At 35.6% G+C, this 141396-nt stretch overlaps 13 protein-coding genes and 8 non-coding genes across 27 annotated transcripts in view; 5 read left to right on the top strand and 16 right to left on the bottom strand.

Moving 5' to 3' along the window:
* Positions 1-5136: 5136 nt before the first annotated feature.
* LOC136821530 (DNA polymerase iota-like) lies at positions 5137-6995 on the bottom strand. Its single transcript, XM_067077755.1, has one exon. The coding sequence runs from the start codon at positions 6976-6978 to the stop codon at positions 5239-5241; it is 1740 nt and encodes a 579-aa protein (XP_066933856.1). The 5' UTR covers positions 6979-6995; the 3' UTR covers positions 5137-5238.
* A 282-nt stretch (positions 6996-7277) lies between these two features.
* LOC136821577 (zinc finger CCCH domain-containing protein 18-like) lies at positions 7278-26101 on the bottom strand. Its single transcript, XM_067077803.1, has 20 exons — positions 26016-26101; positions 24923-25741; positions 24355-24552; positions 24097-24165; positions 23694-23781; positions 23359-23400; positions 23021-23077; positions 22578-22619; positions 21933-22021; positions 20975-21061; positions 20479-20754; positions 20088-20131; positions 19541-19932; positions 19113-19186; positions 12005-12093; positions 11528-11686; positions 10356-10539; positions 8801-8832; positions 8302-8491; positions 7278-7836 (listed from the first exon to the last, which is right to left on the bottom strand). The coding sequence occupies exons 1-20, from the start codon at positions 26016-26018 to the stop codon at positions 7702-7704; spliced, it is 3069 nt and encodes a 1022-aa protein (XP_066933904.1). The 5' UTR covers positions 26019-26101; the 3' UTR covers positions 7278-7701.
* Positions 14434-16569, top strand: LOC136821538 (uncharacterized). Its single transcript, XM_067077761.1, has 4 exons — positions 14434-14872; positions 15104-15197; positions 15438-15599; positions 16254-16569. The coding sequence occupies exons 1-3, from the start codon at positions 14786-14788 to the stop codon at positions 15578-15580; spliced, it is 324 nt and encodes a 107-aa protein (XP_066933862.1). The 5' UTR covers positions 14434-14785; the 3' UTR covers positions 15581-15599; positions 16254-16569.
* LOC136821550 (uncharacterized) lies at positions 17128-18636 on the top strand. Its single transcript, XM_067077774.1, has 2 exons — positions 17128-17908; positions 18044-18636. The coding sequence occupies exons 1-2, from the start codon at positions 17154-17156 to the stop codon at positions 18555-18557; spliced, it is 1269 nt and encodes a 422-aa protein (XP_066933875.1). The 5' UTR covers positions 17128-17153; the 3' UTR covers positions 18558-18636.
* Positions 26102-39003: 12902 nt separating the features above from the next.
* Positions 39004-59267, bottom strand: LOC136821551 (Golgi apparatus protein 1-like). Of its 6 annotated transcripts, none has more exons than XM_067077776.1 (24): positions 59094-59267; positions 52311-52441; positions 52061-52096; positions 51753-51839; positions 51073-51303; positions 50412-50714; positions 50100-50241; positions 49555-49781; positions 49123-49238; positions 48694-48795; positions 48268-48424; positions 46853-46882; positions 46312-46449; positions 45807-45893; positions 45554-45616; positions 45028-45138; positions 44490-44578; positions 44055-44154; positions 43593-43685; positions 42860-43297; positions 41848-42042; positions 41439-41559; positions 40924-41030; positions 39004-40300 (listed from the first exon to the last, which is right to left on the bottom strand). In XM_067077776.1, exons 1-24 carry the CDS (start codon positions 59209-59211, stop codon positions 40139-40141), a joined length of 3384 nt encoding a protein of 1127 aa, XP_066933877.1. In that variant the 5' UTR covers positions 59212-59267; the 3' UTR covers positions 39004-40138. The 6 variants fall into 6 exon arrangements, with proteins under 6 accessions (XP_066933877.1, XP_066933881.1, XP_066933880.1 ...); XM_067077775.1 differs by having other exon boundaries at positions 40046-40300; positions 49555-49777; positions 50096-50241; positions 59094-59266; XM_067077780.1 differs by lacking the exons at positions 46312-46449; positions 46853-46882 and adding an exon at positions 46131-46268 and having other exon boundaries at positions 59094-59217.
* A 1240-nt stretch (positions 59268-60507) lies between these two features.
* On the bottom strand, positions 60508-72348 carry LOC136821531 (probable ubiquitin-conjugating enzyme E2 C). Its single transcript, XM_067077756.1, has 7 exons — positions 72135-72348; positions 65889-65916; positions 65666-65752; positions 64170-64310; positions 62328-62391; positions 61778-61837; positions 60508-61310 (listed from the first exon to the last, which is right to left on the bottom strand). The coding sequence occupies exons 1-7, from the start codon at positions 72230-72232 to the stop codon at positions 61246-61248; spliced, it is 543 nt and encodes a 180-aa protein (XP_066933857.1). The 5' UTR covers positions 72233-72348; the 3' UTR covers positions 60508-61245.
* Positions 72349-90877: 18529 nt separating this feature from the next.
* On the bottom strand, positions 90878-100762 carry LOC136821582 (ubiquitin-like FUBI-ribosomal protein eS30 fusion protein). Its single transcript, XM_067077807.1, has 3 exons — positions 100464-100762; positions 92482-92537; positions 90878-91041 (listed from the first exon to the last, which is right to left on the bottom strand). Exons 1-3 carry the CDS (start codon positions 100681-100683, stop codon positions 90916-90918), a joined length of 402 nt encoding a protein of 133 aa, XP_066933908.1. The 5' UTR covers positions 100684-100762; the 3' UTR covers positions 90878-90915.
* LOC136821591 (small nucleolar RNA snR60/Z15/Z230/Z193/J17) lies at positions 95356-95441 on the bottom strand. The gene has a single exon (XR_010848767.1). It is a non-coding gene; the product is annotated as a small nucleolar RNA snR60/Z15/Z230/Z193/J17 (small nucleolar RNA).
* Positions 95517-95604, bottom strand: LOC136821595 (small nucleolar RNA snR60/Z15/Z230/Z193/J17). The gene has a single exon (XR_010848770.1). It is a non-coding gene; the product is annotated as a small nucleolar RNA snR60/Z15/Z230/Z193/J17 (small nucleolar RNA).
* LOC136821597 (small nucleolar RNA snR60/Z15/Z230/Z193/J17) lies at positions 95681-95769 on the bottom strand. The gene has a single exon (XR_010848772.1). It is a non-coding gene; the product is annotated as a small nucleolar RNA snR60/Z15/Z230/Z193/J17 (small nucleolar RNA).
* Positions 95846-95933, bottom strand: LOC136821593 (small nucleolar RNA snR60/Z15/Z230/Z193/J17). Its single transcript, XR_010848769.1, has one exon. It is a non-coding gene; the product is annotated as a small nucleolar RNA snR60/Z15/Z230/Z193/J17 (small nucleolar RNA).
* LOC136821599 (small nucleolar RNA snR60/Z15/Z230/Z193/J17) lies at positions 96161-96248 on the bottom strand. The gene has a single exon (XR_010848774.1). It is a non-coding gene; the product is annotated as a small nucleolar RNA snR60/Z15/Z230/Z193/J17 (small nucleolar RNA).
* Positions 96320-96407, bottom strand: LOC136821592 (small nucleolar RNA snR60/Z15/Z230/Z193/J17). The gene has a single exon (XR_010848768.1). It is a non-coding gene; the product is annotated as a small nucleolar RNA snR60/Z15/Z230/Z193/J17 (small nucleolar RNA).
* Positions 96485-96569, bottom strand: LOC136821598 (small nucleolar RNA snR60/Z15/Z230/Z193/J17). Its single transcript, XR_010848773.1, has one exon. It is a non-coding gene; the product is annotated as a small nucleolar RNA snR60/Z15/Z230/Z193/J17 (small nucleolar RNA).
* LOC136821596 (small nucleolar RNA snR60/Z15/Z230/Z193/J17) lies at positions 96803-96890 on the bottom strand. The gene has a single exon (XR_010848771.1). It is a non-coding gene; the product is annotated as a small nucleolar RNA snR60/Z15/Z230/Z193/J17 (small nucleolar RNA).
* Positions 100763-101107: 345 nt separating the features above from the next.
* LOC136821581 (transmembrane protein 208-like) lies at positions 101108-105409 on the top strand. Its single transcript, XM_067077806.1, has 5 exons — positions 101108-101152; positions 103512-103601; positions 103894-103944; positions 104234-104422; positions 104783-105409. The coding sequence occupies exons 1-5, from the start codon at positions 101147-101149 to the stop codon at positions 104921-104923; spliced, it is 477 nt and encodes a 158-aa protein (XP_066933907.1). The 5' UTR covers positions 101108-101146; the 3' UTR covers positions 104924-105409.
* A 9039-nt stretch (positions 105410-114448) lies between these two features.
* LOC136821565 (uncharacterized) lies at positions 114449-117879 on the bottom strand. The gene has a single exon (XM_067077791.1). The coding sequence runs from the start codon at positions 117002-117004 to the stop codon at positions 114449-114451; it is 2556 nt and encodes an 851-aa protein (XP_066933892.1). The 5' UTR covers positions 117005-117879.
* Positions 117880-118806: 927 nt separating this feature from the next.
* LOC136821564 (uncharacterized) lies at positions 118807-120685 on the bottom strand. The gene is made up of 2 exons (XM_067077789.1): positions 120196-120685; positions 118807-119261 (listed from the first exon to the last, which is right to left on the bottom strand). Exons 1-2 carry the CDS (start codon positions 120683-120685, stop codon positions 118807-118809), a joined length of 945 nt encoding a protein of 314 aa, XP_066933890.1.
* A 2581-nt stretch (positions 120686-123266) lies between these two features.
* LOC136821528 (uncharacterized) lies at positions 123267-133996 on the top strand. Its single transcript, XM_067077752.1, has 11 exons — positions 123267-123516; positions 130040-130107; positions 130395-130562; positions 130839-131022; positions 131218-131271; positions 131587-131685; positions 131868-131948; positions 132144-132227; positions 132948-133016; positions 133137-133205; positions 133671-133996. Exons 1-11 carry the CDS (start codon positions 123492-123494, stop codon positions 133982-133984), a joined length of 1215 nt encoding a protein of 404 aa, XP_066933853.1. The 5' UTR covers positions 123267-123491; the 3' UTR covers positions 133985-133996.
* A 75-nt stretch (positions 133997-134071) lies between these two features.
* Positions 134072-136289, top strand: LOC136821529 (uncharacterized). Of its 2 annotated transcripts, none has more exons than XM_067077753.1 (4): positions 134072-135155; positions 135308-135615; positions 135862-135920; positions 136084-136289. In XM_067077753.1, the coding sequence occupies exons 1-4, from the start codon at positions 135117-135119 to the stop codon at positions 136251-136253; spliced, it is 576 nt and encodes a 191-aa protein (XP_066933854.1). In that variant the 5' UTR covers positions 134072-135116; the 3' UTR covers positions 136254-136289. The 2 variants fall into 2 exon arrangements, with proteins under 2 accessions (XP_066933854.1, XP_066933855.1); XM_067077754.1 differs by having other exon boundaries at positions 134159-135155; positions 135308-135492.
* Positions 136290-140040: 3751 nt separating this feature from the next.
* The window catches only part of LOC136821533 (uncharacterized), a 4323-nt gene continuing 2967 nt past the window's right edge, over positions 140041-141396 (bottom strand). Inside the window, exons 10-11 of the mRNA XM_067077757.1 lie at positions 141085-141185; positions 140041-140821 (exon numbers count right to left, since the gene is read on the bottom strand). Coding sequence (XP_066933858.1) covers positions 140537-140821; positions 141085-141185 — 386 coding nt within the window. The 3' untranslated portion in view covers positions 140041-140536. The remainder of the gene's footprint in view (positions 140822-141084; positions 141186-141396) is intronic.

Genomic DNA, 141396 nt, shown 5'->3' with positions numbered 1-141396 from the left:
TTTTTCGACGTGATTTGCATATATTAGGACAGAAAGAAACGCCAATTTGTCAAAGATTTGTTTAAAACCACCTTATTTTTTGTTGAGTATCGCCTAAATTTATCGAAAAAATATGCTTTTCAACATTAATCTTAAAATCTCTTTTATTGTATCCCCGGGGCGCTCAACGCCGAAAGAAAAATAAGCGGGCGGAACCGCCCTTGTAGTTTAATCCCGGGATTGAAAAAACCTGGAGAAAACCTTTTCCGTACATATAATGTAGCTAAAGAATTTTAAAACACGGCATTAAAGTGAAACAAGATGGCGGAGAAGTGGTGATTGGAGGTTTTTGTAATTAAACAGCATGATAAAGGTTTGTTATATTTTAGCATAACAAAGACAAACTCAGGAGGTAAGGTAAATTGCGTTTTGACTGCTTTTAACTGATTTTCTAATAAAGAATATCTTCAAACTTGACTTCACTGATATTCAATCATTGTTCTACTGTTTGGGTCGAAAAATGAATCAATCTGAATGTCTAAGACAGGAGACAGATTGTATAATTTAACTGTCAGCAAATTCACTGATTTATATCTCAATTTTTTGAAAAAAGTGAATGCCATTCGACGAGAGCTTTCAGGACATCTTTTGAAAATCAATGCCTAACTCATCGAAAAGGACGAAAATGTGCATAGAATTACCTGCGTTTGAAAACTTAATCCACAAATTAACGCACGACAGAAAAAAACCGAAAGGAAAAAAATGACGAAAAACGTCCGCCGCGCATTTAGCGAAAGCTACTTGCTAGTTTGGTAAGCTATAAACGTTGCCGGATAATTACGGAACACTAATTAACCGGAAGACCGATTACAAAACAAACAAAAATCGAGATTCCTGTCCCATATCCTTGCGTGAAGCTATGTAGGCCACCCTACGCTTCGCAAGCTCGCTACGGGCGGCAAATATAAAAAATTAACGAGCATTTTTTGATGTAAAGGTATTCAACGCCTATGCTCTGAGATACACAGCCCAAAGTCTCAAAAGCGCTTTTGCGTCAAACGAACGGGAAAAAAAGAGAAACTACAACGAACGAATTATCAAAGTTGATCATGGATCATTCATGGGTGTAGAGGCTGAGCACTTCTTTGGAGCGCTAGCTAATTAGCCTCCGTCTCAGAACGCGGTCAGAAAATTTTGCGGATAATTTCACAGCGAAAATGCATCCAGTGAAATGTAAGTAATGTATCATGATTCAAGTCGACTGACATAATTATACACATAATACATGTTACAAGTTCTGCCTACGGATTCTCAAGCTCAGCTATTATAAAACTATTACATGTTAGTAGCAGACCCGACTGACCAATGTTATGTAGCAGGTTGAAACATGAGTTTCTACTGGAAAGATACAGTTTGTTTTCAAGTTAAATCTTCAAAATAAAGCAAACTGTGGGGGTTTCTTTACTTCCAAACAACCTACCAATAGTTTTGGAACACTCCATAATAAAGGAAGATGGCTCTTCTTGTGGATTGGCTTTCTGATACCCCATATAAACACGATGTGACATGAAAGTGAAGAGACATGATTTGTTGGTTTTTGTTTGATTTGTTGACTCATATATCTCATGGCAAATGGGATAGCAAATGACTTTTCATGTATTGCTTGGCTCTACATATGATACCTCTAACTTTGAACACTTCCAGAATGTTGAAAAAAGCATTTTACGAGATAAGTTTCAATTATATATAATTTTCATGGAAATTTTTAATCGCCAGATTTGGCTTGGCGTCAGTTTTGTTTGGTTGATGTTTGGTATTGTGATCATTAAAAGCAATGAAACGCCACACAGTCACTCTACGCATGATGCCTCCAGCCATGATTCCCATGATTGGTATCAGAATGTTGGAAAAAAACATTTTACGAGAAATTGTTGATAGAAATTATATTGACTTATTTTTACAATTTTGGCGGTGTGGGTTTAGTTGGTTGATAATGTTTACACTGTGGGATGGTTTTCAAAAAACTGTTATATTGATTATTGTTTGTTGGAATTGATTACCAAAAAAATTAAGAGAACCTTTTTTTGATAAATACTTTATTTTTTTCATGAATCGAAAAAACCGTGTGGATAGTATGTCTTGTAGTAACCAATGCAGTGTCTGTTTTCAAATTTTGAAAGCTCTAAACCTACTGAATCTGTGAATTGAAGCTCTGACTAGCTCTATGTTTAAAACTTTGAGCCATGTTTTTTTCTTTGTTGCTATTAAAGATAGATTTTTTAAATTGTCGTAATGTAAATTTATGGTAAAGTTTTAGTTTTTGAGTTTAGTTCATCAGTAGTACATACAGTAGTATTTTTTCAGTAATCCTTTCTTGTAAATATAGTAACATTTAACCAGATTCACTGCCCTCATTATATTCAAATTGGTATTTTTTTAGGACTGATAAGTACATATTTTTAAACACCAAAACAAAGCAAACAACATGCCAGTTCTTTCTGGACAAATATATATGTATACTTTATTGTGTGCTTTGAGTTCTATTTTAATCAACCCTCTCAACTGCTGATCTTTCAACTATCATTTAGGAGTATAGAATGGGCTTCCATAGTACCATTTTCTCTAAGTATTTTGTGCAAATTTTCAACAAAGAAGTAGACTTCTTGACTGTCCTTGTCCCTTATGTTAAAGTTGTTCTGATGGAGGACATTGCTATTTTTGGTAGCCTTCACATATCAATAAGGAGCTTTGGTGTAAATGTTTTTTTCTGATGAAATCATACTAATCTGAAACTATTAGGCCTTTATGAACTTTCTAAAACAATAATCTTGCTCCAATCTTGAGAAACACTGGAAAAATAGGTTAGCATTCCCTGCCATAATTTGACAGATTTCCTCTGCTTTCTGCTTGAAAACGCTGTCGTATAGCCGAAAACGAAAGTGAAACTGTGAAAACGTCCGCAAATTCGGGCCCAGTCCTCTTCCGAGACGGAGGCTAATCTACTAGCTGATAAGACAGATTCTCACGCGTCTCAAACCAAAAATTGGATCAGAACAAAAATTTCGTTTGCTTTAACGAGATCAGTTGTAACATGTATTTCGAGGCACACGAACACTTAAACCAAACCTTAGGTTTGATGAGATTGACTTATTGAATAACAATATTTTGAAATGTTAGCTTTTCATAGATTTTAGTACTTAATTTTTTCACCGTATTTACCATTGCTTTTGTTTATGCTTTTGAGTTTGGCATGACCCGCTAGGTTGTGCTAGTTTGACAGTTTTCGATTCAGTTTTCAGTTTTGTTTGTGTCGTGATTTCAATTATTTTTTTATTTAACTTTGAATTTCCTAGCTCTACGTATTTTAAGCAATTTATATATTGTAACGTTTTAATTTAATATTTGATTACTAATTAAAAATCATTTTCGTCAAAAAAAAAAAAAAAAAAATAATAATATAAAAAATACATGTCAAATCTATCCCAAATTTGAACCAAAGATGCATGTAACTGCAATGTAACTTTTTGAAAAAAAAATTTTGGAAAAATTTGATGACGTCAGCAAAAAATTGCATTTTTCGATTTCTTGCATTTTTTGCTGACGTCATCAAAATCTTCAAAAAATTTTTCATTGAAAAGGTCGGCACCATTTAAGATGTGTCTTTGGTCCGAATTTGACAAAGATTTGACATGTACTTATAGAGTAAGAGCTAATTTACGATTTATGACGTCATAATTTGATTACGTCACAATTCACTACCCTGAGTATCAGAGGTCAAGTTTTCAAATAGAAAATATTAACGAATTTATTCGCGCTGTGATACTCACGGTAACAATTCACACTTTCTTTAATAATTAATTTTTAGGTTAATATTTAACTACGTAACACCGGATCCTGAAACTTTAAGGAATAGGTCATCTAAAAATCCATAAGTGAATCCCTGAGAATGGGTGCTATTGGTCGCGGATTCGGGATTTGTGATTTTTAAAAATCTAGACACGCCCTAACTCACCCGAGTGTTCTAGCCTTGTCCGCAGTAATGACATTATTGTTCACTCTCCTTCCTTCATTAAACGATTTTTCGTAACATTTTAATCATTTTTCTCATCTTAACATAGTCATTTCAATTCCCGAATGAAAATTAAGTTTTCCTTAGAGAGGCGAACGCATCAAAATAATTGCTAATTACGTGTCGTTATGACGTTTCAAGTTGCAAGAAAGATACGAAAAACATGCAATGTATGAAAAATTGAATGTTGACACCAGAAATTTTCAAAATTTAACCTCAATAAAACCACCGATCCACCACGAGCCTCCAAAATATTTTCATACCACGGTGAAGCCAAGACACTCAAGTCTCATATATGTCGATCTTAGCTCTTCTCAGAAAGATGTTAGAGAGATATTGCCAACTTAAAAATTCTGTGTCATATTAGGCCTATTGTTTGATTTTTCTTGTCTGATGATGTCTTTGTCACAACAGATTTAATACATGTATCCGTTAAGTATTTTAGCATTTATTTCCAAATTTTTGGCGAGTAAAAGTACAAAAAGATAAAGATAGAGGACTTTTTAGAAAAGAGATTATTAATCATTTTTCAAAATCAGAGAACTTCGAGCCGCCATGACAGTTGTCCTTTGCGGACAAAGCTAGATCCTCGATTGTTTTTTTTAAGCAAAAGAAAGACAATGCTTCGCTCTCCACCGTTTTATACGTTGTTTTTCCAGTGTCTATAATAAATTCATGGTTGGAGCAGAATATATTGGGTCGTACAGGTATAGTTGAAGCTTCGCTAGTACTCTCAAAGAAATTTTTTGTCAGAAGTGCACAGTGTCTATTTTGACCCATCTGGGCCATGACCCAAGGACAGTTCAAATTCTTATAAGATTTGTGAACTGGAAGTACGTCATGAGCCTTAGGGGCCACCGTACCTTGGGAATAACAGATTAAATCTAGCATCCGGGCGGGGGTGTACTCGTATGGTTTGACATGTACTGCTATTGCCCTTAAGAAGGGTATTTTTTCATTCTTCCCTGGGTTGACGGAATCATGACACATGAACATTAAAACTACATTTACAGGACTTGGCGGTGTTTGAGTCTCAATAAATACTTTTTATTTAATAAAACTGTAATAAACCACTTGGAAAAAAATGATTAAAAACCAACTTGATGTTGGCAAAATTATTTTTCAATGAACACAACAAGGAAAGAAAGATGGAAATGTAAACAAAATCTGATAAAAATTCTAAAAACTAGTTAATTTTTACCAAAATAATTGTATAAATTATTTTTCTTTTTCGGTTTTTCTTTTTTTGGTGATAGCACTTTCTTATTAGACAATGGTCGAACTTGATTCGAAGCTAAGAGTTCTTGTTGAATATCAGATGGAAGCTCCTTAAAAACGTCTTTATCCCAACCGAATGGAATTTCAGGTTGCAGGTTACGGGACGAATTTGATGTGTTCTCTCTATCGTTTTTCGTTTTGTTCGACTTACGAAAAAAGTTTGTTTTGCTCTCAACAGCATTATTCGACGTACACTTTCCGTCCGAAACGCGTGCTTGTTTGGAAGCAGGTTGGTTTAGTGTGGATTCAGGTGTTGAACGCTTTTTCGAAGGGTTTGAAACTCCATTGGAAAAAGGTAACCCAGTAGAAGTGCTTGTAGGCTGTTTGAAAAATGATACAATGTTTTTATTAGTAATCTCATTAAAACCAGTTACTGATATACCCAATAAAGTCATATGAAATTTAGAATCCAATTGTATCATTTTACCAAGTAGATCGACAGCCATTGAAAGAACTTTAGATCGCGCTTTAATTTCGAGTGTCTTATCGTTGGATAATGAGCGGAAAAGTTCAGGTGAGATTTTCGTCTGTCGTGATTCTCTCATGAACTTGTTGACAACTTTCGCTTTGTTATGGTCACGTGCTGTTATACGAAGAACGCTCGGTAGTCGGCCATCTTCGTGCAAAAGTAACGACAAACGATCAAGTAACCATTCCATATGTTTGACACTTTGGTCTCGATTAGTAATCCCTTTAAAACGATCTTCAACACCAATACTTTTGGATGGTAGAGACATTTTAACCTCAGTGTCATCAACACCGTGACAAAAATCCCATATTTTGTTAGCAGTTGTGGAATCAAAAATCTCACAAAGTAGTTGCTTTGAAGTTTGTTGAACAGCACTTATTTTACTGAGTTCATGTTCTTTCAATTTTGAAACCATTGCAGACCCAATACCAGGCAGTTTCTTAACGTCGTCAAATTCCATTAAAAATTTGTTGATATCGCACGGAAAAATAGTCGTTTGATCGTTCGGTTTGTGCCGACTACCGACCATTTTCGCTAACAATTTGTTATGACCGATACCAGCTGATGACGTAATCGATAGTTCTTCGTATAATTTTGAACGAACTTTTTGAGCTATGTTTGAAGCTATTTTAAGTCTTTCGTCACAACCACAAATGCAGACTTTCTCATCAGGACTAAATAAGTAATGTCCCTGCAACATAGCTTGGATTCCAACTTCTTTTTCAACTAGCTTAGTCACATCCATATAGTTCTCATCCATACCCAATTTCTCAACTGGAACTTTGAATGATTTCAAAACATCAAAAATCTTTTGCGAATATTGTCGATAATCGTGTAAATCTTCACCGTTTATCAAAATCAAATCCGGACAGGCTCTCATTGCTTCCGGAATCCAGCAACTTTTCGGAACGCCCGCATTACGGGCGGCATAGTTTGTAGTCACTACCAGATTTTTCTGCTTAACGCCTATCGGTTTATCACGCAGTCCTGGATTTTTGATCATCTCAACTTGAGCATAAAAACAATCAATATCAATATGAATGATGCAACGTTCGTGACATTTTGTACGATTTGGTGTGATGTTGACATCGAGACATGTATTTGGGACATCAAGCAAAGATTCGTTCCATTCCTCTTCTTCAAAGTTGTCTTGGAAACAATCGATGTCGTCATCAAATTCCATTTTTATTTATTTTTTTGTTAGCTAAAATGAAATAAATAGATCCTTAAATTTTCTAAAAAAATGGACAATTTTTAAAACACCTTGATCATATAAAAAAAAATCACCAAGCTTTAGTATTCTATTACAAATCCCCTAAAATTATTTTATAAGCAATCTCCAACCAACAGAGGTATCCCTCCCCCGAAGTATCCCCTTCCGCCACTTACACAAAATATTGAGGTGTACTCATAATATTTCATAAAAGAGCTTTACTTTTTCCAAAATATATCCCTGGTGGGGCAAAAAGTATAGAAAAAACCTTCAAAAAACGGAAAAGATTGTTTTTATAAAAACTTGACCTTGACTGTATTATAATACAAAAACTAATATAATATAATTTTAAAAACAAAAACTCTATAGTCACTTTATAATCGGTCCAGTTAAGAGAGGTAATTCAAGTACCAGAGAAAGAAATCCTCCAAAATTGGAATAAAATTTTGAGAAATTTTTTCTGATTCGCCCCAGACTCGTGATAAGGGAAACGACGTTTCTTTCTCGTGTTTTCGTAAGAAATGATTTTCACGAATTAACAAGAGGGAAAGTTAAGCAAAAAAATACCGTATAAAATAAAGTTATTGTTAAAAAACAAGTACTACGAGTTTTAAAAATTAAATATTCATTTCATCCACCTTAATATGATAATAAAACCAAAACTACAAAGTAATATCGCATCATAAATTAAACTTAGTCAATTTTTGCTCGTTTTCTAGCAATAGCATCCTCTACAGCTTTGAGTTCTTTTAATAAATCATCTTTACGTGCAGGTCTCTTCACGCCAGCTGCTGCTACTACTGTTGCCATGGGTTTCGATGCCGTTGGCTGGAAAAACGGAAAACAGATAACCAAATTTAGACTTGGAGGTCAGGATCTATTTTGGTAAAAGCTAAAAGCAATTGTTCGATACCAAAGTTGGGAGAGGTAAACAAGGTTAAAGAATTTTCAGAGGTGAAAAATACGACTTTTCATAGAGAGATTTTATGAGAACACGATTTCAGTCAAAACCTAGGGACAATCCAAGACTCGGATTTCAGAAATGGACCCGAAAAGCTTTAGACTGAAATTCTTAAAGATAAAACTTAAAAATCTTTAACACACTAGAAATCAAATATAAGAGAGCGAAGAACTTTCATGGGATTTGAAAGGACAACTTTCCATCGAAAACGTGAACATATCGAATAATAGAATGTCTTTTTTAGAAGTGTGTTCAACTGTATTTAATGACAGCCATGATGTCTGAAGACCACGAGTAGAACATATTAGAAGGGATGTTTATAAACAAGTTACCTTAGCGACTGCACTTTTAGGTGCTGATTTCTTTTCGTTGTCGGTATCAGAGTCGCTATCAGAATCCGAATCGGAATCGCTGCTATCTGAGTCGGATGAGCTGTCGGAATCACTTGAGCTGTCACTGTCACTGTCGGATTTACGCTTCGGTGAGTCGAATTTGTCGTCATTTTTCTGTACCACGGGCTTACTAAAAAGAGTATCGGAGAATTAATTTCAAACTAAACAATAGGGTTCTTTGTGGAGTAATTAAAGGGTTTGAATCCAAAATATCGAGTGGACAGAACTGGGTTCAACTTCAGTATTTTTTCAAACTATTCAGAGGGTTAATTGTCTTAGATTTCAGCTAAGCATGACCTTTTTTTAAAGTCTCTAAGCTATCTCAAAGTTTTTTTGAAATACACGCAGATATTCGTTCTCAGATTCTGTCCTTTTACTGCTCAAACGGAATCGAGGAAAACAGAACAAACACACAACGACTTTACAAAAATGTACTTACCCACTAGGTTCTACGTCTCGACCATGATTTATCTACAGAAAAGATAAAAAGTAAAGGTAGATGTTAGTCGAGTAAGAAACATAAAACCTTGTACAGGCCTGAAGTATGCAAAACAGCTTTGTTCTTTTAGAGGCTGTACCTATTGACGCAATAGTTTTATGCTAAAAATAATTATAAATTTCCTGATTCTAGAGAAATCTTTCTTGAAACGACTTTTTCGGGAGGTGGTGGATGACGATTAGGTTAATAGAAAGGGGCGCGTTTGTTTTTGAAAAAAATTGAGTATTTAGGAAATTTTTAGTCGCAATTTTGCGAATCTTGTTATGTAAGGAGGCTTTCAAGTACCGCCATACCAAAAAAGAATTTTCTAGCATTAAGAGATTCCATCTTCATTTTCACCGTATATATTATGTTTAACCCTATTAGCCCCAGGGGGGGGGTAGAATCTACCACGCTGGAGTTCTTTTGTTTATATCTCCAAGAAAAATTTTTTAAACGACATGAAACTTTCTGACTTTTAATAAAATCTTATTAAGAGTACTTGTGCAAAATTTTAGGGTCATAGGTTGTCCAGATCAGGATTTATGACTTTATTGTGAAACATGACATAAAACCCAGCTAAAATCACTTAAAACTAAAAGTTTTAAAGTGCTGATAACTTCTAAACTATTTATTCAATCATTTTCAAATTTTGACACGTGATAGGCATTAATAAGAAAATTTTTGAAAATGATGACGTCATCATTTATGACGTCATCAAATTTTGAAAATTTCACTCATCTTCAGCATAGATTTTAAGAAAAACTCTTCATGGAAATTGCAAAACCGGCAATTATGTTAAAGCAGAGTCTTTTACCTTTCAGAATCTTCAAACAGAATTGAAATATCTTTATTGGTTCAACTGTAATAGACATTTTTGTAAACCATATATTGGGGCTTTTTTCCGAAAGGTCGAAATTTTGTGATGACGTCATCAGTTTTTGCATGACGTCATCAATTTTTTTTTTCTTTCTAGAAAATTGTATCATGATGGAGAACATCTGTACCAAATTTCATGGCCATATCTCTTCTAGATCGAAAATAATTGAGGGTGGTAGATTCTACCCCCCCCCCTGGGGATACAAAAGTCAAAAAAGCTTGGGGCTAATAGGGTTAAATTGAAGCATTGGTTGAAAAATGTTAAACAGAACAAGCATTAGTACACACTTATTAAAACGAATGGACTTGATATAACCTTGACCCCCCCCGTCTTGACCAGATTACTTTTAAATTCTCTTCCTTCTACTGGTTTTAGACCTGGTTATTGCTGGTTAAGCCTCTACTAAGGAAGTAAATAAGCGACTGATGTGTGAAGTTAGTGCATTCGGATACGCTGAATTGTGTATTCAAAATTCGTTCGAGAAAAAGTGACAACCTCATTCGTGGGTAGATAATAGCTATCGAAAAGTGAGCCTTCGAATCTCCATTGACTTCGGTCACAATATAGTCCTAAGGAAACGTTTTTTTTCATAAAATCTTAGGTGCAGGAGAAAACAACAGCTTACAACAAACTCACATTATTTCGTTTATTCATCATATTATTATTGCCGCTGTTTACAGGCGACGAATGACTCATCCTGGGATCGTTTTGTCGAGGGTGGTGCATACGGTCGTCAGGGCGCGACGGTTTTACCGGTCCGCCTCCACCAACGCCTCCGCCACCACGATGGTTACTTACGTCACGGTTGTAACGGTCTCTGCTGTGAGAAGTGAAACAAGGGATACTCTTATGGACCTACCTGGTTTATGCATTTAACACATATATAATTGATATCTACGTGAGCGTGACCATTAAACAATCATTCAGAACACAAATAGTGACGATCCAGGACGATCTATTAAAATTAGTCGTTTGTTTCTTATAAAAAAACGTTTAGAAACCAAAATTTCATGCTCTTGAAATATTCTTTCATATTCAAGATTTTGTGGGCAAAGAAAACATCTATCTCATAAAAAAATTGAGTAATTTGGCTAAGAACATTGATGTATCCTTATTAATAGTGATTCTTATAGATAACATGCGTTTTTTGAGCCAACAAAATTTTTTTGAAAAAATCTGCTTGAGCCATCTTTTACCTATGATGGTACCCTACTTTCATGCAAAACAAATTTTTTTTTTGAAAATCGGGCTCCGTCACATTCGAGGGTTTATAGTTACACATCTTTGTGCAAAAAATCAGAAAAAACTAATGAGTCAATCACGAGGAAAGCTAATAACGAACGGACGAACAGACGAACAGACGAACGGACAAAGGTTAATTTATAGGACCTCCACCCCACCGGGGTAGGTCCAAAAAAGAAAGAGAAAATTTCAGAAAAAACGAAGGGAGAATGAAGGTAAGAGTTTTTGAATAATTCTTTGGAGAAAGTTCTCTCGTTCAGTGCGTTTTATAGAAGTAATGAGACAGGCAAGAGCTATAGCCTATTTGAAACATGATTGAAAAAAGTTTTTATGGTCAATATTTCTTAAAATATTTGTGAAAATAGTGTGATTAGGTATAATTTCTATTTTGTCAATGTATACAAATATTTCACTTGAAGAGTCCTTTCAGACCTGCTTAGTCGCACAACACTTGTAGGCACACGCTGAAGCTCAGATTTTGGAGAGTTATATTGTTATAGATGACTTAAGCACAAGAGCAGCAAGGCTCAACCAAAAGTAACAGATGTCTCATAAAAGCAGTATACCTTTCCAGGGCGTTTTTATTGAACTGACTACCACTGCCACCGGGACCGCCGCTTCCACCTGGACCGCCACTTACACCGGGACCACCGCCGCCCATACCCTGCTGTTGTTGCTGGTGTTGTTTTTGTAGCAAGTTCTGTTGTCTCTTCCATTCATTATAGCTAATAGAGAAAAGGAAGACGAACTGAAGAATTTACTGGATTAATTTTCGCACGAATCTGATATATAGAGTTGGCAATCTCTAATACTAGTCGATAAACTCCACTATTCGATAGTATTGAAAGTCACCGTCAACGAGAAACTCTTATCAACGACTATGAAAATTCAATTCCCCTTGAAAATCGAATCGTCAATTATATCTCTCTTTGGAGTTCTAGAGGGATTAGCGAGGGGTTAAAATACAATTGATGAGAACTTTTACAGGGTATAACGAGACTGAATAAGATATTAGATATTATAAGATATTATAAAAACCATACCTGAGCGGTTCGTTCTGATTGGTCGGTTTGACGATTTCACTGTGTGGTGGACGGTTTCTATTGTCTCCTCGCCTCCTCAAATCTTCCGTCTAATAATTAAACCAAGACATTACATGAACATTTTTCTTGAAATGAAACCAGATAAGCCTTTTTATTTACAATTTTAAGAGAAAGGTGAAGTATTTCTTGCAACTTTCTAAAAAATCTGGTCGATTCTTGTGCTTTAGACTGGAGTCGTTTATAATGCGTGTAATACAGCAGTATAATCGTTATATGATAATACGATTATTATTACGAGATTTAGTTTGTTTAGATTGACTAAAACTGTTCCCTCCATTACTTCTTGCTTTATTTCTACAATGTATAAATTACTCGTCTAGCTTGCTGGATTACTAAGGGAGCTAATTTTCGCTGTCGAAAAAATCGCGAAAAAATCACTTTTCCCGGTAATTATTTTCGCGCTCTTTCTTACTATTTTGAATTTAAAAGAACATTTTAGGCTGAAAATTGCTAAAAAAATGAGAACATCCAGGGTCAGCCAAATGTTCCCTCCGTTACTTCTTGCTTTATTTCTACTATGTTTGAATTAGTCGTCTAGTTTGCTAGACTATTTTCCTTGGGTAAATGTTGCTTTAAAATATGAAACATGACTATTTAATTTGAAAAATTGTAGAGCATTAACAAGAAAATTTTGATTAAAACATTATTTTGAAATTTTGCTAACGCCATGACCGACTTCATGGTCTGTTATGATATTAGAGTTTCTTTTGAGAGATCTTGATACGGTTATTGGTGAATATAGTATAAAAAATATTGTATGAGCTTTCAAAATATCCTAAAAGACGGTGTGTGAGATCAATTCAATTCAATCAATTAATTCATTATAAGAGAAGAAGAAAATGCAGTGCCGTAGGAAGTATTTTCTTATCGGGAGGCTGAAGTTTAGTGACACCGCGAGGGCCAACCATGGTTTGGCCCGAGGGGGGAAATTTTGAAAATTTAAGCTCTAGATTGCTTGAAAATGCACTCTAAACAAAATGCTTTCAAGAAAAAACAAGAAAAACTTTGCATTTTGCAAAATAACCATTTTTGAAAAGATTATTGGGGGGGGGGGCATAGCCCCCCCCCTTGCCCCCCCAGTTGCTACGGCACTGAAATGTATGTGATAAATATGTTGATCTCAAATATTATCATACAAAATGGCCATCCCAGAAGAAGGGTAGTCTGTAAACAAACCTGATATCTACGGCTAATTTCTCAACAACCGTAAGGGACCTACTTTCGGTTTTTTCAAAACTGTATATACTTCAACCCCTTAAATATACCTATTTTTGGGCTATTGTTTTCTATTTATGACTTCATCAAAATGGCAGATTTTTAACGGTTTTTATTAAATTTTTCTAGTTTAATGCATTATGGACCATCTGACGGGGCAGATTTATCAACACCGTATTAATACGCATCGTTAAAGTCCAAAAAATAGGTATGTTTAAGGGGTAGAAGTGAATGCAGTTTTGAAAAACCGGAAAAAGGTCCCTTACGGTCGTTGAGTTCAAAATTCATTGCCATAGGGGGTCTGTTGTCATTGTCTTTTCTGGTATTTTTTTCAAACCGACCGCTGCGATGGAGTGCGGGTGAGAAAGGGGAGACGACGAGAGAAAAGTTCTTTTTTTAATCATACTTCATCGCAGAAGTCTCCGTACGGTATTTCTTTTATCAAAAAGACAATGCGCGAGTGTAATACGAAGCAATAAACGTGAGATACACCTGGTACAGAGTAGAAGGGCTACGATGAGATCCTAAGAGATGCACATTTCTATTGTTTGTTAACGTAAAAAGGACCTAAGATCAACTTTTTTTTTTAATTTGAAGTTAGGATCACTTTTAATCTGTTCTTAGGTTTTGGTCAAAATCGAACCTCGTGTTCTTATAAAATAAACATATCTAGTGAAACTATATTTTTTGTTTACAGACAATCAAACACATTGTATTCACAACAATGTAAGAATCTTCCTGCAAAAATTATCTTCCTTCCAGAAAAATTAATAAGTTTGCGCAATAATATTAAAGAGTTTGTACTGAGCATGCATTAGATTGGCTGGCCAAACATCGAATACTTATTTACATAGATATTTGTTGGCTTTCACCATGATGACATACTCAAACGTACCAAATACAAGAAGGAAAAATCCCCAAGACAACGGTACGCTAATTCATGTTATTCATGACGTAATGTTTTGTACGGAACACCCCGGTTTTTGCCAGTAGTGGCAAATTTAAACAACTTTTTTCTAATTCTCGTTTAAAATTTGCCACTACTGGCAAAAACCGGAGTGCTTCCGTACAAAACATTACGTCATGAATATCATGAATGCGTTTGGAAATCAGAACTTTATACTCCATAAAAATCCGCGAGATTCTCATCATTTGATTGAAGAACGTCGACATGATTACATCAACTATGATTTTATTGATTGCTGCATTGCAGCTGAATAATGCTTTTGGTGACACAACTGGTCAACCAAATGGTGAACCAACTGGACCACCAGTACCTCAATCAACAAGGCAAAGAACTACATTAACAGTCATCTCAACCAGAAGAACCACTGCCGGACCAGGGACAACAGCACCACTACCACCAACATGCAAATTGGACTACAACATGAACTACTTTGGATGTAACATTGGCTTCTCAATCAGACCAAGCTGGGAAGAGTGTGCCGAAGCTTGCCAGAAACATAAACGTTGTTTTTTCTGGGTATACGAGCCATCAATCAAAAGATGTTACTACAAGAACAGGAATGCAATGTCAGACTAACCAAAGCTAAAATCATCTCTGGAAACAAGGCTTGCGGCGAACGATGCACGGTAATGACTGCTAGTGATCGATTCAAGCTAGGTTCTGAATTTGTTAGGTTCTTACAGCACATGGTTTGTTAGCTGTGTAATTGAAAAAATGTTTTTCAGACTTTCAAAGTTAGGCACCAAGATTATATACATTTTAAAAAGCTTTACAGAAAAAGTGATGCAAATGTGATGCAATGAGCTTCAGGTCTCTAACGTTCCGACTTATTGAAGGTTAATTTTTCGTCTTTCTAGGTTGATTACAGTACCGATTATTCCGGCTGTAATATTCGAACAACAAGTGAGGGCAGCTGGCAAGAATGTGCAAAGAAATGCAGCAAATTTAAAGGTAAATTATGGTCACTAAATAGTCAAGATATCAATACAAACAAGGGATTCCCAATTTCAACTAAAGGCTTAAATTATTAGCAATTTGCCCTGTAAGGAAAATGACTTTTTTCTCGATATCTAGGGTTGCAACTAATGGACACGAGAATATCGCTTATTGATGAAGCAATCTTCCCAAAAAAAAACCGATTTATGATTTAAGGTTGCAGTGGAAAATCTAACTTATTTCTCGACATCTAAGGTTGCAACTACTGGACGTGGGAACATCGCTTGTCAGTACGATTGCCATTGCGATGTCAATTGAAGGGCAGACAATGTAACATCAAGGTTGGTGATCCTTCTGTCATCTCTGGTAATCGCACATGCGCTGTAGCTGATGACTAACGATGCACACCTTACTACGGTAAGAAATGTTGAGATAGTCCCGTTATTTTTTGAACGATAGAAGCAAATGCATGCTTTGAAATCTTTGAAAGTACGGGTTTGGAATATATTTGTAGGAAAAATATCAAGTTAATAAAACGGGTCACAACTGCTGTTGTTTCTTGTTTTGCCCGAAATCAAGACTTTATGTTCAAAAATTTATTTTTCAGATTCAATAAAAGTATCAAGATTATACATATAGATTATGTTTATAATTCCACGGCTGTTATAAAGACCCATACAGTATGCCATAAAGCATAGTTTCTAACTCCCAACATTCAGGGGGGGGGGTCTTGGGTTTTGATGAACCAAAAGCAAGGGGGGTTACCAGTTAAGGGGGGTCTTCTTACCTAAGGGGGGCCTTCTTACCTTATTGGGGGTCTTCTTACCTAAGGGGGATCTTCCTTGAATCCATACTGATTTTCTAAGGGGGGGGTGAAATTTTAAATGAATTTCCTAAGGGGGGGGTAGCACTTAAGGGGGGGGGTCCTCTTTCCTAAGGGGGGGGGGTCTTGACCCCTCTAGAAACTATGTAAAGGAAAAATGAGATTCTCTTTTTGTTTTTTTGTTTTTGTTTTGTTTACTTGATATTCTTTTCGTTGCAGTTTTTCGATACATTTTCCAATATTTTTAGGCAAAGATTGGGCATGTGGAAACATAATCACCGGAAAATGCAATATATACAAATGGCAAACATGTGCCGATCTATGCAACAAGACACCAGCCTGTCAGTACTGGACTTGGCAACACGCGCGCTCAACCAGATCGCCAAACAACTGTTTCCTAAGAGGCGCTGGTAATTGTAAATTGAGAAGTAGAGCTGATACCCTGGCTGGTGAACGATTCTGTCGTGGTTGACTAGGAACATGAAGATACTAAATTTGTTTTGCTCATTTCTGTATGATTTACTTCGTAACTTACAGTGTAGTCTCTTAAACTTGAACCTCTATAACTCGAATGTCTCATTAACTCGAACAAGTTTCATGGTCTTTTTTCCATTCCCCGTGCATGTTCGAATCATGGAGACTGCACTATAGTTCCTTTAGTATTAATTTTAAGAAAATATGACAATATATCCGAGATGTGAGTTCGGAATAATTTAAAAATTTGCATTAATTTTTAATTTCTTTTGATTTTGTTGTGTAGAATGAAAAGAATTCGGTCAAAACTTTGTAAAATTCGCCCAATTTTGCCTTCTACTGCAGAAAAATGCAATAAGTAAGGATCAACTTTTTTGCCTAAATTTGCTCAAGTTTTGTTATACATTCAATAAAAAGAGATTTTAACGTCTAATGTCACTAGAAGGACTCTCATCTTGCTTTTAAAGCCTCATTTGAGAATAGTCACCATAGCAGTGTAGTCGAAACGAGGATGAAAAAATACACAAGCTGACGTCAAATAATTTTTTAAAAATAAAAATTGACGTCAAAATGAGAAATAAAAAGATATAAAAGGAAGTGCGAAATTCAATACGTCAATTTATCGATTTATTTGGTTTATATCAGTCGGTTGGATATTTGTGGTGGTTGAAAAGATGTTTTCGCTGATCAAGAAGAAATCGGAAGAAAAGAAGGTTAGCGTTGAGTCCAAGGATGTCGAGGGTTCACCGGTTGAGCAATCGTCCCTTGCCGAGGCTGTTGATTACAAGAGTTTGTACGAAGCAGCATCTTTGGAGATTGCAAAGTTAAAGAAGATCAGCAAAGAAAAAGAATTGTTTGTTGATCATATGAAGGAGGTCACCAACGTCTTGAAGGAGGTTGTAAGAAAGAATGATGAGGAGTTGTTGACAGTTAAGAAAGAGCACGATGCTGAGCTAGATGCGGTTAAGCAGGCGTGTGTTGAGAAAGTTGTAGCTGCTAATGAAGAGGTAGAAGCCATTAAGAAGGAGAGTGAGGATGATATGACAGTTTTTAAGCGGGAGCATGAAAATAACCTTGCTGCCGTCACTAGAGCCTGTGACGAGAGGTTAGCTGCCGTTAGCAAGGCCTGTGACAAGAGATTAGCGGCTGTCACTAAGGAATGTAATGATAAATTAGAAGCAGTTACTAAAGATTTTAAAGGTGACCTTGCTTACTTTAAGCAGGAATTGGTTGTGGTAAAAAAAGAGCGTGAGGAAAATGCCATGCTGGTCAAGGATTTACGCCACGTGAATACGTACTTGACTTCAGACTTAAAGCGCTCCCGTGAGCAGCTTCAACAAACTGAACAGGAATTGGCTGACACAAAGAAAGAGTGTCTCAAATTAGAGGTAGATGTGCGAGAATTAAAAGACTTGACCAAAACGCAAATGTAAGTTTGCCTACACTGAGAAAAATAATATTTCACTTTTTTTCTTCTATAATCTAAGCAACATTTGAAAGTTTAGTACAAATGATGGAGGGGGCGGTAAGTTCTAATGCTCAATTTCTTTGGTTATCATTATAGGTTAACAATTCAAGACATTGAAACTCGCAATAAAGAATTAGAACAAGAAAACAAAACACTGATCCAAGATTTGAAAGAAGTGAACTGTGAGGTAGCAGATATCAAAACTGAACTGATTGCTTCAAAGGAAGCCGTCAAAGGTTTGGATGGCAAGCTACGTTACGCCGAAGCTAAGAGCACCGAACAAGTTGCAGAGATCGAGCAGCTGAAGCAAGAACTACAAACCGTGCATGAACTTAAAGACGTCCTCGAAGAAAAGTACAAAATCGAGGTCCGAGAAAACGTGTCACGACAACACGAAATAGATGATTATAAGAGTCGGGAGTTAAGAGTGGCCTGTCGTTTGGTTCCATTGGAATCTTTAATTAAGAAACGAATGCAATCTCGAGAGGTGTGTTGTTTCAAGAATCCGTTTCGACGACTTGCGACGCGTACGGATAGCCTTGCATATTTGGACGATACGTCTTATAATATTGCACAGGAACTCCTTGCTGAGTTTCTACACGTTGCTTAAACACAGCGTAAAATTTTTATTATTTCTTGATAATCTTAGTTAGCTATTTTTCCAGAGAATTTGTTTAAAATTTTTTTATTATAACCCTTGTAAATATATTTCAATTCTTTTTAAAATGACTTTGTTTCAAATCATTGTTTCAAACGGTATGACATCACAGAATATATCTGACATATGGACTCCAGGTCTGATGAATATGAGGAAAACTATCATCTGATAAGTTTCTATAATAATAATAATTTGACTAGGCCATAGCTGAGAGACATATTGAAAAACGGAAGTTGTTTAGAGCAGTCGCGTATTTTGCGTGAGGCTATCTTTTATTGTTTTTGTCTCTTAGTTTATTTATGTTTTTAGATAACAATAAACCAAATAACCAATATTCAAATAACCAAACTACTATTGGTATTAATTTTCGTGCAACTTCGCGGAAAGACCCGTAAATGCGCGAAATTAGTTGAGGTGGGCAAAAAATCATACCTCGTAATTGAAAAAGAATTAACGAAAACTCGCTTGTGCGTGATTTAAGCAAAAAAAAAACAAAAGCATATATACCTTTTTTCGTTTTTCGTCACCAGATGAAGAACTATCAGAATCGGAACCTGAAGATTTACTCGAATCTGACGAATCTGAAATTTGAAAAAAAATTAAATTTATTATCAAAAGGTAGTTAAAAAACGTACAATGTTCAAATCCTTATCAGCTACCTACTTGGCTTTTCTTACACCAAAGCTCTATTTTTCCCATTTTTAGCCTGGGCCCTAATTCAATTACCTTAAAGATACCTTACTATTACACTAGGGACGAAAAAAATAACGCCAATAAAGATTCAATAAGGTATGCTGCAAAAAATAACTCGAATCTTCGAATCTGCGGAATAAATTTTAAACTGCGTTCGAAGCTTGGTGTCATCACCACTCGGACGAAAATAATTTTTAGTATTTGAAGAACCGTGTGCAAATAGACAGAAAAGAAATGAATACCTGAATCAGAGTCAGAATCCGAATCAGAGGAAGATGAATCCGAAACGGCTTCGATACCCGTCGTTTTTCCCATATCGGGTTTCTGGCCTGCCATCGTTCCGCTTTGAGTTCGCATCCATGGATCATGCCATTCAGTGGCGCCCATACTCTTGGGTGGAGGTGGCGGTGGGGGCGGGGGAACGTCGTCGTCTTGACCTTGAGGGAACGGCTGACGTCGTGGATCTTGGACTTCGTCCCTCGGCGGTTGTCGGTTTTCGTCTCTTGGGTCACGCGGATCTCCTCGCTTGTCCTTATCGTCTCGGCGTTTTTCTCGTTCTCTTTGACGTATACGTTCTTCACGCCGGGCAGGGTGGTCGGGCGGTAGTTCCGCTAAACGGGCGCGACCACTACTCCTGAAGAGAGAAACAGTTAAAATTCAAGAGATGATAAGGTCATATTATGTCATACACATTTAAAAAAAGGTGGGTAACAAATGCAGTGAGCCATTGGTTAAAGGTAAAAAAAAATATTCAAAACTTTTATCCTTTCGAGTCATACAAAAATTTACCTGTCAACATTATCCATCTGGTTGTTTCCATGAAAGCGATCGTTCTAGAGTAGAAGAAGATATGGTATTTGTTGGGAGAAAAGAATGAAAAGTTTGAATTATCCTGTAGAAGACACTTGCTTATTGTACAGTAAACATAAAAGGTTTTTTTGACGGTACTGGCTAAATTTAAACTGTTTTTGTGATGAAAGTTTAGTTCATGGAATTTTGATACTTCATGTCATATTTGTTTGGTAAAATTTTGAAACAGATAAATAACAGGGAAATAATGAAACGGTTTTTAAAAATGACAATTGATATTTAAGGAGCGCCAACACCTATATCAAATCAGTGGAAATAACTAACTAACAGAAGTGGAGTCTATACTGACAACAAATTTAATTCAGCTTACCCTGTAGCCCATATTGTTATTATTATGTCCTCCTCGGTCGCTATACATCTTACTACGACCACCGCGGCGATCAAGATATTCATCGTTGGGCGGCCGCTCTCCTCCTCTGTTGTCGTGCTCCATGTATGGTTTGTTTTGGTTCTCCATCGGAGGGTTGTTTTCAAAGTTTTCGGGGTTTTCACGCTCGTTGGGGAAGTATTCTGGTATTCTCATGTTCAAACGTTTCTCTTCAAAGTCGACGTCCTCTTCGCGTCGCCTGGCAGCTGCTTCTTTGATCTATAAAAAAATGGAAGAGATTTGAAATATGATAATAGGAAAAGTCTCAGCTTTTTTGATGGATTGAATAATACGTTTGATTTTAGAGGAATATGGTTCCAGGTGAAGGTCGAAATAAACATTTATCGAGGACACTACACTAAAAAATAGCATACAGAAAAGCAAAAACAAAATCAGAAAGAAATTGAGATATCATGAAATCGTATAGTATGAATCAAACCTCTTTGGCCCTTCGAAGACCTTTCTCCCAGGCAGATTCTTTCTTTGGAGATCCGTCCATTGTCATTCCTGGATGATTCATTGCCGGCTAAAGAAAAAGAAAATTTGTAAAAATTTTGCATGTATTGAACGGAGGCTCGACAGAAAATGCCTTTAAACGCTTTCCAAATATGTTGACCAACATGCCGCCTGAGACGTTTTTAAGGTGTGTAAACATTTTGCAGTAAAAAATCACTCCAACTCGTTTATATCAATCATGGCCAGCTTTATCAGGACATCTGAGGATTAAGTAAAAACTAATTCTTCTTCTTTTGAGAAAGATTTGTGTCATTTCAATAGTACTCAAGTAATTGAATCGTGCAATCCAAGCAATTGAAAAATGTGAATTAGTCTTACACACCTTTCAACCAAAGATATCATATTCCTTTACACACTAGATAAGATAGGCTGACTTTCTCACAGATTTTCCGTGAAAGTATGTCCAGTTTTATGGTTGACTAGTTCGCCGTGTTGTTTTCTGCTTTAAACTAGATTTTCGAACGTTCGAATTTCAAAACATTCGAAATCCCGCTGTTGACAACCAGATTGAAAACAAGATGGAGGACTAAGTCAGCTCTAAAACTAAACACACTTCCTTTTATTATATCCCATCCAGTCAAATAGTTAGAGATCAGTGCTTTTAACCCTTTGCGGCGCGGTCAGGGACTGGTAACAAAAAATACAAGCTCTTGTGAAAAGGCAAGATACCCTTGTAATGAAGTGATTTATCGTAACGTCAATTTAGTTTTGGCAGAAATTTGTTTGGTTTGTTTGAGAGGAAGTCGAAAAATGTCGTGCGCAGAGACCAAATTTTCTTTCTAAATTCGTTACCAGTCCCATAAAAAGCCGACCATCGCTAGGTCTATTCCGGCACCATCATGACTTTCAACTCTTCTAAAGCAAGTCAACAAGAGTCTTACATTAACGTCTGACATTCGTGAAGTATTTTCAGTAATTTTGCTAACAGCTTTTGGGTATTGTCCTGGTGGTTGAAGCATGGTATAGTTTCCTGAGGATGAAGAAAATAGAGCACATCAATAATAAATTTTTTTCATCATAAACAAGTGATACTTAGAAAGAGATAGACCAGATTTATTGACAGCTTAAATAACCAGAGTTGGCATTTTGTTGAAAGTTGAAAGACCGCCATTCTCTGAACAGAATTCCAAAATAAGCCTAATTTAGGTGGTCACTATGCTAAAATGTCAAAAAAATTCCTTTTTCAAAAATTAGGTGGGGGTATGTCAAAAATCGTCAAAAAACCTTTTAGTACTCAAATGTGTCTTGGATTTTAGTACCGCTCCTCGAGTTTTAAAATGAACTTCCCTGTAAGACCCAAATCACTGCAATGAATTTGCTAAAATTTGCTAAATTTTACTGATTTACAGTCTAAAAGTCCCCGGTCTGCACCTCATTTTTGTTCTCTCAGATTTCGAATCGAAGACGATTATTTTTCATTGCCTTTTGGTAATTTTGTTGAAAAGATTCTTTTAAAAGGAGAGAGGATATAACACATAAAAAGGAGTATGGCAATAACATGGGATAAATGAAGAAGAAGTACAAACCTGCATTAGCGTTCCATGTTGGTGTACTGTCTGTTGGAATACCTGTGAATCAAATGATCATAACCATTTAAATCTTCAGCCTTTGGTTGTTTTTTCCCCCACTGATATGTGTTTTTTTAACCACCGATATGGTGTTAAGTGCACAATCTTATTTTTTCACAACATTTCAGAATGTCTTTACACATTTTTTATAGGCATAAGGTAAATTTTTGTAAGCTTCGAATATGGGATGTAATGTAATGGTGAAATTCTGTAAACTGAGGCTTACCAAATGCTTAGGCAATGTTGAAGTTTTTCCAATATTTGAACCTGGGTATGCTTATAAGCGTTATGCTTATAAAAATGTGTATCATTCGTTTTTTAATCAGAATTATCTTTAAAAAGCATCTTTAACAGAAGAGCACCTCAAAACATTACAACAACAAAAACTTTAACATGTTTACCTTTATCATTGATCCCAGGGTGCAGAAATCGACATGTGGCACCCCATCTGCACATTCCTAGAAATGGAGAGGGATAAATTAGCAACATGAACAGTAGAAATTTTAAAAGGTAGGTGTTAAGTCAACAACTTTTACTGTTGAGCTAAAGTTTTTACTAATTTATATGAAGTGAAACTGTTGTGAGAAATAACCAACATTTGACCAGTTGACCAGAACCAGTATTATCAGTGAATCATATTTGAGAAATAAAGAATAAAAAGTTTTCAAATTTTCTTGAGTACTTTGTGATTCTATTTATTTCACTATCAGCAAATAATAATAATCAAAGCCATTCTTACCATTATTGAAGTATTTACATAACGTTCTTGGGATGAAACGAGCTGAAATTGAAAACAGTGGTTTTATGAATCAAAATTGCAATTAAATGATTGAATGAATCAGTCTCAATAATCAGATAGTAATAGCAGCACAGATTTAGTAAAATACATATCATTCAGTCGTAAAGAAGTATCTAGAATATTTCATTATTCCTATTCTTAAGCAAAGAGAACCTGATATCAAACTTTAAACTAAACACATAAATAAATATTTTCCTCTTCAAACCATTGTACAGAATCCATCATCGGACAAAAAAAAAGAAGAAAGATTTAAATATATACAATTGAAAACAGACTTTGGTTAGAGGTGTCTTTGTTGACAGGTTCTGGTGGTATTTCTTCATCATCAGATATCTGTCCATCCTCAAGCTCCGCTAGTCGTTTCTGAAAATGAAGCAATCATTAAAAAAAAGCCACAATCTTGCAAGACATTATCCAAAGCCAAATTTTGGCAGTCAAAAGAAATTGTGTATGTTGATGAAGACAGAAGCACACTATTTTTAGTCTTTTCATTCTTTTCGGAATTTGGATATTCCGGGGTACAATCCCCACAATTGTTTTTTATGGTATTTTAAGTATATACTTTCAAGTTTGGGGTTTCTTGTAAAAATATTTGAATCAATTAAGGCCCAAACAATCTGTACAAAGTAGAAGAGAGATAATAAATAAATCAAAATATATTTCTCTTTCGATTTATACCTGTTCAGCTTTGGAAGCTTTCTTCCATCGGTCTGATTTAGAATCAACACAAATATAAACTTGCCCAGTCTAAAAATGAAATCATTGTGACAAAGATTATGAAGGGAAAAAACACTGTAAAAATACTGCCTTCCTTCAAAAATTACAAAAATACTGAGCACATACAAAAATCTTTGAGTTAGTTAATAAACCATAGTACTCCGTTTTCACCCATTAAAAAAATAAAAACTACAAAATAAGGAACATTTCAAAAAGAACCTCATCTTCATCTCGTATTTCTCCTTCTTCGCGTTCTCCATCATCCCCATCAGAAACAATTTCACCATCTTCTGATGTTGGTTTTTTCGTACCCAGCTCAAACTCTGGTAGATCGGGGAGGTCCTCAATTTCTTCAGCTTGGCCATCTTCTTCGTAATCCAATTCACCATCTTCGATGTCCTCTAACATGCTTTTCAGCTGAAACGACAATTATTTTGGATGTATAAAGGACTTTCGGCAGAAAATGGTCTTTAAACTAACAATAACTAATGAGTCAAGATTCTATAAACCTTACTGGATATTGTTGGAAAGGCAGTCTTTTTTAAGACTTTTCTTAAGATGGAGATTCATCTGAGACAAAAGAGCTTTGAGCACTGCTTTGAGCACAAAGATAAAGCTCATACATTAGATTACCTAATTTATTTAAACTAATGTGTTGTATTATTATTGAAAATTGGCTGGGCTTCTAGCAAAATAGCACGGAAGAGAAGCTAAGTTGAAAACCCTTATTAATTTGAGGAAGGACAATTGAAGCCCAGAAAAAAATAAAAATAAAAATTGATGTTACTGGTTGAATAGTAATGACGGGAGCAGGTGGCGAATATCTTGCGCCAGGTACTTCTTTAGTATCTTCTTCATAATCTTCTTCATTTTCAGATGAAAGTTCTCCATCATCTGGTGAAACAGGCTCTACAAGATTCCCCATGGAGGAGGGAGGAGGATTATTGTCCTTTGGTGAAGTACTATCTGCTTTTTTATCAAAATTTTTATCAGCGTCATTATCATCTTTGTTTTCGATACTATTTTCTTCCTTTTGCAAGTCAGTTGAAATCAATTCTTGATTTTCGCCATCTTTAGAGTCCTTTGGTTTGTTGTCTGCAGGCTCAGGTTTTGTATTCTCAGCAGTATTTTCATCTGTGTCTGATGATTTATCATCTTCTGAATTTTGAGAGTTATTTTGTTCAACACTTTCTACTTTTTCAATGTTATCTATGTGGGGCTCTTTATTCTCCACTTTATCATTTTCAGATGAATCACTTTTTTCAGTTTCCTCAACTGTTTTGTTTTCAGCCTCCTCGCTTAATGTTTTGTTTTCGCCCTCTTGTTTTTCATCACAAGTTTCAACATCAGTTTTAGATTCTGTATTTTCTGATTCCTCGTTTTCGTTTTTTTCATTACTTACCAAATCATTTTCAATTTTTTGCTCACTTTCTCCATTCACCGTGTCTCCATTATTCACATTATTTTTCAAAACAAAAGTTTTGTCACTTATAAATTCAGGACTTGCTTCCTCATGACAAGGTCCTTCAGTAAAAGTATCTCCAGTATTTGCTTCATCATTTGCCACAGTCTCCCCACTATCCATTGTCACAAAATATATTGATTTCTGAAATATAGAATAAATTGAAATAACTAATTTTTTTTTTTTTGAAACACAAAACCCAGAAAAGAACTAGTATTGTAATAGTGTCGAGTAATTTGGTGGGATAAATACTACACAAGACATGAAAATTATTAAAATTAACTGTAAAATTAAAACCTTGCACTTTACAAAAAATAAAGACCAATGTTTAGTCCCTGGCAATTTATAGCAACTAGAGTTGAAATTAAAATGAAACAAATAAAAAAATAAGAAGAGGCAACAGGTCTTTCAGACTTACCATCCAATACAAAGATAACTTGGGAAAGTTTAAAACTTTCCATTTTTCTTCTTCTTCTTAAAAGTACTTTTGTTTTGACTTAAAGCGTTTATGAGAAAAACCATTCAAAATTAGAAAAATCAACAAAGCAAGCTCTTTCTCAAGGTTTACATTATAATGGAGCACAATTATCAAGTTCTTGTTGATTTGATGCTGTCATTTGTTATGAACTTTTCTCATAAACACAAACTAATAATCTAGGCCATTAATATTTTAACTGAATTTTTAAACACCTTTGCTTCTTCGTCACGCTTGTGTATTCCTTATTAAAATTAAATCTTAGCTTCCAGGCTTTACCCAATTCTATTTTCAAGTGGTTACAATACTCAAATTCTCTTTGTAGTAGTTGGACAGTGATATTTTACTTTTGATTATTTGAGTTTGAGTTTTTTTTTCGAAATAAACCTCTTGAAACAGGGTTTGAGTGAAGCCTAAAAACATACTAATAAATTATTTATTTCAAGATCATCGGATGTATATACTTCAACTTTAATAAACTTTGCCAAGCAGAATTCCACTTTCAATTCAATTTGAATCTGAGTATCGAATTGTAGTATATTCAGGTATATTCTATCTTTTAGCCATCAGATTTTAAATTGAAAGAGTTAGGAATTTTCTTTGACAAAGTAATTAATAAAATATGTAAGTCATCCAAAGTCATCATCAGCTTGGCAGAGAGAACCTGAAAAAAAGTGATAAATATGTGTCAGTGAACTACAGATTTAGGAAAGAATTGAGCATTAGAGTTGTCCAAAGTTTTTCTAAAAGTCACTCCACACTTATGAAAGTAGCCCCAATTGCGACTGAAGGGTTTTTGTTGTATCTTAGTCAAATACAGAAATCAACCAACCCCAACCCTTCTTTCATGCCAGGTACTCAGGTCATATTTTAGAAAGGCAAGGCAGCGTCCGTTGGTGGCAAAATAGGGCACTTTTTCCAGTGTTTTTCCACTTAAAAAGGCTGTTTTTACCAATATTTTAGTAATTTCAAGAGGGGCAGCGTTCGATTGGCATGAAAAATGGCCTGGTACTTTCTTCTTTTGAGAAAAAAGGGAAACCCACCACTTAAGTCGGTAATAAAAAAAGAATGACCTAGCAGTCAATTTCACCTCACCAAAATATGGGAGTGCTCAGTTTATATTATATCCAAATCTAGAAAGTTTTCCAGGGAAACCAAATGTGATACACTTTGATAACTTATATATAGAGGCTGAAAATTCACTCAAAGACCACTCCTAACTCCGGTGACCCCCTTTATCTTGTAAAAAGGACTTCAAAACAAAGTTTTGGCAGATTTTTTTACACAGAAGACACTTGATTCTTGATTTTGTGAAAGTATCCTATTGATAATGCAAATTTTTATGAAGATCTTTACCTAAAAAACCTTTCTTCAAAGGGCCATACAGTTAGTCACACTAGCGTCAAAATTTGTATCAAAGATTAATGCAGCAGAACCGCTTCATGGTTTACTTCACTCACAAGGAAAAGAATGTACCGCAAAACTTCTAACGAGAATTATGAAAAAATAAACCGGCACTTTTCAATGAAATTAACATTTTCAAAAACCTTGAGAAATTACCTAAATTTTGAGCTATACCTTGAAAAGTAATTTAAAGAACAACTTCCCAAGAAAAAGACCTACGGGGGAGAAGACCTAGATCCCACACCGCCGGATAGGCTATTTCCAAGAAATTTTGTCGGACCACAAACAATGGCCCATTTACACATGCGGAATCATTTTTGCTTTAGCGTACCTTATTATTGGCCAAAACTAAGTCGGCCTTAATTTTAGTCGGCCTTAATTATTAGTCTGCCCTAATTTTAGTCACTAAGGGCTGACTAATAATTAAGACCGACTAAAGATTTGGGCCATATCTAAATTTACAAGGAGATGGAAAAGCCCCAAAATATCTCTTTTAGTTTCTTATTTTCAAGATATTACGAACAGGTCATTTTTTGGCTGAAATATAAGCTCTGTTCAATGATTACATATTAATAAATTCTTTGTTAAAGTAATAACGGTATGAAAAGTGGGTTGAGGAAAGTTTAATTATACAATTTTAATTTGGCCCAAATATTTAGTTGGCCCTAATTTTAGTCACCAAGCCAAAATTTAGTCACTTAGGGCCGACTAAGTTTTGACCGATTAGGTATAATCACAGGGCCTGAAATAATGGTCGGACATCGGATATTGTCCGACGAATCAATATGAAATGTCCAACCAAAATAGATTCTGATCTGATATTATGTCCGACCCATATTTTCAGTCCCTTTAAAAATTCAGCAAATTAAAAGATCATTTAAGTAAATTTGAAATTAGCAATCATCTTTATTCACACAGAGAAACTCTCTGCAGTTGAAATTATCCTCTATTCATTGTGTTTGAAAGCAAACAATTCGTCCTTTTTCAAGCACTACTAGGTCGGAAAACATCAATTGTGGACACGGTTGATGTTTTTTATCAACAGTTGATCATTGTTATGGACAATTTTTACTTTTTCTTGACAGTCGATGCCTGGAAATAGCAGCCAATACTTTTCATAAACTGTCAAGATTATTTAATTGACCGTCGATATCTGATATTGACTGTCGATAGCTTTTAACTCAACTGTCGATGGCTATTTTTTATATCAGTTATCGACAGTCAATCTCAGGATGTTGACAGACATAATCTCGACAGTTCATTAATAGTATTGGCTGTCTATTTCCAGGCATCAACAGTCAAGAAAAAGAAAAAACTGTCCATAACAATGATTGACTGTGGATAAAAAACATCAACAATGTCCACAATTGATGTTTTCAGACCTAGTAGAGAAGGTTGCTTCAAGCATGAACATATAAACGCCTGGACGTCTATCTTCTTTGGTGTCTTTGAAGCGAGCTTCGTTGTTGCCTGTATTTCAAACTTGGAATAAAAAATCTGTCATAATTTTATTTATTTGAATTATTTATCTAAAAGGATTGATAGAGCTTGAACATTACTCATAATTTACAAAAAAATTATCCTCCTATTTTTTCATAAATTTGCAATATATCTGAATATATTTTAAAAGTATTTTTCAATGCTAAAATGCAGAATTTCAACTGCGTGTATACTTTTGTAAATCCTGTGAATCCTGTGAATACCTGTGAATCTCTTATATTGCTGGAATAAATTTTTCTATGGCTTAAAAAAATGGCATGTTAAAGTTCAAAGCCTGTGTTATAAGAAAACCCTTATATAAATCCCATACTTTCTAAAATTATTCCATACTTTTGAGTCGAAATTTCAAAATATTAGCCGGAGTTTTAACAAGTTGACGGAGTATTTTCCCTCTCTTACCTTCCTCATAATGTAAATTAAAGAGTTGTAAAGAGTTGGACCATTGAGGTTTTTGTCGAAGTTTTGTCATCGTGAGCAAAGTATTCCCCTGAGGTATATCATCAAAATCCATTATTTCATTTTATGATTTTAACGAGGCAGCAACAAACAATCTTCAATAATACAAAGGAGATGGATGTCTCAGTCGTTTTTATGTTCATGCTTCAAGTCAAAATCATAGTGCAAAAAATGCCCTCCATGCCTTTTTAAATTTCTAGCTGGTCTATTTTTTTGTCAACGCCACAGATTCATCCCAGGAAAGTGTTTCCGACGGCTACTTAAATATTGTACAAGTTACAGACTAGACTATATTGAGAGAAAGTCACAAAAGAGTGCTTGTTTCAAGCTCCAAATTGACTCGAACTGATAATAACCTGATTCCTAGCCAATCTAATACACAACCAAACCCATACCCAACCCTACTAGGTTGCCTGCAGGTCCTGACACTATTACCACATGCCAGATCCAAAAATATATTTGTGTCTTTCGCTTTTATGAAGAAGCCATCACCAACAAATTGAAACGCTGTCTCAAGAATTGAATGACAAAATTTGGTTGGTTGATTGACTACTGCACGTTTAGCAATCGGTCATTTTGTTTCATTTCAAGTCTTAATTGATTGTCTTGGGATCTTGAACTTGATTCAGATAACTCGATGGTAGCGACTCCAGAAGTCACGCAACTTTTGTTGAACCAAATGTTGCATTTTCCAACAAAATTCAAAGTTATATAACTATTTTTGTGTATACGTGATTGTCGTTCGGTTTTTTGCACTAGTTATTCCAAAATCTCTGCTTTCCAGCGGTGTATAACACTGTACACTCAGCCCGAAGATCATTCGGCGAATTATTCATCTACCCGGGGCACTTTTTTATTTTTGCCGTTTGTGGGAAAAAAACATTTTTGAAGTGACAGTCTTCAAACCGGCAGGTACAAAATGCATAAAACATAGTGCATAATAGTATTGTGTAATTTACAGAATGATTTTATTTTTCTAAAACTCTCCTTTGTAGAGGCTAAAACCGCGAAAACCTCTTTAGAAGAGGGATTTCCCCAGACATAATATTTACTTTTCGAATTTTGAACGAAAGAGAAAACATTCGAATCATAACAAGAAAGGGTTTTCCGTCAGCATAAATAATAAGAGGATGCAACAGATCAGAAAGGTTTCCCCCTTCTTCTTTCTCAAAAAAAACATAAACATTCGAATGTAAAAAGATTCGAAGTCTATTTTCTTTGATCTAGCTTTTGCAAGAAGCTCTTTAATTTATATTGGCGGGATATTGGCTTATCTAAACAAAAAGCCTTCACATGGGAAAACCCAGAAAGATCTTGCTTTAAAATTTACGTTTTCGAGTTAGAAAAGTAATATGCAGAGGAGATATGTGACTCCCCAAGCGATTTGAAGTACATAAAAGTCCGATCGGTAAAAAGACCGATCTTCTTTGGCCTCTACTTGACCGGTCTTTTTACCTTTTGGGCCGCTTGGATATTGAAGAAGGCCGATGCGAGGCCGCTTATCAAAAGCGGCCACAGTGCAGCGGCCCTTATCGGACATAGCGGCCACTATCGGCCATTAGCGGCCCTTAGCGGCCATTAGCGGCCCTTAGCGGCCATTAGCGGCCATTAGCGGCCATGAGCGACCCTTAGCTTTGTTTTTTAATTTACTTACATTTTCAAGTACATTTGGAACAAAGAAAGATTTTTTCAGAAATCAAAAAGGGCAAAACAAAAAAAAAGATAAAAGGGAGGGCGCTCGAAATAAAGAAGGACCTAAGAAGCCATCAAATGTTGTAAAATAAAATGAAATGATTGCTTCCCCAGTAGAGAAGGGGGGAAGCTTCCAAAAGGGCATCTTGTAGGCTTTGCTTTCTTATAAGCTCCTGATTTGTCACAAGCTCCTGATCTGTGACGTTTCGAATGCTTGATGCAACTTTTAGAATGCGAGAGAGAAAAAGTGAAAATCACGTGAAAAGAAAGAGACACACTCAGAAGGAGTGTATTTCATCACTATTTTTGGTAAAAGTTCACGTGATAACAGGAAGGAGAGCACGCAGAGGGAGCTCAATGTAAACAAACATTTAGTAAAAGTCTGCACTCTGCTTCGTTCGTTGTTATGATTTGAAAAGAAATGTAAGAGGGCAAAGTATTTCACTATTCAAAAATACTAGATAAACAAATTCAGAATATGTAAGTAGTTAAAAGAACAATTTTCAAGACAACCCTGTCTCACCACGAACGATCCTTTTGTTAATATCCCCGTCTCAGTCAGTGGAATTCTCTATTATTATTCTAGACAGTGTAAAATTCTTTATAGCCGAAATTCGGTAAAACTTTAACCGAATTCCACAAGCTTAAGCCAAATTCAATAATTACTTTTACCGAATTAGTTAAACTTTTTACCGAAGCGATTCGGTTAAACAGCCGAATTTAACCGAAACCATTTTACAGAAACTCGGTTATATTTTTGAGAAGATCCCTAAGATATAAGCGAAAAAGGATTAATTAATCGAATACAACAAGGATTAAATAATCGAATATGGGAGATTAAAAATAATTGAATATAGGAGAATAAATAGTCGAGTCATTAATCAAACTTCATAAACGAAAATCGATTATATCTTTGAGAAGATCCCTAAAGAAAGCCGCTAAATAGGACGCTGGCCGCTAAATAGGACGCTGGCCGCTAAATAGGCCGCTGGCCGCTTGGCCGGTCTCTCGATCAAGAAAAAGCCTCTAATAGAGGCCTTGAGGCCGTTCTTGGAAAAATTCCATTGGCCGCTTCATGGCCGATCTTCTAAAATGTTAGGCCGCTTGAAATTTCACTTCGCCCGCTATGAGACCGGTCTTTTACCCGCTTTAGCCGATCGGACTTTTGTGTACTTCAAATCGCTTGGGGAGTCACATATTTTCGTGTTTTTTCTACACTTTACCACGTTCTGTAAAATACAACTATGAAAATCAAAATGGCGACAAGCATTTTCAATGGATCATGGATTTTCTTCATCATCCAAAACTCAAATTTACAGCTTTCTACCCTTTATTTTCCGGTAGAAAATGGTATATTTGTTTTGTTGAAAATATTATCTTTCAAATTCTCCTTATTATAGCCTCTGAAATTGACATTTTTCAAATATTATGCATTATGCATTATGCAATATGCATTATGTTTTATGCATTTTGGACCTGCCGGTCTTCAAACCTCTCTGGAAATAGAGGAACAAATGGTTGGTGGCTAAAAATTTGTATGTTTATCAGAAAAAGGGTAAGGAATCTGAAAATCACACTCGCTAATTCTAGTTTTTAGATTTTCTTACACTTTTTTGCAGTTTTTGGCTATGTTCGCGTGGGAATGTCCCTAAAAAAATATTTTTTCTGCTGAATTTGATATTTGTTGATTGAATGTTTTGGCTTTCATAAAATCCCAGCCTTTTTTTCTAATATTTAGTTTCTCCATTTCCAGGGGGTGTGAAAATGTATACTTTTCTCTTTTTTTGTGTCTAGGTTTTTCTTGTGGCCTTCACTCTAAATGCTGGATGGCAATGTAATGTCTTCTTTTTTTGAAAATAAATGGAAATTTTTTTATCAAGAGTTAACTGCAATCAACACATGATCCTTTATGAACCCTTTTAGGTCCATGTACCTTACCTTAGAATCCTGCTCATTATGTGCTAGGGTGGGATGGGCAAAATAAAACTCATGGACATAATTTCAATCAAATATCACCAGTATATATTTATGTATTTTCGGGTGTTCTTTGAAATGAATTTTCAAGTTATGTAAAAAAATGGACTGATGTTTTTTTGTTTTTTTGAAAGCTTGATTTCCTTTGTGTGACTAAACTGCCAGGCCCCATTGATTGTTTGGTTTGTGTCCTAGAAGCTTTAAAAAATGGGTGGGTGGGTGATTTGGTTGGTTGGTCGGTCAGTAACTGAAATTGGAACCTTTTTTTAATTTTTCCACCAAAAACCTCATTTTTGAAATCTTCTGTTCTTTCTTTGAGCAATTGCACAATCCTGGAATCCAACCACAAACGTAAAGAAATAGCCTGAAGTTAGAATCCACAAAGGCACGAGCCGCAATAGACCTTTTCGCCTTTCCATCAGCCATATTGAATTGTATGCAAAAATTATGGTGGCCAAATTGCCGTGGTGAAATTCCCTTATAAAGTATGCAAAACATATGCAAAAAGAAAGTATTAATATAAAACTTACATGCATAATTGGCATTATATTAAAGTGTAATGTTGTAGAAGAAAGATTAAATTTGCTTCTCTTGAAAACTAAAAATAATTATATTCGCTCATCTCTTAGAACAAGCACTTCAAAAATCCATAACATTAGACATAAACTCAAACTGAAAAATCACCAGCGAAGGTAAAAAGTAATCCTTATTCGGCTGACGGTAAATTGTGTCCCTGCATGCGATTTGGAGCACATTGAAAATAGGCTGATCCTTAAAAAGCCGAACTTTTGGCCGATATGGACCGGTCTGGACCGGTCTGGACCGTTCCTGGCCAAATTTGGCCGATGTTGACCGATCTGGGCCAATCTAGGCCGATCTTAGCTGAACCATGTTTCCTAATCTTTTCTCTAAACAAAAGCCGATCTAGACCGGTCAAAATCGGCCAAATTCGGCCAAGTCCGGTCTGAAAACAAACAAGCAAATCTTTTTCGTATGACGGTAATTTTTGTTTACAATTTCGAGTGCCTAAAAACTTTCGAATCTTTTTGTTAAGTGTTCGAATGAACTCCACAGAACGTTCAAATGTTTTGAAAAGTCTCTGCCTCTAAAACCAAAACAAAAGCAAAAGGAAAAGTACCACAACAGAAGGAAGAAGGTGGAAGTATTGTTAGCTTTATATTTTCACTAGAGTGAAAACCGTTCGAGAATAATTTTTCATGAGCTAAAAATTAAGATTATAAATTATCAAAATAACTGTATTATCGAAATATCAGCAAAGGAAAAGGCGAGTAACAGTTTCTTTTTGAGAGATTAAGCTGTCGTTAGTTAAAAGGTCGAAACAACCAATTTTGGTGTTACTTTATTAGCTGTGTATGAAATACGAAGAAAAATATTGACATGCAATTTATAACAGGGGAGATATATGTAAATGAAACAGTGATGTCTAAATAAACTAACAAAGGGACACAGCGCAATTCTATTCTAAGGAGGATTTCTAATAATCTTTTCTAAATGGATTCATAAGAGCGAGTTAGTCAAGGTTATAAAATATAGGAGAGTATGTGATTTATGATGAAAACACTGTTTGAAAACAATTTTGCTCATAATCAGTATTTTGGCTTCCGTAAAACGTTCTGGATCGGTTCGTATCGGCCTGGACAGGACCAAATCGACCTAGGCCGGTCTTACATTGGCCGAACATCACTGTTTTTGTTTTATCAGGTTTGTAACTTAACAAAACCGGACCTGGCCGTTATTGGCCGATCCAGACCGGACTTGGCCGATCCGAACCGGACTTGGCCGATCCGAACCGGACTTGGCCGATCCGAACCGGACCTGGCCGAACTAGGCCGATTTGGGCCGTAGAATTACTTGGCCGATCCTGGCCGATCTTGAATGTGCTCTAAATCGCTTGCAGCGACACAATTATTCTCCTGGGAATAGAGCCGCCAAATGATCAAATGAAAACATTGATAATGTGTGACGTCATAATTACTACTTTGATGTTTTGAAAATTTGATGTGTGTATAGTCATCTGGGGTAAAAACGGGACGAAATCGACGAACCTTTCCATATCTCAGGAACTTCAAAAGCTACAATCATGATTTTTGGCCAGCAACTCCCTTGTCATGCGTCCCGTAATTACCCCGGATTTTGGGGTAAAAACACGACACCCCTGGGGTAAAAACACGACACCCCTGGGGTAAAAACGGGACATGAACTAAACTTAGACATGCATGAAACGGCGTCCTGTGATTACCCCAGCGCGCCAAATATAGACTGGGGTAAATACGGGACGCGACCCGTTATTACCCCAACATAGAAAAATTTTCACTGGGTAAATACGGGACACCTTTTTTTCAAAAACGGCGCCCTGTACAAACTTGCGACTTTGGGCAGGTCAATAGGGTTGTTTACTAGTCTCGATGACCCAAACATGTAGCGCCTGCATTTAGTACGGCATTTATTCTAAGTCAAGAAAAAAGCGTTCTAGAAATAGGGAGGTTGGGCCTTACCCGTGCAGCAGTAACAAAACATAGATTTTCGAAAAAAAATATTCAAGCTTACATATCTCAAGGAAGGAAACCTCTTTTAACATAAGTATTTTTTCCAAAGTGTAGAGAATTTATTCAGCTTTCTTTTGCAGAAAAAATCAGCACATCATGTCTTCATGTTCCTTCAAAATTTGAAAATGAGTACTCGCAGGTGAGTTTTTTCAAACTTCTTGTTCGCGGCACGGCAAAATTTTTTATCCGGGGGTTCTAAAATCCAAAGCGCTAGCCACCCGAAACAGCTATCGACCTGGAATTTTTTGCATCGTTCCCCGCAATAGTTTAGCTTTTGAGACGTACTACGTTCGTTGGTTGGAGCAACGTATATTTTTCAGGAAGTCAAATTATGTATATACTTAAAATGCGTTTTTTTCATTGAAAAAATCCAATTTTTTTATCGAATGTGAATTTTTTAGAAAGAACAATGTTTTTTCTTTCCAAATGTGAAAAAAGTAAGAATCAAGCTGTTTCCGGTGGCAAGCGCTAAGGGAAAGATTATGGTGTAATTACCCCCGTTTCAGCTACATCTACGGAAAATAAAACTCGCACCAAACCTCTTGCGCTGAATTTTTCATAAAACACTTTCGCTTTTGGTGCCGTAATGAAGGTACAAAATGGCTGGCGATGCGTGCACGGAAATGCTTGAAAAATTGAACTTCAAAATGTAATATCTTTGGAACTTTAAAGAATTGGAAGGTAAATGACCCCTCATTTTTCTTCTGATGGTTATGGCTTTCCATTAAACTTGGTTTGGTATTCTGCAAGTAAGTTTGAAATTTCCTCTGACCACCCTACTAGAAATGAAAAATCGACGTTTTCAACCACCAAGAAACATCGTGGTGTATTCTGATGTAGAGGAATGAAGCTGATCAAAGTATGGATTTTTTTTACAGCCTTATAAATGATCTTTTAAGGGGCATAAATTTGAGTTCATCCTTTTAACTCTTTGTTCTTTATTTTGGGTGTCCCGTTTTTACCCCGTCATTTTAAGTGTCCCGTTATTACCCCAGATGACTATACTCCGTCTTCGTGGAATTTCTTAATGGCATGAAAACAGAATATGCTATGTCTTTAAGAACAAATTTCTAAAAGGCATTTGTTGTTCTGTAAATGTTTCTTTTTGGATTAAGAAATTCGATCTTTTATTGTTCTAATGATTATAATATTTAATTATAAGATGCTCTGTTGTCTTTTTAATCTTTGAGTAAACTTACATATGTTTTGCATACTTTCCAACTAAATCCAACCACGGCTTTTTCGTTCCTCTATTTTTGCATACAATTCAAGATGGCAGATGGAAAGGCGAAAAGGTCTATAGCAAGATCAGGCCAGGTTCTAAGCACACAAAATGTTCTACTAATACACGACCCTGTCGACACACTGCACTGGACAGTCCAGGACCCTGCCGACGCACCGGACTTAACGAACACCGGACACGCGAAAGTCCGGTGTAAAATGAGAATTTTATTTACCACCGGACAATTTCTACACCGGACTTAAGGAAGTCGGATGTACGGTGTCGGAGAAGGATAATTTTTCCCACCGGACAATCAAAACACCGGACATGGCCAGTCCGGTGGGTCCGGTGTTTCTTAATTTTTTGTTTCATAAATATCCGGCGTCCAAAATTCCCTGTAGGCAACACCGGACTGACACCGGACTTATTGCGTCCGGTGTAGCGAAAGGATACTTTTTGCCACCGGACAAATTAAATACACCGGACAGTCCGGTGCGTCGGCAAGGTCCTGACAGTCCGGCGGTGTGTTTGTCCAGTGCCAAAAAGAATCCCTCAGCCACAGCGGAAACCTTTTGTCCGGTGTTAGTTCCGGTGTTAATTTCTCAAACTTCTGGCTGGACAACGGACAAAGTTTGTATTAAAAATAATGCACACCCGACGCACCAGACTCAAGAGATTGTCTGGTGTTAAAAAGTATCCTCATCTAACACCAGACTTTGCCTGTCCCGTGTTTGTAAAGTCTGGTGCGTCGGCAAGGTCGTAATGTTTGATTCTTCTAATAAATTCGCAAATAAGCGGGGCAAAACCAAACGTAATGACTCCGTTTATTCTTCCAAGCACAAGTAAGTAGACTTTCAATAAAAATAATAAAAACGTTAATAAAATCTCACGTCCAGACAGAAGAGCAAGAAAGAAGGATCATAAAATGGCCAACAACTTTTCATCAATTCCAATTAATTCTGAAAAGCACGGTACATTATAATGGTACAGCTTTTGGATCTTTTGGTATCACACAGGTAAATCGCCGCCATCTTGTCTTCCTTTCTTGTTGCCACTGACCTTTATATAACCCAAAAAACTCCGATCAAAGATTTTGCTTGGCTGGGATTGAGAAGCTTTGTCCAGGGTATATAAAGGTCAGTGCTTGTTGCAAATAAATTCGGCAACCGGTAAATATCACTAGTCACAAAACTCGCATTTGTCCGCCCTCACCGCCCCCCGACGACGCTAACACGTGTGCTCTTACGGAAACAAACCCGGAAAACGTTTTGGTACCAAAATCAAATCTAGGATCCTTTCTTCATTTTATTCTCAACATAATGTGCAGCTCTCAAATTAGGCTGTTGGCATCCACTACTATGGCGGAAGGGCGGGGTGCATGCGGTGTCTAACGGATTCTGCTTGCTACTGGCGTATTTTTTGTAGACTTCTGCGATTCAGACTACTCTACACTTCGCGTAAAAAAAGAAATTGACTTGCAAAACTCTTAATCTAGCGTTACCGGGTGATCAACGAAATAATTAAATGGGTTTAAATTACGCGAGCTGGTCCGTAATAATGTGGATTTCTAAGAGTTTTTGTAAAGAGTATAGGAAACCTTTCCATCACAGTTAGTAAAAACGACATATTTTTTAAACTTTTAAACAGTTGGGAAAGAGCCTGGTTAGGCACCTCATATTATCCCACTGTACACACGCACCGCATATATTACGTTTGTAATACAAACCCAAGTATTTTTTTTAACCCTTATCTTTTTATAATAGCCAATAATCTTTTAGTTTAGATTATTTATTTTTATATCCAAGCTTTATTCACGACCTCTTGAATCCACTTTTTATTATAATACACTTATTTATTATACCTCTCAAATACTCTTAGATGAAACTTTTTACATGCTTAGCATACTTTCAAAACCAAAACAAAATACGCAATGGGCAAAGGTAATCTAACGCCCTCCAAACAACATCACACCTATAGGGAACCTTAACTTTCAGACTTGGTTGGTTTAAAAGTTATGATAAAGTTGTAAGATTTAGAAGTCAAAAATCCACTTTTGAAAAGGTCCAAAAAGACATATGTGTGACCAAACAGAATTTTTCAATAAAAACAGAGAACATTTACTATCCATCTTTTGTTATTCTATTACAAAATAACAAGAAACAAAAAAATAACATTCAGTTACATTTTCCAGATACTATTAATACTAAATTCTAATACTACGAATAAAATCCCCCATATTACATTGGCTACTACTACCCAATGAACAAATTGAATGTATTTAAAAAATGCCAAGCCCTGGAACGTTTTTACGGTTAAAGGCTTTCATGAATCAAAAAATTATTCTTAAATAAATTAACATTAGGCGAGACAGAAATTTGTTGTACGGGTCTGATCGGCCCTAAAATTCAAGAAATCGAAGTAAAAATGAAATTCATTTCAGTCGATCTTTTATTGTGTCCTTGCATCAGACCACAAAACCTTTTGGATATGCTGCATTCTTAATCTTTTTACATTTCATAAATAGACAAAAAAAAACGGGATATAGAGCTAACACCAAATTTGCTATAAGTTAAAAAAATGTAAATAAAAAATAGATCAGAATTTAAAGTATAAGCTCAAATAAAAATTTATATCTATTTGTTACAAAAAAGGAAATTGAAAATAGAATTGAGTCTAAAAAAGCTTTGGATATTTGAACAGAAGACTTCTGAGAAGCAAACAAAACACAAATCTGCATCCAAATAATTATGTCGGGATTTTAAGATGAATACCGAAGGAAATTAAGAATCTTTTAAATATAAATACTTGTAGATACAAGTGAATTAAATCAGGGTCTTATTGAATTTTAAAGGAAACGAGCAAAAAAATCCGAAAAGAAAAAAACATTTAAATTAGAAAAAAAAATGTCTATAATAGTATAGTATGAAAATTTTTTAAATAAATTAAAAAAGTAATAAAGTCATGAAGCATGAATAACATTTTATCCAAGGAATAGGCTAACGATTTTCGATTCGTGGGATGCTATCCAAGAAAGACTTAAATAGCATCACTTCTTTGTTAAATCGACAACAACCAAATTACTCCATCTATCGGTGCAGAATCAAGTGCATTGAAGTGAATGTCGTTTTTCTCCCCGTATTTACCATAACAACTTATAGTACTCCATCAAAAACATTATAAGAATTATTTTTAAAAAGCAATATCATCAAAAATGAAATACTGCCATATCAAATGTGTGATGAATGGTTTTTCTAACGGTTTTTCTGTTCAGCTAACGCCCGTTTGGTTACCCGCCCGAACAAGGTACCGCCCAAGAAAAGTACCGCTAAGAAGATCATGATGGTCATGTAGATGTAGTTGCGATGTGGTGATTCAGCGATGGCGACCATCACTGACGATACGCTGTCGAAATTCTAAAAGAAAAAATCATATAATTTAAAACTTTTGCAACTTCAATCTTGCAACGTTGTTGTATAGGCTAAAACACCTCGAAGGAATAGAGTCAAGAAATGGCATCCAAATTTTGTGTCTACTGAAAAATCAATGCAACAACTTCGGACATTTTACGCAGAGTCTACCTTGTAAACTCTGACCACTTTTCCACGTTTCAAGTCAAAAGGACAAATCTATAGTCCAAAGCCTGAAGACCTATAGACTTCAAAAAACGCCGCTAAGTAACCATAGATTTATAAAGTCCGAAGGGCTAGATGGCGTGCTTTAAGCTCTTCCAAGCAAAAAAAAAGTGAATGTCGCAAAAAATATTGCTGCTTTTGTTTTCGAAAACCCACAAAGCTTCTCATTGGTCAAGCGCTGAAATTCTATTGTAATGTCGCGTGACTTAGGTAAGATTTCCAACCTAACCTGGGCACACTTTTCAGCCAAAGCATGCCATATAGCCCTTCGGGCTCTATATCTATGTAAGTAATCTTGACATAATACTGGGGCAGTAAATCGAAATAAACGCAATTTGCCGACCCCTTTCAAGGAAAGGTACGTAAAAAAAAGAAGCATCTGAATTTTTTTCAACTCTACTTACCACATTAGCATCTTTGTAGAGTTGGATTCGTTTCGCGATGAAGTTGTCACAATCTGGATCCAAGTGGAGGTTTTTCGCTTTGTGTACGTCTATCAAACAGTATACCACTACAGAAAAACAAAAAATACAACATTTTAAAATAATTACATGCACAAGAAAGGATGAATTTTACTAATCTTTTCTTAGTAAAATAATACTAGATTCTTTATTCCAATTAGCGAGATATTGCTAAATATGCAGTCGGTCAATTTAAGATTCCACTTTCTAGCGAAAAAAGACCAGCGCTCCGGCTAGTTGAAAAATGGAGAGTTGACCATTTTTCTTATTCCGAACCTTTAGAAAAAACCTTTCCAATGGTATGAAGGACATACCGAAGAAAGCGAAAATATCCAGTTAAAGTCAGTTAAGTCCGGGAAAAGGAATCTTACCCCAAAACGACGGTACAAAAGTAGTAGACATAAATAATGACGCGTTCAATACTGAATGGTGAAAAACTATCGAAAAGGAAAACTCACCGTTTCCACTCTTCTTTGGCAGGTCTTTACAATATCTGTTAATATCACGTGCGCACGTCTCTTCTAAGAACGGATCAACGTGTACGTCTTCAATACCTTCCGCAATCAGCTTACGTACTTCCTGTAACGTAAGAAAAGAGTGAACATGTGAAAGATTTTAAAAAGGTAATAACCAGCTGTCGAATATGTATTTCGTTAAACAACAATATATAGTTGAACTAACTTAAAACTAGCGGTCTGAGGGGCCATTATGGTTAGTAAATAATATCCTCCAGACCATAAAAAACAAGAGGTTCTGTTATAAGTAATTTGCAAGATCGAATTCCCCGAGTTTCCCTGGTTTCCTTGAGATTTTTCTGAAAACCTATCTTTTTAGAATATGAATGACAAAATAACAGTATAATCTTACCTCGACACATTGTGTTCCTTTGATTTTAGGAATGTTCATTTTCATGCAATCGATGACCTCTTCAGGTGGTGTCTTTCCACATAGCCTGAATACCTCGTCTCTACAGTGCTCCAAGAATTGTGGGTTCAACTCTAATTCCAAGGCGGCCTCGTGTTCACGACGTCTGACGTATTGTTCACAACTTGGTTGAAGTCTCTGGATAGTAGACGATCCAATGTTAGTGTAGAGATGTCGTCATAGGCTAGGTATTTTTGTATTTCGTTCCAAATCGAAATAGATAGGTATAAAATTGGTAATTACTCAATTTTATACCAATCTATTTCGATTTGGAACGAAATACAAAAATACCTAGCCTATGACGACATCTCTACACTAACATTGGATCGTCTCAAAGATTTAACAAGATTATATTTCCTCTCTTCATATACTTAATTTTTACGATTTTCGAGTTTCGTTCTGAATTTTTCATTTCTTTATTGCTATTTTATAAAAAATTTATTTTCAATGTATCCTAGTAAGATCTTAGAAACTATTTTTTCTTGTAACAGTAGCGTGCGGCCACCTCCTTAGTTTAGCTTTATGTCTATGAGTGTGGTCGCTCGTCTCGCTTATTAAGACAAATAAATTCATTACTTACTTACTTACTTAGTAGAATAGAGGAAAATATATAACGTTGTTTCAATGTACATTTAACGTAAAAAAGACATTATGGACGTCAGATAGACGTTGTTCTGAGGTCCTGACTGGGGTTGAATTATGCGAGAAAATAGATTTTCGATTAAAAGCGTCCCGTTAAAATCGATAATTTAATGACACCTGGATAATCGTGAGAAGAGTGGGTTGAAACCGTCACAAACAGGTTAAGTACAATTTAGCGCGGAACTCGTATCTTAAAGAAAAAAACGTGGCGACAAAATCTTCAGTTTAAGAACCGAAGCCTAACGGTATTGTCAAAACACAGGATTTGAAATTACGTTATTTAACAGTAACAAAGCATAAAAGTCACACTTACATTCTTTTTACCGATCAACACATCGACCAAACATCCAAAGACAAGGCCTTCGTCAGTGTGTCCTTGGTCATACGATTTTTGAGCTTCTTTCATTTCTCTACTGCAATGTCTCTTAACATCAGAATCGCAGAAGCTCGAAAGTTCAGGATCGAGAGCGAACGATTCCGCTTGTTCCTTTTGGCGTTCGAAAACGATCGCTTTACATTCTTTAGACATGTCAGTGTCATGCGTGAAAGAACGTAAACATTCCATAATGGCGGTCGTATCACCCGTGGAAACGAGAGGTTGACAGTACTTCTTGATCATCGGTTTACAGATTTGCATGAGACGGTAATCCATGCCGTTGTCTTTTGATTCCATTTCTTCTTGTTTGAAAAGTGCTTTCTTGCAAGCGGCTGATTTCAATTTGGGGAAGTTACGTCTCAAACATTCTTCGATCTGCGAAGAAAGCAAAAGACGGCTTCGTTTATAATATCTTTACATCACATTACACTACATCATTGTTATCGTTTAGGAAAACAAATTTTGACGAGATAAAAATAAAGTTAGAGTCCCTAAATAAGGTGATGTTAGGAAAGTTGTGAAAAAGTCCTTTGCAATAGGTACGAGACCTGTCTGCACACTATAAATACTGAACATGAGAGGTCCAATAAATTAAAAAATGGGAGGTCCCTTTGCAAAAATGAAGGTTTCTGAGGTACAATATTCAAATTCAAAATGATTGACAACTGACCTGAGCACCACCTGGTGGGATACCGTGACAATGTTCTTTGATGTCATCTTGACAAGCGTGGAACATCTCTGGATTCAATTTAATGTTTTCACTCTGAAAAAAAAACGAAAAAATTATTAGAACAATGCAACGTCAAAAGCAAGTTAGACCAGATTGAAGTAATTATAACTGTTTTTTTTCAAAACAAAACCGTATACTCCGTTTCAGCGCCAAAGGTTCAAGGTTGGAAAGGTTTTGGAACTCCATAGGGGTAAAACAACCGGAATTCTATTTCCAAGAATCGTGTGAAGATCCAAAATTTCAAAGATGTTTAATCCTAAATGCGTTTGCAATTCCCCAGGGATAGATTATTTTCAGTTAGAATTCCACCTATATAGTGGTTGTAAAATTCGTTCTTTGAAGTAACCTGATGGTAAATTTTGATGATTCCCTACAAGTTAATGTCATTATTATTATTAGTACCTGGATGGTCAATTCTTTTCGGATTTGCAATTTACACTGCGAAGAGACTTTGGTGTGATCTTCGACCATCTTCTGTGATAAACAACGTACAGCTTGATATCTAGTTTAAAGAAAAGAGACAATAAGTCATGGTTAATTTGTCTATAAAAAGTCGCACTCGATTTTGTTATTAAGACATGTCGCGATGGAATTGTTATTTTATTCTATTTGGATTCGAAACTGTCCTGTTTGCCCATCTTGGATCTTGAACTTAGAACCTCAATTTTGAGCCTTAAATATCACATAGTATCAAACGTCTTTAAATTAGCAATTATAAACGTCAAACATCAGTATCGTCGAATTCTTTTGGTGTTTAACCCGGTCTATTTACGTTCCTATACCGGTAGGTCTGAAACTTGAAAAGGAAATTTAATGATAGAAATAAATTCCCCTTACTTAGATTTAGCATCTTTACAAAGTTTCATTGCATCATCCATGCAAGCGTCCTTCAATCGAGGACTGAACTCGATATCTTTCATTTCGATCTGAAGAAAATTAAGGAATTATTACAAGCGTCAATGTTTACAACAAAACCAAATGGCTGGATAAGCTCTTATAGACAAATCACTTGTGATATCAGATGGGATATGCTTGTCATTGACAGGGAAATTTTTATTCCTGCTGTTTTGAAAAGGAGTGAAACAATTTCCAAACAATTATCTGTCAATAGCCAACAGTTAATTTCCAGGAGGGGAAAAGGGTACCTCGGCTACTGAAAGGCATAAGTATCTTCGGGGACCAGTAACGGAATAAGATTTCATTTCAGTCCCCCCCCCCACGAGTCTTGGAAAATAGAAAAAATTTGACTCTGAGGGTCGAAGATTGGACGTAAAATACCCGTCAGCTATCAAACCTAGCGCCCTCTGGGGATCCCTCAAGTATGAAAATTATGATAATGGAAGAATCGCAACGATATTTTTCTTCATCTCCTTACCAATTGCCAATGTTCAAGAGCTGTGGTACATTCAGCGTTCATTTCAATATCATTCTTGTGTGATATCAAACATGGTAGGATTTGTTCTCCATCTTTATCTTGTAATTCGTTCTGTAAAGAAGAACAAAAAGAAATGGGTTGAAAATTAGGTAACCAAGTAACCAAGACTTACATAACTATAGTTAGAAAGATCCAATTGATGAAAAAAAATAACGTCTTGAAAAAATGAATTTTTTTTTGACAAATAAGGCTTGGGACGGTGCTATTTTTTCAAGTAAAGTGGGTCGAAAAATGAGGTGTGAAAATATATACTTTAGAGCTACGATACGACGATATGCTTGAAAACAGAAATAAAGTGAAATTTATGAAATTATACTATTTGTTGTAAAACTCATGTTCAGACCCATTCAAGAAGAAGAACTCAGGCTTAATAGCTGTTTAAAATAGTGAAAAATGACTTCCAAAGAATTTAGAAAATCACCTTTAGAGTAAGGAAGAAGGAGAATAAAACTATAATAAAACATACTGGACAGAATTTGGTCACCATAGCACCACATTTGTCGACAAGATGTTTGTCCAAATCAAAGTCCTGTAAAAGAAAACCATATGAAAAAAACATTAACTTTTAAAAATATGATACATTATTGGTTGGGTGGTAGCAAGAAAATTATGAAAAGAAATGAGATGATTAGAAGAAATGATTAGAAAAGAATAAAAAGGACTGGCAAATATTGACGATAGAGCACGGCTCATAGTGAATTTCAGCGTTCATTATTTACCTTGGCTTCCATCTTGGTGAAAGTTTTGATAGCTTCTTGACATTTGTTTTGCAATTCCTCAAGATGCTCTTGTAGACAATCAATTTCCTGGATGGAAAAAACATTAAAGATCATCAAGAAATTATTCAAAATAAAAAAATTTCACACCCTTCACAAAATGATGTGCATGCTCTTTTTTGACTGATGTCATATCATAACATTCTTAAATTATTCAAATAATGGCTTCTAAAATTAGCTTAAAAAAGGAAACTTTTTCTTAGATTATGGCCAAGATCAAGCCTGGTCTTCTTTTCAAAACTGAAACGAAGACAATCAAAATTCTACCTCATCTTTCTCCTTGCTGTCCATACATAGTTTGCCCAGATCTTCCATGCACGGCTTCTCAATCTCAGGCATCAATTTCACACTTTGCGCTCTCTCTAACATGGCTCTCCTAATGTGTGCGAAACATTTATCCGCTGTCTAATATAAAGTATGAAAAAGATAGGAAATTATGTTACTATACCTCCCCTTCTTCATGGCGATCAGTACAAAATTTGCCAAGGTCAGCCATACAGGGTTTCTCAATTTCAGGCATAAGTCGAATGTCAGTAGCCCTTTGGTGCATGACACGTTTGACATGGCTGGCACAAACATCAGATACCTGTTACAACAGAAAGTTAGATGAAAAAAAATTATTTATTAATATAATTATGTGTATTAATGAATGTTTACTAAAATGGTTATCTTTATTTAACTTTATTGTACATTGGGCTATTCCAGATTTTTTTTTTGCCCTCTCCGTGTCGAGGAGGTCATTTTTGGAGACTCCCTTGTGTTTTTGTCTTCAGTTCACTTTTCTGAAAGTCCCTTTGATATTTTAACGAAGATTTACCAACCACCATGGTTTTCCACGTAATCACACAATTTTTTTTCGAAATTCATGCATTCACGCAAATTTTCCTCAAGTTTCACGCAATAACCCGACCGATATTTCAGAAAATCAGAAAATTTACGAAAGGGGTGAGGTTTTAAAATGTATAAAAGGGGTAAGTAGTATTCTGTACCTTCGGTATCCTATTCTTGTCAAAAACGGTCTAAACGTAGAAAGAGGCAAAGTTTCAGTTGAGATAGGCTCAGGTAGGGGATGGATATTTACTTGTATTTATTTTAGTTACTTTTTATATATTTTACTTTTATTTTGTTGCTTTATCTTACTAATTTATGAAAAGAAATGAATGCTTGTTGTGTTATAAGTGATGTCAATGTACCTAGATACATATGGGTTCAAAATTTATGGCGATGGAAATGATTGACGTTTTCAAATTAAAACCAATATTTAAACCAATCATAAATTTTGAAACCCATTATATCAGTTGCTTGTGTGTGTATGTCTGTTAGTGATGCCGGGTGACACAGAAAAACTATAAGGGTTTGATAGCTAACTGTGTCCAAAATAATGTAAACTTTTAATGAATTCTTTTGTCATTGCAAAGAGGAAAGGCAAACTGAAAATTTGGTATATAACTTTGTAAATTTGGTTCAGTGGTTCTCACGTTATAAGCTTTTGAAGTCAAAATTTGCAGTTAGAAAAAGTCCAAAAAACACATCAATCAATTTTTATCTTATCAAATTAACGCAATTCTAAATGAAAACCTCATATTTTCACTATTCTAATGACTTTTACAATTCAATTAATCATCTCAGCTGATTTTTACCAATTATCCTAAAGTTTCAGAGCGATTTTCAAAAAAACTTTAGTGAAAAATGTTAAAAAATGCTTAATTTTATACCCCATTTTTGACGTGTTTTTGGACTTTTTCAAAAGTGAATTTTGACTTCAAAAGCTTATAACTTGAGAGCCACTAAACCAAATTTGAAAAGCTATATGCCAAATTTTAAGTTTGCCATTCCTCTTGACAATTAAAAGAATATAGTAAAAATTCACATTATTTTGGACACAGTTAACCATCGAACCTTTATACTTTCTTCTGGATCACCCGGTAGAATGGTGAAAGGTTTGAGTGTTTCTCAGTCAAAATTAGTCATACTGTACTATAATATATTGGTTTCATATGTGTGAGTTAGTAAAATGTGTGCTTGTGTTTGTTATAATTGCGAAACATTAATAGGTATCTGATGATCAAGTGTGCTATTGCCATGGAAAAAAAACTCTTTAAAAGTCATACACCAAAGACATTGACATCGACTTTTTGATAAACAAAACCATCTCGACTTCTCTTTATCGAGTAATTTATCGTATTCTGACTCTCTAGATACCTATGTCACTGTCCAAGTATTACGAGGCAGACAGGGAAGCGGTTTTATTTTATTTTAAGAAAATCTTCAAATTTTGAGATAACAAAATATAATTTAGGAACAAGGTCGAGTTCGAAATCCGTCACACTGATAAGATGGAACTTGGTTGTGCATTTTGTGACATGTCATGGAAAAGTCATTAAAATATGGTTTAGTTAGTCACCTTATGTGCTGGATTGTCATGTAAAATAGCATTTCTGTATAGACATGAAATGACAAAGTTATCGGGCATGGTGGATTCCTTTTCATTTCCCCAATCGGTGGCATGGCAGATGGTCTTGGCATCATCTTTACAATCTCTGTACAAGGCTGAGTCCAGTCTTAAAATAAAGGGGTGAAATAATTAGTGCCACTTTCACTATCATTTTTTTAAGAAAGTAATGTTAAATGATTTGCTTTAATGGATAAATTGATAAAATCCCATGACCAGCTTATCAAGGGAAAATGCTCTTAAAATATTTGACAACATGTTATACGATGTACTTTATCATACAACAAAACTCATAGTTTTCATCTTACCCCATTTTACCCAGGTGTCAGTTGGCATTGTAGTAAAAAAACATTATATGATAAAAAATATTCATAATACCTAAAGTCTCTAGCCAAAAAGAATTGAAGATGGAAAACTTGTTCACGACAAGAAGGGTCCATCTTGGGGTTGTGTGTATTTTCCATCAGACAAGAAAGAATCCTAAAAGTAAGAGAGGTTAGAGAAATATATAATAGATCATATTAAAGACTCCCTTTGTGAGCTAAATAAAAGTGTCTTCATTTTGGTAAAACATATTTAGCACTGAGTAATTGATATACATTTTGAAACTGCTATATGAATTAACAATTGTACATTAAAAATGCATTTCTAAAATTTGATTAATCTTTGGACTTTGTTAATGTCTTCAGAGAGTTTCGATATGGCCCAACTTTAACATTCTTTTTTGAAATCAGTTTTTTTCATAGACAAAGAAACAACAAAGTCCAAAGATTACTCAAATTCCAGCTTCCAAAGGAAAAAGCTTACATTGAGTCTTGTTTTCCCTCACATAACTGAGCAATGGTGGATTGGCAAGCCACTTCTAATCCACGATCAACTTTGTAATTATCACCTGCACCTGTCTCCTTCAAGACTTCTGTAATCTAAAAAGTGTATACAACATGAAAATTTAGAACAGGTTATCTTGGGGGTAAAAAGATCAACTTTTAAGAGTTAACCAGAAAGGAATGCCATCAAATGTCAGAATATTAAGATTATGAGAGAGAATGGCTTTAGTTCTAATACATTTAACACCACAAAGAGTTTTAGTCGACTTCACAAAGAAGGAAAGACATTGAAATTTTGTGTCGATAAGAAAATAAGTGCAATGACCCAGACAATTGAGGTCAATCCTTCTTTGTAAACTCTGATTCAGACTAGAGCTGATTTATTTTGATTGTATGGAACTTGTGTGCTTACAGCTGTAAAACACTGTTCACTCATTCCACTATTCTCTTTAGCAGCAAGACCCATCAAACAGTCCATCATTCCTCCGTCATCCTTTTCTTTACCAATAAGTGTCTTGCAATGCTCATGAATTTCTTTATCACATTTACCAACGACTAGAGGACTGACTTGATATTGTTCAAAGATTAACATGGCAAAAGATCGCATCTCATTTGCACAGTCCGGTTCAATAGGACTTCCTGGAAATTTGAATTCAAAAGTAATGCAATAAAAAAATCTAGTACTTCTTATAGTCATGCTTTCCATTAAAAACTAACCTAAGTGACTGCATCATGTTTATTTTACATCAAGACAAGATAAGAAAAAGAAAGACAAGCAATCACACTTCTTGTAAATATGAAGTGTTGATTGAGATATTGCTTGCATGTTAAAAAAAAGAAGAAAGTGAATTTTTTTTAAATATCTTTTAAAATTTTTTGCAATGCTCTTTAGAAATAACTTAAATGATTCTTCAGTTAAGTGATGAGTGTTGATATGAAGTCTATGAAAATACTTGCCTTCAGCTTGATGTTTGGTCAAACACATCAACAATAAAGAACCTTCTCCGTGCTCTGACGGGTTCTTGATTTCTTTTCTCTCTTTCTCGCAATCATATTTCTTATAGTCTGCTTCGCATGCTTTCCATAATGGGTAATTGATCTAAATCAAGAAGAAAAGCACATGATATCATCATTTATTTGAAGCTAAAATTTGTTCCAAAAGAAACAGGAGGCATTAAAAGGCATCTTTTAAATAACCCAAGAATTCTCTCGTATCCCAAAAAGGGTAAACAACTCAATGTGAGTAAAAAACAAGACAAAATGTAATACCTTAATATCTTTTTGCATCATCTTAGAGCGAGCAAGTAATTTAATTGCACATGCATGGTCCATACTTTCCTCTTGCGAATGTTTCAAAAGACATTCATAGATGCGACCTTCACCTGATTGAACAGTTTTACAGAAAATTTCACGAGCATTTTGACAAGCATAGAATAATGGTCTGTCCATATGGTAATCATCTGATTGCAATTCAGAGACTTTCAAAACGGCTTGTTGACATTTTTCATTTTTGATTTCTTCAAATCGTGATTCTAAGCAGCTGACAACTTCTGATTGCTCATGTGATTCGGTCTAAATGACAAAGAACAAAGATATTTATTTTTGTGAATTATCAAGATTTAACGTTTTCAACAGATATTTCATTTTACTTTTCATCTATTGGGGGAAAGAAAATTTTTAAACTTTGTAAAAATCTACTAGGATGTGATTAAAGATTAATTTATTCTTTTAGCTATAAGAGAAAAGCTTTGTTTCATAGTAAACAAAAGCTTTTATTTCAAATTGTCAAAACCTTCAATGTCTTAATAAATACCTAAGTAAGTTATACTCCCAAGAAAAAAGGAGCAAGAGTTTGTAAAAGAACAAAAACAAAGAACAAAATAATGACGTTTAGATTTGAAAAAAAATAACAATAAACAAAAAGACATACAGCTTCATCATCATCTGGTCTTGTGATTATTGCACATTTCATTGTTGTGATATCTTTATGACAATCATCATAGAACCCTTTGATGAGACGATAATCAGAGAAAATAATGGCAGCCATTTTGTTTAAGAATCCTTTACATTTTGTATCTTCCACTTCATGTCGATTTTCAACCATACAATTCATCAAAAATCCTTTAGTGTCTCGTAATTTTGGATTGGCACATTCTTTAACCTACAGAATCATAAACAAAATAAAAATCATAAAGTACTTTATAACATAATGAATGTGACAATTTATTAACGCGAAAAGGCAGGGTTTTCAAAAAATTACCACCGATCAAATTTTGTTAAACGGTTGTAATTAGAGCGAGGGTAACAGATTAGAGTTAATAACTTGAGTAGTTATATAAAGTGTAATAAGGCGATCAATTTTTGTTCAAACTATAATTGAGGTAAGAGGCAAGCCATCGTTTCATCAAAATTAGGTATAAAATTCAGGCTATTTTTCATACCCGGACGCTGCCCCTCCTGAAATCACTAACAATTTGGTAAAAGTAGCCTTTTTAGCGAAAAAAAAAACAAGACAAAGTGCCCTTTTTTAGCCACCAACTGATGCTGCCCTGCTTTTCTAAAATATGGCCTGAAATTAGTAAAATAATTTCACACCTCCTCTCTACTTACTTTGGGAATTGAAGTTTCACAAATTTGTGTTGCTGCTTCATCGAATTTCATATCAGAAGTCAAGTTAAATTTGTAGTGCCACATAGTCTGGAAAACATAAAAAATAGTTCATTAAGATTGAAATATATTTTCTTACTTTTAGATTGCTGTAATTTATTCAATTTCTAATTTATATGTTTTTAAAATGTTTTGTTTGAGTTTGAACTTCGCTTCAAGTAAAATGTATGATAAAACGGGGTAAAAGATTTTCAATTTCAATTTTAAATGATTATATAAATCAGGCAAAAAGACTAAAAAAATATCTGCACCTGGTGGCATTCTTCACTGATATCGTCATCATCTCTCTAAAAATAAATGATGCAATTATATGAAAGCAAAAGTTAAGCAATAATTTGTGCTTATCTATGTTTATTTTTGCAAGAATGGCCAAAATCTTTGTAAGCAGGGTTATGCCAAAATCTAATCCTCATTTATGTGGGGAGGTGACATTGTAATAACTCATATGGAAAACACCAAGAAAAAGAAAACAATTTAAAAATATAAATCAGTTAAACTTACATATAAAGCTTCTTGCATACAAACAAAGACAGCAAAATTATTATCCTTTCTTGGAACTTTTGAGCAATGATTTTCTACATCTCTGGCACATGTTGGATCTTTTGAGAGTATGTAACGTTGCTCTTCCTCTCCTACAAATTGAAGTTAAAATCATTGCATGAATCCAATTAACAAATTATATTTATAATACAAATTATAGAATTTTTAAAATGGTGTTTATTAAGATGTACATTTTAGGACATTATTGCCAAACAGTAGCCTGTACAAACTTTTCCAGGTCATGGTTGTGGAATCGGGAGTGGAATCTGGTAATCAGTCTGGGGTTGCAACCTTTATTTGCTAGCCACTATGCCATTTTGATTCCATGATAAATTAGTGGTGAATTATGGAGTCAAAAATGGTAACAAGGCTAGCAAAAGAGCCTATAAGAGCTTATTTTTATCTAAATGAAAACACAAAATTTAACAAGCTTTCAGAAGCTATGCAAAAAATAAAAACAACAATTTTGATGGCATCATCTCTGAGGAAACAACAAGCAACAATCTTAGCAACAATACTTTAGCTGTTTTGTAAGGCTTTATGCTTGAAATCCATCATTTTAGGACTTGTTTATTACCTCTGCAAAAGTGTTGAGCTGCAACATTGCGAGGATAAGGTGTATTCACTCTATTCATTCCTACCATATACAGCCCTCGAAATTCAAGTAAAATTAAGTCGGCACGTAAGTGCCGTCCAAATGTCGGCAAAATTTTGCCGACCTAAGCTTGTTTTTAGGTCGGCAATGCCGATCTGAGCTATATTTTAGGTCGGCAAAGTTGTTTAAAGGCTACGGCAATGTTTGTTTTTTTATTTGAGTGCGATATGGTTCTTATTAGAGACTTTCATTTTACAGTTACAGGTCGGCTTTGCTGACCTAAAAGATAACTTATGGTCGGCTGCCGAGAGAATCAATGAATATGGTCGGCAATGAACTGCCGACCATACGCACTCTTTGGTCGGCTTTTAGGTCGGCACTGCCGAATGCCGACCTGAAATTCGAGGGCTGCATATATACTTTGTGTAATGCTGAGATACCTTTTCTAATTTTGTCATATGAACTTTCTGGTCTTTTAAATGTTCATACATAAAACCTTATGAGAAAGTTATAATAAAAATTACTTTAACTGCTTTGCAGACTAGTTGTTATGAAGGAAGTAGACAAGGTATAGTCAACTCAGGTAATCGTTACGCACTTTTCAGAGAAAGGTTGATTTTGCGGCTAATTCTTGGGATTAAAGGCTAGTTGAGCCCTTTTTAGATAGCTAAAGCATTTTCCAACCTTTTTCATTCATATAAGCTATCTTCGATAAGCCAAAATTTATTAAACAACATTTTTCAACTGCGTAATGATTAGGTGCCAAATCTGCAATTATTCCGCATTTTTCCCTATCGATTCCGTGCATGCTAATTCTTGCGATTAAAGGCTGGTTGAGCTCTTTTTAGATAGCTAAAGTATTTTCCAACCTTTTTCATTCATATAAGCTATCTGCGATAAGCCAAAATTCATTAAACAACATTTTTCAACTGCGTAATGATTAGGTGCCAAATCCGTAATTATTCCGCATTTTTCCCTATCGATTCCGTGGATCGGAAAACTGTTAAGAAAACCAATTGGCTATTAAACTGTGTTGAAAAGATATTACTTGAAAACATTGTATTGGCGACTTTAAGCTTGAATGGCAACTTGAAAAGTGCGTAATGATTGGGCTACCCTCGTAAATTTTACGCACCTAATTGATCTGCGGCTCTTGTTATTTATCACGAAACATTCAAGAAAAAACATTTGGTGGGATAAAACGTACTTGAATAGGCTGCTTCTTAGCAACAACCATTTGCGCACTATCTTGTACCCAGATCTCCTCAGTTCAAAAGTTACTTCATCCTTCTTAAATATCAAAATGGTATCGCCACAGCGCATCTTCTTTGAAGCAAATTTTGGCGAGCGGGAAGTCAAAACAGAAACAAATTATTGGTACAAAAGGTAGGGAAATGTTTTGCTTTCATAATAATTTTACTTCAAGGTTAGAAACCAAGTATATCATGAAATATTGGCGATTCAAAAAGTGCGTAAGAATTAGGGGTGCGTAACGATTACCTGAGTTGACTATATGCTGACATTACCACATTTCTCCCAGGTAGCAAAAATTCAGCGATTTCCTGATTTTCTGATTTTGAAAAATTGGATTATTATTATCATTATTATTATTATAGAGATTTTACAGTTAACTTTTCCAGGGGGACTTTGTTCAGGTTTTAGGTCATGTGCGTTTGCGTAGGGTAAAATGGCGAAATGCGAAAATCGAATTTGGCAAAAAATTTTTGAAAAATGACCCTACAAGATTTGACTATATCTTTTTATTCCATGAAGAGATTACTTTCAAATAAAAAATGTACTAACAATGAATGGGTAAGCTTTCTAGAAATTCAAACATAAATTGCATAGCTTTTACCAAAAAATAGCACTTTAGGATCAGAAACAGTCAAAAACCAGCTTTTTCCAATTTTCTTCGAGTTACAGGAATTAATTCCTTGTTTGTTTTGATCTGAAATTTTCAGTAGGGGTGGCCAACATGGTTCCTTTGCTCATATCAAGGGGGCCCGAGACGGGGGTAAGAGAATTCAAGTTTCTAAGTAAAATCTTAATTATCACCCAAAAAAAGTGCCTTTTTTTGTCCATATCTTTTAAATAGATTGTCCCAGCCTTATCCCTCTTTCAGTAAAGCTTCCTATACCTTTTGTCCTTCAGAAAAACCAAAAATATTGGCCTTAATTGCTTGCTTTCAGTTACTGTCCCCAGTAGTGTGACCCCCTGTATTTCTATTTTGTGAACCCCTGTATTTCGCGCGGGTTTTTAACAGAGATGTCACATGACTCAAATCCCGCAGTCTTATTGGACTAGAGAAAGCGAAAGTGAAATTGCGCGATCTGATTGGATGAAAAAAGACCGCGGGAGCTGGAAACGAATGGAATTCTCTAGAATTCTCATTCGAAAAACAAGATGGCGGCGAGAAAAGCACGTCTTTTGCTTTGGACGAAAGGTTGTACATTCTGGTTGATTTTAAGGTTTTATCTTATCTTATCTCATTTACTTTAATTAGTAGAGGCTTCTTCAATGTTTGGGGAAGGTAAGTCTGTAAAAGTTATTTGTTTTTCGGTGGAAAAAAGTGTTTAAAAAAGCATTTTTTGTGCTCAAGGTTTATTTTTCTTCGCAAATTTTTGTCTTCAATCTTAAATAGATGAACGAGTATTTGACTGATGGTTATGATTTTTTCAAAGAACATAGTAAAACTATTCAGGAACTTATACCTTTTTACAGAATTTCAAAAAATCTGTTAGTTCTGGAGATATATTGAAAAGTTTAGACATGGGTAGTTTGCGTTCGTGTTTCGCGTTCCCAAACCAAACGCACGTGAGCTCATTGCACTTTCTCAGGATTTTTTCAGGAGGTGAAGGCTTCTTCATAAAAGCGAAAGACATAGATCTATTTTTTGGATCTGGCATGCAGGAATAGTGTCAGGACCTGCAGGTGACCTGGTAGGGTTGGGTATGGGTGTGGTTTGGGTGTGGTTGAGTATCAAATTGGCTAGGAATTGGGTTATTATCCGTTAGGGTTAGGGTTGGTTGCAGCTCGAAAAAAGCACTCTTTTGTGTTTTTCTCTCTATATAGTCTGGTCTGTCGTGGCGCAGTGGTTAAGGCATTGGATATCTAAAAATTGGAACTTTAGTGGGTTCAAATCCCACTAGTCCAGGGTCTGGAGCTCAACTATTTTTTGTCTTTGATAATCTGATGGTGGAAAAAATAGAGAGTCCAGTGGAACCCACAAATTATGTAACTGAAACTATTAACTGTCACACCAAATTTGAATTTAAAACCAATCAGAATTCCCTCTTTTTTAAATTTATAACTAAGGTCTTCGCATAATTAGAGGGGCTGACACCATAATTATTCATTCTAAAATGGCAGAAAAAAAACATAAAAGTTTAACATAAACTTTTATTTTTAAAAAGAGAAGAGAAATCACTATTTTATAAGTGTTTTTTCTTTTCCTGTTGTAAATAAAACATAATGAACAAAAATGTCTTCCTCACTTGTGTTTTCAGATGTAAAAACCAAAAGATTTTGTTCAAAAAGTGTAAAATTAATCACCCAATTTGAAAATAAACAAGCATCTTTTACCACCCACTGATCAGATCTTCGTTCATTTCTACCGTATCTTATCTACCATTTTGCCTTCGACTTCTCGAAGGTTTATTTACATCCCCTTGGTTGTATCAACTAAAGATCTATATCTCAAACAAAATCAAGATATTGAGAGGGTATTTTAAAAAAGCTGTGCGACCACGAAACTCTCTCTATTTTGTTTTTAACACAGGGAATGAGAGAGCATTCTATTCAATATACTTTCTGCCGTATTAGCGTAGAAATTGCACTCCAACGTAGATAAAAGATAAAGTAGATAATTATAGGAGGACAGCCGTATGAAAAAGAAAGTGAGTATACATATTAGCAACAGCATCGAAAATATTACTTTTTCTTAATGGCAAAAGGAAAGACTTCCATTATTTTCTCAATGTGATTAAAGATTGGTTTTCTTCTTTAAGATATTCATTGTAGAATTGCTTCGTAAACTTTTAGATTCTCGGAATTAGATTTTGTTTTGAACGGCAGTTAGTCAAAATCAATAATTAAGCTGTGGTTTTCCTCACTAAGATAAAAAAATTATTTAAAGACAAACAATACGGGCATTTTATTTTTAATTTAACAACCACGGATATTGCGCAATTTTGAATTATTTTCAAAAGTTGACGCATGCGTCGACCGAAAACGGTCGAGGGGTTCCCTCTGACGTTCTATCGCAGCGCCATCATTCAAATCAGAAAGCGAAGATAGTATACGGCAGACTTTCTGACTAAAATCCCACCGGTCGCGATATCTTTATTTCTTCGGTCATTCAGTCAGTCAGAAAACATAGAAAATAACTCTCAAAGAACCAGAAAGTCAGAAAAACTACAAACAAGAGACTGGAAAGTATGAAATAAGTCCAGATATGTCTTTTGTCTTTATTAAGAAGCCATAACCTTTTCAGGAGCTCTCTATGCTATCATCTATTATCCTATCTCGGCTTATTAATTAAAAAAATGACATCCCCTTTTTTGCGAAAAATCTCAACCTCCAAGCGGTTCTACTCCAAGTTTCCAGGGGGAGTAAGGGGCCGTCGACATTCGACTTTCGAATTTTTTAACGGTATTTGGCCGTTATGGTTCTGACCCCCTCCCCCCTCTACGTTAACGGCCATCAAATTCTCTAAAGTTAAAAAATTGTCAAAAATCGATGAAACTCTAAATTTTCTCCTTCACTTTCATCGTTGTTTCGTCAGCCATCTTTAATTTCGCTACGACTTCGCCCAGTTTACATTTTAAAAATAACGGAGATAATTTCTAAACTTTTTTCCGAAAGTTGCGCGAATTAATTATCTCCGTAATCATAATCAAAAGAATAGCGGCATTTCAAAGAAAAAGACCGACCGTCTGCGAAATTCAAGGGCCGCGCGGACCGTCTAAACAAAAGGAACACGAGACATAAACATCGGGTCGTTTGTTTTGGTTAAAATTATTCTAAAAAATAGCGAAGTGAATACTTTAGGTATGTGACTTTAGCAGATCTTAGTTGATAAAAGGAGGAAAATAGATAGATAGATAGATAGATAGATAGATAGATAGATAGATATAGAATATATTTACCGATACTCTCATCCTAAATATAATGTACAAATGGATGTAAAATATGAACAAAGTGGAATTTACATTTAAAAACTAGCACAAGTTGTGATGATACTCTGTTATAAAATGATATATCTAAATCCATATACTAGTAAGAGGGAGTAAATGAGAAAACGGAGGGGAGACAACGAAGATAGTTCCAACAAACTAGTGACCTCGGAGTAACCGAGGAAATATGGAATAATATATGAAATATATAAATATGGAAAGTAACATTTGTATGGAATAAACGTCTCAAAAATCTATATTTTCTGGAGAAAAGAATTGATATGTGGTGAGTTGACCCCTAAAGAGATTTTCGACCTTCCCTTAACGGCACATGGTCGACCCCCTCCCCCTCCTTAACGGCCAAATGCCGTTAAAAATTCGAAAGTCGAATGTCGACGGCCCCTAATAGTCTGAAGTAAGCTTTACATCAATTCCAGAATGAACCATTTAGGGCAGTGTAATTTTGGTAATTTGTTTGGATTGTTTTCTCTCAGTGTGTAGTGTGTGTTTTTGTTCATAAAAAAGGACAACTTTCACTACATTTTTTAACCCGTTCAGTCAGGCACATCCTGGCAAATGAACGGGGTATTTTTCACTTGTGATTGGTGGCAAATGCAAGGGGTCGAAAACAAAAGTGATGTAATAGTGCTGAATACCCCACGCAATTGAACCGGGTTTGAAATATTTTTCTTCATTTTGAAGAACTGCATAGATGAAATTTTTTTTCCATGGGTCAATTTTTTCTTCGAAGATTGAAGAAACTTTTAACAAAAAAATAAAGTTCCCAGTTTTCTTTCTTTTTTCCCATTTTCAGTTTGAAGTTCATTTTTATTCATTTTCACGCTTTTAGCCTGAGACGTCCTATCTCATTTACACTGGGTGACGAATACCCCATGCAAATGCTCACCCCGTTCATTTGCCAGGATGTGCCTGACTGCCGTTGCTATTTGAAGTAGTATGAAAAATAAAAATTACCTTTCTTGGGTATAGATTTGCCATTAACAAGACATAAATTGAATAAAACTACAGCAAAAATTACAAAAACAAAATTTCTTCTAGTTCCAGACATCTTGCCGCAGCTACAGTCTGCCATCTTTGGTACAACACGATATCAAAATAAAGAGCGTGGTCAAATTCCCTTTCAATCTGTTATCTTTTTCAATGAACGGAGAAAAGAACACGTAAGCTAAGCGAAAACGCAAAGAATGAAAAAAACTTCCGGGTCTCGTTTTTATATCCTTGTTTTTTGTTGCAACGAACTCTTATAATGAACAAGAAGTTAATAGGTGGTTATTCAAGATGTAATTGTCAGTAATTTTCTTTACAATCCTTACACTTATTCTTTCAAGAAAAATATAAAAGGATTTCGAAAGAACGCTGTGCGTGGTCTATGCCTATGGCAATTTCTCTCCGCACATCGGATAAGTTTCCTTTTGAAATTTAGGAGCATACAGTAATGCAACTTCATTAGGTATATCTATCAAATCTTTGACTGTCTGTCACAATGAGGGTAACGAGCGAATACTGTTACTCCTCACAAAGTAATCCTATACAATTACACAACACGTCCCCATATATTTAATCAAATTTCTTTTTGCTCTAAGGGAGTTATGGCTTGTATCAAACCAGCGAACTGATCAAATAAACAGGGGAGCACAATTCACCAATTTTGTGTACGTTAAAAAGGACAAGGGATTACTATCGACAACGAAAAAAAGTGTTAGCATATAGAATATGTAGAATGGCAGTTGGATTTGGTACAGGATCTGTCATTACCTGTTTTAAAACAATCAAAACACGTTGGCATTGTTTAACAAATACTTAATCGTTTTTAAGCTGAGTGAAATCAGCCACGGAAATAATATAATTTCTCGTGTAATTAATGAAAAAGTGAATGGAAAATCATCTTTTGTTAAACAGCTGTGTCATTAAGTTAATGGTAAAAAGAATTTCCCAACATCAACATATCTTTTAAAGATATTTGCTTTTTCATTTTTCATCGTTTTTCCTTCTTCCTTACGTTTGAGAAAAGTGTCATAGCGATAATCTATTTTTAGAAATCTTTTTAAAAGGTGTTAAAATTTTTCGGGAGAAAGATATATCTGAAAGAAATGTACATGTTATCTTTTATCTATATCACCACAGTGAATTTGTTGATTATTTTGTCAAAGAAGCCCCACAATCATTGCAATTTTTGAGGAATAAGCTTCCGATTACATTAGATAGCTTCAAATTAGAAATATCTTCCTTGTTTAGGGTAACGTATCATAGAAACATTTAAAGCATTTTGATGTAAAATTCTAAGAAAGTAAAATTTGTGGTTGAAGATTTAGAGTTATGGAAGCAAAAAATTTTAAAAAGGACTAAAAAAATCACGAGTGCATTATTTTGTTGTTCATTATTTTTGTTTCAAAATTTATGATTATTTATAAAAAATATTTTAAAAGGATAAAAATTATAATACAATTCTATCAACTTTAAAGATCACCCCTATGTATACTCTTATCAAAATATCACACTGGTGAAACTAAGCAGGGGGTAGATAATAATATGGAAAGCAATCACCTGCTTCTCAAATTTCAAAGCGACTCAGGTTACACGTTTTTTTATAAGAGCATCCAAAATTTTTGAAGCCTTCAGATGTTCTTAATTTTTTTAGTTTTAAGCCTAAAAATGTTCTTGACATGTTCCTATAAAATAGGGTGTGTTTGAGTCCACAAAGCTTGTTCTTAACATTTTGGCCAGTTATGCCTCATGTTCTTATATAGCTTATTCTTATAAAAAAACGTGAATTTGTTCAAAAGGAGGCACTGTGTCACGATGAAAATTAACAAGTCATAAAGTAACGGCTAATTAGGAAGTTTCACCCCTTTAAGCTAATAAGGTCGTTACAAAGGAAACGTAAAATGTAGAACATAAACTTAAAATTTTACAAGCCTTAGGATTTCAAAGATATAAATGAAGTGCAATAAAATTAAAATAGTATGTATATCTACAATTGAAAAGTAAATAAAATTTCACGCAACAAAACCCAAATAAGCGAATAGTTCAAATATAGCTACCAATTTTTAAACGAAAAGATACATTCTGTTCTATGTGTTGTTCTTCGAATGAAGACGTGTTCATTTTACTGCCATTCTTTGTAAACTTCGAATGCTTCTTTGGAATGTTTGTCCAATTCCTCTTTATACGCTACAAAGGACAACAAAAGATTAAAATTCTAACAAGACTGGTCAAAATAACAGACTCAACCGAAGCTATCCATCGGGTGACTCACTGGGAGACTCCAAAACTAGACCAAATCTAAAAAGCTATACCTCACACTTTCAGTTAGACTAGTAGACTATCCTATAGTGAAAAGCTACTTTGAGAGTTAAACCATTTTGTTTGGTCTCAGGATGTCACCAACAAGGCTCAAAATAACGATTTCAACTGGGTCGGACAAAATGTCCGACATGGGTTGTTTTTGGCTTAGAAATGATCAATTTTGGGTCGGACATGGGGCAAATTGGGTCGAACAATGTCAGATGTCCGACCGCTATTTCGAGCCCTGCACCAAGGCAAGGTAATTATTTAATTTGGGACCTTAAAAATATCAAGCAGAGACTATGGAGGGTGTCACTAAAAAATTATGACAGTGTAAATCAGCAATAACATACCTGTTTGATTTTCCCAAAGCGTCGCTGCTCTTGCGTTGAGTGGACTTGAAACATTGGGATCTGAAAAGAGTAAATTTAGATTTAGATTATTGAAAAACATAAAATCATAAGCTGATTTAACTCTTCTTCGTCTTTCGAGTAAAAACACACAAAAAGAGTAACTTTTACTCAGCCTGTTCGGAAAAATATACCCAAAATAGTAACTCTCGGATGGGAATTTTATACACGATAAGCATCCCCTATATCAAATCAATTTCGGGATGCCTACATCGTATCAAGATATCATCATCCACTAACTCGATCTTCAAAGAACCGGTGTCTTTCTTATCAAAGAGTGAATCAAACAGAATCAAATACAAAATATAATAATTTTTCAAAACTTCCGAGCGACACCCATTTTGGGTCGAATGGTAGAAACATTCAAACGATAAAGAATCGAATTAAAGTTAGTTTAAGCTTTCTGAATTTATCTTCCACATTTGATAGGCTCTGGTTTTTAGAAGACCCACATGCAAAATATTAACACTAAAATTAAAAAAAAAAATTGAACCTTGTAATAAACTTTGAATCGAAACCAATATGGAGTGAACGCTGTTGCAGGATGACCATCTCTCCTAAAGAAAATAAACATAATGGATAAAAGTACTTGGAATTACCGTTACAACTGACCAATACACCTTAACAACTCTTTTATCGCTTTTGAGAAGACTGGTAACGAAAATACAAGGAAAACTCTTCTTGATTAAGGTATCGAAAACACAAGTGTAGGAATGCTCTTGTGACAAATGCAAGAAAACCTTGCATTCAAGCGATAAAGTAACGTCAATATAGTTAAGTTATTCGAATGCTAAAAATAGTTTGCACTCTTCCGCACCGACTCCAGAAAAGGCCTCTAGAGTTTCGGTGGAAATCAGCGAGCACCTTACCAAAAAACGGTATTTTTCATTTCGTTTCTTAGCGAGTTACACTTTGATGATTTTTGAAGAACAAAAACCTTTCAAGTGTTCTGACGGAAATTTGTTTTTCCCCTACTGCAAAAGCTTTGAAAGCTAAAAGTGACGTCAAAAAATCTAATGTATGGAGCCCAAAGACCTGGGCTAAAAATATTCAAAAAAGTTGGAAATTGGAATTGACGTTAAATTGAAGAACAAATGCCGTGACGTCTATATAGGCTATGCCGGAATTTCCTTGGTTTGATTCAGTTGAAGCCTTTAAAATGTCATGCACATAGAATGTAGAGGGGTCCAGCTGGGCATTCTTTATGAGGGGCTAAGGAAAATCGCCCTGGCTAAATTTTAAAAACCTAGACCCACATTCATAAAGCAAAATATTGAAGAAATTTTGCCTGAACATTCTTAATAATCTTATTGCGCCACAGGCAAAATATTTTTTAAGAGGAGTCAAAACTTTCTCCACACTATAGATTTTTAACATAATTTGAAATGTATATCTGCCCCCAGTTCTATTACTCAACACTCAGCCCCTCCAGAATTTTTTAAAGAATACAGCCCCAATCTAGCAAAAATGGTTTAGCCCCCTCTAAGCTCAGGGAGTGCATTCTATGATGTACCGAGAACAAATGTTCTTAAATTCATTACCAGCCCCCTAAAAAGCCGACCACGTTGTTAAGGGTTGATAGGTGCATTAGGATGGATTCAGATGGATAGATGAATCTTTGATATTTCATAACTGATCTTAAAATTGTTAAGCTTTTGAGCTCCATATGGACATTCAAGACATTTCAAGGGGCCTAAAATTCCCTGAGTTTTCTCAGTTAAAACAATGAGAAAGAATTTTCCCTGATTTCCCCTAATTTTTTCTTAATCCATTCATTTTCCAAATGACAGACTTTACTTTACATAGGGTTCTCCAGGGTTCAGGTACCCCCAAAAAATTTAGGTACCCCCAATCATTTTGGTACCCCCAAAATTTTTAGAATTCTAAAGTAACCCCCAACTTTGAGTTACCCCCTTTTTGATCTTTTTATTGTTAAAAATACAAAAAGGAATTTTTTGCTCTTTTGTCATTCCTGAGAGAATACTTCCATGGCGGCCAGCACTTCTTTTTCAACAAATTCAAGGGTTTCATTTTTGACTATAATTTTCCAGAGTTTCAAGAGATATTTATATACCACAAACTTTCAAGGGTGATGACTTCATACAAAAAACAACAGCCCCCGCACCCACTAATGAAAATTTTAGGTACCCCCAAACATATCAGGTACCCCCTAAATTTAAGAATACTTCCAGGTACCTGGCTTTTTTAACACTTTTTTTTTAGGTACCCCCAAATCTCTGTGGGGGGGGGGTGGATCCTATGCTTTAGCAGCAGGTAAAAACAATCTATCCTCCCCCTCCCCACCAACCCCTACCTTGACCAATAAGAAACGTACCTTGAGGGTATCTAGACAAATATTTCCAGCCATATCAACGTTCGGATGAAAACAAGGAGTGGCAAATGTGATGGTTGGTGCTTCGTATGGATAGGTTGCTGGAAATTTTAAACTCATCTTGTATGCCTTTCCGCTGTACACCTAGGATTTAATAGATAAACTTTAATACATTGGAATCTCCATAACTCGAACCTACACGGGGAACACGAATTTGATCGAGTTAAGGAAATTTTGAGTAAGATTTATAGGGCATTAACTGAAGGAACGAAAAAACTTGTTTGAAGTAAGAAGACATTCGAGGTTATAGAGTTTCGAGTTAAAGAGCCTGCACTGTAGATAAATTAAAAATCGTAGCAAGTAGTGACTATACTTGAATCTGAAAGAGACTGCACGATGTCTGATAAGACATCCCAAGTCTGTCCAAGTACCTTAAAAAACCATTAAGTACTGTTAGATTGTACCCCTTAAAATGAAAAAAAAAGAACGAGTCCCCCTCAGATTTTTATCTTTAGAGTTTGACAATAACAAAGTACAATGATTGGTTTGATATCAGTGCCATCAACATTTGGGTACATAATGATATCCAAATAAATAAAATTCAATAAAAAGAAATTGGAAATAAACTGGATCCTATTATAATCAAATGATACAAATAAAACTTATCATGAATAAAACCAAACAAAAGATGCAGTATCTGGTATAACAGTTGTGTTTTGCTTATTATCTTAGACCTTGTAAATTATCTTTATTATTAGATTTGGACTGGGAATGTCTTCTGATTGTAGTCATAGTTTAAGTTAGGTCAAGAAACAAGAGGTCTTCCTTAGAGAATTTAGGCAGTAAAACACAAGTAAGATCATTAATGTTGACCAACTATTACCCTTCAGCAAACAATTTTTTACAATAGAGAGAGAGAGGGAAGAGAGGATGTAGATTCATGGGCCCTGGCGAGCTACTATGAGTGGGGGGGGGCAAGATTTTTTTTCACGTTTTACACCATCAAAACACCTTAAAAACGTTATCTAATTGGGAAGGATAATAGTTTTTATGGTTTGATTTGGTCTGTTAAAAGTTGTTCTAATGTACATAAAAATTCAGCATGGTCTGCAAAAAAGTGGGCATGAGATTGTGAGCACGAAAACAGGAAAGAAGATATTATTAGATAAAGGAAATTATTATCAATAAAACATGTTTAGACATTACATCTAAATCAATCACCAACTTTCAAATTTTAGTCCCCCCTTTTTTCTTGTTTTGATAGATTCTTGCACCCCTTAATAAAGAATACCCCTTATTTTAAAAAAATTACAAAAATCCCCCCTTTTTTAAAAGGCTATTTTTTTTGCTCCCCCCTTATTTTAAGGGGGGGGGGGCAGAAACCATGATTTTAGGATAAATGATTAGTTTATCATAAGGTGACTTTTTCCATGAAGAGACATGTTTTTTTCAGCTAGTATGGTAATAAAAAATTAGAAAATGGTTAAGATATCACTCACCGAACCTTCAGGGCCTTTGATTTTACCAGTCCATTTAAATGTATCATCTTCCATTGGAAAAGCTGTAACATTGCTATCATTTGCCATCTAAAGTAAGAAAAATATTAGAACTTAATACTTTCCTACTTTCTTCAACAAGTAGAAAAAATAAACTTTGCAGATTGTTTGATTCCGAGGAAACTCGCTTTTGTAAAAGAAAATATTGGAATTAACTTGTACTCACCATTATGTCTGAGAGTTCTTTCATCAACCTAAAAATATAAAGATAAAATAGTTTTGAATAATATTTCAAAGTTTAAAAAAGGCAAAGTATTCATCATGTGTAAAAAAAAACCAACAATGCAACAAAGATTTTATCGTTGGAATCCACTGGCTCTTCTAAAAAAGTCCAGGATCTGTTTGGATTTCTTCACTTGTTTTAAATTCCAAAATTGTTTGGATATTCAGTCTGTGCTTGTAGAATTTATGATTGAACTTTTTTGTCGATGAACTGTTTCATAATGCAACCAATGTATTTCGTCTTGATAATGACAATCAGTGCCAATAGGGCAATTCTCAAAAGCCTACTCCTAAAAGTCTTGGAGATCACCAATACCATTAATAATTTCATAATCTTTTGACTATACGTATAAAATTTACGACGTCTTCAATTATGACCTCATAAAACAGCTTTTTTCAAATCCTTCATAAAATACTTATTAAAAATCTTATTAACAGTGATTTCTGAAATATTGCCCAAAGACCCAAGTTTTTTAGGCTTTATTGAGGGACTTGCCGAGAGTTACTAGAGATTCTGTTTGGAATTATTTGCAGACAACACTTGATTGATGAAACGAACATTCAAATCAGGATTTTGTCCATCTATAAATTGATCTGACACTGATATTTAAATGGACTGACAACATTCTTTCATTAGTAGGATACAGCGCTGGTTAAAATTCACATTTACAAAAATACGCCTTTAAGCCTCCTACAACTATTCACAGTGATTTCTGAAATCTACATCCTAATAAGCTTTTTTGACATCAAATGACCATGCCTAAGGCAACCTGCTTTTTGCACTTTACTTTAGGCATTTTTGTCAGCTTAAGTTAAACAAGATTCTTTTTTCACATTATTTGCAGAGTGATAAAGAAATGTCAAAATCAGAGGTTTTTCATCTACAAATTATCTTATCATTGTCTATAAATGGACAGACAACAACATGCAGCTAAATTATCTTAAATTTCAGCACGTTGTCTATACGGGAAAATGACTTCCTGAAACAAAGTTCATATACTTTTCTGACAATACAAATTTAATAAAAAGTAAAGACCAAGTTAAAGACCCATAGTTCCCCTAGATACAAAATTGTCAAAATTATTCAAAAGAAGTCAAAAGCATAAGTGTATGGATCTACTGCACCTTCAAATCAAAAAGCTCTCCCTCACCGGGAATAACTATTCACAATTCTGGTCTCCCCTAGAAACTCAGCCTTGTTCATCAACTTGAAGAGGTTCAGAAACTCCATACCTCTACGACATTTTAACTATTGGAAAAAGCTAAATTCATTAAAATTGTACAGCATTAAGAAGAGAATGCTATCAATAATATATACCTAGAAAGTAATTTAAGGAAATGTCCTAAATTTCAATTTTGTTGAACAAAAAGGAAGCATTCTAAAATAACAGGGTTTGAATTAAATTTTTTTTAAAGTGATTTTTTTTGTTTACACGGGCGCTGAGAAAAATACTAATAAACAAGCAACGAAAAAGTCTGTTTGTTTGGGAAGTTTTTGGGCATTACAAGATTAATAAGTAGCTCATGAATAATTAAAATGTAATTAAAATGTACATGCTTTTAAGAAGTTAAACTAGACTATTAAAGATCCAATAAACAGTGTTTAGCATATCAAGGGAAAGCAAAAGCTTTCTGAACAATTAAAGATCAAATTAATAGTGTTATGCTTTTAAGAAATTTACTATTACCCTATTATTAGATGAATTAATTAAAAGTCTTCAAAAAACATCTGGACACCTTCCTCACAGCTGCACAGGACGAAGCACGCTTGCTCACTCTTAAGGCAAGCTGACTTTCAGCAGATAATTTCTTTGAATTGACACTTTTTGTTCTTTTGTCATTCCTAAAATCATGCTCACACATGAACGCCTGCTAATAAGCTTTGTTGTTATGCTATAAAGATGACGGCTGTAAATCAAAACAATCACATTAGAAAAATATAGCAAAAGATGGCGTGATGGGAAAAGAAAGAAAAATTGGATGGGAAGCTAGGTGCTGGGGTAAAAAAATTCAATAATTTGAAATATTTTGAAATATTTGATTTGGAAAATATAACCAGCCCCCAGAGCCTCCATCAAGACAGCTAGGTACCCTTAATGAATAGGTATCCCCAAAGAATTGCAAGGCATTAGCCCCCCCTCTACTAACCTGGCCTAGGCAGGCCTAGGTGCCCTTCAGATTTCTGGGGGGGCTGATACCATTACTGCCACAGCACCAAATCCACAAAAACTTAAAAGCTCTAATACCTAACACATCCCATTCTATGGTAATTTGAATAGTTTGCCTTGTTTACAAGACCGCAACGTACCGTGAGTGGTCCTAAATCCAACAACCCTGCCTAAATCTGATGGGGTCTTTAAAAGATACAAACTAAAATAAAAACAAACCTTTGTATGTGACGCAATGAAGATACCAAAGTGTCAACTAAACTGATACACATTGATTTGAACCATATAACAATAATGGTGCTTCTTATACAAAACATAATTTTTCATTACATAAATTGTTAACGTTTTAAACACGAGCAGCAGATTCAGAATAATAGAGGTAATTATTTTTACAACTCACACTTTTTTTATCACATTAATTGATATCTTGACATTGTTAGATGTTTTGTTTTGAGAGTCCTTGCAATAGTTTATCGATCAACTTGGAGAAGGAATGTTTGTAAACATAGAATTTTTTTTTCATAACAGCTATTTGGGGTGTCAGAATTAGGCAGGGCTGTCGGATTTAGGGCCACTCACGGTACAGATTTGGTGCAACATCTATAGGGGCCATTCAAAAAGTACGTTTGTCCAAATTAGGGATTAACAATTATCTTCGGTTATCGATTCAAAGAAAAAATGTAATTAGGAGATAGATAGAAAAAGATTTTTCATAGACTACATGTTTTTTTTTATAAACATTGCACTTATAAGCATATCTAGGCTCAGATATGGGGAAAAATTAAGCATATGGCAAGCATTACTTGAGCTTAAGAAAAATGTTTTTTTCTCGATTTTTGCTTTTTAAAGTGGAATTTTACGGTTTTTCAGTATTTCCCTAAATTTATGCTTTAGATTTAAGCATCCCCTCAAGCATTTTTCAGCCTTATTAAGCTTTCAACCTGAGCATCTCTGAGCCTGTTTTTGGATTTTTGTATGCTTATAAAAAAAAAACATGTAAGTTAAAAGTCACGCTTGTGACAAGCACCCCCCGCAAAAGCGAACGTACACAGATCGACTTGACCCCCTCCCCCCGTTCGTTTTTGTTTTCGTTTGCTTTTTTGCTGACCCCCTCCCCCCCTCCGCGACGAACGTACTTTTTGAATGGCCCCATATGATATACAGATAACTTTTGCACTCAAATACCAATACCAATCGATTTCCATATTTTGTACCAACATTCATATGTAGATTTTCTAGACTCCCTTTTCCTTATCTCTTATAAATTTCTATGATGAAATTTTCAATGATTTCACATATGTAAACCCCCTGTATTGGATTGTCATTCGTTTACGTTTGATTGTGTTTGAATATACTCCATTGTATTTGCTCTCAAGGAGCTGAGTAGATTGATATGATCATCTTCAGTATGGTTGCCAACTCTGGGGTCTTACTGACAATACCACCTCCAAGCCTATATTTATACTTCAAAAGAAAGCCTTACGTGTTATTACTTTTAACAACTCTCAATGCCCTTCTTCTCCACTCTTTTCTGATCTCAAAATTCTCAAGATTTTTGACCTTATATCTTTTGTCCACAGATTCCTAAATAACAAATTACCCTTTGACCTTCTGGAGTTTTTTAACTTTATTCAGCTCGATGCTGAAGACGAAAACACTCAAAGTACCAGAGGAGCATGTTGAACTACTTTTTGTTCCCTCCTACAACACCATTACCTTTGGGAACAAATTCTCTAAAGTTTTGCATAACACATGGAACAGCATGCAGCGATCTTATCCAAATATTACCCTGAGCTCATCTGATTTCAGTTTTGTTAAATCTCTCGCCCTTACTCACTGTCTTGGGAGATACTGAGCACACCCCTCCCCTACCAAGAAAGGTTAGCAAACTTTCTTTTAATATATATTTTTCATTACATAACAAAATTCTTAAAAATATATAAACATTTTTAACTAATTTACAATGTGTTATAAACGCAATCTGTACTTAGGTGGCCGCATCTTTTTGATTAGCTAGACTATAAGGCGGTCTCCTTCCATATATTTTTTGTGCATATCATCACTTGTATCTTTTCTGTAGTGTTAAATGGTAAATAAATACTTACTTACTTACTTACTTACTTACTAATATCTCGTATGTTTTTATCATGACCTTACTGCTCGGTAACAGAGAACAGGGTTAATTTCCACCCTGAGAATCTGTAGGCCAGAATCTTATGGGTGTAAATCAACCATTTTCTTTGTTCCTTTGCTAATTTAGTCTCGACATTTTCGGTAACGTTTTTACTATAAATTTTAACTCATATTTCATTTGATTTTAACACACTTTATTGTTTTAATCCTTGCCCTTCAGACGTCGGGCCGGAGTTTTTATTGTACATCTATATAATAATTTTAAATATATTCTCGAACCTTACTTAGAACATAGCAAACTTTTATATATGGCAGTAAGTAAAATAAATACCGTGAGAGGTCCTAAATCCGACACCACTGCCTAATTCTGACCCCCCAAATAAGCGTTATGAAAAAAAATTCTATGTTTACAAACATTCCCTCTCCAAGTTGAACAATAAACTATTGCTAGAACTCTCGAAACAAAATATCTAACAAGATAGCTGTAATGTCAAGATGTCAATTAATGTAATTAAAAAGTGTGAATTGTAAAAATAATTACCTTTTATTCTGGATCAGTTGCTCATGTTTAAAACGATAACAGTTTTGTAATAAAAGTGACTGTGCGGGAAAATTACGAAACAACTTGGGCTGGTTTCCATCAAGAAACTAAATTGTAAAAATGGCGCGAAGTTGAAAAAAGGGCGGATGCGGTAGCACCTAATTTGAATAACAAACATTGAATCAATGAGGCGGCAACTATCGATGCCCTCTTTACCACCCATAAATCCAGATGTTTATTTACGGAAGGCCTGCAATCAAGCCAAGTGCCAGTGTAAAGTAATAAAAACCAGGCTTGATTACGTAACGTTTCAAAATGAGCACGCTCGTACACAGACCTCTTTTATATTTTCGTGTGCTTCGGAAAATCAAAACATCTCATTACTTTTTATGATGCTGAAGTTACTACTGTTGTCATTTATGACGTTGTGCATATTGCAATAAAAAAATATGTTTTGTTATAAGTTTGATTCAATTGGTTCAGTGTATCAAATCTCTCAGTTTAGTTGACACTTTAGTATCTTGGTTGGGTCACAGCGAAAGGTTTGTTTTTATTTTAGTTTGTATCTTTGAAAGACACCATCGGATTTAGGCAGTGGTGTCTCGGATTTAGGAACTCTCACGGTAGAATGTCAAGTGGCATAAACGGTAAACTCCTTGAATAGATCAAATCTTTTATGACTCATCAAACCCAGAGAGTTTCAGTAAACTCAACCTTGTCCTCAGAAATAGAGGTTATTTCTGGTGTGCCACAAGGATCTGTGCTGGGACCACTATTGTTCATAATCATGATTCAAGATATTGATAACAACATCTTTCATTCTATTTTGGCATTGTTTGCAGACGACACCCAATTGATGAAAGAAATACCAGAGGATGTTCATCATTTACAAAATGATCTAGACACTGTCTATAAATGGACAGAAGACAACAACATGGAACGTCTTTGAAGGCAACTTCCCGAATTTTGATTATGACAAAAATAAAGGAGGCATTTCCTGCCATATAAACAAGAAATTGGGGAGAATTTGCCATCTAAAAGCTGTCAATATTAAACACAAAAATATCTGGAGGGGAAGTCTTTCCCAATAGGGCCCTTGATTATTCAACACTCTTCCCAGACCAATAAGAGATTTGACAAACTGCCCCAAAGAAGTATTCAAAAACACTTAGACACCTTCCTCGCAACTGTTCCTGATGAACCTCTGCTTGCCCACTATTTCAACCTTAGGCAAGCTGACTCCAACAGCCTAAGGAAATGTCGAAGCATCGAACTCAACGAGTTGGATGAGCTGTTCAAGCAGAAGCCAAAAAGAGGTAGGAGTGAAATACCAACGAACGGTTTTTACCTCTTAGTAACTGAGCTGTTTTTACTATTTGATACATCTTGTGTTGAGTTTTGCTTGGAGTTTGCTCTTCGAGACACATTTGATCTTCTAACATTCATGATGATGGTGTATATTGTTGTAAAATACTTGGGTTTTCGAGGGAAAATTGGTTGGCGTTGGCAGCGTTCTGGCTGAGAAAAATGGCGAACCAGTCGAAATTTTATCTGAATTTACCGCCGCCATTCAAAATACAGCGACTTTTCTTTCGACCAATCAAATCATCAGACGATAAAATGAGAGCCAATTAAAATGAAGGAACAAACACGTGGGGGGAACGGAATAAACGGGCTCGAAATCGGATTGCTAGATGCTACCGTGAGTGAGCGTGACACTGACCGTGACAGACAAGACAAACTTATGCCACAAGATGGAGTCACCAGGTCACAGTACACTAGGGCGGGTATGTACTGGTGAGTGTGATTATTTGCGTGCCTTTCGTGCCCTCGTGGGTCTCGTGGGTTACATGGCTCGTGCCCTCGTGGGTCTCGTGCCTTCGTGGGTATCTCGTGGGTCCAAAAAAAATTTACGTGGGTATCTCGTGGGTCCAAAAAAAATTCAGTGGATTTTTGGACCCACAAGATACCCACGTAAATTTTTTGGACCCACGAGATACCCACGTAAATTTTTTTTGGACCCACGAGATACCCACGTAATTTTTTTTTGGACCCACGAGATACCCACGTAAATTTTTTTCGGACCCACGAGATACCCACGTAATTTTTTTCTGGACCCACGAAGGCACGAGACCCACGTAACCCACGAGGGCACGAGCCACGTAACCCACGGGACCCACGAGGGCACGCAAGGCACGCAAATAATCACACTCACCAGTACATACCCGCCCTAGTGGGCGGGATAATGTCTTGCTCTGTATTTTTTTTTTTCTTCTTCATTTTTTAACTTTTATCTTTTAAATAAATGATGAGAGAAAGAGAAGAAAAGCAGACAGGAGACCCATATCGTGTGTTTTTTTATAATTTGATGTACACAAGACGGGTTCGAGCTTACTCTGTACCAGAGTGTATCTCTGTACCAGAGTGTATCTCTGTACCAGAGCTTACTCTGTACCAGAGTGTATCTCTGTACCAGAGTGTATCTCTGTACCAGAGTGTATCTCTGTACCAGAGTGTATCTCTGTACCAGAGCTTACTCTGTACCAGAGTGTATCTCTGTACCAGAGTGTATCTCTGTACCAGAGTGTATCTCTGTACCAGAGTGTATCTCTGTACCAGAGTGTATCTCTGTACCAGAGTGTATCTCTGTACCAGAGTGTATCTCTGTACCAGAGCTTACTCTGTACCAGAGTGTATCTCTGTACCAGAGTGTATCTCTGTACCAGAGTGTATCTCTGTACCAGAGTGTATCTCTGTACCAGAGCTTACTCTGTACCAGAGTGTATCTCTGTACCAGAGTGTATCTCTGTACCAGAGTGTATCTCACGATTATCGTAGCGGGAATGAATTTTGAAATTAGCCGTAGAATCGGGTTTGTGTACAGACAAGTTCGAGCTGTGAGTCCGATATTGGACTCATATAAGGTCGCATTTTTTACAGTTGAAAAAGCGCAGTACTCACATAGCAGTTTGAGCATAGAAACTAAAAACAAACTTTCATTGGCTAATTCATCAACTGTCAAATTGGCAGCCCAAATTATGCTATTCATTTCGCCATCAGTATTATCAACGAAGAAATCATAGCATGGATTCCCATGCTACATCGGACCGAGCCCTATCTCCCGGGATAGAGTTTCCTACCCCTAGATAGGGAAATCACAGCACTTACCACCAGATATTGTGTACTCTGTGCTCGCGACACATCAGAATCGTGCTGTTGTATCGATGATGATACTCGCACATTACGGGAGAACCTTGCGTTCTCGCAGGTACTGAACATATGAGTACCATCACCACACCACATTCAATAGACCTTATTGGAGTTTTTGATTTTTCTAAAAAAGCGATGCATTGTGGGATTGTTTCGAGTGTATTACAATAGAATTCCCTCGAGGAATTCCTAAGAGATTTCTATTGTAATACACTCGAAACAATCTCACAATGCATTGCTATTTTAGAAAAATAAAAAACTCCGATAAGGTTTATTTCCAACATATCTCCCCATACTCTTGTATCAGAGTGTAAAGTGACTTTTATCAAAATATATTTCTAAAACAAAAATAAAAAGTACAAAATTTAATTTATAAATCATGAAACAAAAATTTGTTGCACCTTGGAAATAGTGTTTATTTATCATATACTTACTGTAACTTTATCTCATTTGTGTGCCATTAGTCTAGGCTAGCTAGACTAGGCTATATTTATTCATTAATTTTATTTTAGTATGTTAGGCACACCTGGTTTCCATGGCCTCATTTTCAGTATCATGTCACAGTGTGAACTCAGTCTATTTAAGGCCTCACTTCAGTCACACCTCAGAGCTACCATTTTGTGTCATGTCATGCTGACTGACCATAATGGCATCATAATTCATAAGGCTCTAACCTTAAGTAATTTTCAATTCAATGTGTCAATGTTCAACTCAAGTCAATCAATAGTCAATTCATTCACAGCATTCCTATATTGGCTACCTGGTAGGTTTCATTTCTTGTTCTTGTTCTTTGGCAGCCATCTTGTTTTTGCTTTTAGGCAGCCATTTTGTTTTGTTCTTTCAGTTCACACTGATAGATTAGGGCCTTGCCTTGACATGATTCATAGGTTCAGTATTTCATTCAAGCCTTTATTTTCATTTAAGAACTTAACTTTTTCAATCAGACTTATACTTGTTCATTTTTCAATCAGACTTATACTTTTTCATTGAATTCAGACATTTTCATTTTTGAACTTAGACTTATTTTTTATAAACACAATACTCATAGACCTTTGTTATTTATTTCTACAGTTTGAACACATCACATCAACAAAATCAATCAAACAAAGTTACAAACAGTGTCATTTCCTGTAACGCCACATTCAAACAGAACGCATTGAACAGTTACCAACGTTTCAACGATTTACATGTCAACCAACCGGTCAAGACGCACTATCAAGCGCATTGACTACTCACAACTCAACTCAACCGGTCAAAGAGTCTATTTGACGCCAACTTCAAACGACGAAATGTCTCAACCCGATGAGTCGTCTAACCCAAACACAAGTTCTCAATCAATTAATCAATCGTCTCGTTCCATAGAAGATACAGAACTAGATGCACACGTTTTAATGCATGAAGCACTTGACCTGATCGATGAAAATCCCATCATTGCCGAAAATGCAGATCACATCTCAGTCACCATCCAGCGACTTCAAGCCCTACGAAATAAATTATACCGTCTTGATGGGATCTTGAAGAAAGCCAAAAGCAACCCTGAATTATTACATGAGATTAATGCCACCCTACTTGCAATCAAGGAATACTTCAAGGATTCAAAGAACCTCAAACCAGATATCAAATCAATTCAACCCACTCTGGACGTCACCAATTTCAAGGAGCAATCCAGACGTTTTGAAATCAGTGAGTTGAAAAGAACTATAAATGAACTTTTTGATATTACCTTTAATGATTTAACTGACAATGAACTTATCCAGTTAAAAGCTGAACTATCATCAAAAGCTGAGAAAGTCGACAAAGCTGCAGAGAGGTATGAATCTATTCTTCAAACACCAGTCTCAGAAACCAAGGACGTAACTGAAATTAAGGACCTTGGTGAACAATACGATTCATTGCTGAAATCCAAGTCAAGCTACACCACTCAACTTCTCAAACTTGTGAAAGACCGTGACGTCTACAAAGTCAAGTCTTTTACTGAATCAAAACTGAACATTCGCCTCGAAAAATTTTCCGGCTCAAGTGATTCCAGTATCGATTTTTATACGTTCAAATCAAACTTTGTTAAGCTTCATGAGAGATCTACACCTCGACATTTGCTACCTGACTTGCTCAAAAACAACTATCTCAAAGACCCTGCTCTGAGCATGGTCAAAAGTCTTACCGATATCGAGAGTATCTGGGGACAACTTCAATTTGCCTACGGAGACGTTAAACATCTACTGACTAGGAAGTTGAATCAACTCAACACCATCGACAATATTTCAAAGATCAAGGGCGCAGACAATATTGCGTTCGCATTGAGCAAAGTCATCAACCTCATCAAAGATCTCATTCTCATCGCGGATACTCACAACATCCAGGAATACCTCTACTATGGGGACGGTATTCAACGCATCTACGCACTGCTCGGAGATTCTCGCCTATCAAGATGGTTATCAACAATGGATGAAAGCACCTCACCTCACGTCATATGGAAGAGATTGGTCGAATTCCTAGAGAAAGAACTGAAGCTACAACAACAAAAGGTGATCATCATGGGTCCATCAGAATCCTCGTCAAAAAGACCACCATCAGACCAATCAAAGTCTAAGCAAGATTCATCCAAAACAAATCGACGAGGAGGATACAATTCCAACCCGCCATCACCATCAATCACAACATGCACCATCTGCAACTCAGCCGATGGATCAACAGATCACATATCAACATCTGGACCAAAAGGAACTCGACTCATCCAGTACCACACCTGCAAGCAATTCGTGGAACTGACACCAGCCAAACGTCTTTCACTACTCAAAGGGAAAGGCTACTGCTTCCAATGCCTCTATCCAGGGGCTGACATATCAACTGGCAAACACAAAGAGGGACGCTGCCAACACGATTTTGTTTGTCCACATCAATCCCACGACAATGACATCCCAAGAAGACATGTTCTTGTATGCGAAGAACATAAGGACACTCAAGCCAACAAAGATGTTTTGCAGAAGTACAAGGAACGTTGCACTAGAAGTCTGCGGCTACCAACATTTGCCAAGGAGATCAGCCTGTCATTCATGAATGCCTGCTTCAAATCAAACCCAATAAATGATGTTGACGTTCCTCAAGGTATCTTCTTATTTCAATCAATCCTGATCAACAATCGTCAATATACAATCTTCTTCGACAATGGCTGCTTTGATTTCATTGTCAAGCACTCAGCAGTGAAATCCCTCGGACCGTTGGCTATTCAAGAATCATCTCGATCCATCGAAATCAGTGGTGTTGGTAACACCACAACTCACTCAACCTATGGTACGTACAATGTCAAGATACCCATGCACAATGGTCAAATGGCATCAATGTCTGGCACATGTATGGAAGAAATCACTGCTGTCTTCCCACACTACACACTCGATGAACCATTTCAAGACATCCAAAGATCATATCAAACCTCTGGTCGAGATTCAAAGACACTTCCCATCCCATCATCAGTAGTTGGAGGAGAAGTGCACCTCATGATCGGTATGCGTTATTTACGTTATCACCCTAAGATGATACATCAACTTCATTCTGGCTTAGCAATTTACGAATCTCCATTCAAGAACGTCAACGGTGGTAGAGGAGTGATAGGAGGTCCGCATCCTATCTTTACCAGCATCCATCGGTGTTTCTTTGCTGACAAACCAGGAGCTTCAGCATTCTTCACCAGCCAACTCCGATTGTACAACTCTGGTTCAAATTTTGATCCTGACGTATCATTATCTGTCCTGCCTTCTCATCCAGGAAAGCATTTTGACACATCAGAATCAGTTGGCTCAGAAATAACCTATCGTTGTGTCAATTGTAGAAGCTGCAAGGACTGCAAGCAATCAAGCCATCAAGAAGCAATCAGCATCAGGGAGGAGATAGAACAAGAAATCATCAATTCTTCCATCACAATTGATACCAACAATCAGACCATCACAGCAAAACTGCCATTCATCGAAGAGGCTGATGTCAAGCTCACCCCAAACAAATCAATCGCACAGAAGATCTACTACCAGCAGCTGAGGAAACTTGATCGCAACTCTAAAGACAAGGAAGATATCCTGAAGTCTGAAGCAAAGCTACAGAGCATGGGCTTTGTGGATTATGTCAGCAACTTATCAGAAGACATCCGTCAATCACTTCACGCAAACTCAACTCAAAACTTCATCCCATGGCGTGCAGTTTGGAAATCAACTTCGCTCAGCACACCATGTCGTATTGTATTTGATGCTTCCTTCCCTACCGCATCTGGTTACAGCTTAAACGACTGCCTTGCCAAAGGAAGCAACAATCTAAACAAGCTGCAAGAAGTACTGCTACGCTGGTCAACTCATAGAATTGGCATACATACCGATGTATGCAAGATGTACAACACTATCCACCTCAACCCAGACCATTGGTGCTATCAGCGTTATATTTGGCACCCAGAACTTGACTCATCAAAGACACCAATGGAAAAAGTGATCAAAACACTAATCTATGGAATCAGATCCAGCGGAAATCAGGCGGAGCGAGGACTTCGTCAGATTGCCTACTTATTTCAAGATCAATATCCTGAAGTTTATCGCATCGTCAATGAAGATGTTTATGTCGATGATTGTCTAACAGGAGAAGAATCAATCAAGATCGCCCATCAGCGTGCAGATGAATTTGAATATGTCATCGGTCATGGAGGCTTCCGTCTCAAAGGAGTCACTTTCACTGGCGAAGATCCGCTACCAGACCTCACTGATGATGGTGAATCAATTATCGTTGGAGGATTGAAATGGTATCCAAAGACAGATGAGGTATCACTTAACATTTCTGAACTGAACTTCTCCAAAAAGACAAGAGGCAAGAAGAATCAAGATCGATTGAATATCATTCCTGAAAAACTCACACGTCGTCAATGTATCTCAAAGGTTGCAGAGATCTACGACCTCACTGGCAAGATTGCACCTCTTGTGGCTGCAATGAAGTTAGACCTCCAACAACTAAACCTACGACAACTTCAATGGGATGATGTCCTGCCCAACGAGCTGCGACAAGTATGGCTCAATCATTTTGAAACAATGCAAGAAATTGGATCCATCCGCTTCAAACGATCAATCGTACCCAAGGATGCTGTCGATATGCAAATCGAAACTCTGGATTTTGGGGATGCAAGTCAAAGCTTGGTATGTGTTAGTATCTATGCACGATTCCGTCTCAAAGATGGCTCTCATTCCTGTCAACTTGTCTTCTCACGCACAAGAACTGTTCAAAAGACATCATTACCAAGAGCTGAGTTGTATGCTGCGTTATTGAATGCATACACAAGTGAAATCGTCAAAAGATCATTCAAAGGACTTGTTGTATCATCCAAGAAGTTTACAGACAGTCAAATCGCATTACATTGGATCAGTAACGATCAAAAGCCATTGAAGGAATGGGTCCGGAACCGTGTCATTGAAATCAATCGTTTTTCATCAAAGGACCAGTGGGCCTACATTCAATCGAACGACAACATTGCTGATCTTGGTACAAGACCAGGAGCTCAAATCAAGGATGTTGACCAATCTTCAAATTGGATCAATGGATTACCATGGATGCAGTTGCCATCATCTCAATTTCCAACACAATCTGCTGACCAGTTGAAGCTAACAGCCCAGCAACAATCAGAAGTTCAAAAGGAGAAGTCATTCCATTATGTCTCCTTCACATCCGAAAGCATTCTCAATGAAATGAAGAAACGGTATGAATATTCCATGTACCTTCTGGATCCAATGAAACACAAATTTACAGTTGTTATCAGAATCATGGCTTACGTTATCCGTTTTGTAAGAAATTTTGTCAAGCGAGCTCGAGACAAATCAGAGATTGTATCATCACAGAATGTATCATCACAGAAGAACAGCATTATTCTGACCAATGAAGAAATCACAGATGCTGAGATGTACTACTACAGAAAGGGATCAGATGAAGTACGTCATTTCACTTCCAAATCAAAGTATGAGAAGATTTCAACCGACAAAAATGGCATCTTAATCTACACAGGCAGAATTCTTCCAAGCAAAGGCGTATCGATTGTTGGAGCATTCACAGATATTATGAAGGATCTATCAACCGATTCATTTTGTGTACCATTGCTGGAAAGATATTCACCAATTGCGTATAGCATCTCAATGGCTATCCACTGGAATCATTCCACCGTCAAGCATTCTGGCATCGAAACAACCCATCGGTATATTCTGAAGAAAGTTCATGTCATCGAAGGGAGATTGCTCATCAAACACATCAAGAGAAATTGCCATAGATGTCGATACCTCGCTAAACGCACTGTGGAGATGGCGATGGGACCAGTATCATCCTTCAATCTAACCATTGCTCCCTCATTTTACTACACACAGTTAGATCTGTCTGGACCGTATCAGTCATTTTCACCAAGTCACAAACGTACTACCGTCAAAATATGGCTTATAGTATTTTGCTGTTGTGCTACATCTGCAATCAAAATAAAAGTCATGGACGATTATTCAACCATCTCTTTCATACAAGCATTCACAAGATTTTCATGCGACCATGGCTATCCAAAACGCCTATTGTGCGATGAGGGTAGCCAACTTCTGAAGGGATGCAAGGAGATGCGTATCGATCTCCATGACCTGAGATCCAAGTTGATGCAGAACCTACACATTGATTTTGATGCATGCCCTGTTCAAGGACACAACATGCACGGAAAGGTTGAACGTAAAATCAAGGAGGTCAATCAATCAATTGAGAAGAGCCTTCAAAATCATCGCCTATCTATACTACAATGGGAAACACTCAGCTCAAGTATCGCAAATCAAATCAATAATCTTCCTATTGCCATCGGTGACATTACAGGAGATTTCGAATGTCTAGATTTGATCACCCCGAATCGTCTCTTGTTGGGTCGTAATAACGAACGATGCCCTGACAACACCATTTTCTGCGACAACCCAACCAGAATAATGAAGGAAAATCAAAAAATCTACAACTCATGGTTCGAAGTTTGGTTGCTAGTTCATGTGCCCAAACTTATGAAACAGTCAAAATGGTTCAACAGTGATAAAATCAATATCGGTGATGTTGTAATTTTCACCAAACGAGAGTCAACGTTAACGAATCAATATACCTATGGAATCATCAAAAGCCTGGAGTTCGGTGATGACATGCTTCCGAGAAAAGCAGTTATTCAATACAGAAACGAAAACGAGGATATCATGCGAGAAACGAATCGTTCAGTACGTGGTCTTGTTATTATTCACCCTATTGATGAATGTGATTTTATGGTCGAGCTTGGCGAAATGGCTAAGAATGTGGACATGAAATTTGTCAATTAAATTTTTCCCTTTTTGGTGGGGAATGTAAAGTGACTTTTATCAAAATATATTTCTAAAACAAAAATAAAAAGTACAAAATTTAATTTATAAATCATGAAACAAAATTTGTTGCACCTTGGAAATAGTGTTTATTTATCATATACTTACTGTAACTTTATCTCATTTGTGTGCCATTAGTCTAGGCTAGCTACAATCAGGGACAAAATATTTGGCACAAAAGGGAAATTCACCGGGGTGTTTTGAAACCACAATCGATTTGTAAGTGCTCTAAAGTAGGTTCGAAGGGTAGAGTTTTAACTCTGAGTTTTAACGCTAGACTTAAGACTTAGGAGCTTAGGATCTGAGGATCCAAAAGTTCAAAAATGATCTAGTAGGGCTTGAAATATAGCCTAGAAACCCATAAATCCCTCCCAGATCGAAATAATCGTTAAAATCAAGTTGAGGGCCTAAAATTGACATTCTCGCTCGAACTTCAATTTTCGAAAAATTGTAAATTAGCCAAAAGTGCCAATATATTATGACCCTGATTGTCTAAGAAACTGAAATAATGCCAAATTCTGCTCAGCGGGGGGTCTAATTTCAAGTTTCAAGCAATTTTTCGGGCTCAAAATCCGCCTTTTGTCAATTTTAGGGGCTAAAACTTGAAAAAAAGTCAAAATTTTCTGAAATTTTCACGTTTTTGACTTTTCGTAAATTGGACATTTTCAAAAAGTTAAATATTTCACAAAAAATTGATTTTGACCTAATGAAAATGCCTCAAAATGGTCGGAAAAGGGTTATTTTTCACATTTTTGGGGTTTTCTCCTAATTTTAGACCCCCAGCAGAGCAGAAATCGGCATTTTTAATTTTTAAAGACAATCAGGGACAAAATATTTGGCACAAAAGGGAAATTCACCGGGGTGTTTTGAAACCACAATCGATTTGTAAGTGCTCTAAAGTAGGTTCGAAGGGTAGAGTTTTAACTCTGAGTTTTAACGCTAGACTTAAGACTTAGGAGCTTAGGATCTGAGGATCCAAAAGTTCAAAAATGATCTAGTAGGGCTTGAAATATAGCCTAGAAACCCATAAATCCCTCCCAGATCGAAATAATCGTTAAAATCAAGTTGAGGGCCTAAAATTGACATTCTCGCTCGAACTTCAATTTTCGAAAAATTGTAAATTAGCCAAAAGTGCCAATATATTATGACCCTGATTGTCTAAGAAACTGAAAAATGCCAAATTCTGCTCAGCGGGGGGTCTAATTTCAAGTTTCAAGCAATTTTTTCGGGCTCAAAATCCGCCTTTTGTCAATTTTAGGGGCTAAAACTTGAAAAAAAGTCAAAATTTTCTGAAATTTTCACGTTTTTGACTTTTCGTAAATTGGACCTTTTCAAAAAGTTAAATATTTCACAAAAAATTGATTTTGACCTAATGAAAATGCCTCAAAATGGTCGGAAAAGGTTATTTTTCACATTTTTGGGGTTTTCTCCTAATTTTAGACCCCCAGCAGAGCAGAAATCGGCATTTTTAATTTTTAAAGACAATCAGGGACAAAATATTTGGCACAAAAGGGAAATTCACCGGGGTGTTTTGAAACCACAATCGATTTGTAAGTGCTCTAAAGTAGGTTCGAAGGGTAGAGTTTTAACTCTGAGTTTTAACGCTAGACTTAAGACTTAGGAGCTTAGGATCTGAGGATCCAAAAGTTCAAAAATGGTCTAGTAGGGCTTGAAATATAGCCTAGAAACCCATAAATCCCTCCCAGATCGAAATAATCGATGAAATCAAGTTGAAGGCCTAAAAATTGACATTCTCGCTCGAACTTCAATTTTCGAAAAATTGTAAATTAGCCAAAAGTGCCAATATATTATGACCCTGATTGTCTAAGAAACTGAATAATGCCAAATTCTGCTCAGCGGGGGGTCTAATTTCAAGTTTCAAGCAATTTTTCGGGCTCAAAATCCGCCTTTTGTCAATTTTAGGGGCTAAAACTTGAAAAAAAGTCAAAATTTTCTGAAATTTTCACGTTTTTGACTTTTCGTAAATTGGACCTTTTCAAAAAGTTAAATATTTCACAAAAAATTGATTTTGACCTAATGAAAATGCCTCAAAATGGTCGGAAAAGGGTTATTTTTCACATTTTTGGGGTTTTCTCCTAATTTTAGACCCCCAGCAGAGCAGAAATCGGCATTTTTAATTTTTAAAGACAATCAGGGACAAAATATTTGGCACAAAGGGAAATTCACCGGGGTGTTTTTGAAACCACAATCGATTTGTAAGTGCTCTAAAGTAGGTTCGAAGGGTAGAGTTTTAACTCTGAGTTTTAACGCTAGACTTAAGACTTAGGACCTTAGGATCTGAGGATCCAAAAGTTCAAAAATGTCTAGTAGGGCTTGAAATATAGCCTAGAAACCCATAAATCCCTCCCAGATCGAAATAATCGTTAAAATCAAGTTGAGGGCCTAAAATTGACATTCTCGCTCGAACTTCAATTTTCGAAAAATTGTAAATTAGCCAAAAGTGCCAATATATTATGACCCTGATTGTCTAAGAAACTGAATAATGCCAAATTCTGCTCAGCGGGGGGTCTAATTTCAAGTTTCAAGCAATTTTTCGGGCTCAAAATCCGCCTTTTGTCAATTTTAGGGGCTAAAACTTGAAAAAAAGTCAAAATTTTCTGAAATTTTCACGTTTTTGACTTTTCGTAAATTGGACATTTTCAAAAAGTTAAATATTTCACAAAAAATTGATTTTGACCTAATGAAAATGCCTCAAAATGGTCGGAAAAGGGTTATTTTTCACATTTTTGCGGTTTTCTCCTAATTTTAGACCCCCAGCAGAGCAGAAATCGGCATTTTTAATTTTCAAAGACAATCAGGGACAAAATATTTGGCACAAAAGGGAAATTCACCGGGGTGTTTTGAAACCACAATCGATTTGTAAGTGCTCTAAAGTAGGTTCGAAGGGTAGAGTTTTAACTCTGAGTTTTAACGCTAGACTTAAGACTTAGGACCTTAGGATCTGAGGATCCAAAAGTTCAAAAATGGTCTAGTAGGGCTTGAAATATAGCCTAGAAACCCATAAATCCCTCCCAGATCGAAATAATCGATGAAATCAAGTTGAGGGCCTAAAATTGACATTCTCGCTCGAACTTCAATTTTCGAAAAATTGTAAATTAGCCAAAAGTGCCAATATATTATGACCCTGATTGTCTAAGAAACTGAAAATGCCAAATTCTGCTCAGCGGGGGTCTAATTTCAAGTTTCAAGCAATTTTTCGGGCTCAAAATCCGCCTTTTGTCAATTTTAGGGGCTAAAACTTGAAAAAAAGTCAAAATTTTCTGAAATTTCACGTTTTTGACTTTTCGTAAATTGGACCTTTTCAAAAAGTTAAATATTTCACAAAAAATTGATTTTGACCTAATGAAAATGCCTCAAAATGGTCGGAAAAGGGTTATTTTTCACATTTTTGGGGTTTTCTCCTAATTTTAGACCCCCAGCAGAGCAGAAATCGGCATTTTTAATTTTTAAAGACAATCAGGGACAAATATTTGGCACAAAAGGGAAATTCACCGGGGTGTTTTGAAACCACAATCGATTTGTAAGTGCTCTAAAGTAGGTTCGAAGGGTAGAGTTTTAACTCTGAGTTTTAACGCTAGACTTAAGACTTAGGAGCTTAGGATCTGAGGATCCAAAAGTTCAAAAATGATCTAGTAGGGCTTGAAATATAGCCTAGAAACCCATAAATCCCTCCCAGATCGAAATAATCGTTAAAATCAAGTTGAGGGCCTAAAATTGACATTCTCGCTCGAACTTCAATTTTCGAAAAATTGTAAATTAGCCAAAAGTGCCAATATATTATGACCCTGATTGTCTAAGAAACTGAAAAATGCCAAATTCTGCTCAGCGGGGGGTCTAATTTCAAGTTTCAAGCAATTTTTCGGGCTCAAAATCCGCCTTTTGTCAATTTTAGGGGCTAAAACTTGAAAAAAAGTCAAAATTTTCTGAAATTTTCACGTTTTTGACTTTTCGTAAATTGGACATTTTCAAAAAGTTAAATATTTCACAAAAATTGATTTTGACCTAATGAAAATGCCTCAAAATGGTCGGAAAAGGGTATTTTTCACATTTTTGGGTTTTCTCCTAATTTTAGACCCCCAGCAGAGCAGAAATCGGCATTTTTAATTTTTTAAAGACAATCAGGGACAAAATATTTGGCACAAAAGGGAAATTCACCGGGGTGTTTTGAAACCACAATCGATTTGTAAGTGCTCTAAAGTAGGTTCGAAGGGTAGAGTTTTAACTCTGAGTTTTAACGCTAGACTTAAGACTTAGGAGCTTAGGATCTGAGGATCCAAAAGTTCAAAAATGATCTAGTAGGGCTTGAAATATAGCCTAGAAACCCATAAATCCCTCCCAGATCGAAATAATCGTTAAAATCAAGTTGAGGGCCTAAAATTGACATTCTCGCTCGAACTTCAATTTTCGAAAAATTGTAAATTAGCCAAAAGTGCCAATATATTATGACCCTGATTGTCTAAGAAACTGAAAAATGCCAAATTCTGCTCAGCGGGGGGTCTAATTTCAAGTTTCAAGCAATTTTTCGGGCTCAAAATCCGCCTTTTGTCAATTTTAGGGGCTAAAACTTGAAAAAAAGTCAAAATTTTCTGAAATTTTCACGTTTTGACTTTTCGTAAATTGGACATTTTCAAAAAGTTAAATATTTCACAAAAAATTGATTTTGACCTAATGAAAATGCCTCAAAATGGTCGGAAAAGGGTTATTTTCACATTTTTGGGTTTTCTCCTAATTTTAGACCCCCAGCAGAGCAGAAATCGGCATTTTTAATTTTTAAAGACAATCAGGGACAAAATATTTGGCACAAAAGGGAAATTCACCGGGGTGTTTTGAAACCACAATCGATTTGTAAGTGCTCTAAAGTAGGTTCGAAGGGTAGAGTTTTAACTCTGAGTTTTAACGCTAGACTTAAGACTTAGGAGCTTAGGATCTGAGGATCCAAAAGTTCAAAAATGATCTAGTAGGGCTTGAAATATAGCCTAGAAACCATAAATCCCTCCCAGATCGAAATAATCGTTAAAATCAAGTTGAGGGCCTAAAATTGACATTCTCGCTCGAACTTCAATTTTCGAAAAATTGTAAATTAGCCAAAAGTGCCAATATATTATGACCCTGATTGTCTAAGAAACTGAATAATGCCAAATTCTGCTCAGCGGGGGGTCTAATTTCAAGTTTCAAGCAATTTTTCGGGCTCAAAATCCGCCTTTTGTCAATTTTAGGGGCTAAAACTTGAAAAAAGTCAAAATTTCTGAAATTTTCACGTTTTTGACTTTTCGTAAATTGGACATTTTCAAAAAGTTAAATATTTCACAAAAAATTGATTTTGACCTAATGAAAATGCCTCAAAATGGTCGGAAAAGGGTTATTTTTCACATTTTTGGGGTTTTCTCCTAATTTTAGACCCCCAGCAGAGCAGAAATCGGCATTTTTAATTTTTAAAGACAATCAGGGACAAAATATTTGGCACAAAAGGGAAATTCACCGGGGTGTTTTGAAACCACAATCGATTTGTAAGTGCTCTAAAGTAGGTTCGAAGGGTAGAGTTTTAACTCTGAGTTTTAACGCTAGACTTAAGACTTAGGAGCTTAGGATCTGAGGATCCAAAAGTTCAAAAATGATCTAGTAGGGCTTGAAATATAGCCTAGAAACCCATAAATCCCTCCCAGATCGAAATAATCGTTAAAATCAAGTTGAGGGCCTAAAATTGACATTCTCGCTCGAACTTCAATTTTCGAAAAATTGTAAATTAGCCAAAAGTGCCAATATATTATGACCCTGATTGTAGACTAGGCTATATTTATTCATTAATTTTATTTTAGTATGTTAGGCACACCTGGTTTCCATGGCCTCATTTTCAGTATCATGTCACAGTGTGAACTCAGTCTTTTTAAGGCCTCACTTCAGTCACACCTCAGAGCTACCATTTTGTGTCATGTCATGCTGACTGACCATAATGGCATCATAATTCATAAGGCTCTAACCTTAAGTAATTTTCAATTCAATGTGTCAATGTTCAACTCAAGTCAATCAATAGTCAATTCATTCACAGCATTCCTATATTGGCTACCTGGTAGGTTTCATTTCTTGTTCTTGTTCTTTGGCAGCCATCTTGTTTTTGCTTTTAGGCAGCCATTTTGTTTTGTTCTTTCAGTTCACACTGATAGATTAGGGCCTTGCCTTGACATGATTCATAGGTTCAGTATTTCATTCAAGCCTTTATTTTCATTTAAGAACTTAACTTTTTCAATCAGACTTATACTTGTTCATTTTTCAATCAGACTTATACTTTTTCATTGAATTCAGACATTTTCATTTTTGAACTTAGACTTATTTTTTATAAACACAATACTCATAGACCTTTGTTATTTATTTCTACAGTTTGAACACATCACATCAACAAAATCAATCAAACAAAGTTACAAACAGTGTCATTTCCTGTAACGCCACACAGAGTGATGGTACTGTTTGTTAGTTACAATTTGATTCGAAGATTTTTGGTCAGCCTAAGCTGAGCATTCAAATAGGTAAAATTTTCTTCCATCATCATAAGACGGCAAAAAAAAAATCCGATTTTCCGATCTCACTTTGATTTCTAAACTTTCTTCCGATCGGGTTAACTTTTTGGGTACTTTTAGCGTACGTTGTTTTTACAGATCATAATGTGCTCACTTTGATTTCTAAACTTTCTTCCGATCGGGTTAACTTTTTGGGTACTTTTAGCGTACGTTGTTTTAACAGATCATAATGTGGTGTTTCAAGATGGCGGCTCAAGCGATAGTCAGATGTTATAAAAGTCAGTGTTGTACCAAAGTATTTCCAGTATAAATCTGTTGCAAGCTTCAATTTCTGTCATTTATTTTTTAACTCGGCAAATCAAACACATGATTTTCATCAAGGGGATTCTTTTTCTACATCTTTTGAAGCTTTAAAGCCGTTTGCTCAAGTTTTTGTTTATGTTGCTGAATTTTCTGATACTTTTTATTGCTGCTTTTTATTAGTTTTTGCAATAAAAACATATTTTTCTTGTTTGCCTCTAGGTGGGATTGATGGTGTTATAATGTTATTGGAATTTGATAAAGTTTACAAAAGTACAGCTACTGTCTAAATTTGATAAAGACTGGATGCAATTGTGCTTTTTTGGAGACTAAGGCGAATCGCAAAAAATTGTTTGGTTCCCGTCATTTCTACTTTAAAAAGTGGGGGTCGTTCGGTCATTCGGTTGAAAATATTTTTCTTTTAAGAAGCAGCTACATCTTGTTGAAAGGGAATCCGTCGTGTGGACTGATCCGAATTAAGAAATTGAGAAACCGTGGATAAACTGGTTTTCGGTTTACTCTCCATTAGCATGTGGCTTGCTACTTCGATTTGAAAACTTGTAAACACAGAGCGTGCAGAGGTCGACAGTGGAAATCCAGCAAAGCAGCGGAAAAGCTTTCCGACTCTCCAACTCTACCTGCTGACCGTAAATCAGGGTCGGTCAGATGACGGGAACCAAATGATGACATCACATCTCCTATTATTGGACTTGCAAAATTATGACAAATGGTCTTTGGAATTTGATCAATTATATTAATATTAATATATACAGTTCTTGTTGAAATTGATCAAACTATTTTTCATGCAGTTCCGGACGCAGATTGTGTTTTTCTAACCTTTCCTAACTTTGGCGCACGTTTGACCGAATAATGGAATGGAATGAATGGCGATAACAGTTTATACATATCTCTTATCAGACTTGCAGAAAGCGGACTGCAGAAAGTTATGAAAAATATGGTTTCTAGAATTTAATGAATTATATCGCCAAGTTACACAACAACAGATCCATCTGGTCTTCATTTAACATTGTTTTAAAGTTTAAAAAACACTGCCAGTGCTTGGCACAGAAGAGAGGACTCCCAGTTGAAATTAATTGCTACTTCGCTGCCTTGTTGAATTTATTTATTATGGTCGTGTGTTTATTCCGCTAAGGCGGTAAGGCGATTGCCCAAATTCATAGACCAATCAAAAGGGAGTTTAAAGCAAAACGGGGGAAAAATGAGCTTCCCCGCATAGTTATGAATTTTAAGTTTTGCTTTCGATTATCATTTGCGACTAAACTACAAAATTTATTTACGCAGACTGGATGCAAATTATGTTTTTCTGACCTTGCCAAATTTTGGCTTTGACAGTCAGTTTTTACGTAACTCATTGCCCTTGCAGATAACTGATAAATGGTTTCTGTAATTTGACCAAGTCTACCAAAATACAGTTCCTGTTGAAATGTTATAAATATGAACTACGTTTTGTAAAGTTTTTGATGCAAATGTGTTTTTCTGGAGTTTGCGCTTTGTGACTTAAAGTTTGTAGCTTGTTAGTTTAAAGTGAAATTGGAGTTTTATCAAGTAAAACAAAAAGTACAGTTTCTGACGTTTTGGCAATTTTCTTATTTATTTCTAGTATAACACTTTGGTCAGATATGGATATTGTCTACATCGAACAGAAAAAATGTATCATAACTGACTGGAATGAAATTAACAAAAAGTTTAATTACACTATGTTTCTCTTTTATTTTATAGTAATGAACTATAGCTTAATTGTTTGATGTCATAAAAACAGTGCTACAATGCTAAAGAGAAGTATACTTTGAGTTTCTCGTGGGGGGGGGGAGGTGTGAAGGAGCTCTCAGGCTTGTTATCAAATGTTTCACATTTTGTACTTTATTCAACATTTTTAGTCTACTGTTTCAGTACATCTCTTACATCTGTTAACCCACTTATTAAAGCTATCTAGCTAAGCTCTATTGGCTGACCTTCCAGCCTCGGCTGGTTTATTTTGCTTGTGGCCCCGAAGTCTTTGCGCCGAGGCAGCTAAAGGTACCTATAGTTTTACTTTTGGTGAGAAACCACATACCCCAGACGTCATCATAATATTTCTCACTCTCAAGATGAAGTAACACAACTATCGAGATCAACAGCAGTTGAGCTTGAGGTAAGCCTTACTTTAGTCGAAGTTACAGCAACATTATTTTTATGAAATTATCGAAACTTAACAAATAAGCCCATTTTCATCAGATATTTGATTTTCAGACCTAAAAAATACCGTTAGTAAAGGGACCCTTGATAAGTTCTACCGATTAACTAAAAATCGATTTAATCTGCAGGAGATTCGAAGGGCAAATTCTTTTTGTCAATTCTACACCCTATCTGTATCAGGAGTATAATATCAAAGATTTGCCGCTGGTCTATTTTTTAATTTTGAGTCTTTTTAGATTCATCACCACAAAGCTATCTTGACTGGAGAAGAATAAATCTTCGAACTTAAGTAAAATAGGCTTTTAGCACTGGGAAATAGGATGTAAAGACCATTCATCTCGTCCAATTTTCGAAACATATTCAAAAAATTGTGCAGATTAGATGGTAATACGTCGGGGAAAAAATGTCATAGTAGTACTATTTCGAAAAAGAGGCGAGCGATTATCATAATGAAAGTTATAGGAAGAAGGAATGACGATTGGTTTCTAGTTTTCCGATTTTTTTATATTACACAGGAAAATTAAGCATTGGAGTTGGGTCCACGTCTACGTCCTGGGATAACGACAACGTTGACGAAACGGGAGTTGTATTGTTGACGTCTCTTGGCACGACCGGTCTTTGGCTTCTTCTTTTCTTGTGCGTCAACCTGAACAAGAAAAAAGTATAGAAAGTTTCCATAACAATTACTCTTAGGTGCCAAATAAACGGGGGGGGGGGGGGGGGGGGCTAATTGCCGGGGGGGGGGGTTGGAAATTGTACTTCTGAAACCCCAAAAATAAGGTAAATATAGGCTAAAATCTAGGCTACGTCATATCTTCCTTCGTTTCGAGCGTAAAACTCCTACTCTTCGGGCTATGAGCACTGCTCTTGTTTTGAATATTGAAATTTTCCAGATAAATCGCATGCGCACTGAGGTTTTAATGAAACAATAGAGTTTCGAAACCTAAGCCAATCAGCTGTGTTTTAAATATTCTTTTATTTAAAATCTCTATTGATAAACATCTTTTGTGAATGTTGTCTATTATGTTTAAACCTATTAATAAGCAATTCCCGGTGGGGGTCACTAGTGGCCGGCTATAGCAGCGCCTATAGACCAAGAGTAAGGCTTAAAAGCCTGGATCTGTCTATTGTGTAGACTAGCTAAAATCAGGCTATTAAGAGCAAAATAAGGAGCCTTCTCTTTGACAGCTGAAAATATTCTTAAAAATAATAAACGGGGGGGGGGGGGGGGTCCTTATAAGGACCTAAGAGTACTCAAACATATCATGTTTTTATACCACCAGGACGCGGGAGAGAAAAATTTTTATTTTGTAATATCTAAAACAAGTGAAAACTTTTACAGTTCAGTTTGTAAGAATTTAGAATGGGCTCTTCCAGAAAAAATCCGTTCATGGGGGGTGGAGGATATATTATTTTTTTCATGAATTACCCCTGGACATTTTGATTTTAAACCCCCTGGACACGGGTTATACCCCTGGACAAACATCAAATCAACCCCTTGGAAAAGCCCAATGTATCATAAAAATTGACAAAACGATTAAAATCTAGGTTATACACCGTTGGAAAGATATTTACAAGGAGGATCATTCAAAGGACAATTTGGACTTTAATAATGACCTTTCCGCAAACAGCACGTTTTAACTTGGTTAAGAAAGACTCCCCTTCTTTTTGTTTAAAGCAGCCTTTAAAAAACTAGCAGAATGTTTAATTTCTTTAGGCGAAGCCAGTTTAATTTGTTGTTTTATGGGCCAAGCTACCCAAAAAAGAGGGTCGGTCGGCGAAAAAATAAAATAAAAGAAGAATTTCACATATAAAATCTCCTAAAAGGCAGCAAAAACTGAGTACATCTTATCAAAAAATACTAAATAGATATAAAAAGGTCGAACTCATGGATAAAATCAAAAATTGAATATAAAATTCTCAAAACCTTGGAAAAGCTACCAAAATTCTGAATTCTGTGAAACAATGAAAATAAAGATACCACAATCAATTTTATTTTTATTTTAAGAGTTTCAGGGTTGGTCGGGCCTGTAAAACAACTAATCAAATTGGTCTCGCCTTGAGAGCAAAAACATGGATGATTTACCTTTGGAGTTTGTCCCTTGACTTTTCCAGCACGAGCTAAGGAACCGTGGACTTTACCTGAAAACAAATTAATAATGTAAATTAGCTAAACTCCCAAAATTGCTACATGTTTTTTATAAGCATGCATTAGAAAACAGGTTCGGAGATGCTTAGGACGAAGGATGAGCAAACTTTTAGTAAATTCCGAAAACTTGTAAAATCCAACCCAAAATCAAGAAAATCCTCTTGTCGTAGGTTCAATGTAATGCTTAGCTTATTATGCTTAAATTTTTGCCATATGTTTTGTAAGATTATAAAAAGACATGTAGTGTAGAATAAGGGGATTGAAATATTGAAGAATTTGACATCATCAGTTTCCTTCTCATTTTCTCTGAGGGGGTTTGACTTCTTCTCAGATAGGGGCAAAACATATTTCAACATTATTGTTCTGCTAAACTATGTTTATATTTCAATCATCATTGGAAATACTTGTAAACTTAAGGGTACGGTCTTAGTTCATTGGTCATTTGAAAAAAATTGGTTTATTTCTTTTTAAATGATTTTTTTTGAAAAACGGTTTTCATTAGCTGAAAGTATTACTACTAAGCTTTCAAAATGTATACTTTATATTTAAAAAGTTTGTCCTGATGATGAGCTATGATACATTAAAAAACTTCGACCTTTGAACTTCCAGAGGTTAATGTACGGAATTGGCTGAACGGATTTTAACGAGAAATACGTCATCTGATAGCCATTGCTTTGAAGAAAAAAATCGTACTAGCGTTTACGTAATTAGGGCCTCGTTCAAAAGATATTTACTATTGAACATTCTTCACTGTTTAAAACCCATTTTTGAACTTTGAACTCGATTTTCTCCAGAAACAAAGCCCTTATTCAATAAATGCTGGCACGATTTTCCTGTTCAGACTTTCCTCTTTCGAATGACGTAGGTTTCAAAAATATCCACCAATCAGAGTCTGGACATTAACCTTTCAAAGTTGCGAGGTTCAGTGCATTTTTCGAGAAATTGAAGTTCTGAAATATTTCAAGATTTTGTCTTCCTTTGATCTTTACCGAAAAATTTAATTCCTTTATTATTAAAGTGAATGGAAAGATTAAAAACTATTCTTTCTTTGTTCTATTATGAAAATCATATAATAGAAAATCGAGAGAGAGAGAGACACTTTAAACCTTCAATGGAGCACAGAGAAGGAGAGCTTCAAAAATCTTTCGATCCATACTTTTTACAAGAACATCTTTTTTTAAACGAGGAAAATTACTTTCAAAAATCTTTCTTTTTCTTTCAAAATATACCTAGAAATACGAAATATTGAAATTCTCCCTAGCGCCACAATGACCTATATCATAAGCTTCAACGTTTTCTTGATACGTTTTTTTTGGGTAATGCAGCTTTTTTGGATGGTGTTGCCTTTTTGCTAGTTTTTTTCTGGTTCGTCGTAATATTTTTTTTCGTTTGTTTCTTTGATGATGCTTGTTGTTTACCTTTTGTTTTCGCTTGTTTGGGCTTACTTGCTTTTGTTTTCGTTTGACGCCTTGGTTTCTTCTGTTTCGTTGTTTTTGGTTTCTCCGAAACGTAAAAGTGACCTGATTTGTATTGGGTACCCTCTTCGTGTAGAAATGCATCTTGTTTCTTGCACTTTGCCCTTCTGGTCTTTTTGCGACGCAGCTTTACTTCGTCCCTCTGCTTGTAGTAGCTAAAACACTACTTTTGTTCACCTCGTGAATACGTCCGACTTTAGGTGACGTCTCAAAAGATTTAGAATCGCAATCGTTCATACAAGAGATTGAAAATGTTGTTGCTAGCCCAGCTCTGCGACTTTCTGTTTCAGTGATTTGAATTGGTTGCAAGCAAGTACGGCATACGGCACTTTCGTTTAATGCGGATTGTAGGGATTGTAAAGAAATTATCCAGTTACTTGGACTCGTCTTGTCAGGGTCACAATCGTCGTCAGATAATTCGACTTCGTAGTCATCAATTGCAAACTTTTTCTTTGGAACACTTTCATTGGCAACAGAGTCTTTTGGAGTAAACCAGGAATAGCCAGTGTGAGTTCTTTACGTTCCTCGATCTCCTTGGCCTTCCAAGGCACACTCGTCTTTCGTTTCTTTCGACCGGTTGTTGAAGCAAATAGGTTTGTTTTCCGTTTTTTACCCATATTTTTATTAGATGATTTCCCTATTCTCGTGTCTAGTAACTAATCTTACAGATAAACTACTTTCTTTTTAATAACGTTAAATATTTTTTAAAATAACACTGTGATGGAGTGTTCCTTTTTGAAACTTATTCAATTTAAATCTTCTCTTTAAATCCTCTATTTTTTACGACTATTTATTTCTCGCACAATAACTTCAGTCAATAGGGATTAAAATATGCGGAGTTTTTTGCATTTTTGCGATTTTTGCATCTTTTATACACTTCGGGATATAGCTCATCAGAAAGAGCACCAAAATTTACACCAAATAATGCAAAAAAAAATTTTTTGACACTGAAAAAATTTTCATCGAAAAAAGAACTAAGACCGTACCCTTAAAGGGACAAAAGTACTGACAAAATTAATAAACAAACCGTATGCAGCGGGATACAAAATCAAAACAAATGTCACATGTCAAAATAAAAAATCAAACCAAATATGGCCCATTTTAACTTTCAATTGTTTTGAATTTTTTCCGCACAAAGCATTGTGAGGAATTCTCGGGGGTCAAATCTGAGTTTTTATGTATAGCCGATATCGTCTATTACTAAAGACTGATAAAGCTTGGAGTAATTATCAAAGGAGAATTCTATAGGTTTGGTTTAATTTATAAGTTGCTAACTCAATGTTGTGAGAAATTTTGAAAGAGAGCATAAGGAATTGTTTTAACTTGTTTTAGGATAAAGTTCTATCAGATAGGGGCGAAATATATTTCAACATAATTGTTCTGCTGAACTATGCTTTAAATTTCAATCATCATTTAAAGAACACAATGTATAGATAAATGCAAGATAAAATCAAAATAAAATTGAAAGAGAAATACAGAATTAGTTGAAATCTAACAGAGTTCCATCAGATAGGGGCGAAATGTATTTCAACATAATTGTTCTGCTGAACCATGCTTTATTATATTTCAATCATCATTAAAAGAACACAATGTATAGATAAATGCAAGATAAAATCAAAATAAAATTGAAAGAGAAATACAGAATTAGTTGAAATCTAACAGAGTTCCATCAGATAGGGGCGAAATATGTTTCAACATAATTGTTCTGATGAACTATGCTTTATTATATTTCAATCATCATTTAAAGAACACAATGTATAGATAAATGCAAGATAAAATCAAAATCAAATTGAAAGAGAAATACAGAATTAGTTGAAATCTAGGAGAGTTCCAATCAGATAGGGGCGAAATGTATTTCAACATAATTGTTCTGCTGAACTATGCTTTATTATATTTCAATCATCATTTAAAGAACACAATGTATAGATAAATGCAAGATAAAATAAAATTGAAAGAGAAATACAGAATTAGTTGAAATCTAACAGAGTTCCATCAGATAGGGGCGAAATATGTTTCAACATAATTGTTTGGAAAACTTGCTTTATTATATTTCAATCATCATTTAAAGAACACAATGTATAGATAAATGCAAGATAAAATCAAATTGAAAGAGAAATACAGAATTAGTTGAAATCTAGGAGAGTTCCAATCAGATAGGGGCGAAATATGTTTCAACATAATTGTTCTGCTGAACTATGCTTTATTATATTTCAATCATCATTTAAAGAACACAATGTATAGATAAATGCAAGATAAAATCAAATTGAAAGAGAAATACAGAATTAGTTGAAATCTAGGAGAGTTCCAATCAGATAGGGGCGAAATGTATTTCAACATAATTGTTCTGCTGAACTATGCTTTATTATATTTCAATCATCATTTAAAGAACACAATGTATAGATAAATGCAAGATAAAATCAAAATGAAATTGAAAGAGAAATACAGAATTAGTTGAAATCTAGGAGAGTTCCAATCAGATAGGGGCGAAATGTATTTCAACATAATTGTTCTGCTGAACTATGCTTTATATTTCAATCATCATTTAAAGAACTCAATATATACCTTAAAAGTACTAATTTTCGCAGGAAATGACTTTTTTTTAATTATTAGAGCCCGCAAATTACAATTTGGCCATTTTTCAAAGAGACATTGGAAAAATCTATAGGAAAATGAAAGAAATATCCAAAATCCTTCAACCCTGAAAATTGGTTCTCTTAAGGTAGATAAATGAAAAATCAAAATAAAATTGAAAGAGAAATACAGAATTAGTTAAAATCCAAACAGAATTCCATCAGATAGGGGCGAAATATATTTCAACATAATTGTTCTGCTGAACTATGCTTTAAATTTCAATCATCATTTTAAGAACTCAAGTTATTGAAAAATGAAGGATAACATTGAAAACAAAGAAATGATATTGAAAGAGGGATGCCAAGTAAGTTGAACTCAAGACAAATTATTTTTTTAAACTTAAGATTTGAGACAAATAACCATAAACAAAAGTTTCTCCCCATCAATATGGGACCATATTTTGTTGAAAAGCATTCTGTACACATAAAAGTTTGTACACTTTAATTAATAATGTACAGACAGAAATACCAAGGTAGATATTTTTCCAGACATCAACCGATTTTTTTTATTTTTTTCTTCTTTTCTTTGCTTGTCTTAAAACAATACTTTTACTTGTTTTGATTTTGTTTGATCTTCTAATCTACCATACTAATTTCAAAAATGAAAAAAAAGATTTAAGCTGGGCAAGTATTTTTTGTCACCAACATTTCCGGAAACAATACTCTTTTGGCTTAATTTTTCTGCTGAACAGCTTTATTAGAAAGACTAATTTTTCTCAGGATGTTTTAATATGTACTTAGGCCATGACTGGCCATGATCACAAATAACTTGTATTCGCGTAGTTTATAGGTAAAAACATGAGTCAGTTGAAATGTTGGAAAAATGGATTATTTTCTCTTTTTTTAAATGCAGTATCTGTTTTATAACTAGGGAAATTAACATGTTTCTGCAAACATGTAGAAAAGGGTTGGATATATTTTCCATTAGGGGTCGTCCACATTAAAATGTCAAAAATTGAGTACCCCCTCCCCTGTACACAAGCGTACGCAAATAGCTGTACCCCCCTGGTAAGTACGTACTTTTTTATCCCCCCATCAGTTGAAGAAAATTTCGAATTCAAATCGTTTGGTTCGGACCTTTATTACATACACGCTTTTTTTATAAGAATGGTGTAAATCCATTTCATCATGGATATTCTTAACTTTTTTGAGAAAATCATCCTAAAATATTCTTACAGCATTCTTAGGTTAGGATCCTAATTCAGACTAGATTAAACATTTAATACGTACGTCTCAAGTAAAATGGCATTTTTGACAAAGGAGTGAGTGAGCCTTACTTGGGGGTAATTGACAATTTATAATTGAAAATGCTCTTAAAGTCTGTCTCGAAATAATTTGCAGCTGGAGAGAAAAAAATGGCTGTAACTTTTGATAGAGTTTGAATCAAGTTGCGATTAAGTGCTTGTTAAAATATTTGCGAGTGGAACATTATCAAGTAAAAAAATCGAGAAAAAAAGGAAAATGAAAATGAAAAATGAAGAAGAAAAAAATCAACTTTTTGTAGAAATGTGGTATAATTACCATTTTCACAGGAGTGACTCTTCAATCTTAGATCATCATCAATGTGAAAAAATTTTTCAAAAATATTCATTCAATCAAAAGATATCAAACAAAGTTTATTGCTGGTTGATCGACAAAAGGCTGTTTTTTTGTCGTTTTTTACCAGTTTTTACTATTTTATAGAGTCAACCAGCAATAAACTTTCTTTGATATCTTTTGATTGAATGAATATTTTTGAAAAATTTTTTCACATTGATGATGATCTAAGAATTTGGTGGGGGGGAACAAACCCTGGAGGACACTATGCTTCCAGACCTGTGTTTTTATAATGACTATGATTAAGTTAATATATTGAAATTGAATTCTTCTGTACAACAATGTAATGAGCTTATTAATTTAATTGGATAACATTTCGTGGGGATTAAATTTCGCGGTTGGGCCTATTTTCACAATTTTGTATCTTTATAATGTCAAATCATGCACATTGGTTGTTGAATTACACATTGTTTGCGCTTTTTTGATGCAAGTAACCATTCAAAATGTTTACTTGACATATTTTGAGTTTTGATTAGAAATATTTAACGGATTTTCGCGGATGACACCCAAATCCGCGAAATCAGCAAAAATTAATCCCTGCGAAAGTTTATCCCATTAAAGTAACAGATGTAAAGATATGGCATGGTTTATTAGGAGTATATTGGTTAATGGTTAATAAGACTTTCCCGTAATTTCAACTTCTCAGAAATGGCCCAGGAAAATGTGCATTCCACTGTCAGTTAGGAGTTCTATCCTAATTAAGCAAATTTTTTTTCGATCGCACAGACTTTCTTAATTAGGATTATCCCTTTGTTTTTCAATCCTAATTAAGAATATATATCGAATTTCCAGTTTTTTTCCAAAAATACAAATTTCCGCAGATTCTTATCAGCCTCCAATGAAAGAATTTAGTGTGTAGAGCAAATTTTGAAAGTTTGATACAGTAATATGGATGGAGTCTTGAGTTATGACATTTAGAAAAATGTTCTATTACCCGCGACAAAAACAAACGCGGGTGTATTGCCCTATCTACACACCAATGAATGAACAAAGTAAAAAAACACAGGTGGCGACAAGAAGAAAAAAAGCGCGGATAAAAAAGTGCGGGAAATTATTACGCTTGTAAATATTCCTAATTAGAACTAAGGCGGGCATCACAAATAACTTGTGTTCGCGTCGTTTTTAGGTCTAAAAAACGAGTCGGTCGGTCGGCAAAAAAAACGTCGGAAAAATGGATTTTCAAACCATGAGTCGGGCGAAAATCAAATCTATCGGAACATTTGAAAAGCTACGCTAGAGTCACACCGAAAAACAAATAACTTTTATAAACTTACCTTCCCAAAAAATTGAAGAAGCCTATACTAATCAAAGTAAATGAGAGAAGAGGAAAAAACCTTAAAATCAACCAGAATTTACAACATTTTTTCCAAAGCAAAAAGACGTACTTTTCTTGCCGCCATCTTGAATTTAAAATGAGAATTATATTCAGCCCCAGTTCACACAATAATTTTTTCATCCAATTAGATCGTGGGATTTCACTTTCACTTTCTCTAGTCCAATAAGACACGCAATTTGACTCACGTGACTCAAATCGCCGTGTCTTATTGGACTAGAGAAAGCGAAAGTGACATAAATTCAAGATGGTGGCGAGAAAAGTGGTGTCGAATTAAAATGAATAATACAGGGGGTCACACTACTGGCTACAGGAGCTGCAAGCAAAGGATTAAGGCTAATGTTTTTGGCTTTTCTGAAGGACAAAAGGTATAGGAAGGTTCACTAAAAGTGGGATAAAGCTGGGACTATATTATACTTATAAAAATCCGACGTTTTTCCGACTTAAAAAAGTCTCTGCCTGAGCAAGCCGTAGCGAAAATAAAGATGGCTGACGAAACATTGATGAAAGTGAAGCAGAAAATTTAGAGTTTTGATAATTTTTGAACTTTGACGTTAAGAGGTGGGGGTGGGGGGGTTTTCAAATTAGCGTCAATTTGACGTTAGTCGTGGGAAGAATCGATATGTGAGTGACCCCTAATCAAGATGGTAGACACAAGTGAAAACAACAAACAGAATCAATAGACTGTAAAATGAAAGCTTTTTGAATAGAAATGTGGTGATATAAAGAAAAATAATAGAAGAAAAAGTCAGCTCCAGCCTTGCCATTGAAGTTCCAAAACCCCCCTCCCCCAAACACATCAGATCCTCCAAAATATTTGGCTGTATTTTAGCTCTTTACCCTCCAATATTCCCTGCCTCACCCAATTATAATTGAAAATTTTACCTCCAAGCATTCGGAGACCAAGAGAAATGGTGGATTCAGCAGCAAGTTCGTAAGCTGAAAGGGCATTTTCATCTTCCAAGGCACGTCCAGCATATGTCAAAACTTGGTTTTCAGCATGTACACCACTTCTGAAGGCGATTAATTCTTTCAAATCAGCAACAGAGACTGATGGGCTGACATCATAAACATTAGTTTCTTGTCCCTGCACAAAGATTTGCATCTTGACTGATTTTAAACTGGAGATATGTCTTTCAACTTCTCTCTCGCCAACAACTATGTGGTAAAAAGACTCATGTGCGAGAAAAAATGCCCCATATTTGATTGCACCACGACTGCGCAAACGCACTCGATTTTATCGATAAGGGCGGTTTGGATCTCTTTAGAAATAAATGTTAAGAAACGAAGAAAACTAACAATAAGTGTCCCAAACACTTTTGAGATAAGAACAATTTGGGAGTGGAAAAACTGATAAATTTGAAACCATGAATTTTTTAATGTTTTATACAAATTCAGCTTTTCATCGATAAAGCACGAATAGAAACCGACCAGGACCGAATCGATAACAATCGAATACTAGGCGGTACGGGCGGAGAACAAGATGAAAAGTTGCGCGGCCGCTTGAAGTCAGATTACAAATGTTGAAGATCAGGTAAGAATTTTTATCAACACATCAGATTTTCAAGATGGCGGTATGTTTTGATTTTTAAATTTTTTTCCCTGAATTTTATGCTTAATCTTTTTAAAAAAATTTTCTGTTTTACATGTTGAACATGATTTATTAATTTTTTCAAGGGTTTTTCCAGTGTTTTGAATCCTTTTGATATTATTTTGAAATTTTCTGTAGGGCGGCAATCGCAAATATGTTCATTTTTTCGCGTCCTCGTTGCGTTGGGTCTAAACCAGTCTGGAAAGAAGAGAATATTTACGCCAGAGGTTTCTTGGCGTAGCCTTTGTGTAAGCCTATGAAATCCAAAGTCTGCGCCAGATATATCCGGCGTACATGCCTTACTTTCCAGATTGGGGTCTAAAAAGTGAGTCGGTCGGTCAGCGGTCATAAAAACTTTCGGGTTTCCATTTTTCCATCCATTTTTGGAGTGCATTCTTGGAGTAAACTGCCAGCCAGCCAGCAGCCAAAACAACCGCGTGTAATGGGTGGTTTAAAAGGTATGACCTTTGAAAACTTGTGACCTCCGATCCCAAAATGGTGCATGTAATGATAAACAAAGTCAAAATGCTGCGAATGCGCTAGAAATTGCTCGCAAAAAATCGACAACAATAAAAATTTTGAATGAAGGAAAGGTCATGACAGAAAAAGTCCGACAAATTTACCGCCGACTCACCGACTCAATTCTACTCAATTTTCGAGAGTCGGTCGTCGGGCGACGCGAAACGAAGATATTTGTGATTACCGCCTAGCTATTACACAGCTTCGCTCGCAGCCATAGATGAAAAAATTTGAGCCAAGCCAACCTTGAAAACTAATTTGAAGATCAACTTCCCAAGAAAAAGATCTACGGGGGAGGCGGAACCCACCTAGATCCATCCACGCACTGCCAAGGCTATTTCCCGAAAATTTTGCCAGACCTCAAACAATGTATATACCATTTACATGTGCGGAATTATTTTTACTTTAGCGTATAAACAAGGCCTTAAAAGTTGTAGCACTGTCTCGGGAATTGAATGACAAAATTTTTGGTTGGTTGATATTTGGCTGCTGCACGTGCGTTTGCAATCTATCATTTTGTCTCATTTTAAGTTTTCAAGTTTTAATTGATTGTCTTGGATCTTGAACTTGAATCAAGTAACTCTCATCCTTGTTGATGACTGATGTTGTTTTTCCTGAAAGCTTGATTTCCTAGTGTGACTAACTGCAAAACCAAGCCAGAACTTCCCAAGATTATAAGGGGGTTTCCCAAATTTTAGATGGAGTTTCTCAAAAAGTTGGTCAAAGTCTCATTTAAAAAAGCTGGAGTTTCTTAAAATGTTGGGCAGATTTTCCTCAAAAAGTCTCAGAAAGATTCCTTTTAAATCATTATTATATCGTGCCCACGTGTTTCATTTGCTTGTGTTTTCGGATGTGTTTTGGTCCTGAGTCCATTGGCCATTGGCCATTACCAGTATACTTTGTTTTGACAACTATATATATTTTGAGAGTCTGTTTTCGCCGTTTTTAATGACATTAAGATGAGAATCTGGTCTCAAATTTTGGAAACCCCAGCTTGATTTTGGGAAACCCCAGCTTGACTTTGGGAAACCCCAGCTTGATTTTGGGAAACTCTAGCTTGATTTCGGGAAACTCCGTCTAAAATTTGGGAAACTCCGGTCTTTTTTTCAAGAGACATTTAGAGCTTTCATGGCCATCGTATTGAAGGGAATCTTCTCGAGTTCCATCAATTGTTAAAGAGTCAATCATTTTGCATGGGAAAGAAAAAGGATAAACTTAAATTTTGAGGGGTTATTTGTCAAATTTTGTCTACTGGACTAAAAGTTATGATCTAAATGCTAAAACATTACTTTTCAAAAAAGTCTAAAAAGCAAAAGGGGAAAAATGAGGGTATTAAATTCATTACATGCAAGACAGAGACACAAAATGTCCTTTATTCATCAGGAAATGTATATCCACTTTTTCCAAAGCACTTATTTACACGATAAGCCATTCCTGTAAAAGTGTCTGAATCATTTGAGGGTCGAGATTAGCTGCAATATTTCTAATTGAAGCTGTCAATTGATCAAAGGTCTGGAACTGCAAAAGTTTGTGGTTCCTCCCACCTTTTTTGTTTCATGTAGAGAAATGTAGTGAGATCAGGCAATCTTGGGGGGGGGGGCACTTGACATCTCCTTGACCACCTTTGGAAACTGGCCACAAAGAAAAGAAAAAAATTTGATCGTGAATAAATTGATGAGAGAAAAAATTTAATTCATGCATTTAATAATATAATCAATTGCAGTTATTACACAATGTGATAAAAAGTTCTTTAATGAAACACAGTTTTCGGGATCTTCCCTTGATTGGATGTGCTTATTTTGTATTCATTTTTTAATCCTTAGCCCAAAGAACTCAAAAAGGGACAGAAACAGATTGATTCTGAAAATCAACAGACACTGAAGTTTTATCAAAATATCATACTTGTAGTTTTAGTAAGTATTTCATGTTATGTACCTTACAGGAACTTTTGAGATGCTATTCGAATTTGGACATTGCCTATTATTGTTCATGCAACCTTACAAAGGACAAGTTCTTTTACCTTAAACATTTAATTGAGAAATCATTACTTTTTTTCTCTTACACCAGAACATTGAAAAAGTTTGTGAAGAAATAAAAGGGATTCCTTTAGCATACCCTACCACTAATTTTGGATTATTCTTAAAGGAATACTTCAGAAAAGTTCACTATTCTTATAAAAATCATGCTTATAATGTTTCTTTTTAGAGTATATATGGTCTTTACATCGCATACTTTTTACCGGGATGGCCTTATTACGTAAGTCATTTTAAATTATAAGCATTTTAAATGAATTTAAAAATGCAGCCCAGTGTTGCAATTGTTTTTGTCTGTAGGTGTAGATACTTAATCTGTCCTGTTAAGATTTTTACCAGTCCCAATTGTAAGCCTTTGAAAACGAAATTTCGTAAACTTTTTGTATAATTATTAATTGTTCAATAGTGGTTGCAACACTCTATAGTTCTATTGGTTTGAACCCTAAAATTTTTAGTAAAGTGTAACAAGCATTTTTTATTGATTTTCATAAAGTATTATTTTTCCCTTGCAGCTTTTGATGGCATTCACTGCTCTTATATACCTTGGCTGTTACAAATTTATGGATAGTATGGTTGGAGGGGGGATGGATCTAGCGTTACCAGGAGGCATGGCCGAACATGCTAAGGATTTATTGTTAGTGACTGCAATCGTGCAATTTCTTAGTTTGATAACGAATTACGCCTTGCTGATATGGCTAGTGGTAAGTTTTGCTTTTGTCTTATATTTCATATGCTCACTTTTGGTTTTGCCGTCAACTTTTACTCCAGTTTTAGATGATAACATGAGAGGAAGCCAATGATAATTAGCAGAAAAAATAGTAGTACTTTCAATTTCCTGGATGATACACTTTTTCTGAATTTGTTTTCTTCTATATTTACTGTAATCAATTTTTGGCTGGAAAAGGATTCCAATCGATAATGTAAAAGTTAATTTTGTATTTTTATTATCATTATATAGAAAAACCACTGTACTTTAAAGTTATTTTAGTCATTTTGTCATATTAAATTGGTGATGAAAAACAAAAACTGTTAAATAAGAAAATACTCCTTGTGTTTTTCAGGTACCTGCACGTGCTTTCTATTTATTATGGGTTAACGTTCTTGCACCATGGTTTTTTGCTGAACCTCCCTCTGAAATGATGGATGAGAAAAAACAAAAGAAAATGGAACGCAAGATGAAAAGACAACAAAATTTCCGTTGATACTGGACAATTTATAATTAACTCTCTAATATAATGGAGATTTTCATTTACAATACTCGTTCATTCTTATTAAAAAGGCAAACACCTTAAGATTCTTGATGGATCAATATGTTGTTTTTCATAGTGCGAGCTAACTGTCTCATCTAAGTTGTCTTGAAGTCTGAGCTTTTTTTATCTGACTAGACAACAATAGTTACAGAGTTTTTTTAATTTTATATAACTTTATATATTTTTTCTGATCGAAGTGATATTTAGTATATCTATTTCCAATTATGAAACTTTTTAATGACCACAGGATGACCTTGACTAAGTTGATCCCCCGACTCAGTAACTTTACTACTCGTTCTAAAATGATATCAGAATTTTTTTCTGCAATTCTAGCATTTAAATTGAAACATTAGGAGTTCTATTTGTTTTGTAAATAAAATTTTAGTTAATTTTAGTTGATATTTTTGGAATTTATTTACAATAATTAATGGTTGGTAACGGTAAACATATTGAAATTGAATTATAATCCGTTTATTCTTAAACTTTCTGTTCTTATACCCCTGTCTTACAGCTCCGATGGGTGGGGGGGGTGGAAATTTCTATCGAAATCCCAATGGGGATAGAATTTCTATTGTTTCCAGGTCAAAAAATCAAGTGAGGTGGCTTTGGTGTGGATTTTTTTCTTTTGAATTTTAAATTGGGATGAAAACAAAGTCAATCTTTTAAAATAATCTTCAGCAATACATGTATTTTTTATAAGCACAACGCTTATAAGCATATCAAAGCTAAGATTTTTTTCTGTTTAAAACGGTTTGAAATTGGTCAAATAAAAGAAAAAGACATCCCACATTCCACTGCTCTCAAAATTTGAGCGAATCTTTACACAATTTCTGAGATTTTACTAAAACTTGGCTCGGGATGAACTATAAGCTTTTATAATTTACAAGTATATAATAAGCATAGGCTATGCGACCCTTGCTTACAAAAGTGAGTAATAGATGACAAGATTGCCTGGAAAGGCTCATGATTTATTATGATTAACGTTTTGATTTTATTGGTGTGGTTGTCTGCCAATCACCGTCAATCATTTTACATTAATCTCAAATCTGGATGAGAATCATCAAAACAAAGGATCCTGCCATCTTGCGCAAATAAGTAATAAGTTTTTGATTTACAAGTGCCTGAAATTTCCCCACCCGAAAAATTTTACATATTCTACCATCCACCAAAAATCTTATTTTTGCCAACCGCCAAATTAAGTACACGCCAAAATTGATACACTTAAGGTACGTGCCATGCGTGCTGATGCGTGGAATAATCAGAATCATCTGCTCGGAGATTACTCTTGTGTGCTTAATTATAGGGGGTCACTTTGCAATTTCTTGGAAAAAATCACCCTAATAGCATTTTATAATACGGGGGGTATTATATCTTATGAAATTTTCCTAGAGGTTTTTGGGAAAATCACCCCAAAATCACTTAATATCGACCCATAATATTTTATGAATCGAATACCAACCGCCTTGCTTATTCCACTCCCCCTACAATTAAGAACAGAAGAATAAAAATCTGATTCAAATGCAACTTTTTAGCAAACTTGGTTCAGAAATCGAATTAAACAATTTTCCCTAAATTTGACGAATAAAAAACTTGCCTTGCATTATCATAAGCTTATGTAAGCCCCCGTCAAGTACCGAGTGGACCAAAAAAAAGTATACAGGTTTGTCGAGAAGCTGTGAGCTTCAGGATTTAAATTTTTTGTTCATTCTTTTTTAATCGTTGAATTTTGAGATATCATACATTAAATTTGAAAAGGTAGTTCGAAAGTTACCCTCTTTACACATGAAAATATTAAAAAGTGCAACTGTGTTCACCAAAACTCGTTACGGAATTTAAGAATATGGTAAAACAAGCTATTCCCATGTGGGGTGATATTTTTGGAAAAGCTAAAAAAAGTTTTGGAAAACTCAAAGAGAGGCTTTGATGTCATGTGTGTGCTATGTGAGAAAACTTACGAAAAAATAGATCACCATTCCTCGACTAGCTCAAAGAACTTGGGTCTGCATTGAGTTTACTCATGTTGGAAATGTTCATAATGTGCAAATAAGATGGAGAAACTGCTGGCAAAATATAAATAAGAAAACAAAAGAATAAATTGCCATTCTGTCTTATTTATAGCGTGATTGCTATAAATTTTGACATGGAAAAAAAGTCAGTTTTTTGTAAATAACTTTCGAATTATTTTTTCAAATTTAATGTATGAGCTCAAAATTCCAGTTAGGGCATTAGTAGGGGGAATTTTGTTCGATTTTTTGGAATCGCTCGAATGTTTTGTTAGAAGCACTTGTTGTACATTTTTGGAAAGCTAAGGGGAATCAAAATTACAATGTTTCCAATTTTTTTTCGGACACTTTGGTGTGATTTTCGGACAAATATGACGGTCTCAGGCAAAAATCATAGGGTTAAAAATTAATGAAAATTTTAGCTCGAGAAAACGGAGACCTGTTGTATATTTTTGGAAAGCTCTCAAAAAATTAAGATTAGAGATATATTGCAAGTATAGGTGATTTCTGTACCTAACTCGAGATATTAACCCTTGAAAACCGTGTTTTTCAGCCAGAAACAGCTATTTTGTCCAGTTTTTCCGCTTTTTGAAGCTCAATATCTCGAGTTAGGTACTGAAATCACCTATACTTGCAATATATCTCTAATCTTAATTTTTTGAGAGCTTTCCAAAAATATACAACAGGTCTCCGTTTTCTCGAGCTAAAATTTTCATTAATTTTTAACCCTATGATTTTTGCCTGAGACCGTCATATTTGTCCGAAAATCACACCAAAGTGTCCGAAAAAAAATTGGAAACATTGTAATTTCGATTCCCCTACCCCTTAGCTTTACAAAAATGTATAACAAGTGCTTTGATCAAAACATTCGAGCGATTTTACAAAATATGCCCTCTACTACATCCTCTATATGATTAAACAAGCTAGATGCTGAATGGACCTACCTGATGATGAAAGTTACATAGCAATGCGAGGAGAAAAATGAAAAAATATCAGTCAGAAAATATAGCGTTTAGCGAAAATGCATAACGCAATAAATTCATCATTGATTGTTGATGGGGGGACAGGGAAGGATTGTATGGAAAAAATAAATATAAAGTTCTGGTCGCAAAAATCATTTTTATTGATAATTGAATCATGCTTGATGGTGAGCATTGTTATCAATAATGTTTTTGTGTAAAAAACATAGAAATGAATATAAGAAAAAATTCAATGAAAACTGCAAACACGGCGATTTCCGGCATTTTCAACAAGAAAAATTTTTTTTCTCAAAAATCGAACTCGGCCATGTTTTGGGCATTGTTAATACGCATCTTTGAGCAAAAAATCAGAAAAAACCAATGATAAAATCTTGAGAAAATGCCAAAAAAACAGTTTTTCCGGCATATTTCCGGCATTTTCGGCCGGAAAAAATTGTTTTTTGAAAATCAGGCTTCGTCACATTTTAGGTATTGTCATTTTGCATCATTGTGCAAAAAATCAGAAAGAAATAACGAGTCAACATTGAGAAAAGCTATATTTTCTTATTTGGTTAAAGGGAATTTCCCCAAAATACGAAAATCCGTCTTTTAAGGCGAATAAAAATTTTCCGGGAAAAACCACTTCAGTCATTCTTTAGAGAATCTTGCCCTCCATCTTTGTACAAAAAATCAGAAAAAAGTAATGACAGGATTTTGCACAAAGTCCAAAAAACCCTATTTTTAGGCAGTTTTTGGCCCAAATTTGCCCAAATATATATTTTTTCGAAAATCGGGCTCCGTCACATTTTAGGCATTGCCATTATGCATCATTGTGCAAAAAATCCGAAAAAAATAATGAGTCAACATTGAGAAAAGCTATATTTTCTTATTTGGTTAAAGGGAATTTCCCCAAAATACAAAAATCCGTTTTTTAAATTTGTCCGGCGAATAAGAATTTTCCGGGAAAAACCACTTCAGCCATTCTTTAGAGAATCATGCCCTCCATCTTTGTACAAAAAATCAGAAAAAGTAATGACAGGATTTTGCACAAAGTCCAAAAAACCCTATTTTTAGGCAGTTTTTGGCCCAAATTTGCCCAAATATATTTTTTTTCGAAAATCGGGCTCCGTCACAATTTGGGCATTGCCATTTTGCATCATTGTGCCAAAAATCAGAAAAAACTAATGAGCCAATCCTGAGAAAAGCTGGTAACAGACGGACGAACGGACAGACGGACGGACATCGGTTAATTTATAGGACCTCTACCCCACCGGGGTAGGTCCAAAAAGAATGAACAAAAATTTTAAATCTTGAAGTTGACAATACCTCGACAAACCTGTATACTTTTCCCGGGGGGGGGGGGTACTTAGCTAAAAATAGGTGCTGGGTATGTGCGGACGGTAAGGGTCGGGTTTTTCACCTTTCAAAGTCTGTCTAAGGGTTACAAAAATCAGGAAATTTCAAAGTAGTCTCTCTAAGGGTGGGAAAAATCACGATTTTTAGAAAAAAATTTTGATTTTGAGAGAAAAAATTACAAAAAAGTCTCACTAAGGGTAGGAAATTTTTGAAAATCACAGAAAATTTTTCGAAAAAGTCTCTCTAAGGGTCACCTTTTCACTAAAATTTGGTCTCTCTAACAGTGATCAAAGCACTTTTTCTCTGTGAGACGGAAAATTTCTTGCTAGAGATATTTAAGTATACAGTGACACCCGCAGGCCCCACCATGGTTGGGGCCGAGGGTCAGAAAATTTTCAGATATTTTACCCCCTAGAGGTTGGCTAGAAAGGCACTAAAATTTGTTAATTAAAACAATTCAGAATGTTCTTAAAATGCCTATCATACAGTTTTAATACAAGATTTCTTTCTGATGGAATTATTCTAGAGAATAAAATCACTATTTCTTGCTAAATAACCATTTCTAATTGAGACGGAAAACTTTGACAAAAATTTCTGTGAGACGGAAATCCGTCTGAGACGGAAGAACTTTGATCACTGCTCTAAGGGTCGGTTTCCGGAGGTCCTGTCCGCACATACCCCTCATTCACCAACCCTAGTATCCCCCCCGGGATACTTTTTTTTGGTGCACCTGGTAGAAGAATTTATCTACACAAATGAAATATATAAGAAAAGCTAACTTACACAACAGAAAGGCAAAATGATTTTTGAAGAAGGACCCTACCTATGGATCTGGTGTCGGTCATTTTCTTTGAAATACACATTTCGATGAATCATCATCTCCAAGCGATGATATATTATTAGCCCCCCCCCAGTCACCTTTCGAATCACGCAATCACGCATAAATAATTTCAAAATCACGTTATCAAGAGTTAAATTTCTTTTCTATCACGATCAAGTTGATTACGTTGGTTCCTCCGATCACTCACAACCACGCACTTTAAAATCTCAAATCACGAACTTGAAAAATGCCAATCACGCCATCACAAAAACTGCTTGAGGAGGGTCATTATTCTTTTATCAATTTCCTGAAATATGGAATAAGAGGTGAGAAAATTAAATTCCGATTGATAAGGCATATATACGTGTGTCCGGAAAAACGTGGAAAACGAATTCAAACGAAGCGATAAATGAATAAACGAGTTCTTATTTCATTTTCCATATACATTCTTCTTCTAAATACAGTTATAAAAATGAGCCTCAAAATGTCAAAGATAATCAATCATTTTTAATTTTTTTACTAAAACATGCGCAAAAATTGAAAAAAAAAAATTCCACCAAAAATTGCATCACCGGAGGAACTCATTTTTTCAGCTTTGAGTTTTTAGTTGCTTAAACGCCTCCCACCGTTTGTTAATTTTCGACTTTTTTCAAACCCCTGGAGTTCATAGGAGCCTCTACTATTTAAATATTTTAAGCTGTCAAAAAGTGCCTTTATTTGCTATAAAACACCGATTAGCCCGATTAACCTCCGCTTCCCCTTTAAACCCCACGTGTGTTATTCCAACCTCTCCCGTTTTCGGGCATCCTCTTTAGCTCCTCCCGCGGAAATCGTGTTTTAAAAGTGTCGTTTTTGAAAGGTTTATATTCCGAAAAATACAAAAAATAATCTGAGAAATATTTTACATTAACAAAAATATAGAAATAAAGAAATATATAAACTAAAAATTTTTCTGATAATATTCTACTGCTGATTATCTTTCCAACAACACCCATTCACTTTAAGTGTGCAATCTCTTCCTTTGACATGTAATAACTCTGTCGGTGTAATTAGACTACTGTAAGGTCCCGAATAAACGGGTCCTCCTGGTTAATAATTTTCTCAAATTTTTGGGACCCCCTGTTCTTATCAGGTTGAAAAAAAAAAGTGCACAATTAAAGCGAATAACATTCAGTTCGAATTCTATCAAAAATTGCAGCTTTTTGTCTCCGTTGCAAATTATATTGAGACAGGTTAGAAACTTTCGCGAGAATCAACTTTCGAAAATCGAATTTCGCGAGAATCAGACTTTCGAGAATCAACTTTCGAGAATCAACTTTCGCGAGAATCAACTTTCGCGAGAATCAAACTTTCGAAAATCGACTTTCACTTTGGTATTGTGAAGTAAAAAAGGGTAGATTAACAATAAAATTCGCGTATAAATATAAACATAACGGTACCGAGAACTAAATTACTAAATGAACATGAAGATAAAAACTAAAACTCTCAAAGAATCTTTTGATAAGTATTTATGGTGCCCTATGAGCACTTTAAGAAAAAATAATAAAAATTGTTTAATTTTAGCAAATAATGTCTCTAATCATAGTTCGGACCCCCCCCTTTCTTAAGGGGGGGGTGACACCTTCCAAAAAAGTGAAGAAGGGGGGGGATCAGAAATTTTCACTAAAAAGGGGGGGGGGAAAGCAAGGAAGGGGGGGGTCGTTTAAGAAGAAGGGGGGGGGCTTACATATATTGTAGATTATTTTCCAGCACTGTTATGAAATTTTGTCTGCATGAAAGGAAGTTCTTTATTTTCACTAAAAAGTGGTATTATTTTGGCCAGACTTAATTTTTCTTTACTGTTTCCCTTCCCTTTTTACCATAAAAAATTTAGCCCGAAACCTTTGGGGGATAAGCATTTTTAAAGGTTGGGGGATGTCAAGAAGGGGGGATCATTTAAGAAGGGGGGGGGGGACTTTCTGCACTATGCAGTAATAATGACAAAGTTCTAAGGGCAAAAAGGTATAAAATCTATAAAATACTTAAAGTTCTATCAAAATGAACTCCATTTAATTTTGGGGGTTTTTATAGTAGTAGTTTGCCAGTAGCGACCAGGCCTTTCTTTTATCCCTAACATGGTATGCAGAGGGGTTCTAGGTCCCCCCAGAAAATTTAGCCCCCCCCCTAAAAATTAGGTACCCCCTGACATAAAACCTCTCAGCCCCCAGTAGAATAACCTAAGGTAAGAAGGATCAACAGATAAAATAAAGATGAAACAAAGATGCTATTTTACACGAAACGAACACTTTTTCATAAACTAAGAAACAAATATAAACTATAAATGTAAACTATAAAAACTGTGTGAAGCTTTAAAAATACAAACTATATGAAATGATGTTTTATGAAAACCAAGTTCCTCGACCTAAGACCCTTGACCTCCAATAACGTGAATGATATAAAAGGGAAAAAATTTGAAAATGAATAGAAACTGAAATAAACTACATGAAAAACTTATTGGATTTAGTATTAGATCATACTAAAACTTACTTTCAAAAAACCTTCACACTTCAGAATGAAAAACCTAAATAGGTCCTAAGGAGCTGATCATTAAGTGAAATATTCTAAAAATCATAGGGATACTAACAAAATTAATTAATGAAATACCCTGGAATAGACTTTGATATAATACATCCATCCTTGCAACAAATAAAATATAGCACTTTCTTGATATAAAAGTTGGACTAAAACAATGAATCTGTGGATTGAAAGCAGAAAAAGATTACTCCCAATTTTAAACAAAGCCAGCCCCCAGATCTTTCACATGCAGTTGTAGGTCCCCCCAACAATATAGGTACCCCCTAAAAAATTAAATTTTGCCAGCCCCCAGCCAGAATATGGTAAAAAAAAAATTAGGTCCCCCCTAATCTCTGGGGGGGTTCATACCATGCCTAAGGTCCAATTTTAAACCGTTATATCTCCAGAACTAGAAGGGACTTCAAATTAATTCACTAGATGAGAGAATCTAAAAAAAACGATCCAAATTTTGCGGCTTTTGACTCGCTCGTTCACTAAATACGAACCAAAATACTCTTCGTATAAATGATGACCAAAAAATCTCAACTCCAAAACGGGCTTTACAGAAGGGCCTCGCCCCTTAACACCCCATGTCGGATATATCCGTGTCATCGGTCTTGAAAATGTTAATTTGTAATAACCGACAAAACACGACAAAAAGCACTACCATTCTTTCAATACCATGACTGCATCAGTGTTTGACCTAAGTTTTGTTCCTTCTTTACATTAACTTCACCTTGTAACACCTCTCTTGAACCTTCTTCAACTTTAATACCACCATGATCAACGAACATGTTTTGAATAGGTTCATATTTGTTGTTACTGCTTAAGATTTCGTTTGCCAAAGATGGGTCATCTTGGATTAAACCATCATAGTTTCGTTGAAAGTCATTATTATTATTCATTACCAAACCTTTTGCCAGTGATAGATCATCTTGGATAGAACCATCATAACTTCGTTCTGACATATTCTGACTTAGGATTTCTCCAGAGTTAATGATTCCAATAGCATTCATTTTATAGTATTTCTCATGACCATAAAAATTGTTATTGTACGTCAGTAAATCCTTGTCCAGAGATGGATCATCGTGGATCAAACCATCGTAACCTCGATCTGACATTGGAATTTCACCAGAGTCTACGTTATTTTGACAGAACTTATCATGACTGTTTTTCAACAAATCGACTAAAGACAAGTCATCTCTCAGATACCCATCATAACATCGATTCCCAATATCAATTTCCAGTTCATTTTCAACCTTAAATGTAAAATCTGGTGCTTTACTTCTAATATTACCATGGTTCTGTGCTTTAGGTGTTGGCCCAGAAACCGCTGACCAAGTATTATTGGATTTCAAAGGACATTCGGCTTTCTTATGGCCCGTTTGTCGACACGTGAAGCAAATGAAACTTTTTGTTTGCGTGTTTTTATTCTCTTTTGTCATCTTTTTCAAATTATTGTTCATTTGTGTTTGTTTTTTTTTCACTAAAGATAAAATCAGTTAGAATGTATCGAATATAGAATATACAGAATAAATCGATTATAAAAGAAAACGGTCAGAAAGTGTCATATGTATTTGGGTGGTGAATATCTATCGTCGTTCACATGACTGAATGTTCAGACTAATAATTTGAGATAGTATAGGTCTTTATGACCGTCTCCGATGAGTCTTTCCGAGCAACTAAAATATAAATACAAAAGAGGACTGTAAAAAATAAAAGAGCGGGTCACGTGCTAATCACGTGACCCGTGACTACTTATAGTTATATAACTCATCTTTGTTCTTCACACTCCCCCAAAACAAAGGAAAGTGATTGTGTCTTCGTCACTTGTGAATTTAATTTGGCTTTTGTCCTTTTGGTCTCTTTGTTCTTCAAATTCTACCGGATAGAGTTTACTTACCGGTCTTTTCAAAGTTTGTAGTTTACGACCGTTGGTAATAACGTTTACTTCTGCAGCACGAATTTTAAAGTCTTTACTGCGAATAAGTTTCTTAACTCGACCGAGTCTCCATTGACTACGTTTCAATCGTTCATCTTTAATCAATACTACATCGCCTTTGTTTGCGTGTAAACTACTGTTCGACTTTTTACGTCTTTGATGTTCTCGTAGTTCAAGAAGGTATTCGTTTTGCCATAAAGTCCAAAAATGATCAACAAGTTCTCGAACCCGTGATAACTGTTCGGAAGGTTCGAGATTTTCGGTTTCTGAATCTGGTAATTGCACTTCATTCACAATGTTTCTACCGTACAACAGTTTGTTGGGTGTTAGAATTTCATTAACCTCGTCCGAATAAAGGTAAGTTAAGGGTCGATTGTTCAATATACATTGTATCTCTTTCAATAGAGTAACTACGTCGTTAAAGTTCAATATCGCTTTACGTAACACTTTTCGTAAGCATCGTTTGACCATCTTTACGACTCTTTCAAAAAATCCACCTGTCCACGGTGAACTCTCAATATTGAATTTCCAAATAACACCTTTACTTGTCATGAAGTCTTGTACGTCTGACGAAATGAAGTTCGTACCATTGTCTGAAATAACAGTTTTCGGACATCCAAAAATGTTCGTGTAACGTTTGAGTATGTTTACGCACGCTGGACCAGAGCAGTCAGTAGCTAAGTCCAAATAAACTGCTCTGGAGCTGGCACAAGTGATGATCGCTATCCATGCTTTGTAAGTCGAGCCATCTGAATCGTAAATGTTTGTTACATGTACTGGACCGGCGTAATCTATTCCAACGTGTGAAAATGCGTTATCGTAAGATACTCGTTCTTTTGGCAGCGGACCTGCCTCTGGGTAATCGTAATTCTGTCCTTCATAATATCTACAAGTAGGACATTTACTCAAAATTCGTTTAATAAAGTTTCTCGGCTGCGTTATCCAATACTCTTGTCTGATGTGATTGAGGGTTTCTTTTACCCCTCGGTGCATAACGTCTTTGTGTGATTTCAAGACGACGAGTTCGGTAAATTTCGTTTTTGACAGTAAAATTGGATACTTTGAATCATACGGGAGTTCAGCATTGTCTATTCTCCCTCTACAACGAAACAAGCCATTATCATCAACAAATAAATTCAACTGTCTCTGTAAATTTGTAAAGTTCTTTTTGCTTTGTAAGGAGCTTTGTGCATCCTTCAACCATAACAGCTTGGCTTCCAACATTTCTTCTCCAGTGATACCACCATTGATGCCATTGATACCACCATTGATACCATTGATTTTTGTTTTATTTGTATTATTTACTTTTTGTTTCTTGTTTCTTGCTTTTGTTCTTAGTTTCCTTATATATCTAAGGACCCAAGCGGTCACGCGGACCAACTTGGACAGAGAGGAGAACCTCTCTGTTTGGATTAAAGCACCCATGGTACTCGTTGAAACTAAATCTTCTTTTTCTTGAATTTGTGTAACTAATAACTTTTCAGTAACAGGGTGCCTAGGAGAACTGAGACAGGTAGAGTTAGTCTCAGCCTCGGGCTTTAAATCAGCAAATAAATCATCAGGTGGCCCGTCAGGAGGACAGCTCCCGGGCTTATAATCAGAAAACTTGTCACCACACCTGAGATTAGGCCAGTATTCTTCATTCAGCTTAAGAAAATCTGGGCCGTGAAACCAAAGTTCAGAGTTAATCAAAGTTGAGGGGCTATAACCGCGAGTCCCTATATCTGCTGGATTAAGTTTAGATGGCACCAATTTCAAACTGTCAATATCAATACTGTTTCTAATACTTTCAACCCGTTCTTGTATATATTTGTCATAATCTACACTTTCGTTTTGAGCCCACGAATAAGCAGATGTAGAATCGACCCAATAAATAGTTTTTTGAACGTCGTACACCTTTTTCAAATTATTCTCCACAATAGGGCTTAATTCTGACAGAAGCAATAACCCGTTTAATTCACCTCGAGGGACGCTATTCTTTTTCGACTTTTTCACTTGAGAAGATATGATGCGGTGTCGACTTAAAATAATAGCAGTTTTGACCTCCCCGGATTTAAGCTTAAACCGGCCATAAATTGTAGCAGCAATCATATTTTCGGAGGCGTCACTGAAGCTGTGGATCTGTACATTCGTAATAGGGTCGTTGGGGTCGTCGAAGCAATAATTTCGATCAATTTCAATGAAGTCTATCTCCTTAAATTCATTCAAAACGGACTTCCACTCTTTCATGAGGTCAGGGGGTAACAGTTCATCCCACTTACATTTTGCATTACAAACTTTCTGATGCAAAATTCTCATTTTGACTGTGATTGGGCTTATCAGTCCCAAGGGATCATAAATAGAAGCAATCGAAGCTAAAAGCGACCTTCGAGTTGCATTTTGTGTAAACTTTGATCTCATTTCAGCAAAGTTAAAATAATCTTGTCGGAATTTTTATCCCATTTAATCCCTAAAATTTTCTCTTCCCCGTTATATCGTTTGTCGTCAGGGAAACGTTCAAAAATCTTTCTCTCAAGCTCATCACTGTTTGAACGAAATTTTCTTAAATTAAATCCTCCCTTCTCAAGACACTCCTTCGCGGTGACGTAAAGAGATTCAGCTTGTTTGATTGTTTTTGCACCACTATTGAGATCATCAACATGAAGAGCTCCTTTCAAAGTTTCTTTCAAATCATCCTCACAATGGGTTTCGATGTGTTTTTGAAGTGTCGCTTGCAATAAAAAGGGCGAGGAATTCAAACCAAAAATAACACGTGTAAATCGTAATTCAATAAGTTCATTGTTCTCAAATTTTTCGAAGTCAAAATTTTCGGTGTCTTTGAACCAAAGAAATCTCACAAAGTTTTTATCTTCTTCAAACAATGTGATTTGCCAAAATGCTTTTTCAAGATCACCGGAAATAACGAAATTATGTGCTCTCAATTTAATCAAAACGTCCAACAGAGGAGCGGTTATTGTTGGACCAGTATACAAAACATCATTTAAAGAGGGTCCGCCCACTCGACTTTTGCAACTAGCGTCGAAAACAATACGAAGGGGTGTTGTTTGTTTATCAGTTCTTATAACCCCACGATGACTTAAATAATGGGAGGTGCCAATAGAATATTTCTCACATTCTTCAATAACTTTCAAGTTTCTTTGTTCATTTATAATTTGCTCATAATCTGCAAAAAGTTGTTTATCTTTCGAAAACTGTTCATGCAGGTGTTGTAAACGTTTTTTAGCGGTTCTGTAATTATCTCCCAAAGGTTCAGAATTTTCTTTGAAAGGAAGTGAAACATGCGGTTTGTGTAATTTACGATGCGCGATCCAACGATTCACGATGCGCGATGCACGATCCATGCATATATTATGTTAATTATTCTAATTATGCACGAATAAGTTTTCATAATACTAGCTACAAACATCCTATAACAATAACGTAAAAAAAATTAAAAAAAGAAGGGGAAATAATTTATCATAATCAGAATGATTAAAATAACTTATATCTTCTGTGAGAAAAAAACAAAAATTGATAGCGAGAGAAAGAAAATGTTCGCCGCATGCCTCACTCATTTTTAAAATGAAAGAAAAAGCCTTGACGTCATAGAAAAGTTTTGGCGCGAAAAATTTATTAAAACACAAACTCATTTTTGTACGTTCATTATTTTTTAAGAACAGTGAATAAGGTAAATAAGGAATCATTGGCTACATTATTACTTTTGGCATGTTCTTATAAAAGCATTTCACCAACTGAATTGCAATAACTGGTGCTTTTATTTATTTGATATTTTTCTTTGTTTGATGATCAAGTTAATTCATTTGATCTTTCTCAAAAAAGGTGAGTTTAGACACGCGCTCTTCATTAAAAAAAGTCTTCCCTACTTTACCACAACATTGTAAATTTTTGTTTATAACCCTGTCTCAATCCAATGCATTTGGTTGGTTTAATCGGAGAAACGTTTTTTTTTTAATAAAGAAAGCAAAAAGGTTACAAGATATTCAATTCAAAGCATGGGCAAAAAAAATTATGTTTTGATTTGATTTGATTGTTCAGGTTAAAATATATACACGCATACTTTACATTGGTTTTCCAGGAATACAAAAGAAGGAATTAAAATATGTGATTACTAAAACCTGTAAATGCATAATTAGAATAATTAACATAATATATGCATGGATCGTGCATCGTGCATCGTGAATCGTTGGATCGCGCATCGTAAATTACACAAACCGTGAAACATGATATCTTCCTTCCTCGAAAACAGTCGATTTTTCAAAATCTTGTAAAACAGTTATATCCTCCTCTGTTAAAGTTTTTCTCCAATCAGTATCATAAGCTTTATTTAGATCTGTAAGTTTATCCTCAGTTCGATCTGTTTGCACTGCACGCATAAAATGAGTACTAACAACGTTTGCGGTGGAGCTTTTAATCTTTCCCCCTCCTTCAACTGGACCGCTCAAAACATAACCGAGTTCTGACGATATAGCAGTAGGGCCATTTGGACTACGTATCTGTTTCTGACCAATAAAGTTCCAATAATCTGCTGAGCCGATCAACACGTCTATCTGTAACGGTAGATTGTCGGGATTCTGGTCTGCTAATTTCAAATCTTGTAAATGTTTGTATTTACTTTGGGCTAAATTGATAACTTGATCCTCTAACGGTAAACAGATGTCTGATACGAGAGCACGTACGTAAATATTCAAAGTTCCTTCTGGTTTTTAACAGCTAAATCAACTTCATCAAGTTCAAGATTTTCCGTTTTGTTTCCGAATGACATAATGTTAACCGATTTCTTGCCCACTGTACGTAACTTTAATCGTTCTCTGGCTTCCTTGCTAATGTAACTTTGTTGACTGCCGGTGTCGAACATAAGTCTCAAATTCTCTGATTTCTTTTCATCCGTTGAGCTGACTTGGGCTCTAGCTGTTTGAAGCAAAACTGGATTGGCTGTTTTCGTATAGCTGATGTTAGCAGTTACTTTCTTGGGTTCCTTCGTCTCAGAGTCCTTACTGTCCTTATCCTCCTGAGGTTTCTCTTGATCCTGACTAGGCTGATAACAACAAATTGACGTATTGTGTCTACCTTGACATTTTTGACACTTCCAATTTTTCCTGCACTTGCCTGCTGAATGTCCAGTTTTCATACAAACAAAGCACCTAGACTCTTTCATTAAAATTGACTTTCTCACTTCGGGTTTTGTAATAATATCACAGTTTTTGAGTAGTGATCCCGCCGACAGAATATGCATAATAAATCAGTTTTCTCTTTTCCTTTTTGATCAGAGTTACCAGAATTTCCCGAATTTTATATCTATTTCTGTTTCCTCCCTCCCCTCCCGACGAAGAGAGATTGAGCAGTATAACCAGAATCACGCAAATTTTCTTCAGAAGAAACTTTTTCTCTAGCACACAATTCTTTTTCAAGTTCGTTCATAATGTCTGTCAATTTCCAGACATCTTCAAATTTTCTGGATAAAACGAGTTTATATCTTGAGGGAGTTTCTCCATAATAATTGGATAAGCATTGTCCCATAAGTTGTACTGTCGCAACCTAAAGAGTCCAAACTCCTTATCTCAGTTTCAATTTGTCAAAAAGATTCCGCAAACCTTTAACATTTTTCGAATCAATAAACTCTAAGTCTAACAGTTTTTTGACATGAGAGCTAATAACAAGTTGTTTATTACCAAAACGTTTTTCGAGCATTTCTTTTGCAGTTTCATAATTTTGGTGAGATAACTGCAGGCCTTTCACACATCTTAGGGCCTCATCAGAGAGATAACTAATCAAATAGTTCATTTTTTCAATGGCAGATAGATCAGGATGTTTGTCTATCGCCTCCGTGAAAGATTGTTTAAAACTTTCATATTCTGTAGGTTCACCGCTGAACCCTTTAATGACGAAACGTGGCAGTTTCACCGGTACTCTTTTGCTCTCTGAATCTGTTGTAACTGAGTCACTGTCTTTTACACTAGCCTCTGGCTTTTTCTTATGTTTTGCAATAACGTTTTTCAACACCAAAAGTTTCTTACTGTATTTCACCTCTTCTTCGACGACACTGTTCCGATCGGCAATATAGTCAGCGTCTTCTTCAAGCATTTCTCCAATTTGTTCACTAAGGTCCAAATATTTCTTATATTGTGTTTTGCAATAAAGTTTGTTTATTTTCCAAATCAATCAAAGTATCTTCATCAACAGTTTTTAAAGCAATGATCGAAGCCTCAAGCTCTTCGAAATAATTTTTCATGAAATTTAAACAGCCGGTACGTGTTCTCTTTTTAGTGGTAAACGACATTATGTACAACTTTTTACAACGAAACTCTGGACCAAAATGTTCTTCGTGAAAACTATACATTCAATATTTACATCCAGAAAACAAAACCATGAAATCAAAACAAACCAAAACCATAAAGTAACAAGCCAAACCATAAATAAATTTCTTATACTTTATAATTTCTCTACTTTTATTTTTTTTTTTAATATCCGGTTCGTGTGTACCAAAATGTTCAGACTAATAATTTGAGATAGTATAGGTCTTTATGACCGTCTCCGATGAGTCTTTCCGAGCAACTAAAATATAAATACAAAAGAGGACTGTAAAAAATAAAAGAGCGGGTCACGTGCTAATCACGTGACCCATGACTACTTATAGTTATATAACTCATCTTTGTTCTTCACATGGGATATTTCTCGATGGAAAGTATTTCCAACCAGTAGATAATGAAGACGAACTAGATGTTGATGGTGGTAAGGATGATGAATCAGCAGTGACAGTAGTTGAAGGAACAGAACCCGAATAAGACTCATCAGACGAAGGAATACCAACCGTTTTGTTTGCTTTTATTTCATACCACTTTCCTCCATCAATGTTTGGATTAACAGAGAGATTTGTCTTTAAACCTTCTTTCACTCTCTCAATAAAACCGTCTTTTTTTCATGATTTTTTCAGAGTATGACATTCAAGCCATCTCTTTAGTTCAAATACTTTAATTTAGCACCAGGAACATCACTTTCATCTAGTATAGTATATCTTACAGCCGCCATCTTCTCTCGTTTCATATGATTTGTTTTGATTTTTGTCCGAGTTCGCCCACAATGCAATGCGTTTCGACCTTTCGATTTGCGCTAATTATTACTCCGCATAATGACGTAGGAAAAACGGAACGCTATCAAGATCACATGAATTACAATGAAGAAAGGTGTTTGTATATTTGTGCATGAATCTTTAAACTATAACCATACAAAAGACCTCAGTGTGAATGATAACGATTGTGAAATTCTTACAATAGAAATCTTAAAATTTTTTTCAATATTGCAGTTTCTGGTGTTTATAGACAACCCTTTGGTAATTTAATAGAATTTAAAAAACACTTAGCGGGTGACTTTAATCTAAACCTTCTTCATTGCGAATCAAATAAAAAATGTTAAAAATTTTGTTATACTCTTCTTCAACATAATTTGGTACCAACAATTAACAAACCGACACGTAGACTAGTAAACTAGTCGTTGAAAACAGACCCATATACAAAAAATTCAAGCTCCACATAAAAAGAATCGAAGAGGTGAGGTTGCGTGTCTTTTCTGAATTTCAACGCCTAGAAGCTTCTTCCCTCAAAAAACGTTGTTTAATTTTACAACCTTTTTTAGGTTTTTGAGAATCCATCCAACTTTTTTGAATAAATGATATTTCATAGTAACATTAAACATGGGAACATATAAATAAATGTGCATTTCCAAAAATGCAATAAACAGAAAGAAAAATAAATGCAATCCCGCACGGGTCAGACATACAAAAATCTGTATGTCTCTCCTTACGATTTTAGGTGAAGAAAGAAAGGCGTTGGAAGAAGCTTCTAGTCGGTTATTTTCCTTTTCTGTCACGCGCGCTGAATATTTAATTAGTGTTTACATTATTTGATTGACAGTTTTATTATAAGTAATAACCGACTAGTTTACTAGTCTAACCGACACGAGTTACGCAAAAAACTACAACACTATTTGACAACATTATTACCAATGACTTTTTCGATAATTTTACAGGAGTTATTAAATCAGACGTCTCTGATCATTTTCCAAATTTTCTGATCTGTGAAAAAGATCTCAAACTTCAAAAACCTGAGACAACGCTTTACTGACAACAAGTCGACAAAGAAATTTTGTGACAATCTACGAGCTCTAAACTTGTTACAGAGACTCGTTGAAATTAAGGTCTTATTTCCCTATTTCAAAATAATTTTGAGATTGATTTCAAAATTTTCGTTTCCATAGTGATGCTATTGTTTAAGGTCTTGAGTTTATCAAATCTTCTAATTTGTATAAGACCTATTGATTAGGAGTCTAATAAAAGAAAAACAAACAAGTATCATAATAGCTTATGATTTTATTGATTGAAAATTGAAAAAAACTATTGAAAAAGGGTAAAGGGACCTTTTCCCCGCTAAAAATATTTCCCGCTCGAAATACAGCTGGAGGCTAGAAACAAAAGAGTAAATTCTAAAAGGGCCATGGGATCTCTATTGATAATGAAACCATTTAACAATTGGATAAAAACATTTCTTTATTGTATTGTGGACCATTTGTTTGCTTATTAACAAGAAAACAAATTGTAAAAGGGCCATTGGATCTTTTATCTATTGAGGTGATAAAGCCATTTAATGTATTTTCAACCTATTCTCACCCGTTAAAACAACGATTACCCTGTTTTGTGCAAAACCGCTAAAACAATGATTATCTCAGTTTTTGCGGCGGTGGTTCTAGCGTATAGCTTTCTGAATACTGTTGGAAAAAACTCTTGTCTATTGCTCATTCCGACATTTTAATTTTTCCGGGGGTTTTGCTGTTGGTACACTTTTGATGTTCCCTTTCTGCTTGCTTCTGCTAATTACGTATCATTATATGTCATACAATGGAAATAATTAACCAAGAAGAAGGTATGTACAAGGGTAGAAAGGTTATATGGAACAACAATTTCTCAGCCAGGCCAGGATTTTGTTATATACAGCTATACTTTATATACTTATTTCAGAACCCTCTACTGCTGCCCTCTTCATTCTCACCACTTCTGTTACTACAATGCTGCCTGCATTGTAATCATGACCCTTGACAACCCCAGTAGAACTCCCCAGAAATTTCCGGGGTGAACTGGGGGAGGGGGGGTGACAAACTTAACCTATTGACCATAACCATCAGACAATCTCAATCAAATGGGATCGACGATCGAACCAGTCGAACTAAATCGAAACAACCCCAGAAAATATCACCCCCGCCTCGAATAATGGCCGGAAACTATGTGTCTGGACAGCCCCAAATCCATTGAATGGGATCTGACTTATTATAGCCAGACGATCTCAATCGACGATTGAACCCAGTCGAACCAAATCGAACGCAATCGACCGATTGAAATTCGATCATCGATTCCGTTTGATTGAGATCGTCTGGCTTTATTCTTGCAGCTTCCCAACATCCAAGCTTTCAAATATCACAAGCCAAATGAGATTACTTTCGATTTCCCAAAGAAATCATACAATGAACAATCCGGGGGGTCAATGAATCGACGATCGAACGCAATTGAGCGCAATCGAACATCAATCGAACGCAATCAATTATCAATCGAATCTGAAAATTGCGGTAATGTTCGATTGGGATTCGATTGCGTTCAACTGGTTATCGTTGATTTCGTTCGATTGAGATCGTCTGGATATTACCCAGAATTTTGACATTCGATTGAGATTCGATTGCGTTCGACAATCGAATTTCAATCCGTCGATTGCATTCGATTTGGTTTGACTGATTCGATCGTCGATTTCGTTCGATTGAGATCGTCTGGATATTACCCAGAATTTTGACATTCGATTGAGATTCGATTGCGTTTGACAATCGAATTTCAATCGGTCGATTGTATTCGATTTGGTTTGACTGGTTCGATCGTCGATTCCGTTCGATTGAGATCGTCTGGTGATGTTTGAGAGCTTGGATGTTGGAAAGCTGCAAGAATAAAGCCAGACAATCTCAATCGAACGGAATCGACGATCGAACCAGTCGAACAACAATCGAACCAATCGAATATTACCCAGAATTTTGACGTTCGATTGCGTTCGACAATCGAAGTTCAATCGGTCGATTGCGTTCGATTTGGTTTGACTGGTTCGACTGGTTCGATCGTCGCTTCCGTTCGATTGAGATCATCTGGGTGTTCTGGATAATATTCGATTGGTTCGATTGTTGTTCGACTGGTACTGGTTCGATTGTCGTTACTGCATTCGATTGTCTTCCTTAAAATACAAAGAACCATACAGCCTGTTTTTTGGTTTTGAATAGGTCCACGAATCAGACTAGAGCTTTAACGAGTACCGTGAGATTGGGTCTCAATTAGACAATCTCAATTGTGAGATTGGGTCTCAATTAGACAATCTCAATTAAACGGAACCGACGGTTGAACCAAATCCCAATCGAATATTGCCGCAATTTTCAGATTCAATTGATATTCGATTGCAATCCAATTTCAATCAGTCGATTGGGTTCGATTTGGTACGACTGGTTTGATCGTCGATTCCGTTCGATTGAGATCGTCTGGTCTACTCTACCATTTTAATTTTGATTTAATTTTGTATTTTACTTATTTTTTATTTTGTATTTATTTTTTATGTTTGGAAAATACATCGGTGGTTGCCAAATAAACATATACAAACCCAATCCAACGCACTCAAACACAATCGAATGCAGTCGAATCCTAATCGAACGCGATCGAATATCAATCGAATCTGAAATTTGCGGTACTGTAATATTCAATTGAAATTTGATTGCGTTCGACAATCAAATTTCAATCGGTCGATTGCGTTCGATTGAGATCGTCTGGTTATAGCAGCTCCCTGATGGATTCTCTGGAAATTTCTAGGGCCAGGGTAGGGAATATTCCTGCAACGATGGGGTGATCTGGATGATCTGGGGGCCAGTCTGGAATTAGTGCACACAGTATAGTTCGCCAAATATATTTGACGTGAGAATGTGTAATCAGTGTAATCTGTTTCACCTGTTTTCACCATCAAAACATATCTGTTTGTTGCTTTTGCAGGGATTCCATACTGGTCTCTTATAACCCCAGAAACCCGGAAATTTTTTGATAACCCTGGAAGCCCCTGAATACCTCCGATTGCTCCCAGAAGGTCAATCAGGTCAACTAGATCAAAAACGCATCATTTTAATAGAGAACGTCAATTTTTAAATGCTGCTCAAAACACTAGATTTATTACTTGATTATTACAAAATCTTTCAAAATCATTAGTGCTCTTGTTACACAGCTTTTGAACAATTGAACCCAAAAATTTAGTTGCAATTTATGATAAAACAACGTTGCTGTTTTTAATCGTTCTTTCACTCACGAGGTTAAATTTTTCACTGAACGTTTTAACTCTAAAATGAAGAATTTCCAGCTTGCGGTTCTTCAGAAATCACTAATAAGGTGATAACATACATTTTCACTTCTAAGATGAAGTGCAAGTTACTTATGTTGTAATTAACTTTGCAATCGTGTACAATTCTATGGTTCTATTGTTTTAGATAAATTACCATGGTAACGGCACATGGATTCCCCGGAATATAGTTGGGAAGCAAATTTTCACTTGTGTGTTACAAATTATGTGATATGCTACCGTGAAGTAGGGTAATTTGCATTAGTGGAGGCTAACATGCATAGCCCTCAAATGAATGACCTGACTGGTCCTTAAAATGCAAAGTTGAATAAAAACAAAAATGGTAGAGTAGAGCTGCGAGTGCAGCTGCGTGGTTCCTTTGTTTTGACATTTTGCTGCTTTGATTTGTCAGTCATTTGAGGGCTATGCATGTTAGCCTCCACTGATGCAAGTTACCTGACTTCACGATACTCATTTCAGAGCGTCAGTATAATAAGCCTTTTTCTAAATTCCTAACCATTGTTAACAAAAATTAGTTTAATGCTTGTTCATACATCATGAATCTCACTCTGTAGAGTTTTTTTTATGCATTTCAAGGCCTTAAAAATGATACGTTTTTGATCTGGACTGGACTGAAGATCTCCTGGAACCCCCCAGTTACCCCTTGATAACCCCCCAGTTACCCCTTGATAACCCCGAATCACCCGGAACGTGATCTAGCCTATAGCAACCCCTGGTTCGCCCAGGAAATTTATGGGGGCTGTCCATGGGTTGAAATTACAAGATACCCAAGATCCCATCATTCCCTCAGATGCACCTAAATCCCTTGAAACACCATCAACCCCTGGACTGTCCTGAAAACTTTGGCTATATACGTCTTTACTGGTATACAACACACCATGATGAGAAGGAAAGGACAAATGGATGGACAGATCTGACCATTGGTACACACAGGAAAAAAAATACTTTTGTATCAGGACACATTGCTCCTGAAATTTTCAAGAGTGAATGAGTGTTAATATTTCCCTTGCCCAGTCACATCAATTTCTATAAAAAATTTGCATTTTTAAATTGTGTAGATTGTCTAATAAGTAATAGTGTGTCTCAAAGGAGTAAACTTTTTAAGGCGTACTTGTTGCACCATTGACTTTTTGACCTAGTGGGGAGTTTTTAAATTTAGCGCACAATGTATACATTTCCTTATGCGCGAAAATTAGTACCTTATAATATAAGGTAATTAATTACCTGGTGTGGATAATTATTTTTTTATGACTGGATAGTACATTAGGTATACAACTTTTTTTAAGTGGGTTTAAAATTACCCAAAATGGTAATTAAAAAATCTACCATTTAAATGCAAAAATATTATCTCCTGACCAAGCCTTTACTCTGTGTGGACTTTTGGGTTAGCTAACTGACTGACTGACTGACTGACTGACTGACTGACTGACTGACTGACTGACTGACTGACTGACTGACTGACTGACTGACTGACTGACTGACTGACTGACTGACTGACTGACTGACTGACTGACTGACTGACTGACTGACTGACTGACTGACTGACTGACTGACTGACTGACTGACTGACTGACTGACTGACTGACTGACTGACTGACTGACTGACTGACTGACTGACTGACTGACTGACTGACTGACTGACTGACTGACTGACTGACTGACTGACTGACTGACTGACTGACTGACTGACTGACTGACTGACTGACTGACTGACTGACTGACTGACTGACTGACTGACTGACTGACTGACTGACTGACTGACTGACTGACTGACTGACTGACTGACTGACTGACTGACTGACTGACTGACTGACTGACTGACTGACTGACTGACTGACTGACTGACTGACTGACTGACTGACTGACTGACTGACTGACTGACTGACTGACTGACTGACTGACTGACTGACTGACTGACTGACTGACTGACTGACTGACTGACTGACTGACTGACTGACTGACTGACTGACTGACTGACTGACTGACTGACTGACTGACTGACTGACTGACTGACTGACTGACTGACTGACTGACTGACTGACTGACTGACTGACTGACTGACTGACTGACTGACTGACTGACTGACTGACTGACTGACTGACTGACTGACTGACTGACTGACTGACTGACTGACTGACTGACTGACTGACTGACTGACTGACTGACTGACTGACTGACTGACTGACTGACTGACTGACTGACTGACTGACTGACTGACTGACTGACTGACTGACTGACTGACTGACTGACTGACTGACTGACTGACTGACTGACTGACTGACTGACTGACTGACTGACTGACTGACTGACTGACTGACTGACTGACTGACTGACTGACTGACTGACTGACTGACTGACTGACTGACTGACTGACTGACTGACTGACTGACTGACTGACTGACTGACTGACTGACTGACTGACTGACTGACTGACTGACTGACTGACTGACTGACTGACTGACTGACTGACTGACTGACTGACTGACTGACTGACTGACTGACTGACTGACTGACTGACTGACTGACTGACTGACTGACTGACTGACTGACTGACTGACTGACTGACTGACTGACTGACTGACTGACTGACTGACTGACTGACTGACTGACTGACTGACTGACTGACTGACTGACTGACTGACTGACTGACTGACTGACTGACGACTGACTGACTGACTGACTGACTGACTGACTGACTGACTGACTGACTGACTGACTGACTGACTGACTGACTGACTGACTGACTGACTGACTGACTGACTGACTGACTGACTGACTGACTGACTGACTGACTGACTGACTGACTGACTGACTGACTGACTGACTGACTGACTGACTGACTGACTGACTGACTGACTGACTGACTGACTGACTGACTGACTGACTGACTGACTGACTGACTGACTGACTGACTGACTGACTGACTGACTGACTGACTGACTGACTGACTGACTGACTGACTGACTGACTGACTGACTGACTGACTGACTGACTGACTGACTGACTGACTGACTGACTGACTGACTGACTGACTGACTGACTGACTGACTGACTGACTGACTGACTGACTGACTGACTGACTGACTGACTGACTGACTGACTGACTGACTGACTGACTGACTGACTGACTGACTGACTGACTGACTGACTGACTGACTGACTGACTGACTGACTGACTGACTGACTGACTGACTGACTGACTGACTGACTGACTGACTGACTGACTGACTGACTGACTGACTGACTGACTGACTGACTGACTGACTGACTGACTGACTGACTGACTGACTGACTGACTGACTGACTGACTGACTGACTGACTGACTGACTGACTGACTGACTGACTGACTGACTGACTGACTGACTGACTGACTGACTGACTGACTGACTGACTGACTGACTGACTGACTGACTGACTGACTGACTGACTGACTGACTGACTGACTGACTGACTGACTGACTGACTGACTGACTGACTGACTGACTGACTGACTGACTGACTGACTGACTGACTGACTGACTGACTGACTGACTGACTGACTGACTGACTGACTGACTGACTGACTGACTGACTGACTGACTGACTGACTGACTGACTGACTGACTGACTGACTGACTGACTGACTGACTGACTTTTAGAGAAGAGAAGGTTTTTTTTCAATCAATTTCCTTTGTGAGGCTTAATGTTTTACAAAGGGGATTCTGAAAGAAATTGTATCTTTAAACCATTTTCATGACTATGACCAACCATGAACAAGCTACTGATGATTTGGATGACCATGATCTGGATGATCGACTGATTGACTTGACAACAAACATACATACTTGTTACCCCATCGAAACGTAAGTGTTATATTTTTCAATTTGGAGTAGCAGCAAATTGTTATGAAGTTGACTTTATGAGAGCAGTCCAGAGTTAAACCCAGACTCGTCATAAGGTGCGATCTGGCTAAACCTGTTCAAAAGGTTTTCACCGTGGCATCTAAAAAAATGTTATTAATAGAATTGTTTTCTTTTTTTTTAGATGTCCATGCATTTCTGAGCTCGGAGGACTTTGATGAACCACCAAGTAAAAAACCAAGATTGAAAAAGGTAACCATCAAATTTCCAATGTCTGAAATGTAATGGCAGAGCAGTTGCTCTTGAGTACCCTACCAATTGTTTTTTTTTACTCTCTATCGTTTTGTAAACTTTTGGAAACAAAAGTTGGCAATTTAGATTTGGCAAGAAATTTTAATTCTTTTTGATTCTTTTTCGTTAATATTTTTAATGTTAATGTAATAATTTGATAAGCTTCAATAAATGGATATAAGAAAATTAAACGATGATAAACTTAAAACGCTGTTTGTTTAAAAATACGCACCATTTCTTAAATTTAGTGTTGTCAAACATGCAAAGTTGATTTGCCCAGCATTGCAAGCAAAACATGTAATGCATGTGGGTCAAAACAAAGGATGAAAAGGCCAAGGAATGAAGAGGACCTGGACCAATACGTCCCTAAAGGAAAAATCGATCCTTGCGAACAAAAGTTCATAATTCGAAAAAGAGTATGTATATAACTTATGCATTCTTTTTCTTAATCAATATAGGTCAATGTTTCTTTTACCACCCTTATAAAGTTTTTTATTATGTACAGAATAATATTGTTTTAGTGATTCAAGGTTTTCTATATTTTCCTTCCTTGCTATTTCAAATTTAATAACGAAAATGTAGATTTCATGAACGCAAGATTTCAAAATGCTAACTCATTACGTAAATTTGGTTTGTTCATAGGTTCATTTTTAAACTTCTAAATATAACTAGTTTTTACTTTTTTACTTTAGTGCTATATTCTTAACAAAAAAGAGAACTATCATTGTGTAGTTCTCCATTTGAGTGGGACAAAAAGGGTGGCTGTCGACAGCTACGCGACACCTGGCTTTGCGCACGACTTTATGACAGGGCTCAGCGTGGAGTCAAGTAAGTTTGGAGATGTCATCAAGGACACATTCAAAACGGCGTATAAACGTAAATAGTTTTACCCTACATCCACTTATTATATGCTTTGGGGTTTTTGATAAGGAGTTTACTAGTTTATGCTTTATAGAGAACTTCTAGTGAGATTTTGACCTGGGGCCAGTCTGTTTCTAGGATCAGTGATCGTTTAATGGGGGAGTCCGCTTTAGACCATGCTTGATTTACCTTTGATGTCATTTATTTTAGAATTCTTAAAGAAACAAGAACAATCGGAAGCAGAAAATGCAGACCCTCCTGAAGGTAAAGCAATAAAACATTTTTATGCACAATAAGTTTAACAAAGTTTTTAACTACACTGTCAATTGTATAAAAAAAACAAAGCTCAGAAATGAGAAAACTTTAAATAAAAATAAGGATATAATTGGCATCAGTTGGCTTGCAAAATCTAAATTTTTGTCAACCAGTAGTTGAAGGTACACTCCTTATTAACTTTTTTAGAATCTGATACATCACTTGATAATAACTTAAAATGATGATAACTTTTACATTTATGAAGGTTTTTTTTCTGTCTTTAACTAAAAAATCATTTTTTTAAATATTTTATGATTTTTGTAGGTTCAACATTTTCCGAAAATTACGAGGCACCAGAAAAGTTACAAACTCCAAAGCCAGCTGCTCCCGAATCAACAGTAACTGTTGAATCAACAGTTGAAGGTATTCCTTAAAGCTTTTTCAGGATCTGTTACTAATAATTCAAATTCAAAATAAATTCAAGTACTTCTGCATTTTATGAATTAGGTTTTCGTTAAACATAATTTGCATGAATTAAAGTTTTTCAGGAAAAAATTTCTGTCGAAAAAGAATAATTTTTCTATCATATTTTATAATTTTTGTAGGTTCAACAATTTCCGACAATCACCAGCTTTCAGAAAATTTACAAGCTCTAAATCCAGTTGCACCTGAATCAACAGTTGAAGGTATTCCTGAAAGCTTTTCCAGGATCTGTTACTAATAATTCAAATTCAAAATAAATTCAAGTACTTCTGCATTTTATGAATAAGGTTTTCGTTAAACATAATTTGCATGAATCAAAGTTTTTCAGGAAAAAATATCTGTCTAAACTAAAAAAATATTTTTTTCTATATAATTATATGTTTTATATTTTTTTGTAGGTTCAACATCATTTTCCGACAATTACGAGGCACCAGATAATTTACAAGCTCTAAAGCCAGTTGTCCCCGAATCAACAGTTGAAGGTATGTGTCGTGAAACTTTGATTTAATTTTTGACAGTTTACTGTGAATCATTTTATTTCAAATCTTTTGACTAAAGGTTTTTGTTACGCAGTACTTTATTATTTTGTTAAGAAAATACTTCTTTTTGAATCCAACAGGAACAAATATTCGTAATACGAAAAAGGCATTTGGTTCTCTTAAAGTTTCCCCTCCTTCTGCCAAAGCTGTTCAAGGCGTGTTTGGTAACAACATCACTCATTACATATTATTGTTGGTTTGCCGTCACCCGACCGACCCTACCTCGATACCTGCCGACCCAAAAATTTTATTGCCATTTTAAAGAAGATTTTTTTTCCTTCAACTTCAAATAATAAAAAATCAAAACTCGTATCTTGTTTCTCTCAAGCATAAGAATCGTAAATTCCCTGCTAGCACTTCTGTTTTTTATTCAAAATTACCTAAATGTAAACAAACTGTTAACCCTTCCATGGACGAAAATTTCATAAATCGCCAAAATAAAAAAAAATTCCGACCGACCGACCCACCTCCAAAATCTAGGGTCTGGTGAAGGCAAACCAACAATTTTTTAAGCCCAGCCTTAGTATTACTTTTTTATCTACATGCCTTCCTTTGCTAAATTCACTATTCTTTCTAATTATTAATATTGAGAACCGGTCATGGAGAACAAGGGCTACGCTTTGCGTAATCTAGTTGTTCTGAGAGCTTTTCGAATGTTTATAGATTCGAATATTATCTCCAAAAAGTCTCCAGAGTCAGAGTCAGCTGCTGTCACACAATCACCAGTCCAAGGTATACCTCGTTGAACTTTGATTAAATTTGATATTTCTATCATTCTCTTTATGCAAAATGTTCTGAGGGAAAAATGTTTGAAGTGCATATAAAATAACAACTTCCTTTCAAATTTAACAGCTTCAGGTTCACGAGAGATACCATTTCCCTGGCCATCTACGGCCCAAAAAATCGTCGAAGGTGTACTTGGTAAGGTTTTTATTATTCCGATTGCTGGGAAATGTTATAAAGGTCTTTAAAATGTCTTTTCAATAAAGTTTCTCGAAAAATGTAAACGAGCTAGACAAGAGACATAGAGGTTTCTAGAAGTTTCTAGAGGGACCCCCTTAGGTAAGAGGACCCCCCTTAGAAACTATGCAGAGAACGCGAAGAGAACGTGTCGTCTTTTTTTTATGTTGAATAACCAACGAGTTCGTTTTGGACATCAAAACGAGGAATTTTCATTTTGAGTATTATTATACGAATCAATCAAATCATGATTCAAATCTTGAATTTTCACCATGGTATATTAAAGAAGAGATAATTCCGTGTGTCTCCAGGCTATATCTTTTTTTGCTATTTTTATCCTTTGACTTTGTACATTTTTATTTCCCTTAAATGCTACATCCGTCATTATACTTCAAACAGCTAATTAAAATTTTCTTTGTATTTTAGAACTTTCAAAGAAAGAAGTAAAGGCTGGAATGATTGTTCCGGTGTATGCTAACCCCGCCCATCCATCAAACGACTCCTTCTGGTTGTTTCTGTTGTCGGCAGTATCAGTTCGAAAGATTAAAGGGGTCTATTTGGAAAGAGATAAATCGTCTACGGGATATATTCTTGGGCAATCCGAAAGCCTAACATGGAATTGTATTGTGCGAAAGAATACTACCCACAAAACGTTTTACGCGGTGGAGATGGCCCATAAAGACGGCGTTTATAATTTACCATCTCTGGGAACTCAGTTCTTAAATATTAAAACAAATTAATTTTTGGGCTAATTTCGCGGTTTTCTTTTTTGTTTTACGCTAAAATCCCCTAGGAAAATGAAAAATGTTTACAAACCTTAATTAGGTATATGGCATTTGAATTTATAAGTGTAATGGAATTTCATTTTCCAAACTTGTATTGAGTTTGTCCTTTGAGATTGGTAATGATTAAGTTTTTCTTTAGTCTTAGATGAAATTTGTTCGATACGTGAGATACGTGACTGTCTTAAATGGCAGTCAGCCTGTCCCAAGCCAGGATAAAGACAGAGGGACCCAGAGAGGACTAATTATCTTTTCATTATAACATCGTCCCTCTAAGAGGAAAAAGAATTCGGCCACTCTTTGTTGTTTGTAGAGCTGACAGGAGAAAAATTTAATTTTTTCATACTATATATATTTGCCTAGTACATCAGGATGTGCGAGGATGTCTACTGCCTGGTGTCTAGTGCAGTCGGCTCCAAAGGAGTCTAAGGTGTTTACACCTTCGTTGATTCATTTTCTGTTTTCTTCTCCTGTCAGTCTACCTGGAGTTTGTTGACATCTTGTACAGGTCGCTGGGTTAATGTCGCCTGACTGTCTTAAATGACAGTCAGCCTGTCCCAAGCCAGGATAAAGACAGAGGGACCCAGAGAGGACTAATTATCTTTTCATTATAACATTGTCTCTCTAAGAGGAAAAAGAATTCGGCCACTCTTTGTTGTTTGTAGGTCTGAGATGAGAAAACATTTTATTTTTTCATACTATATATATGCTGCTCTGCCACCCAAATCTCCTGAAAGAAATTCTTTGAATTTCTTCACATATATTATGTATTTGATAAAAAAAATTCGTTTTCCATGGAACTGGGCTAAAATAAAAGTTACACCGCATCACTTTTATAATACAGGTCATAATATGAATTTATTTTCGAATCCAAAGCAAAAAACTAAACATAAATCCGAGTTTCATGCACTTTGTACAATCGTCAGATGTCTTCTGATGTTATCGGGCGATTGGACAAAGTGCATGAAACTCGGATTTATGTTTTATTTTTTTGGATTTGAAAATAATTCATATTGAAAAAAGCTCTGTGTGTTCACCATTTATTATTAATACAGGTTACATTAATAATAACAATTCAACCAAAGAAATAATGCCCAAGTCCGGAAAGTACAAGCTTGGTGGCCCTGTGGTAAGTACATTGTTTCAAAAATCTAAGGTGTTATAACTGTCATAATTTGGGCTTATTTCAAAAATCTTCTTCTTGCAAATAAACTGTATAAGCCTGTAAGCCCTTTATATTAGAATGTTTTGTTTTAACTTCAATTTCGTTCGTTTTTACAGATTGATCGTAGCAAACAAAGTGGAACCTGCCGTGTCAAAGATTGTAAATATTATCACAAGTTTCTCAAAAATTTGAAAGGGCATATCGAGCGTACGCACAGTTTGACGTTGGCAGAACATAAAAAATTGCCTCCGTCATTGCTGGGTATTGCCATAAAACAAAACGAGGGTAAAGATTATATGAGGTACAGGGTAGCAGAACCGTGCCAAATTGAGGGCTGTAAAAAATTTATGAAGCCTTTTAATGATCTTACCCGACACTTAAGAATTTCGCACGATCTTACTAGAAAAGAGTATAATGAAAAAAGGTATTTTTGGGTTTTACTAACTTCTACTACTTTTCAGTTCTAAAATTCAGCGTTTTCAAGTATTACAATTTCGAAAGAATTAAAATGATTATAATGTATGCAAAACTTTTAGCTCTACTCTATTCGTACTAAGGGAGGGGGTGTTCATGATGTGGGACTGATAGCTACTGAAATAAAAATGCTATGCCAAGAATATTTTGTGTCTTTTCCTAACGAATAAGGTTAAATCAATTTATCTTTTTTTAGAAAACTTTCCATGGCCAAGGACGTTATTATTAACGAAAATATGAATGCTTCAATAACAGGTGATTTTCAATAATTTAGCTATGTGAATTTAAATTTAAAGAATCTCGCTATTGCAACAATGAGTTTCTTTAAAATAAAATTCTTGTCGTTTGACTGGAAAAATAGTTTTAAACTAGTTCATTTGTATTGTAATTATACACTCCTTCTACTATGGTTTTATAGGTATGCCAAGTGAAACGAACAATCAGGACTTGACAGCGGTTGACTCGGAAAACCAAAGTGATCCGGATTCGGACAAAGAAAGTCTAGATTCAGACGAACGGAGTGTGTTGGATTCAGATGTCCCTCCTTCTTCACCATTCAACCCGGAAGAATATATATTTTTTAGGTGATTTGATTCGATCAATAATATCTTGAAAAGAAAAAAACTTCCAATCTATTATTTTTTCTTTTCCATTCAAACATTTGGGGTGTTTCAGAACAGAACTTATTCCTCGTAATGTGATACCTTGAAATAACTGATTTTAGCGTGAATTTGATTTGACTTACAAATAGCAAAAACACCTTTAAGGCAGGGTTCAAACTCCATTTGGCGGAGTTTGGCTTAAAAACCACCAAATTTATCTCCCTCCAAAATTAGCTCCAATGGGCTCTTCCAGAAAAAAATTGTACATGGGGATGGAGGATAAAACAATTTTTAGTGATTTACCCCCGAACAGGGTGACTTTTGCCCCCCCCCCCGGACAATAGGCTTTACCCCCCGGACAAGCATCTGCTGACCCCCCGGACGAGGCAAATTTTGATGATTTTTTGCTACCCCGCGGACAAAATATCCTCCACCCCCCATGTACAATTTTTTTCTGGAAGGGCCCAATATGATTTTTGTCCTGGGTACCAAAATATCTCATATAGCCCTGTATACAGGGGTTAGTATGATAATAGGGCTTGTACCGTCCAATTTCGGTAGATTCGAAACGCATTTTGAAAATTTTTGTTTTGAGTACCAAAATATCTCAAATAGCCACGTATACAGGGGTTAGTATGACAGTAAGGCTTGTATCGTTCAATTTCGACAAAATGAGAACGCATTGTGAAAATTTTTGTTTTGAGTACCAAAATATCTCAAATAGCCACGTATACAGGGGTTAGTATGACAGTAGGGCTTGTATCGTCCAATTTCGGCAGAATGAGAACGCATTTTGAATTTTCTGTTTTGAGTACCAAAATATCTCAAATAGCCATGTATACAGGGGTTAGTATGATAGTAGGGCTTGTATCGTCCAATTTCGGCAGAATGAGAACGCATTTTGAATTTTTGTTTTGAGTACCAAAATATCTCAAATAGCCACGTATACAGGGGTTAGTATGACAGTAGGGCTTGTATCGTCCAATTTCGGCAGAATGAGAACGCATTTTGAATTTTCTGTTTTGAGTACCAAAATACCTCAAATAGCCATGTATACTGGGGGTAGTATGATAGTAGGGCTTGTATCGTCCAATTTCGGCAGAATGAGACGCATTTTGAATTTTTGTTTTGAGTACCAAAATACCTCAAATAGCCACGTATACAGGGGTTAGTATGATAGTAGGGCTTGTATCGTTCAATTTCGACAGAATGAGAACGCATTTTGAATTTTTGTTTTGAGTACCAAAATATCTCAAATAGCCACGTATACAGGGGTTAGTATGATAGTAGGGCTTGTATCGTCCAATTTCGACAGAATGAGAACGCATTTTGAAAATTTTTGTTTTGAGTACCAAAATATCTCAAATAGCCACGTATACAGGGGTTAGTATGATAGTAGGGCTTGTATCGTCCAATTTCGACAGAATGAGAACGCATTTTGAATTTTTGTTTTGAGTACCAAAATATCTCAAATAGCCACGTATACAGGGGTTAGTATGATAGTAGGGCTTGTATCGTCCAATTTCGAAAGAATGAGAACGCATTTTGAATTTTTGTTTTGAGTACCAAAATATCTCAAATAGCCACGTATACAGGGGTTAGTATGATAGTAGGGCTTGTATCGTTCAATTTCGAAAGAATGAGAACGCATTTTGAATTTTTGTTTTGAGTACCAAAATATCTCAAATAGCCACGTATACAGGGGTTAGTATGATAGTAGGGCTTGTATCGTCCAATTTCGACAGAATGAGAACGCATTTTGAAAATTTTTGTTTTGAGTACCAAAATATCTCAAATAGCCACGTATACAGGGGTAAGTATGATAGTAGGGCTTGTATCGTCCAATTTCGGCAGAATGAGAACGCATTTTGAATTTTTGTTTTGAGTACCAAAATATCTCAAATAGCCACGTATACAGGTGTTAGTATGATAGTAGGGCTTGTATCGTCCAATTTCGGCAGAATCGAAACGCATTTTGAATTTTTGTTTTGAGTACCAAAATATCTCAAATAGCCACGTATACAGGGGTTAGTATGATAGTAGGGCTTGTATCGTCCAATTTCGACAGAATGAGAACGCATTTTGAATTTTTGTTTTGAGTACCAAAATATCTCAAATAGCCACGTATACAGGGGTTAGTATGATAGTAGGGCTTGTATCGTCCAATTTCGGCAGAATCGAAACGCATTTTGAATTTTTGTTTTGAGTACCAAAATATCTCAAATAGCCACGTATACAGGGGTTAGTATGATAGTAGGGCTTGTATCGTCCAATTTCGGCAGAATGAGAACGCATTTTGAATTTTTGTTTTGAGTACCAAAATATCTCAAATAGCCACGTATACTGGGGGTAGTATGATAGTAGGGCTTGTATCGTTCAATTTCGGCAGAATGAGAACGCATTTTGAATTTTTGTTTTGAGTACCAAAATATCTCAAATAGCCATGTATACAGGGGTTAGTATGATAGTAGGGCTTGTATCGTTCAATTTCGACAGAATGAGAACGCATTTTGAATTTTTGTTTTGAGTACCAAAATATCTCAAATAGCCATGTATACAGGGTTTAGTATGATAGTAGGGCTTGTATCGTCCAATTTCGGCAGAATGAGAACGCATTTTGAATTTTCTGTTTTGAGTACCAAAATATCTCAAATAGCCACGTATACAGGGGTTAGTATGATAGTAGGGCTTGTATCGTCCAATTTCGACAGAATGAGAACGCATTTTGAATTTTTGTTTTGAGTACCAAAATATCTCAAATAGCCACGTATACTGGGGGTAGTATGATAGTAGGGCTTGTATCGTTCAATTTCGAAAGAATGAGAACGCATTTTGAATTTTTGTTTTGAGTACCAAAATATCTCAAATAGCCACGTATACTGGGGGTAGTATGATAGTAGGGCTTGTATCGTTCAATTTCGAAAGAATGAGAACGCATTATGAATTTCTGTTTTGAGTACCATAATATCTCAAATAGCCATGTATACAGGGGTTAGTATGATAGTAGGGCTTGTATCGTCCAATTTCGGCAGAATCGAAACGCATTCTGAAAATTGTTGTTTTGAGTACCAAAATACCTCAAATAGATAGGGGGTATAAGTTATCTAAGACCGTAGATACCTAATTGGAGAGAATCGATCCGCATTTTTTTTCTGAGGCTTCATTTATTCCAAATTGCTCATATTCCAGTTGGATATATGATATCTAAGACCTTAGATGCCTAATTGAGAAGAATCGATCCGCATTTTTTTTCTGAGGCTTCATTTATTTCAAATTGCTCTCAGTCCAGTGGGATATATGATATATAAGACCTTAAAGGCCATACAGACTCATGCAAGCTCAGTGAAAGGGGTAAAAATCAGCATGGGTCCAGACCAGGCATAGCCAATGATCAACACCACATGGGGTCTCAACTCAAAACTGTCAAAAATGAGACTAATGTAATTAAACTTAATGTTAATGCGAAGAACAAATTCGATTTACACGGTCGTATTGTTCCCCTCCCTGATTATGAATAAATGCAGATTTTTGTTGAATGAGTTGCTGTTTATCAATATACTTTTATCTTTTATCTGTTTTACTAAATATTTTTTTGCAAGTAATAAAATAAACAAATTTATGACGATACAAATTAAAGATATCTAAAATTATTCGGACCATTGAACAGACTTCAGCACAATAGTGGAGAAATGCGTCAAGAAGAAAAACGTCATAAAATTGTAGAAAGTCGAAAATTGTAGAAAGTCGAAAATTGATAGTTCGCTAAAAAATGTTTTATGAAATTCAACAACATATTAGTTGAATAAAAATGAAAAATGAAAATGAACATCATCGGAAGAAAAATGCAGACACAAAACATCATCATCTAATATGCAATAAAAATAACCCAAAATATAAGTAAAGTATACATTATTAAAAATCGCTCAAGAAACAAAAAATGTACAAAAATTAATTCTCTTTAGGCCAACTCTAAAAATAGCTCGTTTCCGCGTTACCGGTCGGAAAATTTGTTTTTGAATAATGAACCTTAAATAATTGGGTGTGAGAATTTCCGAAATTTTTGAAAGAAAAAAAAACAACAACAACATCAGTTTTTATTCGTCACCCGGTAACGCGGAAACGAGGATATTTTTAGGGTTGGCCTTTGGTAAAGATTTTGGTTACCTCGCAAATAAAGATTTGTAGGTCGTAGTGAACTCATTTCATACTAATAATATCAACTGAAGAGTATTTATTCGTAAAATCCGACGGAAGACTATTCAACATTCGTCAACCTTCTTCTGCTTCGTCTGAATCGCCGTCATCAAGTTCGTCCACCTCACAATCATCTTCAAGTTCGTCCACCTCACAATCATCTTCAAGTTCGTCCACCTCACAATCGATATCTTTATCGAAATTATCGTCCTCATTCTCATTAATAGGAGCGAAGTCCAAAAGTCTTTCGTTGTCAGGATCAAGAATTGGCAAGAACGTTTTCAAGCCCAGCTCGAATTCTTGACGGAAATACTCAGCCGCTTGTTGTTTTAAACATTTGATACCCTGTTTGGCGCGAATCTAAATTTGAAAATTAAGAAATAGTTCAAACAGAGAATTTTTTTTCCAAAAGTAGTGCCACGTACATAATATGTATTTAAAGACTTGGTAAATAGCAGTATATAAATAATACTAAGGAACCAAGATAAATGAATTATCAGAGTCGAAGGAAAATTAAAACAAACAAAAATTTGCTCTACGTTTGTTATCGAGCCCTCTGTTGAAGATTTGTTTACTTGCTTCATTGAATCCTGATTTAATAGAAAATATCAAATCATGCTTACTTCTAGGATATCCAGATTGTAACGCGGCTTGGTTGTTGGAGACTGTAGCTCTGTATTTGCAGACGTTGATTCTGGTTCTGAGTTTGCTTCAGGCACAGTAGCTTAAAAAATAGTAAAATAATTATATTCCATAACGCTTAGCATATCCAGTCTGAAGCGATAATCCTTTTATTTTCAATTTTAAGAATATAAAACTAAGTTTGATGTCAAAGAAAATATTTTCGAACCAAAAATCTTTCATTGACAAATTTTAAGAATAAAGCTAAGTGAACACTTGCAGCGACTTTGTTCTAATAAAAAGCTAGAATTAAC

Source organism: Clytia hemisphaerica, unplaced genomic scaffold (assembly GCF_902728285.1).
Source record: "Clytia hemisphaerica strain Z4C2 unplaced genomic scaffold, Clytia hemisphaerica genome assembly, whole genome shotgun sequence".
NCBI classification, from domain to species: domain Eukaryota; kingdom Metazoa; phylum Cnidaria; class Hydrozoa; order Leptothecata; family Clytiidae; genus Clytia; species Clytia hemisphaerica.
Note: the sequence above shows the minus strand (reverse complement) of the source record. Positions and strands in the feature narration are given on the sequence as shown.

Excerpts from the sequence above, each read along its gene's own strand:
- LOC136821530 (XM_067077755.1), bottom strand. The coding sequence starts at position 6,978 with ATGGAATTTGATGACGACATCGATTGTTTCCAAGACAACTTTGAAGAA.
- LOC136821538 (XM_067077761.1), top strand. The coding sequence starts at position 14,786 with ATGTTACTACAAGAACAGGAATGCAATGTCAGACTAACCAAAGCTAAA. Across the intron at positions 14,873-15,103 it reads CTTGCGGCGAACGATGCACG|GTTGATTACAGTACCGATTA; the intron begins GTAATGACTGCT and ends TCGTCTTTCTAG. Across the intron at positions 15,198-15,437 it reads GAAATGCAGCAAATTTAAAG|GTTGCAACTACTGGACGTGG; the intron begins GTAAATTATGGT and ends TCGACATCTAAG.
- LOC136821550 (XM_067077774.1), top strand. The coding sequence starts at position 17,154 with ATGTTTTCGCTGATCAAGAAGAAATCGGAAGAAAAGAAGGTTAGCGTT. Across the intron at positions 17,909-18,043 it reads GACTTGACCAAAACGCAAAT|GTTAACAATTCAAGACATTG; the intron begins GTAAGTTTGCCT and ends TTATCATTATAG.
- LOC136821577 (XM_067077803.1), bottom strand. Across the intron at positions 22,022-22,577 it reads AACATGGAACGCTAATGCAG|GAAACTATACCATGCTTCAA; the intron begins GTTTGTACTTCT and ends CTTCATCCTCAG. Across the intron at positions 7,837-8,301 it reads CTAAAAGTGCAGTCGCTAAG|CCAACGGCATCGAAACCCAT; the intron begins GTAACTTGTTTA and ends CCGTTTTTCCAG.
- LOC136821551 (XM_067077776.1), bottom strand. The coding sequence starts at position 59,211 with ATGGCAGACTGTAGCTGCGGCAAGATGTCTGGAACTAGAAGAAATTTT. Across the intron at positions 51,840-52,060 it reads TCAGTGAAGAATGCCACCAG|ACTATGTGGCACTACAAATT; the intron begins GTGCAGATATTT and ends TATGTTTTCCAG. Across the intron at positions 45,139-45,553 it reads TGGTGACCAAATTCTGTCCA|AACGAATTACAAGATAAAGA; the intron begins GTATGTTTTATT and ends TCTTCTTTACAG.
- LOC136821531 (XM_067077756.1), bottom strand. The coding sequence starts at position 72,232 with ATGAATGTTAGAAGATCAAATGTGTCTCGAAGAGCAAACTCCAAGCAA. Across the intron at positions 64,311-65,665 it reads TCAAAGGCCCTGAAGGTTCG|GTGTACAGCGGAAAGGCATA; the intron begins GTGAGTGATATC and ends ATTAAATCCTAG. Across the intron at positions 61,838-62,327 it reads GATTCAAAGTTTATTACAAG|ATCCCAATGTTTCAAGTCCA; the intron begins GTTCAATTTTTT and ends TACTCTTTTCAG.
- LOC136821582 (XM_067077807.1), bottom strand. The coding sequence starts at position 100,683 with ATGCAAATCTTTGTGCAGGGACAAGAAACTAATGTTTATGATGTCAGC. Across the intron at positions 92,538-100,463 it reads TGGTCTCCGAATGCTTGGAG|GTAAAGTCCACGGTTCCTTA; the intron begins GTAAAATTTTCA and ends ATTTGTTTTCAG. Across the intron at positions 91,042-92,481 it reads TCAAGGGACAAACTCCAAAG|GTTGACGCACAAGAAAAGAA; the intron begins GTAAATCATCCA and ends TTTCTTGTTCAG.
- LOC136821581 (XM_067077806.1), top strand. Across the intron at positions 103,602-103,893 it reads ATATCATACTTGTAGTTTTA|AGTATATATGGTCTTTACAT; the intron begins GTAAGTATTTCA and ends GTTTCTTTTTAG. Across the intron at positions 104,423-104,782 it reads CCTTGCTGATATGGCTAGTG|GTACCTGCACGTGCTTTCTA; the intron begins GTAAGTTTTGCT and ends TGTGTTTTTCAG.
- LOC136821565 (XM_067077791.1), bottom strand. The coding sequence starts at position 117,004 with ATGAGATCAAAGTTTACACAAAATGCAACTCGAAGGTCGCTTTTAGCT.
- LOC136821564 (XM_067077789.1), bottom strand. The coding sequence starts at position 120,685 with ATGCTTGAAGAAGACGCTGACTATATTGCCGATCGGAACAGTGTCGTC. Across the intron at positions 119,262-120,195 it reads TGATTCGAAAAATGTTAAAG|ACATCTGTTTACCGTTAGAG; the intron begins GTTTGCGGAATC and ends CTCTCGTATCAG.
- LOC136821528 (XM_067077752.1), top strand. The coding sequence starts at position 123,492 with ATGGAAATAATTAACCAAGAAGAAG. Across the intron at positions 133,017-133,136 it reads CACACAATCACCAGTCCAAG|CTTCAGGTTCACGAGAGATA; the intron begins GTATACCTCGTT and ends CAAATTTAACAG. Across the intron at positions 133,206-133,670 it reads AATCGTCGAAGGTGTACTTG|AACTTTCAAAGAAAGAAGTA; the intron begins GTAAGGTTTTTA and ends TTTGTATTTTAG.
- LOC136821529 (XM_067077753.1), top strand. The coding sequence starts at position 135,117 with ATGCCCAAGTCCGGAAAGTACAAGCTTGGTGGCCCTGTG. Across the intron at positions 135,156-135,307 it reads ACAAGCTTGGTGGCCCTGTG|ATTGATCGTAGCAAACAAAG; the intron begins GTAAGTACATTG and ends TCGTTTTTACAG. Across the intron at positions 135,616-135,861 it reads AAAGAGTATAATGAAAAAAG|AAAACTTTCCATGGCCAAGG; the intron begins GTATTTTTGGGT and ends ATCTTTTTTTAG.